We start from the raw sequence: 120,309 nt of genomic DNA, 5'->3' as shown, positions 1-120,309 counted from the left end.
TCCCAACCCCACACTGCATATAACACCGATGTCTCACGACAAATGTAACTGATCTGTAGAAAACGCCAACCTGAAGAAAGAGACAATGCGTGTGCTTTTGTAAACAATGAAAATCTTTAATAAAAAAAAATTAAAATACAAAGAGTATTATTCTTTTTCTTTTTTAATTTAAACAACACGACAAATGTAACTGATCTGTAGAAAACGCCAACCTGAAGAAAGAGACAATGCATGTGCTTTCATAAATGATGAAAATCTTTAACAAAAATTTTTAAAAATACAAAGAGTACAGTAGTACTTCAGGTTACATACGCTTCAGGTTACAGACTCCGCTAACCCAGAAATAGTGCTTCAGGTTAAGAACTTTGCTTCAGGATGAGAACAGAAATCGTGCTCCGGCAGCGGCAGAAGGAGGCCCCATTAGCTAAAGTGGTGCTTCAGGTTAAGAACAGTTTCAGGTTAAGAATGGACCTCTGGAACGAATAAAGTACTTAACCTGAGGTATAACTGTATTATTCTTTTTCTTTTTTAATTTAAACAAACAAATATCCTCACAGCTAATCATTTCATGGTTGCCAGCAATGGCATATTTCAGCCATCAAATGCCTAGGTGATTAGGTTATGGTTTTTGAAAAAAATCCTCCTGAATGTTAATAATGAGGGAAGCGTAGAATTCTAGAGTTGGAAGGGATCCCCAAGGGGCATCTAGTCCAGCCCCCAGGTACAGCTCACCAGGAACCATGGGCGTAGCCAGGGTTTTTGTTAGGAGGGGCACAACCGAAATGATGGGTCAGTTAGTTAAGTATTTCTGTTGTTTTACTTGTTCTGGGAGGGGCAGCTGCTTCCCTTGCCTACGCTCATGAACAGGAACGTAGGAAACTGCCGTATACTGAATTGGTCCATCTAGCTCACTTGACTTGCAGTTGGCTCTGCAAGATTTCCAGCAGGGTTCCCTCTCAGCCCTGCCTGGAGATGCCAGGGATTCAACCTGGGGTTTTCCGCATGTTTCTTGGCATCCATCTTGTCTCGAGAGGCAATGGAGTACACCTCCAGGGGCAAAGCCAAATAGCATGTTCACAGCACTGAAGTGACCTCCCAGGGCACAAGCCTGGGATGCCCAGACAAGACCCCCCTCGGCCTTGCTGATGCGGCCTGAAGGAAAGCACAGCAACACGTTTGGCACCAGCTTGGCTGCCGGGGTTGCCAGGAGGCATACAAGGCGCCATCCAACCGTTTTGGGGACTCCACTCCAGATTTGCATACGCCTTAGCTGTTTCTTCTCCGAAAGATGTCCCACAAGGCAACAGACATAGGAGCTAACTCCTAAGGGCTGAGTTTCCTTTGGGCCCCCCAATAAAATATTGGAGGGCCCCTTTGATGAGCCTGGATAGCTCAGTTGGTTAGACCATGGTGCTGATAACACCAAGGTTGCAGGTTCGATCCCTGTATGGACCAGCTGCATATTCCTGCATTGCAGGGGGTTGGACTAGATGATCCTCAGGGTCCCTTCCAGCTCTACAGTGCTATGATTCTATGATTCTATTCCTAAGCTGATGGGCATCCTCATTCAAATGGTGTGCATGGACTGTGTCTTGTGATTCATTATGCATGGTGGGGCTTGCCTGGGCCTCCCCTGATGGGATGCTGGTTGCTATGATCCTATACATGACTGTGGCCTGATGGGAAGTCTTGCTCTTAAGCTTCGCTCCTGCACATAATGCTGCACAAACCGTTCCAATACTAAGACATTCACTCACCACCTTAGAATGTTCAGTTCACATTGAGTTCAGGAAAACATTGTACTTTGACCCGTTCTTAATGCATAGTTGATCACATCTACGGAACGTGATTATTATGCTCTTTTAAGTTTCCTATTTCAATCATTAGTATTGTTTTAAGTCTTACTATATTAATCATTGGTTATAATTTAATTAGGAGGTCTTCATGCCTGTCTAGTTCTGTGCTCCCTTTCCCAGTCTTTAATCTATTGGTGATTAATGCAACCTTTGCTTTGTACTTGTGTTAACCAATCAGCAATAAGCACATATGTGGCAATGCTGTAATATTCAATAAAAGAGGCTCCTTGAGATTTGCTCAAGAGATGCCTCCCAGATGACACTCGCTACCTGTCTGTCGTTATTTCAACCCAACACTCCCCAATATTTTATTCAAGTTGGCACCCCTGGCAGCAGAGGTTTAGGATCAGTTTTCCTTCTCGTACATGGGCTACCTTCCCAGGTAGTTCATCGGACCCTCAGTTCCCTCTACAGTATGTGCAGAAACCGCCTTCTTGGCCATTGGTTCCACTATTGGTCTCGTCCGCTCCATCTGCCAGAGACTGTGTTTGCCTATCTCACCAGGTTTGAGATCCATCTGCTTCCCTCAACTACCCTTAGTTGGCCAGTCACGCCCATTTCCCATGGTGTGGCTGCTGCTGCATGCTGACAGCTTCTAGGAGCCACAGGTGAGGGCTGAGTGCAGGGTTGGGACCTCTTGCTGCACCGATCGGAAGGTCGGTGGTTCGAATCCCTGCGACGGGGTGAGCTCCCGTTGCTCGGTCCCAGCTCCTGCCCACCTAGCAGTTTGAAAGCACGTCAAAGGGCAAGTAGATAAATAGGTACCACTCCGGCGAGAAGGTAAACGGCATTTCCATGCGCTGCTCTGCTTCACCAGAAGCGGCTTAGTCATGCTGGCCACATGACCTGGAAGCTATACGCCGGCTCCCTCGGCCAATAAAGTGAGATGAGCGCCGCAACCCCAGAGTTGGACACGACTGGACCTAATGGTCAGGGGTCCCTTTACCTTTATGCAAAAGGAGAGTTTTTCACTAGAGTCCCGCTAGTCCCACTTTATTATACCTTGGTCAGACCACACCTGGAGTTCTGTGTCCAGTTTTAAAAGGTTACAGTGGTACCTCGGGTTAAGTACTTAATTCGTTCCAGAGGTCCGTACTTAACCTGAAACTGTTCTTAACCTGAAGCACCACTTTAGCTAATGGGGCCTCCTGCTGCTGCCGCGCTGCTGGAGCACGATTTCTGTTCTCATCCTGAAGCAAAGTTCTTAACCTGAAGCACTACTTCTGGGTTAGTGGAGTCTGTAACCTGAAGCGTATGTAACCCGAGGTACCACTGTATTGTCAAGCTGGAAGGTGTGCAGAGGAGGGAGACCAAGACGACCGAGGGTCTAGAAACCAAGCCTTAAGAAGGAATGGCTGAAGGAGCTGGGGATGTTTAGCCTGGAAAAGAGGAGATTGAGAGGAGATATGATATTTTAATGGCAGTCACATGGAAGATGGAGCAAGGTTGTTTTCTCCAGCTCTGGAGGGTATGACATATAAACCAAAGGCGTCAAGTTACAAGAAAGGAGATTCTGACTCCCTGACAGTAGGAGTTGTTAGACAGTGGAAAGGTCTCTTTCTGGAGGTGTTAGGCTCTCCTACCCTGGATGGTTGGATGGCCGTCTGTCATGTATATTTGAGGGATAGCTCAGCTGGTTGACCGTGAGACTCTTAATCTTAGGTTCGTGGGTTCAAGCCCCATAAAATCGTAGAGTTGGAAGGAATCTGTGAAATCTTCAAGATGCTACGATTCCTGCATCGCGGGGCGGGGGGGCTGGATGACCCTCGGGGTCCCTTCCCAACTCTACCCGCGCCTTGATCTCCCCGCGCTCCGCCAACCCCCGGCTGCCCACCGCTGTCTCGCCACCTCGTCGCCCCACAACATCTTCTTGCTGGACTACATTTCCCGGCATGACTGTTGAGCGTGGGAAGCGGCTCCCGTGTGGTTTTCCCCTTCGGAAGAAGAAGTTTTCGTGGGACCGACGAGCCCGCCCGCTCCCTTTCTGTCCCGTCCCCCCCACTCCGCCCCTCTCTTTTCGCCGCGCCGGAGGAGCGCAAAGGCTCCGGGAGTTGTTAGCAGGGGCTGCCGTCGCAAGACAAAGGAACTGGCATGCGGCTGCCGTCCCGGAGCCTCTCCCCGCTCATGCATCGCCCAGACAAAGGCCGCCTCTCCCTTGCAGCTTTCGGACGAGGGCAGGAAGCGGAGGAGACACCCGATCGCACCGCGCTGCCTTCCGTCCTGCAAAAGTGCCGTCTCTAAGCGCGAGAGAGACGCTCGCCTCCCTCCTCCGCTTCGCCCTTTGCTCCTTCGACGGGAAGCTCTGTAAATGTTCCGCCTGGGGCTGACTTGCTACTGGCCTTTGGGGACGGTGATCCTGGCCCTTTGCGAGTCGGCTGCGGGGAGCCAGCTGAGCCCCGAGAAGAGTGGGGTATGGGGACCCGGCCTGAGAGCAGAGGTGGTCCTCCCAGCCCGGTATTTTTACATCCAGGCTGTGGACACGGAAGGGAAAAGGTAATTCGGTGTAACGCTTTTTTTTTTTTTTTTAAGCGGGTGGGAATGGGGCCGGGGCGGAGTTAAGGTGGATGCGAAGCGATAGCCTGGCTTGGCGGATCTGGAAACGGATTTGCATGCCCGTCGCAGGAATCCGGAAGAGGCTCTGCGTTTTGGAAAGAAAAGCAACTTTTGCGCGTGTTTATGTATGTGCGTGATCCGCTCTGCCCTCGGTATACAGCTCTGTGGGGAGGGAGAGAGAGAGGCGATTTAGCAAACTTTGATTGGTTGCCCCAGGGCACTCTTCAGTAAGGAGCTGCGAGTAAATCTCTGCTTTTGGAAACGTCCTTAGAAAACTCACACTTATCCGCTTTATGTGTATGCTTCAAAACAGTGTTAGAAACTGAGATATGAAAGCTAGGAACTCAAGGGCTCCTTAAACCGAGGTTATGGACGCAACAACGGAATGTCTTTTTTTTAATAACAAGAATACAAAGCTGAAAATGAAGGAACAGCAGCTAAAGCCTTGTGTTCATTTTTCACATGGTCTAGTCTTTCCCCTGCCCACCCTCCTAATATCTCTTCTCCAGTCTTCAGAGAGTAACTGGAAGCGGGGAAGCAGGAAAAGGTCCTCCTTTCCTTCCACTCTGCAGTTTAATATGAAATCTTAGGCACAGTACTGCACCCAGAGCTCAGAAACTGCTCGTGCTATTGAAATTCCTGGTCACAAAATGCGCCTAGAACAATGGGAGTTTTGGACGCTGCTTAAAAGTGCAGTGTGTGATGTTTGGCCCAGAAAGGTGTGCTCATTTGGGAGCAAACACGTAGTGTGGTGGGAGTCAGGGGGGGGCATAGCCCCAGGTGCAGAGTTTTCAAGGGCGCCCCCAAGCAGAGATGCCTTTCCCACCCTGCCTGCCGTCAGGGGTCTCTGGGCCCCAGAGCCTGGCCTGGCCTTGCCTCCGTGTCCCCAGCGGCTGGGTTCTGTTCCCCCTCCACGCCCTGGGCACCAGCAAACTCTGCAATGCTGCTGGGAAGAAAGGGGCAAATTGTGAATGCCCCAGATCAGTGGTTCTCAAAGGGTGTGGCAAGAGAGGATGGCAAGTGTGGCAGGGAGCTACAAGGATGATCAAAGAAACATTTAAACGTTTCAGTGTAGTATAGTATCAAAATATTATTAATTTTTTTGCAGAATGTGGATAAGATATCTTTTCAAAACGAGAGCCTCAAATGAGACTGAGGAGACTCCTAGTTGTGTTCTCCAATGCATTTCTTATCAATAAAAAACCCGACGTAGCACAAGCAAATTTTAAATCAGAAAGTGGGGCACACAGAAAACATTTAGAGAACCACTGCCCTGTAGCTTGCTGTCCCTCAGGCTTAATACACATGCATCTAGACGTGTGATTTGGATGGGCATAATTTTGCATGTGTGTGCACTGGTTTGCATACTATAGCAAGCCAAGAGTGTTATCTGTACTCAGGCTTGTGGTTAAGCTCTTGCCTCCTTAATCACGAGCTGCAGCCAGGAAAAATCTCTGACAATAGATGGTTACGGAGGAGTGAGCTTAATATCAAGTCCCCTTTCAATGGTGCAATCTTGTCCCTGGGAGCCTGCACAGCTGCCCTGAGCCATAGTTAGGCCACATCTGCAGGCATGTAATGCGAAGCTAATGCATTTAATGCAAATTTCTGCGTAGAATTTCAGGAATACAGAATTTCTTCCAGTGTCTTTTTTATTTTCTTAAAAAAAAACCTTATTTTTGTGACTTTTAAAAATGCCTTTGGATCCTACATATAGGTCTGTGTTGGATTTCATATTGTCTTGGGCAACTGAGGTCCTTCTTTGGGGAAAATATTTGCAACTCCTGCCCTTTTTGGCTATGGTCCTAAACACAGTCAGACAGATTAAATTGACTTCAGCTGCTTAATGGTTTGCAGCGCTGGACCTGCTATAATTTAAATAAGGTTGTAATTTAACCAATGTAGCATTAAAAAAACCAAAAGCCTTGCAAAGTCTACTGCACTTCAAGTTCATTCCAACCTTGTTCTTGAATTTGAATCCCTGATGTTTTTCCACTATATAGAAATGATTGGAAATAGAAAGAAAATGAGGCATGAATTTACATGAGTTTGGGTGGGAAAATGTGTTATAATAGAAGCAAACAAACTGAGCAGTGCATCAGTGGTTGAGTTTAACTCCACTGGTCTTTTTGAAGCTTACAGACCTTCAAAAGTGTGTGTTTTTTTCACACGGCGCAAAATGAACTTGTGGAACTCACTGCCACAAGATGTGGGGGGTGGGCAGTTGGTTAGATGGCTTAGTTAAGAATTAGTCAAAAGTCTGATCAGTGGCTACTAGTTACAATGGCTACAAGCAGCCTCCAAGTTTCAGAGGCAGTATGCTGGGGAACAACCGGAGGACAGGGCTACTGTGGACTTAACTGAGGCATTCTTGTTTGCTCCCGTGAGAAAAAGGATTCTAGATTTGACCTTTGGGCTGATCCACGAAGACACAACTTACTTTTTTCCCTTCTTTATAAACGGGAAAAAATTCAGCCTGAAAAAATTCAGCCTGAAACTGAAACCAAGGAACCTAAAGGTAAAGGACCCCTGGACGATTAAGTCCAGTCAAAGGCGACTATGGGTTTGTGGCGCTCATCTCGCTTTCGGGTCAAGGGAGCCGGCATTTGTCCACAGACTAAACTGCTTCTGGCGCAACAGGACACCGTGACGAACGCCAGAGTGCACGGAAACACCATTTACCTTCCCGCCGCAGCAGTACCTATTTATCTGCTTGCGCTGGCATGCTTTCAAATTGCTAGGTTGGCAGGAGTTGGGACAGAGCAACTGGAGCTCACCCTGTCACACAGATTTGAACCGCTGACCTTCTGATCGGCAAGCCCAAGAGGCTCGGCGGTTTAGACCACAGGGCCACCTGCGTCCCTTCTGCCAAGGAACCTACAAAGCACTTAAACACATATTTCAGTTTCAGTATAATACATTACATTATAGTACCTTCATCAGCTATGCTAGTGTGGGGAGGAACCATGCAGGTATTTTAGATAGGGAGAGGTGTTAAAACACTACCTTTTCTTGCGTTCACATCTTGGGGGGGGGGGGGAAGGTTACTCAAAACATTTACCTCAGTAGGCATGTTTGCAATTTAGCTTATCCAGCTCTGGGTATTGGTAGAAAAGTTCTGGAAAAGCTTGGTGTTCAGCAGAAGTTTAATTCCTGAGAGACAGCTCATCCGCTATTACTGATGCATGCAATATGTACCTAATGTGGGGTGACAGTGAGGCTCAGCAGGCCTGGTCAGCACTTTAGATTAACTGAATAGACACTTATAACAGACCCCAGAATACGTTGCAGTATGCAGGGGGTTTCTTGGCAGATGAGCTGCTGTGGAAAGACTTCCCTAGAAATAAAAAATGCAGTGGTACCTCGGGTTACATACGCTTCAAGTTACATACGCTTCAGGTTACAGACTCCGCTAACCCAGAAATAGTACCTTGGGTTAAGAACTTTGCTTCAGGATGAGAACAGAAATTGTGCTCCAGCGGCGCGGCAGCAGCAGGAGGCCCCATTAGCTAAAGTGGTGCTTCACGTTAAGAACAGTTTCAGGTTAAGAACGGACCTCCGGAAGGAATTAAGTACTTAACCCGAGGTACCACTGTAAATAAATTGAAAAGCAGAGTATCAGATAATATGAAGTATTTCAGCTGTCGGTGAGACCCATTCCCTTGTTGGTTTAACTTTACAATCCCCAAAGTTTATCCTTAAACTTTTCGACTCGGGTCTAGAATTCTAACCCGAAGAGGGGAAAAATGTTTGATTTCATCGTCGCCATTGTCTTTGTTTCCCTGCATAGGTTTACCGTCTCTCCGGGTGAAAATGCATTTCAAGTAAAGATCACGGCTCCCGAGGAGCAATTTACGCGGGTAGGAGTGCAAATATTAGACAGGAAAGATGGCTCCTTCATCGTCAGGTACAGGATGTATGCAAGCTACAAAAACCTGAGAATCGAGGTTCAGGCCCAAGGCGTGCACGTTGCCAAATCTCCATATAGCCTGAAAGGTACAAAAATGGCATCTCATGTAGTAGCTTCTCACTGTAGCTTCTGACTGTTGGGAGACTCTTATGCGTTGTAATTGGGACTGAAGTTTGCCTTCCCAAAGTGAAACCAACTTATTGGATGTACCCACCCCTCCCAGTGGACCATTAATCCCCCTTTCTGTCTTCCACAATATGGGCAATGATCTCAATGCAAGGAAGGAGAAAAGATCTACCTGAATTGTGTGACGAATAATAATAATAATAATAATAATAATAATAATAATAATAATAATTTATTATTTATACCCCGCCCATCTGGCTGAGTTTCCCAGCCACTCTGGGCGGCTCCCAATCGAGTGTTAAAAACAATACAGCATTAAATATTAAAAACTTCCCTAAACAGGGCTGCCTTCAGGTGTCTTTTAAAGATAGGATAGCTGCTTATTTCCTTCACATCTGAAGGGAGGGCGTTCCACAGGGCGGGCGCCACTACTGAGAAGGCCCTCTGTCTGGTTCCCTGTAACCTCACTTCTCGCAATGAGGGAACCGCCAGAAGGCCCTCGGCGCTGGATCTCAGTGTCCGGGCTGAACGATGGGGGTGGAGACGCTCCTTCAGGTATACAGGACGGAGGCCGTTTAGGGCTTTAAAGGTCAGCACTAACACTTTGAATTGTGCTCGGAAATGTACTGGGAGCCAATGTAGATCTCTCAGGACCGGTGTTATATGGTCTTGGCGGACCCTCCCAGTCACCAGTCTAGCTGCCGCATTCTGGGTTAATTGCAGTTTCCGGGTCACCTTCAAAGGTAGCCCGACGTAGAGCGCACTGCAGTAGTCCAAGTGGGAGATAACTAGAGTCAGATGCATGGACTCATCTCTGAGCATTTACTGCAGGGATATGGCACCTGTAAGAGCCATAGTTCCCTTAGCCCTGTTTTACAGAATGAGCGCAGGCCCAGGTGCGACTCTGGGAGGCGATATCAGCTAGACTGTCCCACAGCTGCAAGAAGAATGCCTGTCCATTGTTCTGGGAATTGGTGGAGAAAATATAGACGTATCATTCTGAGGGTTAAGAATAAAGACACTGTCAAATTTTAATCCAGAAAAAAAACCCTGTGCCCTCCATCATCAAAAGTCTTGAAAATGTGTGTTTTGAACAGTGCTCTAGAAAACCAGGTGTCTTACTAGATATAACAAGAGGTGCTTCAAATTAATTGTAACTCATTATCGAATATGTATGATATGTGAATGCAAACACGCGCCTTAAAACAAATTTATTGCATGCAGGACCCGTCTATCATGAGAACTGCGATTGCCCCCAGGAAGATGGAAATGTGTGGCTGGAAGAAATGAGCTGCCCTCCATCCATTTTGCAGATTCAAAGAGATCTGGTGCATTTCCCCACCGTCGACCCTGACAAAATTGCCAAAGAAATCCCACAGCGGTTCGGGCAGAGGCAGAGCTTGTGCCATTACACCATAAAAGACAACAAGGTACACACTCCACCCACGGAAGTGGCTGTTTTTGCAAATAAACATTACGATAAAATCCCTGGAGATCAATGGAGGGTAGTCATTGTTTCTCTGGAGCCTGCTGTTCAGCTGACAGAAATCGGCTGATGTCCTTATGCAAGTGCCTGACATATGCATGTACCGTCAGAGTAAACGCTACTGAGGTAGATGGAACAAGGGTCTGCCTTGTTATAAGGCAAGCTTCCTAAATTTCTACACTTAGAGCATACATCAGTGAAACCATCCTCTGGGTACAGGGCAGCATGTTAATTCAATAAATAAATAAAATAAATAAATCTGTTCTTCTGGCCATACTACTAATAGGTAAAGGTAAAGGGACCCCTGACCATTAGGTCCAGTCGTGACCGACTCTGGGGTTGCGGCGCTCATCTCGCTTTATTGGCCAAGGGAGCCGGCGTACAGCTTCCAGGCCATGTGGCCAGCATGACTAAGCTGCTTCTGGCGAACCAGAGCAGCGCACGGAAACACCGTTTACCTTCCCGCCGGAGCGGTACCTATTTATCTGCTTGCACTTTGATGTGCTTTCGAACTGCTAGGTTGGCAGGAGCAGGGACCGAGCAACGGGAGCTCACCCCGTCGCAGGGATTCGAACCGCTGACCTTCTGATCGGCAAGTCCTAGGCTCTGTGGTTTAACCCACAGCGCCACCCGCATCCGTTTTACTAATAGGTAACCCGAGGCTAAAGAGAACACAAGAACTCAGGAAGAGCCAAGGTAAAACCGAAAGAATTATTTTGCTAAATCAGACCAAGTTCCACCTAGTCTGGCATGAGAAAACCAGTTGCAAGTGTGTAGTAGTTTATGTGGAGTCAATTCCCATCCTTGCTTATATTGCCTGCAGCATCTGATATTCAGAGAGAAAATGCCTCTTAATGTGGTTACTAGCTGTTGGTGGACCATGAATTTATATAATGTTTTTTAAAAACTCTTAACAGAGCAGGTATTGCAACATCTTGTGGCAGTAAACGTTGATTATGCATTGTGCAGAAAATACCCACCTTTTGCCATGAACAAGAGATTTCTCTCTGAAGGAGGGCGATGGTAATATTGCAAAGTAGATGGCATTGGCAGGCAGGCATCTTCGGGCTGGATTTATTCCCTGAAGACTGGGTCCCTTTCCGATGAAACGGCTGGCACTCTGGTTAGGAAGGCTTGCTCTTTCCATGACTTCCATCTAAAGCTGTGTTGCAAATCCTTACAGGGTGCTCCTAATTAGGACTTGCTAAAACTGTTACTGTTGGCCTGGCCAATTTGTTGGACATTAGCAATAGCAGCTGTAAGAGCAAGGTTGTTCACTGTCATATATTCTGTGCTGTTGGTTCTGCAGTCCTAAAGTTACATTTAAAAAATGGGGGTGATCTGAAGAGTTTAAGCTTTTCCTTTCCTTTCCTTTCCTTTCCTTTCCTTTCCTTTCCTTTCCTTTCCTTTCCTTGCCTTGCCTTGCCTTGCCTTGCCTTGCCTTGCCTTGCCTTGCCTTGCCTTGCCTTGCCTTGCCTTGCCTTGCCTTGCCTTGCCTTGCCTTGCCTTGCCTTGCCTTTCCTATTCTTTTCTATTCTTTTGAGAGGGGAACCTAATTCAAATATACTCAGTCTGGTTTGTTTGTTTTTAGGTTTACATAAAGACCCACGGTGAACATGTAGGCTTCAGGATATTCATGGATGCCATCCTTCTTTCTTTGACTCGGAAAGTGAGTAGACGTCTTAAAAAACATGGCCATTACAGATTTTAATTCTGTTTTGTTTTTAAGTCTGTGTGAATGAATATGGCACCTGAAGTGCTGTAGAACACAGTAAACGGTAAAAATGAGTTAACAATAAAAAATGGCAACCTCGAAATAAAAATTAAAATAAAAGGTAAAGGACCGCTGGACAGTTAAGTCCAGTCAAAGGCGACTATGGGGTTGTGGCGCTCATCTCCACTTTCAGGCTGAGGGAACTGGCGTTTGTCCACAGACAGCTTTCTGGGTCACATGGCCAGCATGAATAAACCACTTCTGGCGCAACAGAACACCGTGACGGAAACCAGAGCACATGGAAACGCCGTTTACCTTCCCGCCGCAGCGGTACCTATTTATCTACTCACTCTGGTATGCTTTTGAACTGCTAGGTTGGCAAGAGCTGGGACAGAGCAACGAGGATTTGAGTCGCCGACCTTCTGATCGGCAAGCCCAAGAGGCTCAGTGGTTTAGATCACAGTGCCACCAGCATCCCTGAAAACAAATAACAGCCTCCATAAGACATAAGGTGGAAAATGGTGCCGTGAGCAAAAGAAACAGAGTCCCCCACCACTAGCCAGCTGGAATGGTTATTTAGAAAAGCATAATTTTAACTAAATGCTGAAAGGCCAACGAAGATGTGACTGTCTGAATTTGAGCTGGCAGACAACTGGGGACAAGATTGGAGCCTGCAGTCCCCTGTAGCTTGTGTCCCGTGTGGCAAACTAGCCATTCCCAAGTGCTGCTGTCAACTAGGAGCAACATTATTGTCAAGCAGCCTTCCTGATTCCCATCAGTCTGCAGCAGCCCAGGAAAGTTTTCTTAATATACAGTTTCAAATGCTGGTCTTCCTGTCTGGTGCTAGACAGGGTCCTTTCTAAGAGTCCTAGAAGGAGAGCCTTAAATTGGATCAGAACTGGGTGCTTTAACCTTTTTCTTCCTATGTCACCGTTGTTTTTGCTGAAAACCATGCTGTCCTAAATCCTGCTCTGGAAAATCTATTGTCGAAGAGTCCCTGGAGTCGTCTCATCACTGGAATTGCAGCCTATTTGAAAGTAGTAGATGCCTGAAGGGTGTGCCGCAAGAATTGCAAAAACCAAAACCAGATGACTTAGGCAAGTTAGTTCTGTTCGTGCTATTAGGCAGAGCAAATATTTCAGGGTCCCTAATGAGTTTTCCTTACTCCAGAACAAAAAAAGAGAGAAGTTTCTATTGCTGCAGGGACAGCTTCTCTGACGCGGCGCTGCACTGATGAGAAAATTTACAGTCAGCTCAACCGGCATACAGTCGATGCCGAACTAGATGTGACATGAGAACTCTGTGGTTGGAGACAGTATTGTGTAATGGTTAGGGTTTTGGACTACAGTGGTACCTCGGGTTAAGAACTTAATTCGTTCTGGAGGTCCCTTCTTAACCTGAAACTTCGTAACCTGAGGTACCACTTTAGCTAATGAGGCCTTCCGCTGCCGCCGCACCTCCGCCACGCGATTTCTGTTCTCATCCTGAAGCAAAGTTCTTAACCTACTATTTCTGGGTTAGCAGAGTCTGTAACCTGAAGCATCTGTAACCTGAGGGACCACTGTACAGCTGCAGAGGCCAGTGTTCAAATTCCCATTCGCTGTGTATCCCGTTTCCACTTCACCTCGAATTCCTTGGGAGAAAGGCAGGAAACAATGGAATGAATGGATGAAATGAACTCCCTTTCTCCTCCTCCTCCTCCTCCTTATTGAATTTATATCCTGCCCTATACTTGGAGGCCTCACGGTGGTTCACAGAACAAAATCAAAATATAAAACCACAAAATATATAATCAAACCAAAAACAACAACCCAATAACCCCCCCCCAAAAAAACACATTTTAAAAGGGCATAGGATGTCATTCAAATCCTATAAACAAAAGTTAGCTGCACTGAACCTAATCTGGGTCAGAACTGAGTGGGGGGATTGACTCCCCCCCCCCCCGTGAAAATCCCCCACTACCACCTGTGTTAGAAACTGAGTTATGAAAGCTAGGAGCTAAACAGCACCTTAAACCTAGGTTATGGGTGCAACAGCAGAATGTTTAGGCGCGCTTTTTTATACAAAGCTGAAAATGAATGAACGGCAGCTAATATTATGTTCATTTTTCACATGGTTTAGTCCTTCCCCTGCCCACCCCCCTAATATCTCTTCTCCAGTCTTCAGAGAGTAACTGGAAGTAGGGAAGGCAGAAAAAGCTCATTTTCTTCCACTCTGCAGTTTTAATCTGAAATCTTAAGTGCAGTACAGTGCCCAGAGCTCAGAAACTGCTCACACGATTGAAATTCCCGGTCGCAAAAATGTGCCTAAAACAACGGGAGTTTCGAACACTTGACTACCACCACCTGCAAATTGCTATTTACACCCGCTGGTAATATTTACAGTTGTTGATGAAAAGGGGAGGGTGTAATTTTGAACATGTTAACCTGCCCTCTCCCTGCACTGTGCTTCTGATCAAAACGAGACTTAGTTTTCTCTTCCTTCCCCCACACAACTAGTTTTTTTAAAAAAAAATTAAAATGGCAAAAATTAAAGAGCAATCTGCTTAACCTTTCCATTAAGAAAAAAGGAACGAAACCTTGGTCCACTCTGTTCTGTATCCCATGCTTAAATGTACATTATTTTGTGCTTCGTAGATCAGCTATTTTCTCGTTTTCTGCCTTGAGGGAACTGTAACCCGGAACTGCCTCATGGCTGCCACAGGACTCCTGAGTATTCAAGAGAATTGTAAGGGTGCCCACTCAATTCGCACTGGGTGCCGGTTAGGGCCTTTGGCCCTCACCATGTGAATTGAAACCATGACTGTAAACAACAACTCAACACCCAGATCTGTCTGCACATTGCAAGGGGAGATTGATAGCAGAGGGCAAGCTCTCTGAGCTATCTGCCATTACTGATATTCTAACTGAAGTCCCCCTTCAAAACTTGCAAGGAAACACGGGATTCCCTAGAACCCAGTATGGATTGCACCTTCATTCAAAAGATGTCGCCATGAACATTAAGGAAAAATGTGCTTCAAGAAGTCTGTTGAAAAATATGTGAATAAATGTAGCCTGAACTTAGTTCAAGAAATAGAATGGCTTGCAATTCCTATTGGGATTATAAACCAGCAGGTGGCATTGCGCTCCTAAAGATTTCGGTGTACATGTTTCCTTTTACCCTAAGAAGGCAGAAGACAAATACAACATGTTGGCTTATCCCTGCCTTCCAAAAGCCTGTCCAGAGTTGCTTCTCAGAGAAACTCACTTATCTTCGGTGTAGTAGGTAAAGAAAATGAGCTATGAACAAACCACCCCATTTTAGGCTCCCTTTTTAAATGTGAGGAGATGACAACAATACAGTGGTACCTCAGGTTACATACGCTTCAGGTTACATACGCTTCAGGTTACAGACTCTGCTAACCCAGAAAAAGTGCTTCAGGTTAAGAACTTTGCTTCAGGATGAGAACAGAAATCATGTTCCGGTGGCAGCGGGAGGCCCCATTAGCTAAAGTGGTGCTTCAGGTTAAGAACAGTTTCAGGTTAAGTACGGACCTCCGGAACGAATTAAGTACTTAACCCGAGGTACCACTGTACTGGTCTACCTTGCAGGGTTACGATAAGTGTAATTCATCACTTAAGCAAATGCCATATAAATACAAAGCATAATTCATAGTTTTGTGTTGTGGGGGTTTTAGAGGACAAAACAACCTTAAATTGTACCCAGAAGACTATAGAAAGTCAGTGAAGACCCTGGAGTATTGATGTAATATATACTTTTAGGACTTGCCATTCCAGTTACTCTCCAGTAACTACTCTCCATAAAGGCCTAGGGCCTATTTCAATAATCAAGTTTACAAGTCTGGAGGAATGTTTGCTTTGTGTGTGTTACATGTGAACTGTAGTGATAACAAAATTATAAATAAGAAACACATGTCAATTTTGGGGTGGTCAAAGAGTGGCCAGTCGTAGATAGTGAATGTTTTGCTTTACTGTCTCTCAGGTGAAAATGCCAGATGTCGAGTTTTTTGTCAACTTGGGAGACTGGCCTCTGGAGAAAAAGAAATCCTCTCAGGACATCCACCCCATATTTTCCTGGTGCGGATCCAACGATTCAAAAGACATTGTGATGCCAACCTATGACCTGACAGACTCCGTTTTAGAAACAATGGGCCGGTAAGAGCTCCTACCAAGGTTTTGGAAGTTGTCCCCACATCTTACAATGTTTCTTGTTGACGGCGTTCATTGGTGCTGCAGTTAGCAGTGGGTACAAGCCATTACCTTTATGCATGGAAAATGGGAAGCCAGATGCAAGGGGGATACAGCATAGCTGTCAACCGTCCCTTATTTGGCGGGAAACTCCCTTATCCCAGCGCAGTGTCCCGCTGCTGTCCCGGATTGATGATGTCCCTTAAATTTCCCGGGTTTCATGCTCGCCCGGCTCGGGAGGGAAGCAGCTGCTCGGGGTCCTCCGCCGTGAGAGAGAGCGCGCGCATGAGCTGCCGCTTCTCCGTCTCTCCCTTTTCCCCCTAAGGGGCACGTCGTGAGGAGACGGGTGGGCTGCGCTGCCAGGGGAAGCCAGAGGCGGCTGAGGAGGCGGCCTGAGGGAGGAGGAAGAGGAGGGGATGGGGAGGGACGCAGAAGGGCGGCGCTTCAGCAGCCACTGCAGAGCCACAACCGCCTCATGCCAGGCTCGCGGGCGAGAGTCTCTCTTCCTCCTTCTCGGGCGGGGAAGGGGCGATGGAACTCCTTGCGCCAGGACGACGGCAGCCCCGACGTGCATAACCTAAGCAAAATCCCTTATTTTGGCTGCTGATCCCTTATTTTCAAGGCTGCTGGTCCCTTATTTTCAAATCTGTAAGTTGACAGCTATGGGATACAGACAAGAGGGGGAAAGGAGATAGGCAACCCAGTCAGATGGGCGGGGTATTATTCTTATTTATTATTATTATTGAATAAGGTGTCCCTATTTTCATCAGAGAAATCTTGCAGGGCATGATTGCAAAGTCAGGAAAGTGAGAGTGCCTGGTTATGTGTGCCTTTGCCTCCACCCATCCCAGTCAGGAATAGAAACACAAAGTTTCCTCACAGCTCTCTCTCAGCATACTGGTTTTCATACTGGTTTTCATGCAATCTTCTCACTTCTGGTGAAATGGCAAAAGGTACAAACCCCACATCCCTTACAAGAAGAGAAGACTTGGCTCTCTAGAGTCTCTTGCTGGGCCATGTCGCCTGCCTTTCAGCCAGAATCGGTGGTGGTTCCTCAGGGACATATTAATACGGAGGTGCCACCCGCTCCTGCCTGGAAGCTCCAACAACTGTGGCCAAATATCCTGTTTCCTCTCAACAGAGTCAGCCTGGACATGATGTCTGTTCAAGCAAACACTGGGCCACCTTGGGAAGAGAAGAACGCCACAGCGATATGGCGGGGCCGAGACAGCCGCAAAGAAAGGCTCGAACTTGTGAAAATGAGTAGAAAGTACCCAGAAATCATCGATGCGGCGTTTACAAACTTCTTCTTTTTCAAGCATGATGAAAGTCTCTATGGCCCCATTGTGAAGCATATTTCCTTTTTCGACTTCTTCAAGGTACGATACAAAGGTGATTGTGCTTAGATAAGCCTTTAGAGAGGTTTTCCCCCTTTTTTAAATTATATTGAGATGTCGGCAGCTGCCCAGCTCCCAGAGATTAAAAAGCGTATCTTACAAGTTTTTGTAGCGCTATCACCCAGTTCTATGGAGGCTGTATCTAGATTATAATTTTTCAGAAACCTTAAAGTGTTACTATAGCCATTGTTGCTTGGGATAAACATGGTCACTTTGTCCAAATTGCTGCAGTTCTGGATGCCTCTTAAGACAATCTGTGCAGGTGGTTTCCCCACCCCCACCCCACGTTATTTCCCTTCATGTTTTGGTGAGGCAAAATGAGACCTTAAATTCTAATTTAAGCCAGTAAATGGAAGATGGTTTTTCTATGACCAGAGGTACGATCCAAACCCGCCCCAAGCCTTTTACTACTGAATTTTTCAAAGGCTTGGGCCGGTTTTAACGTTATTAAAATTATCCCTCTAATGTGGAGATCATATAACAAGCAACTTCTACTTGTTGGTCCTCTGAGATGAGAGGTAACATTGGTCCTGAGCTTACAGTTTTAGTTTGCCCAATTAAACGTCGTATTTCTATGCCAGTTCTGCCAGTTCCTAGTGGTTGCCGGTGCCGATGTACAGATATTTCACGCTATTCACTTGGCTCATATTATAAGCTTGGTAACGTTATAACATGAAGTATTGCGACGTGAAAGTAGTTTTCATGGTCTCAATGTGGGGCTTAAATGTCTCAAGCAGACTTCAGTGACGCTGTGCAATGCACATTACTACTCTAGGCATGTTTCTCTGCCTGCACAGACCATAATCATCAGTAGACACACACACAGAGTGCTTTTTTTCTGGGGGTACACAGGGGTACATACATCCCATAACATTTTGTGAATCTTTGTACTTTTGTCCATTTACTCTATTTATTTTTTTGAACTATAAAATGGTGATTTTCTTGAGTCAAAATGAGAGTACCCCTAAACATTTTTTAAAAGAAAAAAAGCACTGTATATATATTTTCAAAATAAAGACCTCAGATTGCTTTACACCTTTTGGAAAGCTTAACTGGATGAGACTGCCTTAGTAACACTTAAGCTTTGATTAATTTTGTGAATGGTTAGTAAAATATACAGCAATGTGTGATATGTAAAATGAACCATGGAAAGAGATGAAGGGAAGACATTGGATATTTTAAAGTTTGTAAAATGTTTTATTTGACATTGTGAAACAGAAAATTTAATAATAACAAAAATTATTATAGAACTTCAAAGGTACAGGAGAATACGAAAACGACACCAGCTAAACCTGGTTAAAAGCTCACACATGTTGTTTATGGGTTAAAAGCATAGCATTGTTGTGAAAGCAACAAACTCTTGAGAAATCCAGTATTGGCTGGAGCTCACTATTAAGGGTACATCTGGCGGCAAACCCAGGTTTGCTGCTAAGTAAATGTGGAAAAATATCCTAAAGGTTCTCTGAAATCCTGCATTCAGATCTTCTTGCGGGTATTCAACCTTCAGATGTCAATGCCGTAGTGGAGAGAACCCCACAACAAATCTACAGGCCGCCTGCTTATGAATTTTGTGCTGTGTGTTTTGCAGTATAAATACCAAATTAATATCGATGGCACAGTGGCCGCGTACCGACTGCCTTATCTGCTAGCAGGAAGTAGCGTAGTGCTAAAGCAGGACTCCATCTACTACGAACATTTTTACAACGAGCTACAACCGTGGAAACATTATCTTCCTTTCAAAAGCGACCTAAGCGATCTCCTGGAGAAGCTGCAGTGGGCCAAAGACCACGACGAAGAGGTGAAAATACAATGGGCCCACACAGATGTTGCAAAATTATGTTCCCACAGCTCTTAGGAGTTTCTTGTGCCACACAGAATGGGGGGGGGGGGCGGGGATTCCTGCATCTAAGCATGCAGTGGAAAGCTGGGTGAGAAGTTTGGGCTTGCAGTAAACTGCCAGAAGGTATTGTTGCTTAGTCATTTAGTCGTGTCTGACTCTTTGTGACCCCATGGACCAGAGCACGCCAGGCTCTCCTGTCTTCCACTGCCTCCCACAGTTTAGTCAAACTCATGCTGGTAGCTTTGAGAACACTATCCAACCATCTCATCCTCTGTCATCCCCTTCTCCTTGTGCCCTCCATCTTTCCCAACATCAGGGTCTATTCCAGGGAGTCTTCTCTTCTCATGAGGTGGCCAAAGTATTGGAGCCTCAGCTTCACGATTTGTCCTTCCAGTAAGCACTCAGGGCTGATTTCCTTAAGAATGGATAGGTTTGATCTTCTTGCAGTCCATGGGACTCTCAAGAGTCTCCTCCAGCACCAGAATTCAAAAGCATCAATTCTTCGGCGATCAGCCTTCTTTATGGCCCAGCTCTCACTTCTATACATCACTACTGGGAAAACCATAGCTTTAACTATACGGACCTTTGTTGGCAAGGAGATGTCTCTGCTTTTTAAGATGTCATCTAGGTTTGTCATTGCTTTCTTCCCAGGAAGCAGGCAGCAAGAAGGTAGATTGCAGTAAATCTACAAGAAGGTAGATTTGCTGGTAAAAACGGGGGGGGGGGGGTTTGAGGAAAAAGCTGGTGCATGACTAGGAACACAGTTGCTTTTCCTTCTCCCTCTCCAATTCCCCCCTTTTTGGAATCAGTCCTGTTAAACTCAAATGTTCTGGCACCACATTGGGACTTTTGGTTGGTCCTAATAAAAGGTATAGATTCACAGCCCCTGTCTGGATTCATTGCACAAAATCCCTGATAGATTTATGCCCTTAAGAATCACTTCTCCTAGCTAATAGAATGTTAGTCTGTTTGAGACTTTGGTGGGTGGGGCAGTTTGCCTATAATGGACTCATTCAATCTGATAAAGTCTGACGCATGTGAAAACTGGAATTTAATTGATTTGGGTTGGGTGGGACTGAGCAATAAGAAGGGAAATGGGCATTCTAAGAAAATTAATGTTTTAACATGAAGATACCTTGCCTCTCCCCCATCTGTTATCCCTGACAGGCAAAGAATATTGCAAAAGCGGGACAAGAATTTGCAAGAAACAACCTCATGGGAGACCATATATTTTGCTATTACTTCAAACTTTTTCAGGTCAGTTCTCTCTTCGATTACGGAAATGGAAATGTAAGAATGCCTTAAATATAAAGAACTAAAGTGACTTACCAGTTCTGTGGAGGGACAAACACATGGCTGTTCCTATATTTATTGCCATACATGAGGTAAAGGTAAAGGACCCCTGAATGGTTAAGCCCAGTCAAATTTGACTATGGGGTGCAACGCTCATCTCCACTTTCAGGCCGAGGGAGCCAGCGTTTGTCCACAGACAGCTTTCCAGGTCATGTAGCCAGCATGACTAAACCATTTCTAAAATGGAAGCCAGAGTGCATGGAAATGCCATTTACCTTCCCACCGCAGTGGTACCTATTTATCTACTTGCACTGGTGTGCTTTTGAACTGCTAGGTTGGCAGCATGAGTTAAATCTTAAGGTTTGTTTAAACAAACGCTTTATTAATTTCTTTATCAGATACATTAATATAATACAGTTACATTTCCAAGAACAATAAACATACAGTTGTACATTGGAAGTTGAACGGAATTCGGTCCGGAAGTCGGTTCGACTTCCCAAACCAAAGTGCAGCTTCTGATTGGCTGCAGAAAGCATCTGAAGCCTTGTCGGACGTTTGGCTTCCAAAAATAGGTCGCAAACTGGAACAGTCACTTCTGGGTTTGTGGCATTCGGGAGCCAAAACGTTTGAGAACCAAGCTGTTCGAAAACCAAGGTATGCCTGTATTACATATATATCCAAAAACGAAACTCGCTGATCAGGTAGCAAGCAGCTGGGTGAATTCACCACCACCCCAGTCCCAAAGTACAGTGGATGCTCGGGTTGCGAATGTGATCCGTGCGGGAAGCATGTTCGCAACCCACAGCGTTCACAACCCACAGCGCCACCTCTGCGCACGTGTGGGTTGCGATTTGGCACTTCTGCGCATGTGCAAAGTGCAGTTTAGTGCTTCTGCACATGCACAAGCACTGAAACCCGGAAGTACCCTGTTCCAGTACTTCCAGGTTCGGCGTGGTGCACAACCTGAAAACACACAACCCAAAACGTCTGTAACCTGAGGTATGACTGTATAGAAGCACCTTCACAATCCCTAATTCCGCCTTTGTTACATATAATCACACTGGTGCTATTGTGGTATATCAAACCTGTTATGTGTACATTAGTTGTGGGTTCAAGCTCCACGTCGGGCAAGATTCCTGCCCAAAAGAAGACCCTCGTAGTCCCTTCTAACACAATAGTTCTCTGATTTAACATTCCTTCAAGCCGTCCATTCAAACTGATGGGCATCCTTTTAAAACATTACCCGTGGTGTTTAATAACCAAGATCTGCAAGTAAGCACCGTGTGAAAGGTATGCCCTGAAAATTAAGCTGGCATTTTGTTAAAGAAGCATCCCGACTTCCACAAATCCCATTCTAATGTGGAGGGATCTGTTCCTCAAAGCAGCAATCAGCAAAGATCAAAGAGCCCAGCTTTAGAAAGCCCCTCCCGAAACACAGCTGAAAATGTCTGTGCATTAACACGGAGGTACTGATATTTCAGCAAGTCACCAGGTGCAGCCCGTGTCAGCTTACAGTTTCTGTGATACCGAATCTCAGGTTCTTCCCCGCGAGGTTTGCTGGAGCTATGGGCGATTGATTGGTTACAGCTTTTCCAACACTGAGTGCGCAAGTACCCCCCTTTTTAAATTTTTCAATTAGGAATATGCCAAACTACAAGTGACTGAACCAAAAGTGAGAGATGGCATGGAGAAAGTGGAACAGCCAGATGACGACCTTTTTCCCTGTAGTTGCCACCGGAAAAAGGTACAGTATGTACAAGTTAACATTTTAGGAACTGTTTGTTCAGGATCCTGACCTGCCATTTATTTAACTGGGAACATCTTATGCCTCACATATTCGGATTCTAAGTTGGGGGGAACAGATTTTGTTACGGGTGCCAACAGAATCCCTTGCTGCTTTTCCATATACAGTGGACGCTCGGGTTGTGAACGTGATCTGTGCAGGATACACATTCGCAACCCGCAGCATCCGCAACCTGCAGCGTCACGTCTGCACACACGCATTGTGATTCGGCGCTTCTGCACATGCACAAAGCATGATTTAGCTCTTCTGTGCATGCGCGACTGCCGAAACCCAGAAGTAACCTGTTCCGGTACTTCTGGATTTCAGCGGTCCGTAACCCAAAAAAACACAACCTGAAGCGTCTGTAACCCGAGGTATGACTGTATTGAGGGAGGCAGAGATTTTCACAACCAATGCCAGTGGTTTAACAGAAAACCACTGAGGATGTTTTGGAGTGGGTTAAATCCTGCTAAGTCATGGAGGTAGCTGGAGAGCAGGAGTTGCAAGTTCACAGAAACCAGCTGTGAGTATTTCACCGAGTTTTTTGTTCCGAAGGAAATTATGTGTTTAGCCAAGGAAGTTTGGATTTTTCTGGATGCAAAAATCATGCAGCAGATCTGCGCGATTTATCTTACGATGTGCAGTTCTCCAGTTTGCTTTTTCCTGTTTCACAGAACATACTCAAGTTTTGGCAGTCGTGGCAAGGAGAAATTCAGATCGCAAAAGCCTTGCCCCAAACACGTAGAAATCTTAAGTCGGCCACCTCTCTTGGTTCTTGAGATTTCAGCAGGAATTACCCACACGCTTTCTAGCATATGTTCGCAAGCATAAGAACTAAGAACTTGCTTTCGAAAAAGATAAAAAGTAAAAAAAATGATATTTTAAGGAAGCTGAATGAACAATGCACCCAGGACATTGTGCTTTTTCTATATGCTATAAGGCATGCACAATGCAGTTCTCGCTCACACACAAAAAACACAGGGCCTCTATCGCAGAGAAAACGTCTTCCTTGCAAAAGGCCATCTTACTGTTCTGTCAATTAAGTTGCATTGCCAATGTGAGCCTGAAAGAGTTGCAATTTTTTAAAAAATGAAACAGTATTGCAAGTTACCGTGGGTCAAATGAAGAAATGTCAATGTTTCAAAATGGGAGTTGTATTCCAAACATTCCATCCCATTCTAACATGACCAGAAAACAGAAGTCAAGATGCAGCATAGAGTGCTTATGGGTTTCTTGTGAATCTGATTGTTGTTATTATTTAAATTTACAAATATAAAGCTGAGCAGGTAGCAGGCAGGCAGTTGTAATTCTGAAATACCACCAGTCTTGCGCACCAACACAAACCCTAGGGTTCATTTCAGAGACCCCTGAAATCTAGAACATTACTCTTACTTGCTCTTTCCAATGAAATTATAATGTGCAAATAAATCCTCTCCACACCCATTTAGGCAAGTGGGTATGATACAGCCCAGGAACTTATAATTAAGTACAGACCATCATAGTTCATTAACCAGGGACTTAATTTTTCACTATTATGGACATCTCTGCTAAAATAATCTAGAGAGAGAAGGAACTTTTTCTGGAACATAAGAGTCTGCTCAAAATACTATAACGTAAAGCAAAGTTGTTGAGGACTTATTTCAACCGTGAAATATTTTCATCTTACTTACAGGTCAAAGAGGAACTTTAACAAGAAAACTGGTGTTTACAGTATTTGGATTTCAGTGTCTTCAGATGAGAACAAAAAAAGACGAGTCCAAATGCCTTCTGTTGTGCATGCAGTATTACTACACCTTTGCTTTTATAATTTTTTATTATTTTTAAAAATAAATACTATTTCCATAAAGTTGAGAGCGTTTTTTGTTTTAAAAAATAGCTTTGATTTTGGTACTATATTATATACCCCTTCTACAGAGGGCTTTTGCTGCAGCCTGTGGATTACTGCCGCTCGCTTAAGCAGATTACACGCAACACACCAAAATAATATGCGTGAGAAGGAAAGGAAAATGTGGACTAGAAATCTATATAGCTGAAGCTAACAAGAAAAAAAATACAATTGGGAACCTTTCAAGTAATTGTTAAAACAACTGACTAGGGTGTGTTCAAGCTTCATTAGTAGGGTTTATACTAAGCTTGTTTAATTCAGTAGTCTTTTAAAAAACATTTGCTTGTAACAGCTGTCCAAAGAGACCCCCTGTCATATGGATTTCAGACAAGGAGTTGAGCTTCTCATTGCCAAACTACACTGAAGCCCTAACTAGGAAGGCTGGTTGAATAAAAATAATTCTAAGCCATTTAAGGGACCTGTGGCAAAAGCATGTGTTTCACAGACTTGTTTTGAAACTAATAGTGTATCATTCATGTTTACCCTGTACGAAGCTGCCCCTCCAGGGATAGCGTATTGGCTCTCAGGATCCCAAGGTAAAGGTAAAGGGACCCCTGACCATTAGGTCCAGTCGTGACTGACTCTGGGGTTGCGGTGCTCATCTCGCTTTATTGGCCGAGGGAGCCGGCATACAGCTTCCAGGTCATGTGGCCAGCAGGACTAAGCTGCTTCTGGCGAAACAGAGCAGTGCACGGAAATGCCATTTACCTTCCTGCCGAAGCAGTACCTATTTATCTACTTGCACTTTGACGTGCTTTCAAACTGCTAGGTGGGCAGGAGCAGGGACCGAGCAATGGGAGCTCACCTCATCATGGGGATTCGAACTGCCGACCTTCTGATTGGCAAGTCCTAGGCTCTGTGGTTTAACCCACAGCGCCACCCGCGTCAGGATGCCAACTTATCTACAAAATCATTTTAAAGATGCAGAGTAGCATGTTTGGGTGCTTCCGATATGCAGAAAGTTAGCACATCGGGGGAAAGTCTTTGCCCTTGTCTACCAGGTTTCCACAGGCATGTTGTAGTCACAAAGAACTGCACAAACTTCTTTCTCAAAATATGGCTCACTGGGTCTAATCCCTCACTTGTCCCCCATAATAACCAGCCAGCCACCCTCCCTTGTGTTCTTCTGGAATTTTCTTGCAGAGCCTATACGATGGTGCCGACTCTACGATGCAAAGTTTACTGTTTACTACTGTTTGCAGGTGGAGCTGTGGTCTAAACCACAGAGCCTAGGGCTTGCTGATCAGAAGGTCAGTGGTTTGAATCTCCGCGACGGGGTGAGCTCCCGTTGCTCAGTCCCTGCTCCTGCCAACCTAGCAGTTCGAAAGCACATCAAAGTGCAAGTAGACAAATAGGTACTGCTCCGGTGGGAAGGTAAACGGCGTTTCTGTGTGCTGCTCTGGTTCGCCAGAAGCGGCTTAGTCATGCTGGCCACATGACCCGGAAGCTGTATGCCAACTCCCTCGGCCAATAAAGCGAGATGAGCGCCGCAACCCCAAAGTTGTCTGCGACTGGACCTAATGGTCAGGGGTCCCTTTACCTTTACTGTTTGCATTCCCTTTTAGTCTGCATAGTCCAGATAATGTGACACCAAACAATACCAATCTCAATGTTTCCCCCCTGTAAATTCAGGTTTACCCAATGCAGATAGAATCTGGTACATTGGAGAAAATCGGTCTCCAAACTGCTCCACTTGGCATGGTACGGCTAGGCTACCCATTTCATGTAATCCAGTAAAGAACTGTCTGGTAACATATTTGCCTTGGAAAAAATACCATGTATAAAAGTAGATGTGTCAGATACAATGCTTTTTTTTAGAAAGTAAAACACAGTAAGATTTATTTATTTCCATTATCTCTGAACATTAACTACATATACACAAAACCAAATAGAACATATTTTACACTATAATGAAGTTACAAAAACACGCAGTTGTTTTTGCCAGTGCTTTAGCACAGAGCTGATTACTTATACTCCTATAAGGTGGTGTTATTAATCCATCCTATAAGGTGGTGTTATTAATCCATCCTGTACTGAGTACAGAGGCTATTTGGAATTGGCCGATTGCTTCTGTTGCTCTTCAATGATTTCTTTGATCCAAGACAAAACCTGCCTGTTTATTTCCATTGAGATGTCGTCTGCATTTCGTCCTCTCACTGCCATGCTGTGGTTTGCCTTTTCAACCCAATGGATTTTCTTGGGCGCTTGCATTTTGACTGCAACGCCATCCAGCAGTTGCTATTGAAACAAATGGAGGGACAAAATAGATCAGAAAGACGTATCTAACTCTTAAAGAGTTCATTTCCCACAGAAGCCAGCATTACTTGGGTGAGGCAGTCAATAACTGTCAACATTGCACAGGAATATCTTTTGTCCATGTTGACTTCGCATGGTTCTCTAAGCAGAGCACCACGTGATATGCAAGGGAAAAAATGGTGGTGTTTAATAGTGCTAGCAAGATTATTAAAGAGTGCTGCCCTTAACTTCATGCGCACACACTTTAGTGGGTAAGATAGATGATTTTTTTTCCAGAAAATCTGCCTTGCTGTGGGAAAATATACAAAACTTATTGCTAACAGAAGCAGCTATGACCTGCAGTAGAAAAGATGTAAAATCATATGCTATGTAAACAAAAGTTCTAAAATGAAGTATGGTTTGCTTTTGATACAAACTGGGCAATTCCAAAGGGGGAAATGTGCTTTTTTATGGGTTTGACTTATTTATTTGTAAGTACTGACTAAGAAATAAATAACTAAGTGTGGAGAAAGGGAGAGGAGGTGAAGCTTCTGTTAAAGCAGGGGTCAGCAAACTTTTTCAGAGGGGGCCAGTCCACTGTCCCTCAGACCTTGTGGGGGGCCGGACTAGATTTTGAAGAAAAAAAGTGAACAAATTCCTATGCCCCACAAATAACCCAGAGATGTATTTTAAATAAAAGGACACATTCTACTCATGTAAAAACACACTGATCCCTGGACTGTCCATGGGCCGGATTTAGAAGGCGATTGGGCCGCATCCAGCCCCCGGGCCTTAGTTTGCCTACCCATGTGTTAAAGAAATCAAAGCTTCTCACCCGCCATTAATTTGAACGTGGCAACCCAGCAAGACAAACCTCCAGAAGCTCCTTTCATTACCATGTTAGAAAACATGGGCTTATCTCATCGGTATTGCACATTTTAAGCAAGAGTGTTATTTGCTCCCCTTTCCAGCGCGTCCAGGTACTCACTTTATCACACATCTCATCTGTATCTCCAGACACAAATAGCACAGGGGACTTAATGGACAATAAATCTTCATCCCGAAGTTTAGAGTGAAGCTTTGGTCGATGCAGCGGGTAAGACAAGCATATCAGACCTTGAATGAAGCTGTCCTTATCTTGGTCGGCTTGTCGTATTACAGAAGCGGCAGCGCGCGAGCCCATTGAACGGCCTACATCCCATTAAGAATCAAGGGGGGGGGGAATACATTATTTTTTGTGATTCGAGCTACGCATTCTGTATAACAACCATTTTCTCGGACCTCTAATCCTCCGTATTTCTCTGCTGAAAGCACTCAAAACTGGGGAACCTGCTACAGTTGGTGCACATTATCTAGGGATTAATTTACATGGAGGCAACATGAACTTTTGCAGCTACCTCAGTGCTGCTGGAGGAAATAGACTTAAATCACAGCCAAGAAGCTGTCAAGGTCCGTAACAGTTTTAGGAAAAGTTCTGTTGGATCAGGTCAATTCCAGCTCTGACCAATTGGATGCCTTTAAGCGGGGGGAGAGAGGACAGACCATTCTGTCTGGCAAGCTGAAATACTTGTGCAGGTGAAAAGTGCGACACTGAATTCCTTATCAAATAGGTAGTTAGTGAATCGATGCATGGAGTTCCATAATTAAAGGTTTGGATCATAAAAGTAGAGTTGGAAGGGATCCTGAGGATCATCTAGTCCAACCCCCTGCAAAGCAGGAATCTCAACTAGATTACACATGACGGATGGCCTTCCAACCTCTGCTTCAAAACCTCCAAGGAAGGAGAGGCCCACCTCACACAGTTCTTCCTGATGTTTAGTCAGAATCTCCTTTCTTGTAACTTGAATCCATTGGTTTGGGTCCTAGTCTCATTTGGAGGCAAAATGAACTGTTTGTGTTGGCCTTTGACTCTTAAGGTGAGGACAAAGGTCTGTGTTGTTCGGAAATGCTAAGCAGAAATACAGTAGTACCTCGGGTTAAGAACTTAATTCGTTCTGAAGGTCCGTTCTTAACCTGAAACCGTTCTTAACCTGAGGTACCACTTTAGCTAATGGGGCCTCCCGCTGCCGCCGCACAATTTCTGTTCTCATCCTGAGGTAAAGTTCTTAACCCGAGGTACTATTTCTGGGTTAGCGGAGTCTGTAACCTGAAGTGTCTGTAACCTGAAGCATCTGTAACCCGAGGTACCACTGTAGCTTAAATCCGTATCTTTAAAATATACATATGCAGTCAACAACAACAAAAACCTGGTATGTGAAATGCCTGCCTCATTCAAAAATGTTGTTGGCACCCTGTTTTGCAAGAGGGAAATAAGAAGCCGTGTTACATATATATGCCATCAAATTTTCTTACCTCCAAGAAAAATGCCAGAAAGTGTGTAGTTGCCTGATGATCTTAAATATTCCTTTTAAAAAACGGTTAGAGATTAATATTTTTTGGATAATCAATAGAAACATCTAGAAAGTAACTTGCTAAAAGATGCACCCAGAACAGGAATTGCTTTCAATACACTCAGTTTCTTACATAGTGAAAAATAAAGAAACCACATGAAAAAGACCCACGTCTACATACATATAAATTTTATATTATGAAGTCTACATGTTGATTGGAGTAAGCTACATGAGGACAATCTAGTTTAGACTGCAATCCAATACACATTTATTCAGAAACCCAAATGAGCTAAATGGGGCTTAATCCTGGATAAAGAAGTAAAGGATTACAACATTTTAGGGTACAAGAATTAGCACAATGTTTCATTCCCCTTGAACTAAAAAGCAAACTTGGTCTTTCATACCACAACAGCTTTATATGCTTTAGTTCTATAAATGATATTGAGGCTTTTGCAGGTAAATCGCAGACACAGAAATCCATGAGAGGCCAGGTAGTTTGCCAAAGATACAAGGTGAGAGAAATTCATATCACCAGATGCTCCATGCGTGAGAATCACAGCATATGGCAGCTTCTTCTCGGGGATGGAGAAAACGGCATCTAGATATTTGCTTCCAAATGGTATTTTCACACTGGTCTAGAAAGAAAAACACTGAAATCAGCGAATATGTCTTCAGCACACATGCATAAAACATGGTGTATCAGACTAGCTGCCATGTTGGTCCTGCCCTTTGACACAGGACACTCCAAAAGGAAATGGAAATTGTTCTTGTGATGAAGGGCATTTCCAGATTCTCACAATTTTCAAGTCACATCCAGTCACATACTGGCAAATTCGGGTTGCACAATTATAGCTGATTGCTCAATAACCCCGCTTCCTAAAAATTTCAGACTTTTTGCTGTAAGGAAAGTGGTGGGGAACCACACTGGAAAGTGTAGAATGACACTTGCTGTGAGGCACTGCCATCTATCTAAACAAATCAAAATGAATGCTCATTACATAGCCAATGTCACCTAATCTCCCTGTAAAACAAATCAGGATAAATCGTCAATAAACAAGTCATCTGGAGGCATCCTAAGAGACATAAGAAGATACAGTTTTCTCTGTTCTTATCAACGACCTAATTCAACATCTCCAAAGCCAAGTCACACTAATCATTCGGTTGCTTTAATTTTCCAGTGTGTGAAAAATAAAATGCTGGTTTGTTTGGAAGTGTTCAAACAACGTTTAAACTATCCATATAATTAACAATGTAGAGCTGGACGCGTAAACACCAAGTAAAACGTTTTTACATAAGTTTTTTTTTTCCTTTTTGGTAAAAGGTATAGATTTACATGGGCAAACATGAAGAGAGGGGGTTTGTGTGTGTGTGTGCTAGTGGCTTCTGTGAATTTATTAAGCTTGTTTAGGATTAGAATAGGATCTTTAAAATAAAAACTGTATACAGAGCAAAGATAAATTTGTGGCGACATACCTCTGAACAGTCACCCATTTTCCTGTTGTGATCTCACAAGTTCATGTCTCAGAACGCTTGACTGCAAGTCACTGTAATAAAATTAAACAAACATGAAAGGCTGCCACCCAGCAGCTCAACATGTACAACCATAGGAGTATGGTCTATTGCTTGTTATGGGCAGGTAAAAACCCCCTTACTGGACATCCCACAGCCTCTGGTATTCAAAGATATGCAGTGGTACCTCAGGTTAAATACGCTTCAGGTTGGTGTTATATGGTCCTGTGGACACTCCCAGTCACCAGTCTGGCAGCTGTGTTATGGATTAATTGTAGTTTGAGTCACCTCAACACTGGTAGAATGTACAGTGGTACCTCAGGCTACATACGCTTCAGGTTACAGACTCTGCTAACTCAGAAATAGTGCTTCAGGTTAAGAACTTTGCTTCAGGATAAGAACAGAAATCGGGCTCCGGTAGCACGGCGGCAGCAGGAGGCCCCATTAGCTAAAGTGGTGCTTCAGGTTAAGAACAGTTTCAGGTTAAGAACGGACCCCCAGAATGAATTAAGTACTTAACCCGAGGTACCACTGTACTGCCAGACATATTTGACTCCTACAGAACTTCCTTCCAGTTTTGTACACAGCTGCACAAACTACTCAAGGTCCATGGAGGTTAAACTACAGTGGTACCTCAGGTTAAGAACTTAATTCGTTCTGGAGGTCCGTTCTTAACCTAAAACTGTTCTTAACCTGAAGCACCACTTTAGCTAATGGGGGCTCCCGCTGTTGCTGAGCCAATGGAGCACAATTTCTGTTCTCATCCTGAAGCAAAGTTCTTAATCCGAGGTACTATTTCTGGGTTAGCGGAGTCTGTAACCTGAAGTGTCTGTAACCTGAAGCATATGTAACCCGAGGTACCACTGTAATGCCTTCCTCCTGCTGCATGTTAATAGAAACACCCACCTACCCCGGGGCTTTCTCTCTGTGGAACAAAAAAAATCTGTCCAGACGTTTATCAAGATTTATCAGTTTCTAGGCCCAAAAAATTCAAAACAGGCAACCAAAATTACTAGTGCAACCAGACGTGGGCAACTAAGCACACCTGCTCACCCTCTCAGTAGAAAAATATCTCAGTAAGTAGCAAAGAGAAAGCAAACTGACTTGTGATCGTTGGATGACGGGTGGTAGATAGATTTAAAAAATAATAAAATACATAATAACTAAGGGGCATGAAGAACGAACTGGGGGGTGGGTTAGTTTTAAAGGGCAACAAACTTGACACTTACTTAGCTTGTTGCTATAGCTATCCCACAACAGAATCATAGAACTGGAAGGGACCACAAGGGTCACGAAACCCCCTGCGATGCAGAAATCTTTTGCCCAAACTGGGGCTTGAACACACAAATCTGAGGTTAAGAGTATCATGCTTTAGTGACCAAGCCATCCCTTGGTCCACAAGAAGGGTGAAGAAACTTCGCACTATTTGGGTTTTCTGCTTCAAGCATCAGGGACTGTGAAAGACAAGGGGAGCAGCCTTCTGGCTGTACATATTTGTAGCCCCTATACACACACAGTTCTTTGCCTGCCTTTCTGTGCTCCCCGTTTCGAGATGTCCCCTTTGTATTAATGTATAGAATCATAGGATTTGGGGCTTGGAAGGGACCCCGAGGGTCGTCCAGTCGAACCCCCTGCAATGCAGAAATCTCTCTGCTGAGGATAAGGCGTTTTGTCCAAACTGGCAAAAACTGCAAGCTGCAATAAAATGGTAAGTTTTGAAGGTGCAGCAAGACATTTCTTTTTCGGGGGCGGGCTGCAAAGGACCCCACCTACGAGCTTACGCACTCACAAAACCAGAAACGCTGCTGGCAGATTCGTAAGAGGGGCTACGACGCAGCAATAAAACTGCCGGAACAAGCACAAAAGCTAAGCAGGACCCGGCGTGGTTTCACACGGGATGGGCGGGACTGCGTGTTTTGCATTGCACGGGGTTGGACTAGATCGCCCTCGGGGTCCCTTTAGGATTCTAAGAGAGATTTCTCTTTCAAAAAAACAAAACCCCGATTATTTCTTTCCCCTCCTTCTAAGGAAACTCCCACCCGGCGCTCCTGAGGCTGCAGCATCCCTTATGGCTCGTTTACTCGGGAGTAAGTCCCGCTGGATCCGGCAGGAGGAGAAACTTGCTCCCGAAGTCATGCGCGCCCGGGAACACGGCTCCTTCTTTCCCCTTCCCGCAAGAGTGGCAGCAATTGCGCGCTACGCAATTGCATGCTGGGAGATGTAGTACGCGCGCCGAAGTGAAAGCCCAGCCTGCGGCTCCTAATGCGGAGGGAGGAAGTCGAAGAAAAAGAGGGACGCGCCTACAATAACGCCTTGCCCCCCACACCCACCCATCCCGACGTACACCCGGTGTCTTTAAGGCGCGCATGCACGCAGTCAAATGGAATCATTTTTTTGTTGTTGTTTAGTTGTTTAGTCGTGTCCGACTCTTCGTGACCCCATGGACCAGAGCACGCCAGGCACTCCTGTCTTCCACTGCCTCCCGCAGTTTGATCAGACGCATGTTTGTAGCTTCGAGGACACTGTCCAACCATCTCGTCCTCTGTCGTCCCCTTCTCCTTGTGCCCTCCATCTTTCCCAACATCAGGGTCTTTTCCAGGGAGTCTTCTCTTCTCATGAGGCGGCCAAAGTCTTGGAGCCTCAGCTTCAGGATCTGTCCTTCCAGTGAACACTCAGCCTGATTTCCTTAAGAATGGATAGGTTTGATCTTCTTGCAGTCCATGGGACTCAAGAGTCTCCTCCAGCACCTTAATTCAAAAGCATCAATTCTTCAGCGATCAGCCTTCTTTATGGTCCAGCTCTCACTTCCATACATCACTACCTGGAAAACCATGGCTTTAACTATACGGACCTTTGTTGGCAAGGTGATGTCTCTGCTTTTTAAGATGCTGTCTAGGTTTGTCATTGCTTTTCTCCCAAGAAACAGGTGTCTTTTAATTTCATGACTGCTCTCACCATCTGCAGTGATCATGGAGCCCAAGAAAGTAAAATCTCTCACTACCTCCATTTCTTCCCCTTCCTATTTGCCAGGAGGTGATGGGACCAGTGGCCATGATCTTGGTTTTTTTTTTATGTTGAGCTTCAGACCATATTTTGCGCTCTCTTCTTTCACCCTCATTAAAAGGTTCTTTAATTCCTCCTCACTTTCTGCCATCAAGGTTGTGTCATCTGCATATCTGAGGTTGTTGATATTTCTTCCGGCAATCTTAATTCCGGCTTGGGATTCATCCAGCCCAGCCTTTCGCATGATGAATTCTGTATATAAGTTAAATAAGCAGGGAGACAATATACAGCCTTGCCGTACTCCTTTCCCAATTTTGAACCAATCAGTTGTTCCATATCCAGTTCTAACTGTAGCTTCTTGTCCCACGTAGAGATTTCTCAGGAGACAGATGAGGTGATCAGGCACTCCCATTTCTTTAAGAACTTGCCATAGTTTGCTGTGGTCAACACAGACAAAGGCTTTTGCATAGTCAATGAAGCAGAACTAGATGTCTTTCTGGAACTCTCTAGCTTTCTCCATAATCCAGCGCATGTTTGCAATTTGGTCTCTGGTTCATCTGCCCCTTCGAAATCCAGCTTGCACTTCTGGGAGTTCTTGGTCCACATACTGCTTAAGCCTATCTTGTAGAATTTTAAGTATAACCTTGCTAGTGTGTGAAATGAGTGCAATCGTGCGGTACTTGGAGCATTCTTTGGCACTGCCCTTCTTTGGGATTGGGATGTAGACTGATCTTCTCCAATCCTCTGGCCACTGCTGAGTTTTCCAAACTTGCTGGCATATTGAGTGTAGCACCTTAACAGCATCTTTTAAAATTTTAAATAGTTCAGGTGAAATATCATCACTTCCACTGGCCTTGTTGTTAGCAATGCCTTCTAATCATAACAAGAGCCAAAACAAAGACACAAAGAATTAATATCAATAAGAGCAACAAACCCCCCAATAAAAGCCCCTATGTTCTTGTTGTTGTTCCTGCCCATCTGGCTGGGTTTCCCCAGCCACTTACACCATATACAGTGGTACCTCATTTTAAGAACAGCCCTGTTTACGAACTATTCAGTTTACGAACTCCGAAAAACCGGAAGTAGTGTCCTGGTTTGTGAACTTTACCTCAGTTTATGAATGGAAACCGAACATTGGAAGAGCACTGGCAGCGGGAGGCCTCATTAGGGAAAGCGCGCCTTGGTTTAAGAACGGTTTCGGTTTAAGAACGGACTTTTGGAACGGAATGAGTTCATAAACCGAGGTACCACTGTATAAAAACATAGTCAAACATCAAACTACAGTTCCCAGGATTCTTGGGCAGAGAAGGGCTTTGAACAAACCGTTGTGTGTGCTGTCTTTGTAACTAGCTCCGCTTTCTGTTTTCAGAGCAGAAAACTGTTGGGAGAGGGACTTTATGGAAAAAAGTGGAATAAAGTGCACTGTTTGCAAGAAGACATCTGTGAATGCACTCTGTTGGGATTGCAAACCACCGGAGCCTTTTAATAAATGAAAGCTTTGAAAGCAACCACCAAGGGCTGAGAAATCGGGTCCAGATTGTGAGAGTGTAAATTCAGATTATCCCTCTTCTCCCCTCCCTTCCCACCAGGAATAATATTTAAGGCTGCATGCACGCTGGACATTTAGAACACATTGCCCCTCCATAGAGTAGACCCGGAACTGTAGTTCCATTTAGCGTTAGATCAGAGCAAATGGGAATTGGGGAAACCCCAAATTGCTGGGGGTTTGGGAGGGCAGGAAAGCAGGACAAGACAAAAGTGTGGATAATCCCTAAATTTCCTTCCTGTTCTCCACCCTGTGCTTATAAGGGAGCATATTACTCCCAAAGGGACGCGGGTGGTGCTGTGGGTTAAACCACAGAGCCTAGGACTTGCCAATCAGAAGGTTGCGGTTCGAATCCGGCGGTTCAAATCCCCGCGACGGGGTGAGCTCCCGTTGCTCGGTCCCTGCTCCTGCCCACCTAGCAGTTTGAAAGCATGTCAAAGTGCAAGTAGATAAATAGGTACCGCTCCGGCGGGAAGGTAAACGGTGTTTCCGTGCGCTGCTCTGGTTCGCCAGAAGCGGCTTAGTCATGCTGGCCACATGACCCAGAAGCTGTACACTGGCTCCCTCGGCCAATAAAGCGAGATGAGCGCCGCAACCCCAGAGTCGGTCACGACTTGACCTAATGGTCAGGGGTCCCTTTACCTTTATTACTCTCAAAGTGAAGGGTGGATTTTATTGTCATATAAGAACTGCTTTCTGATGGTGTGCCAAAAAATATCTAGGTTTTTTAAAAAAACTAATTCCACACCAGCAACCTTTATAATTTTATGGGTTTAGGAGATAAACAATTATTTGCAGTGATAGCAAAGATTTCTGTGTTTGCTATTTATAGATCTAAGACCTGCAAACAGCACATGCAGTGGAGTCAGTGCAGGTACTATTGAATGCACAGTTTCTAAGCAGACACTTCAGGAAGTTTCCTTTGTCAACATTTAAAAGTCAATAGGCCTGCTAACCCGGCTGCTATTTTGGGCTGTGTTCACCAGTTGGAAATCTGCTTGCATCATGGTTTAATGCCTGCTGGGAAATAAATGTGCCAAAGATCTTCGTGTCAACTGACTTCATACTAGTGGAATTTGTTAAGACCAAAAGTCAAAATCCACAAGCCCTGTGATAAGCTCATCCAAGAGATCGACTTGGCTGCTATGTGTATCTTCTAGACATTCCTTTCTAAATTAGCCAGGGCAGAGAAGTATCAAAGAGAGACCGCTTGCCAAGTTAAAAATAATTATTAGGAAAACATAACACAGGGTAAAAGGCCTGAACCTAGTCAGGAACTGCTTTCTTCAGATTCAACAAAGAAGTTGTTTTGGAATCAAAAGGGCAAAGGAATGCTTCCATCTAGTTAAGATGGAGCTAATAAAATTACTGCTGTTATAAGGCAATCTTTCATTGCTTTGATGAAGTTCTGAGTAGGGATGGAAGGACTTCTCAATTATCTCAGTTTCTCCTCTTCTTGTCAACCTTGAATTCAGCTTTCCATGTTTCTACTGCAATTTGCTATTTTTAAAATGAAAATTATGGAGCATTTTAGCACAGATTTATCCCAATGAACACACTTTTGTATGCAGTTTGGATTAACATACACATTTTTACAAGCAATTTACCCTAATATAATGCATTTGTGTACATTATTTTCACTAACCTTATTCATTTTTATACACATCTCCCCCTAACATAGACATTTAAAAAGATTTGCTTGGAGGATTGCTTTGCAAAAATTGAATAAGTTCAAATAGGGAAGGATGGCTGTATTGTTTCAGAAAATGCACATTTGATATATTTTCCTTTAAATGCAAAGTGTATTGAATTCTTAACCCTATCCAAAGCTCTGAGCAGTAGTTCAAAAGTTATTAAGGTTCTCTTGCACCCCTAAAGTCTACGGGAGCCCACTCACAACTAACCCCACAGTGACAAACACACCCACCCACACCCTGCTCCACACCGAACCTCCACACAAACCCTGCCCAAAACTGATACCACACCCCAAAGTGAAACACCCATACAAACAGCCCTTTCAAAGCACTGCATCTTCTACTGATCCAAACGCGCACACACTGACCCACACGGAAACCCCATGCACACGCCACTAAACCCCCCCACCAACCCATCTTGCCCTGCAACCCCTCCCCACACTGCAGCAACACACCTTGATCCATACTGAAACCCTCATGTGCACACTGAAAGACACACACATACACACACCTTGGTCTAATGGATGGAACTAGGAACCTTGAAACAGCGGGAGCAGTCTTGCTGCAAGAAGATCCTGTTTGTTTCTTTTTCACATTTTAGGACATGTGAGCATCTATGCTGAAGGGGAGCGCCCTTGCATTTTTCAAAGCCTGCATTGGGTACCCAAACTGATAGATTCCAGATGTTGTGGCCTACAGTTCCCATCAGTTTCTGCCATCAGAAACTATGGCACATGTAGCCTGAAATTTTCATTCACTGTACAATCCAGTGCAAGCTTTGTATACAAACATCCTATATTGCGTTTCCTCCCTCCGAGGGGGAAAGCAAGGAACAGTGATCTTGCATCTTCTTTAGCTTTAGTTATTATTGAGCATCTGCCCATCAGCAATTTGACAGTTTTAGTTTTAGTTTTAGACCTCTTGTAGAAGGATGGAATAGGAACGTTAGCAAATCTCTTTCTCCTCCTTGTATTGCATCACCTTTCAGCGCAGCCCCTAGAAACCTTAAGCAGAATGCACACCATCTATTTTGATCACAGATGTGTGTAGACTGCCTCCAGTTATATTTAGTTCAGATCATTATAAAATTCCCAAAGAGGTTCCAGGATGTAGTCATAGAATAATACGCATTCTCGTCTTAAGGAATACAAATAGAGGGGGAAACAGAGATGAAGGCAGTAGAATCATCGGGCCGCTTCTTCTTCTTCTTCTTCTGGTTCTTTCTAAAGAGTAAAGTGAAATAAAGATTAAAGTTAGTCTTGTTGAGAAAAAAGAATCACACCCGAAGACATGCACACTAAAGGTGAGATCTGAAGGAGTTGTGTCCGATTCTTCATTCCCTCCCCCCCCCCCCGCTCTCTGGGAAAGATATTATAGTATGATTTTATAATCATCAGAACACATCAAGGGAAAGAGCCCTCATTTACCAAGCGCATCGTGCATCTCTTAAGCAAGGAGTGTGGGGGCGGGGTAGATATTTACCATCTGAAATAAATCAATAAATAGCAAGGTGTATTTGACTGGTTTCTAATGTGGTATGGCAAGTATCATGATAGCCTGCTTAAAAAAACATGTGCCTCTTTAGGAAATAATAACATTATTCATTGAGATCTACATTAACTTTCTGCTAGCTATTGCACAGCTCCTGGTAAAGTTTTCTGTTATCTTTTGGAAACACACTGCTGCCAATTTAAAAAGAAAAAAAAAGAAAAATATTTGGCCATTGATGCACTCACTCATTTTTTAAAAAATAATAATTTTTATTATAGATTTTCTTTGATTACAAAAGTACATGCATTGTCTCTTTTTTCCGGGTCATAGAGTCTTTCCTACAGATCAGTTACATTCGACGTGAGACTTAAGTGTTGTATACAATATATGATGCCATCACTCCTGAGTTCCCCTCTCTGGTAAAGGTAAAGGGACCCCTGACCATTAGGTCCAGTCGTGGCTGACTCTGGGGTTGTGGCGCTCATCTCGCTTTATTGGCCGAGGGAGCCAGCATACAGCTTCCGGGTCATGTGGCCAACATGACTAAGCCGCTTCTGGCAAACCAGAGCAGCGCACGGAAATGCCGTTTACCTTCCTGCCAGAGCGGTACCGATTTATCTACTTGCACTTTGACGTGCTTTCGAACTGCTAGGTTGGCAGGAGCAGGCACCGAGCAACGGGAGCTCACCCCATTGCGGGGATTCGAACTGCCGACCTTCTGATCAGCGAGTCCTAGGCTCTGTGGTTTAACCCACAGCGCCACCCGCGTCCCTCCCCTCTCTGGTATAAGAAGAAGGAGAAGGAGAAGGAGAAGGAGAAGGAGAAGGAGAAGGAGAAGGAGAAGGAGAAGGAGAAGGAGAAGGAGAAGGAGAAGAAGTTATTATTTATACCCCGCCCATCTGGCTGGGTTTCCCCAGCCACTCTGGGTGGCTTCCAACAAAACACTAAAATACAATAACCTATTAAACCTATTAAAAGCGGGAACGTGGTATTCTGAGAGGTCTGGACGATAAAATGATCCAGATGCCAACTAAATTCAAGACACAATGTACCTTCCAAAGCCAACCAAACACAAGTTGGGGTGCATCATTGGGCCTACTGGCTATGAGAGAAACAAAAAGGTCTCTTGCATCCTCAAGCAGAAGTCCTGCAGAGCTTCTCAGAGTGGCCAAAGGGCTGTTGGCATCTGCACCTGTGAGTAGAGCTATACTACTTTCTGGATCCCATCATGAATTGTTTAAGAAATACTTCGGGGGTCTAGTTGTTTGCCTCTGTACTGATATCCATTCTGTTGTTGTTCCAGAATCTGTCAAGGCACTGTCCGAATCAACATTAGGGGATAATTTTCAGTTGCTGCAGCCTAATAACATAACAGGGTCCTTGAAGAAATGCATTCAACAAGTTGTCCTCACCTAGGAATTTCTGTCTGGATTATTCCCAACAAAAAGGACTCTGGTCTTTAAACCTTTTTTTCAACTCATTATACATCATTTCCTAACATTCTTTTACCTTTTTACATGTCCACCACATATGGAAAAAGGTCCCCTCCCTTTCTTTACATTTCCAACATGTATTGGATTGTACTTTATACATCTTAGCCAACCTACTCAGAGTTAGATACCATCTGTGAATCATTTTCAAATAGTTCTCTTTCAGCGCGTAACATGAAGTAAATTTCAAATCACTTTCTCAAAGTTTCTCCCAGAGGTTTAGGTCTATATTGTGTCCTATATCCATTGCCCAGTGTGTCATTGAAGCTTTATCTGGCTCGTCTTTTGTTTCCCATTCTAACGAAAGCTTATACATTCTAGACAAAAGTTTATCCTCATTTTGTAATAGTTCATTTTCAAATTGTGAGCTTTGGTCAACCCCCCCCCCCAAAAAAAAATTTGGTCTAATTTGAACATGTCATGTTCAAACATATTGTAACCAGTCCATAACTTGGCTTCTGAAGTTTCCCATGGGTCTCTTACGCTTGCTTGATCTACCAATGGCATTTGATACCATTGACTATGGCACCCTCCTGGACCTTCTCTGTTGGGGTTCCTCAGCGGTTCTGCTCTTACCCACAGGGTCGATTCCAGAGAGAAGCACTTGGTAGTTATGTGCTGGCCCCTGGCACTTACACTGTGGGGTGTCACAGGGTACTATTTCCCCCCTGTACTACTTAACATTTCACGAAGCCACCGATAGTAGTCCTAAGAGATTAGAGCACGAGGTCTACAGTATGCTGTTGAAACTCGGCTCTATTTCTCATCCGAATCAGGACTGGACGTGCAAGTCATGAGACGGTAACTGGATGCAGTGGTGGGCTGGATGAGGGCCAGCGATCTGAAACTGAGCCTGGTAAGACAGTGTCCCTGTGGGTGGGTGGTTTCTGAGTCCAGGAAACTGGCCATTTGCCTATTCCGGGCAGGGTCAGACTCCCTTTGAAGTAGCAGGTTTGTAATCTGGGGACCTTAATTGATTCATCTTTCTCACTTCAGTGGCTATGAGTGCCTTTGATGACCTTCGGTTGATATGCTCGCTATACCCATTCCTGGATAATCTGGCCCCAGTGATCCATACATTGGTAACCACTATGTGGGGCTGCCCTTGAGTGTGATCCAGAAACTGCAGCTTGTGCAGCATGCTGCTGCAAGGCTGTTGTTCTGTAGCTAACTGCTGTCAACACATTACACCTCTGTTGAAGCAGTTGCAATGACTTTCTATATGTTACCGGGACAGGTTCAAGGTGTCGTTACTTGTTTCAAAGCTCTGCATAAATTAGGACCAGGATACTTGAGAGACGGCTCCTTACACCCCTGCCTGGCCATTACATTCCAAGTTTGAGGACTTCCTGCTATTGGCCTTATGTCCACCATTAGTGACAAAGTGACATAGGATTCATTGCCATTTGAGCTAAATTTCTGAATGAATTTTAAAACTATTGCCCACTCCTCATCTTACAGCATTGTACTGCTATTTTAACTGTGTTGCTTTTGGTGTATATTTGGGGGTTTTCTGTATACCCCTTTGATATATCACAATGTGAGTGGTTTATAAATCTTTTAAAGCAACTTTCAATCTGAGATTGTTTGATGCTGAAGCAACATATATATGGAGGGCAACTTGTGAACTCCACATGGAGCTGTCCAGGGTGCTCTCTGAAATATCAATTCTTTATTCTCCTTGCTCTGCTGGAACCCAAACTGTTGTCTCGACCCCACTGTTTGGACTGGAACTCTCATACTGCTGAGGATGCTGCCTGGAACAAAATAACCCACTGGTCTATTTCATATCTAAAGTATCCTGCATCTAGATCTACATCTAGAGATGTAGCAGTGATGCCTTATTCTGCTGTCCCAAATGATTTCCTCCATTTCATACATACATACATACATACATACTTGCATGCATGCTGTTTTGTTCTTATTTAGGCCAGGGAGATCTTTGTGGGAGGCCAGTGTGGTGTAGTGGTTAGAGCGGTGGACTCGTAATCTGGGGAACCGGGTTCGCGTCTCCGCTCCTCCACATGCAGCTGCTGGGTGACCTTGGGCTAGTCACACTTCTCTGAAGTCTCTCAGCCCCACTCACCTCGCAGAGTGTTTGTTGTGGGGGAGGAAGGGAAAGGAGATTATTGGCCGCTTTGAGACTCCTTAAAGGGAGTGAAAGGCAGGATATCAAGTCCAAACTCTTCTTCTTGTTGTTCTGTGTTCCAGAATCCAGAAATTAAACAAGCAGAATTTGGCAACTCTCAGCAAGATGTTCTTTCAACAGATCAACATTCATGATCACATGAGGGTAAAATAAAGCATTACCTGCCTAAAGGTGAAGGTGGTTCTGGCCAAATAAAGAGGAAAAGAGCAGGTACTTGCGAAACACAAGCATGGGAAGGAGAAGAAGACATGATACAATTTCTCAGTGAGCATGTTATAAGGAGGCACGCCAAGGAAAATGAGCAATGCAAACTTGATCTTATTCAGGTGCCTTTACACTGCAGAAGTGAGCCAGAATTGCATTTTTGTTTCATTAGGCCGGATGATAGATGTACCTTTATGCTGTGTGTTGCGAGAGAGATTCTTCTTTGGCTATAAATTTGTCAGCCCCCTATTTAAGGGCACTTCATTCCTGCAACGGTATTAGGTGACACGATGCAGTCCCTGGTGTGTCTGCTGCAGCAGCTGCTACAATTCGCTGATACCTTGAAGTGGGGAGACGCAGGACTGGTTGGCAGTGTGTGACATTTTATGGCTGTTCCCTCTTGTCCTCTCATTGAGCTAATCAGAGTAAATGCCAGTAAACAAACCTCTCTGAGCCTCTGCCTCTGTGAGGCAAGCAGCGAAGTCTCGGGCACTTCCACACACTTGCAAAACAGAATGCCTATCCCATAAGCATTTTCCCTTGTTGCCTCACTCCATGTCCAGTGGAAATTTGTTCCTCTCTGCATGCTAAGCTGGCCTGATGCAGAGATGCTACCATTATTGTTCTTACTTGAATTCCATACCTCATGATCCCAAAATACAAAACCTTTAACATTTAACTGTTGGACCTAGAAGCATGACGTCCCCCATAGCTATGCAGTTACTCATAGTAGGTGCAAGAGATTATTGCTATTTATAATAGGAAATAGAGAGTTTCCAGGATAAGAATTCAAGAGTGTGTTATGCGTAGAGGTAGTGCTTCCTTGGTTAGCCTTTGTTCAAATTAACTGTGTCTTCAGGCTATCAGCAGAAGGCATGGGATGGTATTCAAGTAAGTTTTACGCAGAGAAGTTTTACTCATAGTTCCCATGGATTTGCCTTTTCAGTGTAATGAATTCAGAAGCCTGAATTCTTCCCTTAAAGCACTGTCAGTTTCACCTTGGACTTAATAAGATACACCCCACCTCGGACCTATACACACACACAAAGACATATTTGCAATGCGATTCTACACATCTCTACCCAAAAGTAAGTCCCATTCAGCTCAATGAGTCTTCCTTCCAGAGATAGAGCATAAAATTGCAGGCACATGAGCCTCTATGGCATTAGTTTTTGTTCTATCCACTCTTCATATTGTTGAATATATGTTTGTAATATCTTGTCTGTGTCTCACACTGTCATTTACATTATTTGCACCCAACACAGGTATCATGCACACTCCCTGTTGGCACAAGACTTCTTCACACCTGCAACCTAACAACTGATTCCTGGTAGCTCTGTCTCTTCCCCTCTCTGTATTGAAAATTTCTCCCAGCCACTGTTGGCCTTTGGCTGACGGAAGCTCAGCTGAACACCAAATTCCTGCTGCAAGAGCACATGTTACCCTGAATGTAATCACTGTGTTTCGTTGCAGGAAATACAAATCTGCTAGGGAAAATCCTAGTTCTAACTAACTAAAGAAGACATGTAACAAGCTATGCTTGGAATGGAGGGAGATTCCAGACCCTCCAAGTGTCCCTATTTTCCAGGGACAGTCCCAGATTTACAGATGCCATCCCGGTTTTAGATTTGATCCCAGAATATCCTGCTTTTCCTTAGGATGTCCCTATTTTCATCAGAGAAATGTTGGAGGGTATGTGACTCCCAAGCCAAGGAGATAAGTAATTATACAACTTTAGAAGACATCTGAAGGAAGCCCTGTATAGGGAAGCTTTTCCCCTATTTTCCCTGTTTTTATATATGCTGGAAGCTGCCCAGAGTGGCTTAGACAACCCAATCAGAAGGGCGGGGTATAAATAATAAAATTGTTGTTGTTGTTGTTGTTGTTGTGGAATAGGATGTCCCTATTTTAATTGGAGAAATGTTGGAAGGTATGAGGTTCAAAATAGATGTCTCCTCTCACGAGGGAGGTGTGGAGAAGAAGGAAGTGGGAAATTAAGTCAGCAACCCTAAAGGTATCAGTCTAGCGCCTGATGGAAGGTCAAAGGTTAAGCCAGGCAGGCCAGGCAAAAAAACAAGGAGGTTCTTGATCTACTTGATGCAGACACATCAGCCTTCAGTGCAAGCTGTGTTGCATCCCAACACTTCCAAGAACAACAGCCCCATATTGGTAGCTATTTGTGGCAGAATGAGGCAGTTACCAAAGCCATCATATGCCTGGGGGGCAAAATGTCTTGGCGTAGCCCAGACCTTATATCTACTTAACTTACACAGTACTGTATCTGAATAAGTGGAAGTCCCCCCCCCCATTTGTCTTAGCTTCTTTCTTAAAACAAACCATACATTTAAAGCACATTTATACAACCCTGGGAACTGTAATTTGCCCCTCACAGAGCTACAGTCTCAAGCACCTTCAACAAACCACAATACCCAGGATTCTTTGGGGGCAAGTTATGTGCTTTAAATGTATGGTTACAATTTCATTGCTCTCCTTTAGTCTCTCCAACTTTGTTTACACCATTTCAGGTTTAGCTCATTTGCCTGTGCCTCCCTTGTTTCTATAACTCTGACTCGTTCTGAACGCTGCCTCCTAAGTTTCGTTGCCGAGCGTGGTTGCTATGTGAGGCAAACTGTGTCGGGTGGCTAAGGCCTCCATCTTAAATTAGGGCCTGCGTGTCACAAAATCTCTCCCCTATTTACAAGGGTTTGTTTTGTGCCAAGTCGACAACCTGCTTGCTACGAGATGCTGCGTGCACAGCAGATTTCTGGAATCCACATGACAAGCTGGAGCACACGACGTGTTTGGCACGCCATTTCTAGTCATTATAAATCAGAAGTTCATGACAAGCACAAGTTCATAAGAAAGTTGAAGCAGGTCTTTCTCCAGAGTGGTACGCAACTCCACAGGGCACCCGATCAAACCACATTTTATTTATGGGGGATAAAACATGTCCATTTTTAACCTCTGACTTATCTTGAATAGCCGTGGTCTTTCCCAGATCACCTGGTTGATCTTATGTGCAAAGCACTGGGGCATTCTTGGGATTTCGGAGAGTAGCTCACATGTCTTTCGTTGACCTCTGAAGTAATTCGGCTCGAAGCCTCAAGAACTACACTTTGCTTTGCCGAGCCATCTCCATCTTAACTCTCACCCACAAAACAGAGGAAGTCCACCCTGTCAACCTTCATAGCTGCAATTCTGACCAAGAAACGTATTAGCAAAGCTGACCTCAGCTTGGTTTCAATGTCAGCGAGAAAGATATTTGGCTAACTTTCTCATCCCCCAGGCTTTCTTTGGCTTTAAGCAATAAGGTTTTGGCTGGTATTTTATGTATGATGAACAGGAACGGTATTGGGGAGGTCCCTGGTGCCTTCTGGGAAAAGTTGTTCTTTGCAAAGGGATGATTTCATCATTACTGTGTTCTCTCGTTTGCTGCACAAGGTTTTTTCTTTTAATGAAGCTCAAAGGGAGTATCTTTCACAGTGATTTTTTTATTTTTATCTTGGTGGATGGCTCAAAATATTTCTATAATATTTCTAAAAACTTAGCATTTTCATTGATTAACACTTAGTACAGTGGTACCTCGAGTTACATATGCTTCAGGTTACATACGCTTCAGGTTACAGACTCCGCTAACCCAGATATAGTACTTCAGGTTAAGAACTTTGCTTCAGGATGAGAACAGAAATCGTGCTCCGGCGGTGTGGCAGCAGCAGGAGGCCCCATTAGCTAAAGTGGTGCTTCACGTTAAGAACAGTTTCAGGTTAAGAACGGACCTCCGGAACGAATTAAGTACTTAACCCGAGGTACCACTGTACCATATTTTCAAATATCACACAATATTTTTTGCATCTTTTTTATTTGATTGCAAACTACTGTGTTGAACAGGCATATCTTTCTATTTCTTTTAAACTTATTCTTCCTCCAGACACTTCAGGACAGTGTAGTTGGGCATGTTTGCATTAATATGTGCTATCCTCAAGAATATGTGAAAGGTTAGAGGTTATGGTTGACCTATGCTCACCTACTAAAATTCCTGGTTGAGTAGGAGATTTTGAACCTAGATCTCCTTGATCCAAGCCTAACACTGTATTTAAATTCACTTAGCACATTTCTATCCTCCTGCAATGCTCTCAACAATGACCATATCTTCTTGCACAGCACTGGCTTTTATAGGCTTAGTGCTGGTGCATGGATAATTTTCAGAACAGCTCCATACATTATAATTGCCACAGGAATACTCCGATTGGGCTGGGTTTCCCAGACCCATGTGCAAGGAAGTTTAATGACACAGGGACACGTGGGCTTTACATCTATACTTTACTGTTGGGCCACAACAAACATGAAATTGAGAGCCAGTGGTTTTTGGACTACAACTCCCATCAGCCTTGGGCAGCATGGCCAAAGTTCAAGGATGATAGGAGCTGTAGTACAGAATCTGGAGAGAAACAGATTTCCTACCCCAATGTCATGTTTTGACCTCTCTCAGTTTAAAATGGAAAGCAACTTTGCATTACCAAATGTCAAGTGTTGCCTATGGTTGCTGATTGTCCCCTTTCCTTCCAAGAGATTGATGCCTATGCTATACACATCCTGGAATGAGGAAATCTCTTTAACATACCCTCCAACAATTCTCAAATAGAAATAGAAATGTCTTATTCCATTATATTATTATTATTAATAATAATAATAATAATAATACCCCACCCATTTGACTGGGTTTCCCCAGCCACTCCGGGCAGCTTCCAACATACGTAAAAGCATAATAAAACATTAAACGTTTTTTTGAAAACTTCCCAATACAAGGCTGCCTTCAGATATCTTCTAGAGGTTGTAAAGCTGCCTATCTCTTTGGCTCAGGGGGTCGCACAACTCCCTACCTTCCAACATTTCCCCAATGAAAACAGGGACATCCTATTGAAAAGTAGGACATCCCAGGAGCAGATCAGAAACCGGGACAGCTTCTGTAAATCTGGGCCTGTCCCTGGAAAACAGGGACATTTGGAGGGTCTGCTTTAATTCTGGCAGGACATAGCAAAGTTTCCAAAGACTAGATCAGTTTACTGGCACAGCAGGGGAGAAGCACAGAATGCCACCAAGAAACAGAGCGGTTTATCGTTCCTCAAGGCTACTGCTGAGAAGCTTGGCAGGCTTAACCTGGTTTTAATATTGCAGGAGCCACTACCTGTCTCCCTGACCCCCACCCCCTGCTAAGCAGTCCTTTCTCTCCCTTGAATAAGCCTTTTCTTTTTATAAACATCTATCATGTTGCCTCCTACCTACCTTTTAACTAAACTACACGGTCCCAAACACTGCAACCTTTCTTTGTAGGGCATTCGCTTTATCCATGTGATCATTTCAGTTGCCCAATTCTGAAAACTTTTGCAACTCTACAATATGCTTTTTGAGGTGAGGCAAGCGGAACTCGGATGGAGAGCGATTCAAAACAGGTGACTCCTCTCATGAGGAGAAAACAGAAAATGCAGTCAGAAACCCTAATCATAGGGATTTTTTTCCAGGGGGAACTCACAGGAACTCATTGCCATTCTAAGAGAATAAGGGAGGTGTTCATGGTAAGTTCTGGCACCTTTTCCCCCTAGAAAAATAGCACTGCCTAAGCGTACCAACGCTTAGGGAAGCGGGTGGCGCTGTGGGTTAAACCACATGGCCTAGGATGTGCTAATTAGAAGGTCGACGGTTTGAATCCCCGCAACAGGGTGAGCTCCCGTTGCTCGGTCCCTGCTCCTGCCAACCTAGCAGTTCAAAAGCACGTCAAAGTGCAAGTAGATAAATAGGTACCGCTCCAGTGGGAAGGTAAACGGCGTTTCCGTGTGCTGCTCTGGTTCGCCAGAAGCAGCTTAGTCATGCTGGCCACATGACCCGGAAGCTGTATGCCGGCTCCCTCGGCCAATAAAACGAGATGAGCGCCGCAATCCCAGAGTCGGCCACGACTGGACCTAATGGTCAGGGGTCCCTTTACCCTTTACCTTAAGCGTAGCAAATGGGGAAGGGGAAATGATCTGTTTCTTCTTTGTCCACATCTCTTTACATTGTCACTCATTTCCACACAAGACCAAGCCACCCATTAGAATGGAGATCTGTGATTAGATCTCACAGAGCATTTATGTTCAGTAAAAAAACAGTTGCAGAGCTGCTCCAAATTGGATTAGAACATCAGAACTTGAGAAGGATGGTTTATTGGTTGTTGTTGGGGTTTTTTTTTGCCTGTGCCATTTTCCCAACTGTTGTTCAATCTACTAAGGGAAAATATAGGTTTCCCAGCCCCCAGTGTAACAAGCATAAGGGTGGAGTCTTTTAGGATCAAGATCAGGAGAATGGCCTGTGTTAGTTTCTGTGTTTCCCACAGTGCTGTGAATCAAACTAATCCAGGCCCTCCAAAAACTGCTTTTAAGTAAAAAATAAATCAATCCAGTGATGAATCTTGCACCATGTAACATGCACTGTATTTTGACCAGCATTTGTTGTTGTTTAGTCATTTAGTTGTGTCCGACTCTTCGTGACCCCATGGACCAGAGCACGCCAGGCACTTCTGTCTTCCACTGCCTCCCGCAGTTTGGTCAGACTCATGTTTGTAGCTTCGAGAACACTATCCAACCATCTCATCCTCTGTTGTCCCCTTCTCCTTGTGCCCTCCATCTTTCCCAACATCAGGGTCTTTTCCAGGGAGTCTTCTCTTCTCATGAGGTGGCCAAAGTATTGGAGCCTCAGCTTCAGGATCTGTCCTTCCAGTGAGCACGATCTGTCCTTCCAGTGAGAATGGAGAGGTTTGATCTTCTTGCAGTCCATGGAACTCTCAAAAGTCTCCTCCAGCACCATGACCAACATATTGACCAACATATATACTGTTTAAAAGACGGCCGTAGACCCCCCAAAAATGGTAAATGCTTTCCTGTGCTGTAAATATGTTACTACTGAAAAGAACTGCACTTCCCCACTTCCTTACTGAAATACTCAGGGCTACCAGAAGATACTACAGGGAAATATTATACTCAACCACCAGATCACTTGCTCCTTAGACTGCAGTATTTATTTTAACAACTACTGAGAGGCTGTGATAGATGCCATGATACATGCAAGTTCTGGCACCGTCACTCCTGATTTCTTATTGTGGATCATAGCAGCATCGCAACCAGACCTCTCCTCCTGGTTTCAGTTTCCATCAGAAGCAGCAAGCCAAAGAGTTTTCCTGTTTCTGACAATGTGGAGAATCAGTCATGTGCATTGATCAGTCCTTTGTGGCTTGGTTCCCTGGCCTGATGGTGAGGACCTCAAAATCCTTGCTAAAGCTAAGATTCGTCAGGCACAGCTCAACAAGACCTTTCCCAAAACCCTTAGTAGAAATGGCAAAATGTTTCTTTAAAAAAAAAAACCCCACCCCAACAAAGTCTATGCAAGAAAGGTGTACACTACCTGCTAACTTCATTGTGTTACTCATCAAATGTAACTTGTTCAAAATCATTTCTTTCATACCCTCCAACATTTCTCCCACGAAAAAAGGGACATCCCGTTCCATAACAATAATTTATACCCCACACATCTGACTGGGTTGCCCCAGCCACTCTGGGCAGCTTCCAACTTATATAAAAACACAATAAAACATTAATAAAACTTCCCTATACAGGATTGACTTCAGACAGCTCAGGGGGCTGATAACTCCCTACCTTCCAACATTTATCCAATGAAAATAGAGACATCCTAAGGAAAAACGGGGCATTCTGGAATCAAATCAGAAACCAGGACGGCTTCTCTAAATCAGGGACGGCCCTGGAAAATAGGGACATTTGGAGGGTCTCTTCTTTCTACCCCAAATTCAACAGGGACTATCCTCAAACTTTTACACTGCCCAGTTTCAAATCAATTCGTTGAACCATTTTCTATAAGTTGTAGGCTGAAATGTCTTTGTTAATTGAATCCTATCACAGTGTGTTGCAGTTATGGGAAGTACTGTATTGCATTTTGCTGAACTTTTCCTCTTATGCAAAAACCACAAAGAATCTTGTGGGGACCTTAAATACTAATAAATTTATTCTAAGCTTTCATCAACTAGCATTCGCTCTATCAGATGTTTGAAGTGTTATCCCAAGACACACACACATATATACTTGTGCGGTCAACTACGGCTTCTGCCTCTAGCCCTCTGCAAATATGATCATTTTCAGGTTTTAAATTCAATTAAAGCCAATTGATTGCTGTCAGATTGAAGACCAACAAAAGGAATTGTTTGAGCCATTCTGGATGCTGACTGCTTTAACGCCTTGCATTGGGTTGCTATCCTTGAGAGTATAACTCCATTGGAACCAGGGCAAGGTTTACATATTGCACTGTAAATGGGATCCACCTTGCTAATCTTCCCCGGTTTTAAGTAGATGGTCAATGCAGTGATTGACGACTGGGGAGAGGGGAGGAGTAGTAAGCCTTATGATGTTGGGGGTGCAGAACAGGAAGACAACACTCCAGATTTCTGCGGCTGCTGCCATAGAGTGGGGGAGAGAGATCAGCCAGGTTCTTTTGCAGAATCTGTTTAGTCCAAGAAGGAGCAGGGGTGGGTGTTTCATTTTCCAGACAGCTGCTTGTCATCTCTGCTAACCCCAAGAAGTGCATGAAGGCCTTGCCAGGGAAAAGGAGAGGATATCCACGAGTAGGCCTGGCTTCTTCCCTGGTAGTGATATTTTGCTTGCAGATTTGCAGTGTGTTAGACCCGCTGCAACTCAAACACATGCTTTTGAGAAATGCTAATAAGCATGGGAGGTTGCATAGCTGTCAAGTGTCCCTTATTTGAAGGGACAGTCCCTTATTCCAGCGCCATGTCCCGCTGCTGTCCCTTATTGATGGATGTCCCTTAAATGTCCCTTAAATGATGCCCCTTAAATTTCAAAGGAAGCAGCTCCTCTCCCTCCCTCCCTCCCTCCCTCCCTGCCGGCCAACGAGGAGGGAGGCTCCAGCTGTGTTGCTTGGCTGTGTTGCTCACCCAATAAGAAGTCTAAGAACGACTGGGGGGGTGGAGCTTGCATGCCTTGTGTGTGGCTAGTTAATGCAAGCTGAGGGGTTTTTTTGAATGCTGGACGCCATTTTGTTGCACGTGCTGCTGCAAACTTTGCAGTGCAAAGCCAGGCCGGGGAGCCATCTTAAGTTGAGGCTGCATAGGCCTTGTGGTGCATGTGATTCAGATTCTATTCAGTTGAACCTCTGGTTACAAAGTTGGTTGGACAGTGTTCTCGAAGCTACCAGCATGAGTTTGACCAGACTGCAGGAGGACAGGAAGACTGGAGTGCCTGGAACAGGTGAGGCTGCAGGTCCCTTATTTTGGCTGCTGGTCCCTTATTTTCAAGGCTGCTGGTCCCTTATTTTCAAATCTGTAAGTTGACAGCTATAAAGTTGACTGAGCTAATAGCAGACATATGGTTGACCCTGAACTGATGGTCTTCTACACAAGATAGTTCCTGCCTGTGTGCATTTGCAGAACAGAACATTTGGCGTTTCTTCTATTGTCTTTCCTAGTCACTGCCCCATAATTCCTTGTAGTGTTGTGTCCAGCATCACGCAGGTGGCGTCAGATGGACCCTCTAGGCATGCCAGGACTGAGGTGCGGAAGGGGAAGATCTCAATAACTAATTCGGGCAATTCACTCTTGCTCCTTGAACTTTCAGACCTGAGTTTTGCTGGGTGGCCTTGGGTAAACCATTCTCTCTCAAACTAACCAGCCTCACAAGGTTTGCCATCATGAGCCCATTGCAGGAAGGGTGAGAAATGAGGAAAATAAATAAACTGCTCTTCCCATGAGTGCAACAGATGGGGAAAGCATGGCTCCAAGAGAAAAAAATGTTTACACTAAACTTTTCTACTGGGGGGCAGGGGGCGGCGGATTCCAAAACCACCACTGCATCAGAAGGTCTGAAGAGCACCATTGATAACTATCCTCACTGAATGCATTTCAAACGTACCTTTTTACTTGCTCACTAAAACTTTCCGTTTTGCTGCTTTGTAGAGTGGCTCAACAGGAACAAGCCACAAATGTTGCTGAATGCCGCACCAGGTTGCAGGCAGGTGTGGGGACTCCTTGGTCCTGAACTGTGAATGACCAGCTATGCAGCCTGGGAGTCATTTTGGACTCACAGCTGTCCATGGAGGCACAGGTCAATTCTGTATCCAGGGTGGCTGTCTACCAGCTCCACCTGGTTTGCCGGCTGAGACCCAACCCGCAGACTGTCTCACCAGAGTGGTGCATGCTCTAATTATCTCCTGTTTAGACTACTGCACTGCGCTCTACACGGGGCAACGTTTGAAGGTGACCCCGAAACTACAACTAATCTAGAATGCGGTGACTGGGAGTGGCTGCTGGAACCATGTAGCACTGGGGACTCAGCTATACAGCTGCAAATGAAACATTATAAGTGTGTTTTAAGTGCAATATACAATGTGACACTAGATGGCAATGGTGAGCCTTATGGAAAATTCAACGTATTTTTAAAAAATGCTTTAAAAAAGCCATTTTCAGAATGTTTTTCCATATGTGTGTAGATTCCACCTGGATCTGCATTGGCTCCCAGTAAATTTCTGAGCACAATTCAAAGTGTTGGTTTTTACCTTTAAAGGGTGGGCCCCACTACCAAGAAGACCCTCTGTCTGGTTCCCTGTAACCTGACTTCAGTGCTGGCAGTGAGGGAACCACCAGAAGGCCCTTGGAGCTAGATCTCAGCGTCCCAGCTAAACAACAGAGGTGGAGACATTCCTTCAAGTATACAGAGCCGAGGCCATTTAGGGGTTTAAAGAGCTGCACCAACACTTTGAATTGTCCTTGGAAATGTACCGGGAGCCAATGTAGATCTTTTAGGAATGGTGTTATATGGTCCTGTGGACACTCCCAGTCACCAGTCTGGCAGCTGTGTTATGGATTAATTGTAGTTTGAGTCACCTCAACACTGGTAGAATGTACAGTGGTACCTCAGGTTACATACGCTTCAGGTTACAGACTCCGCTAACCCAGAAATAGTTCTTCAGGTTAAGAACTTTGCTTCAGGATGAGAACAGAAATCGTGCTCCGGCAGCACGGCAGCAGCAGGAGGCCCCATTAGCTAAAGTGGTGCTTCAGGTTAAGAACAATTTCAGGTTAAGAACAGACCTCCGGAACGAATTAAGTACTTAACCCAAGGTACCACTGTATTAGGCTCCTGGTTTGAGCACAAGAACGGGTGCCCGTAAAACAAAACTTGGCAACCAGCACAAAAGTGACATTTGGTTGAACTTGTATTCCAAAGCAATCTCCAGCTGATAAGTGGGAACAAATGAAGATTCATACCATAATTATTTTCCATTTTGGTCAGGTAGAAGAGAATAGGAAATTATAAACCTTACTGGGCAAGGCAGACTTCAGTCCGCTGTCTCTCATTTGATGCCACAAAGTTTTCCTTGCAATTTCTGAGTTGGCCTCTACGCTGAAATGAAAAACCAATCCTCACTTTGTAAATATGCTATCACACTGTTTATTTGAAATGGTGCAGTGCTGCAGAGGACTCCCAAGACTGTAATTTGAGTTGCTGATCATAAACTGTCTAAGCCGTTCTTCTTTCCTGGTATTCACTTGCACTGAACCTGAAGATTAGTTTACAGTCTGTTATGTGGTCAAGGATATTTAGGACAAATAGGAAGAATCGTTGATAAACTCTGGCAACCAACTTCTTTCTAAGAAAACGATGCATCTTATAAGTGGACTAGGAAAAGTATATTTATACTTGTTTAGATGTACAGCCACCATCTGTCTGTGATTTTAATATTTTTACCTGCCTGTTAACCCTTTAGCTTTAGTAAGAATAGTAACATATCCTGTTAGGATTGTGAAATCTGCCAATTCAACTTGAAATGGAGGTTGCTATCATATACAGTATATATATGGGAATGGTATCAACATCACCTCAGGCATCATGCTAGAAGTGCAACTACACAATCCTGTTCTGCCGTTCGTCCAGACATTACCGGGGTTGGGGGCGAATTTCCAAAAGGCAGCGCTTTGTCCTGGATCTTAAACAAGTGAATCAATCTTAGACAAGTTCAATACCTTTTCGGTTTTCCTTATAAAAGTTCAACAATTTTGGAGGGTTTCCTAAAAAAAAAAAAAAAAGCTCAGGATGTACTGGTCTTTTACTTTTTCAAAAAGGGCAGCCCTATGGAATTGAGAGAGATGTTGTGAACGAGCTTGCATTCCTGAGTTTGGGTTTATTATATATGTCAGTCTTAAACTGTACAGGCTAATCAAATTGGTGAGCATTTAAATGAACAACTGCAAAGTCCAATTTAACCATGGATTTATGGCTAAATTTATTTAATTTAATTTATTTAGGGCAACTCAGTCTGCTGGGTGGGGTAGTAAAATAATATAAATAAATATAAATATAAATAATAAGTCTCTATTTTCATCGGAGAAATGTTGGAGGTTAGCATTTCCCACCATATTAACTACTGATTGCTTTTGTTCACTCCACTATGTTTATAAAATGTCAGAGGTTTATATGTGCAAGAACGTAACTGTTAGCTCCGTGCTATGATTTGTAACTCTGGAGGAAGGCAAACTTCAGCAGCCTTGTTATATACAATGAGACAAACCTGATACGTTGCCATAGTGGCTGCAGTGGCATCCACAGGACTTTCATACGGTAACCCTCCTGCTTTATGGGAATGTGAGGAAGCAGATCTAACCTGAGAGATCTTTACGGCTCCCTCGAGAAGGGCTTTGCACTCTGGCCTTGCAGAATTTTGCTGCATTTGCAACGTGCCACAAAGCAGTATCTTATTTTTAAAAAGCGGTTCCCTGGCAAAACGCAGCTCAGGGGTGCTATGCGCCGATGTACCAAAACGATAGAATACTGTTCCACCGGAGTTAGGGAGCTGACAAACACGAGGGCGAGGCAACCTAACACCTTATTAGCATCATAAATTTTACGCTGCATTCCAAGAACGACCCGTCTCGTGTTTCTGGTTCATACTCTGGAAACGATCGCAGCCCTGGGAAACTTGTGGCTCGATATTATACATGTAACGTTCCAAGTGCAAGGGGGGGGATTGCAATTTGGGACTGGTCTTTAAATTTGTTGCCTTTGAGCCAACAAGTTACCAGTAAGTGACTGGAGAGGTTTTGACCTAGAATATACAGCCTACGCTAAGGTCAGATTTTTATTGCAGTGGATATAATACGATGATATGATACATACATACCCTTTCTGGTTTAGAAATAGGTTTAGAAACCTGCTGGAATGCAAGTTGGGCAGAAAAGAAACAGGAAGAATTGCTGCACCTGTTCACATATGTTTACCATACGGTTTAAATTAAGCTTTCTGCAGTGTGATGTGGGAGGTACTTGCAGGCTGTAGTTCAGGGGCAGAGAACATGCTTTGCATGCAAAAGGACCCAGTTTTAGTCTGAAGCATCTTCAGGTAGGGCAAGGAAACCCTGGAAAACCATTGCCTTCCAGTTTAGACAATACTGAACTGGACAGACCAGTTCTTTTTCTTTTCTTTTCTGCTACTACAATTGATTTACAGAAGGGATTTTAACAGCATAAGAGCATTTCCCAAAGTTCAATATCCATTTGTCTTTTTTCCACCTGAAATAAATAGAACTACAGTGGTACCTCGGGTTAAGTACTTAATTCGTTCCGAAGGTCCGTTCTTAACCTGAAACTGTTCTTAACCTGAAGCACCACTTTAGCTAATGGGGCCTCCCGCTGCCGCCGCACCGCCGGAGCACGATTTCTGTTCTCATCCTGAAGCAAAGTTCTTAACCTGAAGCACTATTTCTGGGTTAGCGGAGTCTGTAACCTGAAGCATATGTAACCCGAGGTACTACTGTAGTAAAATCTCATGCTCTAAGCTTGTTCCATAGTTGTTCCAGCACTTCCGGAGTGTCACTATTTGAACAAACCCACTTCCCTCCCATATTGCGGTAAGAAGAGTGGTAGGCTGCATATATACCATACATCTGAAGCACATGACTTCCCCCAAGGAATCCTGGGAACTGTAATTTGTTGTGGGCGCTGGGGATTATACGTCTGTCTGGGCTAAACTTCAGTTCTCAGGATTCTTTGAGTTTGTTTTGAATGTGTTAGCTAAATGAACTGGAAAGAGGGGGATAGAATTTATTGGTGCGAACTTCCTGTCCAGCAAATCAGAACAAGTGCTCCATAATTCCTCAGCACCATCTAATTCCGCCCCCCCCTAAAGAAATCAAGATGAATACTCAGTAAAGAGGATGTCTGGAAGTCATTCATTGCTGTTCTTCAGCTGATGTTTCCCCTGTTCACAAAGACTGTAAGATCAGGCCAAGTACTCTCAAGGTTTGTGTCTCTTTTAGCCTTCTGTATCTGCATGGTTATTATTTCTAGTTAAGCAGTGTCTCAGATCTGCTCTTTCCACAGTGCTATTGGTACCTGCTCCTCTGTCTCTGCCACCACCAGATGAGCAGCTGCCAATAAAAAAAGGCATTATCTTTGCCCTGCAATCTTGATTTTCTCCACCCAATATTGATAATAGTTTTGATTCCTTTTTTTTACCTTCTTCCATTACGTCACCACAATATGTACTTGCTGCACTGCAATCCCACTCCATGTGGAAATGTGTTTCATTCCCTCCATACACACCCCAGCAAACTTACTGTTTGATAGACTTAACCAGGCATAGGCAAACTCGGCCCTCCAGATATTTTGGGACTACAACTCCCATCATCCCTAGCTAACAGGACCAGTGGTCAGGGATGATGGGAACTGTAGTCCCAAAACATCTGGAGGGCCAAGTTTGCCTATGCCTGGACTTAACTTACTTTACATAGAATAAACAAATGCATTTCTGAAATAATTCTGTCTTGTTTTTGCTAAAACTTCCCTAAGAGATCTCTATTAATATGTCTTGGACCACTGAAAGCAATGCATTTGAATCCTCCTTGCATACCACATTAAGCCTTTCTGTTGTTTTTGTAGACTCCTGTACATTGTATTTTTATTATACCAGACCTTTCATTTAACTGGAGAAGTAATGATCTATATTGCTGGTTTGCCCAACAATCTCTTGGCAGATAAGTAGAGGCTTGGAGAGAGACCTGGCATGCGGTTCAGGTAAGTTAAACATGCACACATGAAACTTAAAAACCCAAAACCCTGCCTAGGAGCATCCCTCCAGTTGTTCACAGTGCACAAACAGCAAAATTTGCATCTGCACTGCATGCATTACAAAAAATACTGAAAATATTTGGCATCCTGCTTCAAAAACTTTTCACCTTGAAAGATACTTGGTGGGCTCTTCACTTTCTCTTTATGGATTACTCTGCTAATGCTGTAATGAAATTACTTCTGCTTTCCCCCACTTTATCTGCCTAAACAGCTGTTAGGATAACCAGCTCACTTTCCATAAGCCTTAAATACCATATTACTCTTCTTTGCCAGATTGGAAATAATGAGATCAAAGGAACAACATATCTGAAATGCATGTTGGTTTTCATTGTTAGCTCTGCTGGTAATATTTCACCCGTGGGGCCAGTGACATCGCATGAGAATTGGAGAGGGGGAGAGTTCTCTGCTAAAGCCAGCCATTCTTTCTACCTGCCGCTTCAGCGCTATTAATAGACAATTTAAACAACAGCTCTCAAGGTCTGCCAGACATAAACGTTTCAGATGCTTTTTCTGTGCATTTTCAACAAAACGGGTGACTTTGTAAAATACGTTTTTACTCAGCATCCAAATCAAGAGTAAGACTGCCAACTTTTGGCCTGTACTGTGTTAAAAGAAAATGTTATGAAAATGGTATATAGATGGTATATAACACCAGTGAACTTAGCAAGAATGTATATTGGAATGTTGGAAATGTAAAGAAAAGGAAGGGACTTTTTATCATATGTGGTGGGAATGTAAGAAGGTGAAAGGCTTCTGGGAAATGATATATAACAAATTGAAAAAAATGTTGAAATATACATTTGTTAAGAAACCAGAGGCATTTTTGTTAGGAATGGAAGGAAATGAAATAAACAGAAAAGATTATAAGCTTTTTTATACGCAGTAACAGCGGCAAGAATACTGCTAGCCCAAAAATGGAAACAAGAAGAATTACCGTCGATGGAAGAATGGAGAATGAAGTTAATGGAATACGCAGAACTTGATAAACTAACAGGAAGGATCCGAGGCCTACGAGACCACAGATTCACTGAAGACTGGAGTAAATTTGTAGACTATTTGAAAAGTATTTGCGATGAACAATTAACGTTTGTAGGTTTGCAAGAGGCTCTGTGAAAATAATATTAGAAATATTGTAAAAAAGGGAATAAGAGGGAAGAGGTTTTTAATAAAAGGCAATACTAGATTAAGAAATGCGAAAGAAGGACTAAAACGGAGGATTTGCAGAAGAGCTGAGGGAACTCCAAAAAATGTATTTGTGAAAAATTGTGTTATGTGTTTTTATATTTTTGTATTGTAAAATGAATAAAAAATAATTCAAAAAAAATACTGCCAACTTTTTTTCCTTTTGGGGCTCCCAAGCCTTGCATACTTGTAAAACAAGGAACAATTCAGCAGGCAGTGCTTTTCTCGATGTGGGAATCCCTCCTCCCCCTCCATGCCCCAAAAGCATGCTGCAGGCATCACAGGGCTCTCCCCCCCCATGTGCCAGGAAAAGTGAAAGCTAGCGAATTATGGTATGTCACGCATCAATTAAAGGCGTAGGAGCCCTTCCAGAACAAAAGTTGGCAACCCTGAACATTTTGCAGAACCATTTTTATCTAAACATCGGTCACCCCAATTTCCCACATGTTCGGAATAAAGTTGCTGTGACATGTAAATGTTTCCAAAAGTCAAAAATAGGAAGGATCTATTTTAGAATCCAACCTATTTATTTGCTAATGCATAGTTAATCTTGAAAGAAACAAAGACAGAGGATTGGGAAGTGCTAGTCGGAAAACACGGATCCTCCTCTTCTCCAGGCAGCTCTGCAAAGTTTAATTTGCATTTCCCCCCAGATGTCGGCTTCTGATAAGAACCTAATTTAGCATCATAGCATGTAACAAGATGCACGGGAAGTTTTCTGAAAAGCCCTCATCCATCTCTGTGAACCAGTGAAGACAAGAGTGAGTCAAAGGACCCAATATATCACAGAGTTAAAGAGCTGTCCAACGGTGATCTCCATGCTTTCAATTAGCACTGTCTCAATAGGAACTCCTAAGATGGCGCACCTTTCTAAACACACTGACACATATCACCTGCCGTCTGTTCAGCAGCTGAACTCTCATAAATCCTTGCATTACAGTTAGACTCATACAGCTTATTTGGCAGAAATAAGGACCTGTGTTTTGAAGAGCACATTTCCCAAAGGGGTATCAACACCATTAACCCAAAGTCTGCACTGGCTTTGTATTTTCCTGTCGGAGAGATGTCCGCAAACAGCCAATTATGTGGGATTCGGCCATCCACTTGGATTCCTAGCCACATGCCTAAATAAGGAATTGCACTTGAGGGGCAAGAGATGGCTATTCACATCTCTCAGTTCATAACCCTGGCATTGGTTCAGGAAAAATGTAGGCTTTGGTCATAGGAGTTTGAGCAATGCTCTGGTAGTGTGACTTGTTTATTGATTTATCCCCAGCATAAATTTGACATTGTGGTATCCGGGTGACTACAGATCTAAAAACTACTGCGTGTAATGTTATAGGAGTTGGATAAATATATGCAGTGCAATTTCCATCTACAGAAATGGCCTCCCGCTGAAACATTCATAAGTAACCCCACCCGCGGTTTTAAATGCCATTCCTACAAATTAGCCACATTTTCTCACAATGCCCGTTCAAATGCGAGCTTCTTAGCACAACCAATAGGTCAGGATCTCATCAACCCACAACATTATAATTTAGGGAATGTAACATTTAACCCATTCTCCATCCACCATGATTTCATGCCACAGTACTTTCTCATTTTATTTTACGATACTTTTCAAACTTTCCACATTTGGGGAACTCTTCTCCATGTTATATTGTCTGTTATCAAACCCTTGCGTGCAGCTGAGAATTCTGGGCTTCTCTTCCGTGGCACACAGTGAATTGAGAGTCTCATGCTTCATTGCCGTCCTATGGGAATTGACAATATTCTCTAGAACATACTAAACATTCCAAGTGGATGGCTCAGTTGGTTAGAGTGCTGTGCCAGTAACAACAAGGTTGCAGGTTTGATCCCCGTATGGGAGAGCTGCATATTCCTGCATTGATGGGGGGTGGGGGTGGACTAGAGGATCCTGAGAGACAGTGTGGTGTAGTGGTTAAGAACGGTAGATTCGTAATCTTGTGAACCGGGTTCGCGTCTCCGCTCCTCCACACGCAGCTGCTGGGTGACCTTGGGCCAGTCACACTTCTTTGAAGTCTCTCAGCCCCACTCACCTCACAGAGTGTTTGTTGTGGGGGAGGAAGGGAAAGGAGAATGTTGGCCACTTTGAGACTCCTTCGGGTAGTGATAAAGCGGGATATCAAATCCAAACTCTTCTTCTTCTTCCAACTCTACAATTCCATGATTCTGTGATTCTCCTGTGGCTGCCTATTGTAGAGCTCGCCCAATATATTTTAAAGTTGAATCTTACTTCCAGTGACAATGGGACAGTATCCTCTACCACCCCTGCAACCAGCAGATTTGTTTAAGAGGTGCAGGATACACCAGAAGACTGATCTTGCTGTTCTCTCAACACCTCTCACCATCTATGGCTGATACGGCTTTCTCACTTTGCTTACTGATAGGGCTGGCCTTGCAAGGCAATTATCAGCAGTGGCAGGGAAGCTGCCTTCCAGGGAAGCTTGTCTGCAATGACTAACCTCACTGAGAATTCCCTAACCAGCTTCTTGGGAACCCCAAGGGGAAGGGCTTCTCCCAGCCAAGCTTGCAAACCACTTTTCCAGTAGATGTTGTATTAGATCAGCTAACGGAAGTGCTACTCATTCATTTTATTGTTTTGTTGCTTTAATGAGAGTCTGGCCTTGTAGAAATTGGCACCCTTAAGAGTAGATGCCAAACAGCTTAGTGATTAAGAACTGATGAAGGTAGCGATTTAAAGGAACCCTTTCACCGGGGATATTTGTAATTCACACAAATTCAGAGAAGCAGCTCCAACTGGGGGCTTCCAGAACTAAGTCCCAGCTCTTTCCTGGTCCCTTTCTGCGATTCTGCTATTCCTTGACATGCACACCCAGCTTTGTCAACCCCCTCCCCTCAGCAGGGAGGATGAGTCATTTTTGGTACCCAAATTTTCTCACTTTCCGGAGATCATGCAACATTACAGTTAAAGTGGCTACCTTCAGAATAATTAACAATGAAACCATATCAAGCATTCTTCTTTAATATTATTGTTGTTGTTGTTTAGTCATTTAGTCATGTCCAACTCTTCGTGACCCCATGGACCAGAGCACACCAGGCACTTCTGTCTTCCACTGCCTCCCACAGTTTGGTCAAACTCATGTTGGTAGCTTCGAGAACACTGTCCAACCATCTCATCCTCTGTCATCCCCTTCTCTTTGTGCCCTCTATCTTTCCCAGCATCAGGGTCTTTTCCAGGGAGTCTTCTCTTCTCATGAGGTATTGGAGCCTCAGCTTCAGGATCTGTCCTTCCAGTGAGCACTCAGGGCTGATTTCCTTCAGAATAGAGAGGTTTGATCTTCTTGCAGTCCATGGGACTCTCAAGAGTCTCCTCCAGCACCAGAATTCAAAAGCATCAATTTAATATTAGGAACGTCAAAACCGCCCGCTGCCTCTCCTTATATTCCTAAGTCCCACCGAGTTCCCAGGTGAGTATTGGGTTGCAGCCTCAATCTCCATAAAGATTACTCGTGTTTTCCAGAACATGTAACTGTTGCCCGTTTCATTCCTAGCATATTATCCTCATGCTGTGTTACTCCCATCATGCACAAATAGCTTGATGACATGAGGTTTGCCAAAATTCTGAGCTAAATCCCCAGAGCATCTCTGCTGGGCCCTCTCTTTCATCACCTCTGGAAAAATACGTTTCACAGAAAGCAAATGTTTTTACAGGCAGCAATGAAATGAAATGAAGCATATTGTTTAGGTTTAGATGCTCTCGGAGGAAAATACGGCATCGTATCCAGTGCTTTCCCTAGTTGGTGGGTGGGGTTCGCTGTAGCTTCAGTGACTCCCTTGATTAGATACAGGTGTGAATGAATGAGAATAATAATAATAATAATTACTATTTATTATTTATACCCCGCCCATCTGGCTGGGCTCCCTCAGCCACTCTGGGCAGCCTCCAACAAAATATTAAAATACAGTAATGCATCAAACATTAAAAGCTTCCCTAAACAGGGCTGCCTTCAGATGTCTTCTAAAAGTCTGGTAGTTGTTTATTTCTTTGACATCTGGTGGGAAGGCGTTCCACAGGGCGGGTGCCACTACCGAGAAGGCCCTCTGCCTGGTTCCCTGTAACTTGGCTTCTCGCAGTGAGGGAACTGCCAGAAGGCCCTCGCCACTGGACCTCAGTGTCTGGATAGAACGATGGGGGTGGAGACGCTCCTTCTATTTGCATTTAAAAACAAACTTAATTTGTACTTTCCCAAACAACATGCAGAGCAAATGCAGCCATCCTTCAGAATTTGCACTTATTAGAATTTCATATCCTCCAACATTTCTCCAATGGAAAATAGGGACATCTTAATAAGAATAAGAATAACATAATGATAGTAATACCCCACCCATCTGACTGGGTTTCCCTAGCCACTCTGGGTGGCTTCCAATATATATAAAAACCTTAAACATTAAAAAGCTTCCCTATAAAGGGCTGCCTTCAGAAATCATCTAAAGGTTGTTTAGTTACTCAGCTCTTTGGCTCAGCGGTCGCATAACTCCATACCCTCCAACACTTCTCTGATGAAAATAGGGAAGTCCTAAGGAAAAGTGGGACGTTCTCGGATCAGATCAGAAAACCAGGATGGCTTCTGTAAATCTGGAACTGTCCCTGGAAAATAGGAACACTTGGAAGGCCTGGAATCCAGCAATGCAGTTCCCCAACCAGGAAGCGTAGTATAAAAATGCATATACTAAAAGGTTCAAATAAGTGCATATATTAGTGAAAAGAACATACAAAAATGCGCCAGGTTTCAGGGAATTGCGTTGCAATTACAAAAGTCACATACAAAATGTGTACAGGAGCAGAAATTCTCACAAAAATACTGATGAAGTTGCACAGCTTTTCTAAAAATTGCAAATGGAAGTGAAAATGTGGAGAAGATAACTCAGATTATAAAAAGAGAGAGAAAACCTGAAAGCAAAATTGGCATATTTGCCCATCCCTAGGTAAGGGATGGATGGATTACCCAAGGCTAGTAGTGGGACAGGAGCATTGCTTCCTTTCTAAGTTGCAGAGGAAGCAAGCCCTGCACCCCTGAGATCAGGCATATCCAAACTTGGCCCCCCAGCTGTTTTGGGACTACAACTCCCATCATCCCTAGCTAACAGGACCGGTGGTCAGGGATGATGGGAACTGTAGTCCCAAAACAGCTGGAGGGCCAAGTTTGGCCATGCCTGCCTTAGATGAATTTCTGGAGCTACTCATTTACCTTTTTGTGGTACATCTAGTCTCTTGGCACATTGAGATCTGGTTTATATGTGTTGATCTTTGGAAGGCTCATGGCAATGGACTTAGACTACTAGACAACGCAGAATTTTGTATGGTTACATTATTCCAGCTGTGAGTTTGGTGCAGAGTCCAAAAACTAACACCGCCCTTACAGAGTTGCTCACGGATACACGTTGACTGCATGGAATGTAAAAGGGATCTGCGAGCTGTTGCCTAGCTGCAGGTACAAACACAATCTATTCTTCAGAGCAGAAGGAAGAGGCCTCTTCAGAATTTCACTTTTTGGATGAATTCAAGAGCAATCTCTACTCAACAGGTTTGGACATGAGAGACAGGTTGGGCAGAGAGGAGCTGGGAGACCTGCCCTGCTAAATCTTCCTGCTTGCCCCTTCCCCAACCAATGCTTAAATTTATTACAGAAATTACTTCTTAAATGTACAGGAGATATTATTTGGAATCTGCCTGCCATGAAAAATCATGAAACTAGCACCAGAAGGGGGGATTAAGAGGAAGGAAGATTGACAAGTCAAGACTCAGATGGTAGGCAGACTTTTCCTACCCGACCAATGAGATAGCAAAAACAACCAAACACACTCTATGACTATGATATCAATTCAAGAGCAATCACTGTGGCAGGGAAGTGGGATTCAGTAGTCTCTGCTTGCTGAGCCGAGGAAGGAGTCACTTAGCTGAAGCTGAAGCAGCAGTAGCAGCAAAAGTGTTGCCTGTTAAGCAGATGATGTTCTTACTTTTTCACACAAAGCCTTTTCAGATGTTAAATTGTGGGCAATTCCAGACATCCTGTTTATTGAGCATTCATCCCGATTTGTTTGCAGGGAGATCAGGCAATGTGGACTGTTTAACGAGCATCCGTGCCAATCTGTTTGTGGGAAGTTTGTATGACATTGCGCAAAGAAATGTTATTCCACACATTCCAGTGCATTTTCTCATCACTTTTCTTACCACGAAAAGCCCAGTCTTCTAGGAAAGCAGGTTTGTTGCACAGGACCTCTCAGTTAACCACAATTACGGTACAACACCAGAGTTGCTGTTGCATGGCTGAAGTTGAATCCCACCTCAAAATGGCAACACCCATATCTAGCATTTGCTGAGTGTTTGCTCTGATTGTTCGCAGTGTTCACATGGCCACGAGTATTCATTGTAAAATATTTATATGTCTTCACATCAACAATTTGTTCATGTCACATTTTTTAGTGCAGTTCTCCATCACTGTCCAAAATGCAGATAGATTATTTGGGCTACCATAGAAGGAACAAAAATGTTGGTGGAGCAATAGTCCACTTGCTCACTTGGACAGGTCAGTTGCCGGGGGACAGTGCTAAAACTAAAGGCGTTTAGCGATGAATTTTGCCCAGGGCGAAGCCTCCAGAGGGCACCATTGATGGTCTCAGCCCACCAGCCAATTCGCAATGAGCCTGGGCTCTCTGGCCACCTCCCCATAGGTCCAAAGCAGTTTTCCTTTTGCCTTTGTTTGCTAGTCCATGTCTGTGGGGGTGCCCAGGACAGCTGCTTTGGGCTGTGGCGCCATCTCCTCTGTGTGCCTTTGCACTCCTTGGTGGTGGGCAGCTGCCTCTGGAAGAATTTGACTATATCCATCACGGGCAGACAGACCCGTGGAGTTACCCTGAAATCTGTGCGTTCAAAAGATGTGGTAAATGAATTACACAGATCCCGTTAGGAATGGTACTCTCTGTACTAGAAAACAGGGCACACTCTCTGTGTACAAATATTTCTTGTTCCAGTGGCATCAGGGGATAACCCTGAAGGCCCCTAATGCTGGAGCTGTGCGTGAGGTCCAGGTCCACTCTGTGCCTAGGTAGGAGGCTGTTCAGAACAATCTGCAGCATGCCTTGAATTCTGCAAAAGAATGGCACACTGCGAACGTAGTACATAATGAGTACATTACATACCGTACTCCCATTGTTAGGTGCTATGTTCTTTCTTTAAAGCACTGGCAACAAATACCCCAAATATTAAAATCTGAACAAGCAATTCAACAACAACAACAACAAAAAGGCTGATTACAACAAGAAACAAATGGTTAAACCAGAAAATGAATCATCTTAATGCAGATAACACTTTAAAAAATATTCCCAATTTGGTAAATAATTTGGTGAAGAATCGGTCTCTTTGGCCCAGAATAGAGATTGCTAGAAATTCATGGCACGCTAGCTCAGTTTAAAGATACAGTCAACAAGACACACGCAATTTTACTGTCCTGAAATCTCTGACTTGGCTGGGGAAAGAAATGCACAACAACTGGTGCCAGGACATGAGGAGAAAGGGAGTAGGTTAAAAGCACGTGGTTTCTCCCCAACAAAATTCCAAATTGTATCAAAAACTTAATTCTGCAGTTAACATATTCTAGCTGGGAAGTGATGAGTGGAAACGTGAGAATGAGTGATCCCATGCCAATCCCTGCACAGGCCACTGGGGGGTTAGAGTAGATAACATTTGAGCTTCCTCCCGACTCTAAAAATCTATGATACATAGATCCCTGTTTAATTTGACCTTGCATTATTAGAATGAACGGATGTCAAATCTACTTAAAGCTGCTTCCTTGTCCTTGGATATTTTTATGTTAGAGAGAAACTGTTTTCTCTCCATACATTGAAAATTATGAATTGGAGCTGGTGAATCTATCAGTGGCCGATAGCATGCTGGAATATACAGCTCTGCGATAGATATTAAGGTGTAGTTTCTCCGCCGAGATGTTTATTGGGAGACGTGCCACTGATTTTAATATACCCATAACATGCACATAGCAAGTCATATCAGTTAAGTTCATATCATAATCGTCACTTACTACTTCAGCATAGAGAACACAATGAAGATGGCTCAGTTTACTTCCACTAGCCTGTATGCAGAGAATGCAACCCATGACAGGGACTCTCTTCATTCAAAGGTTTTTATCCCTAAATGGTCTAGGGCCCGCCCCCTTCCCCAGTACCCACCCCCCACTTGGCACACCTTCGCTATAAAAGGCACCGAGCTGGTTGAAAAATCTCTCAGCTTAGGAATTGGATCCTCGGAGTCCGGATTAATTACAACTTTCCAGGTAAAATGGTAACCTTAGCCTTTTCGTGGGGGTGGTCAGTGAATGAGCTGAGACTTAAAGGGATGGGCATTTTGAACTTCATGTTTATTTTTAATATGTGCGATGTATCTTCGACAAGGGGCACAACAGGTGGTGGTTAGGTCAAGCAAGATATGTAGCGGGAGACCAGGAACATATCGCTCGATAGCGGCAAGCTTAAATTCAGAGGGAGATTTTAGAAGCCGAAAGACTAACGAACAGACCAGAAGATTTATGGTGAATGGAGGACTCTGCGGCAGGCCCAGGGCTAGGAAAGCACAGCTTCCAAAGCAAACAGAGCTCGCATGAACACATGAGGCATGCAAAGGAGAAAGTGAGAGGTAAAAAGTAGGAGGTGAAGTCAGGACCGGGTTATGTGATGAGCCTGTGAGTTATGGGCACAGTTCATGGAACAGGAGCCGGTCTGTGTAAAGCTCATTGAAATTTCCCATTCATCTCAACGGGGCTTCTGCAGAATATCCTCCCTGTGAACTTTGCTCAGCATCACTTTTCTGTCAGACATGCTACTAACCCAGGAACCTGAGAGGATGGTTTCTCGAGTGGCACATTTATCCTTTAGGGAGGTGGGTTTTTTCCCTTAACGAAGTGTTTTTCACTTACTACCTTAACCGACCTAGTGACTTGACTTCACGAGGTTCTCTCTTGAGCAGAATGCCACAAACACTCACAGATCACAAACTGCACTTTACAAATGCCAATACATCTCCCACATAAAATTAAAAAACCTGTTCAAGTCTGGATAGAGATTAAACAAATATGGAACATAAGACGGCATGGAAACAACTTTGAATGATTATTCCAGAGGGGTAGCCTTGTTACAGTCTTTTCTAGCAAAACATACAATCTCTCAATCTGTGTGTGTGTGTGTGTGTGTGTGTGTGTGTGAGAGAGAGAGAGAGAGAGAGAGAGAGAGAGAGAGAGAGAGAGAGAGTTCTGTGGCACCTTAAAAAGAAAGGCAGTAATCTAGCCTCACTTACTTGGGAGTAAGCTCCATTGGCTTCAATAGGACTGACTTTTCTGTAGACCTTGTTAGGATTCCAACGTAATCTGTTTCCATTGTCACATAAGCTTTTGAGGACACCTAGTGGTCGCTATAAAAAACTAAGGTTCAGGGGACTGGGTGTCATAAATAAGAGCAGAGAGAAAGGCCATGTTCTGTCAGCTTTACAGGTGAAGGTGAACTACATGCTAATCTTCTTTCAGCTGTTAAGTGGCTGGTTTGAGCAGACAGCCTGTGAGAGGTGACGCCCAAACCTGGCATTCCAGATATTTGCCTGAATTATGTGCCTTGGAAACTCCAGAGCTAGTTTTGGGAAGAGAAGTGGTGGCAAGGACCATTATTAGGGAGCAGGTGAAATATTTTGGACAGCACCTGTTGCCTATACGGCTTCCACTGTAAGAGGCAGTCCCAAACTTCTTTGAGCTCTTTGGTGGTGGAGCAAAATACGAATGTCAGAAACAAAAACTAACTACCATATTTTTCGCTCTATAAGACGCACCAGACCACAAGACGTACCTAGTTTTTGGAGGAGGAAAACAAGAAAAAAAATATTCTGAATCTCAGAAGCCAGAACAGCAAGAGGAATCGCTGTGCAGTGAAAGCAGCAATCCCTCTTGCTGTTCTGGCTTCTGGGATAGCTGCGCAGTCTGCATTCACTCCACAACACACACACACATTTCCCCTTACTTTTTAGGAGGGAAAAAGTGAGTCTTATAGATGGTAAGTGTCTGAAGATTTTCACTGACGGAAAGGTCTTAACTCTGGTTTCTGGTTTTAATGTAGCATGTGCCATGTTTTTGGTACTCAACTTCTTCTTTTCCTCAGAGGGTAAAATGAAAAAAGTTGGGAACTATCCTCCCCCATCAGAAACCTCATGGTTTGCTTGTTTGGTGGTTCTTTCTGCAGCATTCCTGCTATGATTTCTACACAGCACCAGTTTTTCCTTAAAGCAGACCAAGGAATAATGGAGGACGAGGAACACCTGGAGGAAGGAGACAATGGCTGCTCCCTTGCATCTGACTCAGGTTTTCCTTTAAAGACAGTATCGCTTTCGCCCACTCAACCCTACGCAAGTTTTTTTTTCCTAAATCAGTTGCTCTTATTAGCTCCCAAGTATTAAATAAGCAATGCTGTTGTCATTTATGAGTCTTTGGGAACACTTGTCCTTTATGTTTTCAACAAGTACGTGGTAACGCACAATGCAATTCACGACACCAGCCTCCGCACATTTATTCAGTGGTTATTCTGCGTAGGATTGCTGATTAAGTATTTTATGCTGCTAGAAAGTAAGGAACAGCTGAATCAAATTTATTTAAGATCATTTAAATGGTTTCCAGGGAAATCAGGGGGGCTTGAGGGCAGCCTGCCTTGAACCCTTCCAGGCATGCCGACACTCAAATTTTGGGCTGAATTTGCCAAGTGATGCCAGGATGACTGTGTTTATCTCAGACAGTGGTCTACTAGGAGGAGTTCTTTCTTTGAAGGACTGTCCACACCAAGTTTTAAAATAAATAAAAGGCAAGAAGGAAGAGCAGGGCTTTGTCAACTGTTAGCTCCTGTGTTGCAGAATGAATAGGCAGATGGGTCTACAGCCAGAACCTTTCCAGTTGTGATGAGATGTATTTAAATTACTTGTCGTTGTTGTTAATTTTTTGTACCCTGCCCATCTGACTGGGTTGCCGCAGCTACTCTGGGCAGCTTCCAACATGATATACAATAGCGCAACAACATCATAACGGAACCGAGCACAATTCAAAGTGTTAGTGCCTACCTTTAAAGCCCTAAACTGCCTTGGTCCAGTATACCTGAAGGAGCGTCTCCACCCCCATTGTTCAGCCCGAACACTGAGGTCCAGCGCTGAGGGCCTTCTGGCGGTTCCCTCGCTGCGAGAAGCCAAGTTACAGGGAACCAGGCAGAGTGCCTTCTTGGCAGTGGCACCCGCTCTGTGGAACACCCTCCCACCAGATGACAAAGAGAAAAGCAACTACCAGACTTTTAGAAGACATCTGAAGGCAGCCCTGTTTAGGAAGGCTTTTAATGTTTAACAGACCACTATATTTTAATACTTTTGTTGGAAGCCACCCCCATTATTATTATTATTATTATTATTATTATTATTATTAAAAAAAATGTCCCAATATAGGGCTGCCTTCAGATGTTTATGGAAGGTTGCATTTACAGCAAATCTTTCTGATTTTGCACCTATATATATAGCTTAGCATATGCAAATCCATGCCCTCTTTTGGGAAGGCTGCATGACATTATATTTGGCAATGCAGAAGTGGCTACCGTTAAGATGCCAGCTTTGAGATGAGTCTACATAAACATATTTTTGTGTCAGCATATTGCAGTGAACTGTATAGGCATGCCAAGATTTGCAGCTCTTTGTGAGACTTTTTACAAAGATTGGCTTTCTAAGCACCCGCAACAAAGCACAGCCCACTTTGTTTAAATTCCTGAACCGTCTTACGTTCACAGATGACTATTGCTGACCTCTCTCCCCACAGGGCTGCCCCGCGTGTTCAAAATATTACAGAAATGGGTTCCTAAGGCCTCTCCCTATTTTGACAAAGAACACTACTGCTACGCTGGCCACCAGATCACCATTCAAGAGTCCATCGAAAACTTCGGAGCCGTAGTATGGCCTGGCGTAAGTTTCACACAGGGCCTCACGAGTAAGCTTCTGTAAGATAATGAAGCGTCTCGCTTTCCTTGATACCTTGTTTTAGGATCTTAAGAGCTGGAAAGGGTCATCAGAAGGCTATGTCAGCCAAGCCACTGCTTTTCCTTTGCTAGTGTTGCTTATGGCCTAAGGTCTCAGCACATTTACGGGGGTCAGCTCTGTGCCCATAAAGAGCAGAGAGTTCATTGCGCACCTGATACTGGATATGTAGTTAACCCACTGAGCAAAATAAGACTGCATTCTGAACCTCCCTACAGTCCAGGATAGATTAAATAGATTCATTGAATCTATGGCTTTACATGTCCGCAGCTGTGATACCGCTTAATGGTTAATCAATGCTACATTAGTATTGAATAAGGCTGGGCGATATCTGCTTTCCAAAATCATAATATACCGGCAGCTAAACCCTGCCAACCTAGCAGTTTGAAAGCACGTCAAAGTGCTAGTAGATAAATAGGTACCGCTCCGGTGGGAAGGTAAACGGCGTTTCTGTGCGCTGCTCTGGTTCGCCAGAAGTGGCTTAGTTACGCTGGCTACATGACCCGGAAAAACTGTCTGCGGACAAACGTCGGCTCCCTCGGCCAGTAAAGCGAGATGAGCGCCGCAACCCCAGAGTCGTTCGCAACTGGATTTAACAGTCAGGGGTCCTTTACCTTTTTTAAAAAAAACTTTTGATATGGAGGTGTATTACCTTGCCAGAAAGGAGGAGAAGAAGTCTGTTGTGGGCCATGGAGACAATTAGCCTCACTGTGCACAGCTTCTGCCCTTCTGTGGGGCCTGGGAGTGCAGCGTGTATTAGCCTTGTCGCCACATAGCAGGGAACCGCAGAGCCTCCCTGGAACTGCCAGCCACGGCTTGCCCCGATGATCTCTCGCCATGCAGCTCCCGGGAGTGCCACTTCCTTCCCCCCACTATTTATATCTCCCCGACAGGTAAATGTGTAACCCCATCAAGAGCAGGCGATCTCTCATCCATCTGGTCTAGGGAACCACCAACAGTGCCTCTGTCTTATCTGGATTGAGTTTCAGTTTGTTGGCTTTCATCCAGTCTATTACCGAGGCAAGACAGCAGTCCAGCACTTCTACTGCCTCACCTGCAGATGTCCCTCATCCATGATCTGATTATGGATGAGGAGGCTGATCTGGCATGTATCACTGAAACTTGGGTGGGTGATCGGAAATTCCAAAACCGCTCTTGTGACTTTAAATTCAAATAGCCCGGGCGATGTATCGATACATTGCCTGAAACCTTAGTACTGAGCACAGTATGGAGGAAAAAGCACTGGGGAGGCTGAAGGGATTAATCCATCCCAACCCAGGCTTCCCCCTTTCATCATTTGCTTTTGGACTGAGCTTGCATTGAACTTACTACACGGAGGGTATTGTCGGTGATTTCGCATGCTGAAATCATGGGATCTACATGCACACACACTATTGCAGCTAGATTAGGTTCTAAACATTAGCACCTTCCAAATTCTGAAGACAAATTTAATTTTTTTAGGCTCTTGCTCTGTGTCAATACTTGGAATCAAATCAGCAGGAAATCAGTCTCAGAGACAAGAAGTTACTTGAACTGGGAGCTGGGACAGGCCTGGTGTCCATTGTGGCAAGTATACTAGGTTGGTAATTTGCTAAAGAGCATTTGTGTGTGTGTGTGTTTTGCTTCTTGCTGCACATTTTACACACAGTTCCTACCTATTCACATTACCCAGTACTCTCTTGAGTCCCAAACATTTGAATAGCATTTTGACAATGCTGTCTACCCACAACCTCCTTATAGACACAGGATGCCATACGAAGCCTAAAATGGGCTAACAGCTTAACTTGTGCGTAACTGTAATTACAAAAAGCATTCTGAGATCTATTTGTTTTGTGCCTTAACTTCATTTATCTGGCAAGGAATATAACCAAGTGCAGTAGGAGACAGTCCAAAACAGGCTTTGATATCCCAAAAGAGAATTGCTCCATTTATTAACCTGTAGGTGTTGCCCAAACAACTTTGCTAGTCTGAAATAGAACCTTTCAAAAATGTTCTTCAGACACAAAACTTCCAGCTCGCCTCATCTATAGTAAATTCTCCTTGAAAATGTGCCAGTCCAGTAAATGGATTACAGTGCTAGTCTTGGGATTTCTATGATTTGTTCTAGCCAGAGGGTGTCCTGCTGTTTTATCCAGAGACTGCAATGGCTGCTTGTTCCTGCAGAGGACAGGAAGACTAGCGAGTCAGTAATGATTACATCACTGAACAGCAAAAATGTAAACAGAGAACTGTCTTGCCTTTCTTCAGGTTATCAAGGAAGACTAATTATTTTTATTCTCTTTCAGGTGCTTTTGTGACAGCTACTGACTTGCCCGAGGTCCTTGAAAATATGGAGTTCAATATTTCAAGAAACACACGCAACCTGAACGTTCACAAGCCCGAAGTAAGAAAGCTGGTTTGGGGAGAGAATCTCCACGCAGACTTTCCCATATCAACCCATCACTATGATTTTATTGTGGCTACTGATCTGGTGTACCATCACACAGCTCTTGAAGCTCTGTTAGTCACCATAGGCTACTTTTGTCAGCCTGGGACAGTCTTGTTATGGGCAAACAAATTCAGATTCAGCACAGATTATGATTTTTTGGACAGAGTTGGCAACATTCTCAATATCACGCAGCTAGCAGAATTTCCAGAGTCAAATGTCAAGTTGTTCAAAGGCACCGTAAGGGAAAATTAAGATCCGAAAGAGTGCCAGAATCTAGAACAGATGCAGCATAAAAGTTTACAAAGCAGTAGTTTTTAAAAGATGTTAATTAGCCTCTTCTTCACAACAGCCTGGTGCATTCAAGTTGGCTTTGGGGTTCTATTTCCCAACAATGGGTAATCCCAAAAAGCAGGACCGTATGCAACGGGGGTCAAATAAGTGGATTTTAGTAAATGCTCTCCTGCTCCTTATGCAGCTGTTGCCCCAGATGATTAACAGAACATGTTCAACCACCACCAAACTGCATCCTTTTGGAGCTACCCACGATTTTATGCCCTGGGCTTTTCCATAAAACTGATTTCATTGGACTTGAAAGCTTAACCCCACATCCTGTTACTAGAAACAGAAAGGAGAGAGGACCATTTTACTCCCTAAGTCCCATGTGACTACAGAAAGCAACTCCAGTAACATGAATAAGATGTGGTGTAATGAAGCCACATCATTTCAGATTAAAACGTAGGGTTGTGCTTCTACCAATTCCAGGTAATGAGGCTACCATGCTATAGCTTTATAAAGTCCTTTTAAAAGTCCTCTGGTTCTATAATCAGTGCCAAATTGTTGTCTCAATAACAGGCATATATAATATACGCTGTGACCAATATTTGCTACAATGCTGAAATGTAACTTTTTACTTGGCCTCCATGAAGTCATATAGACTAGATTATGTATCCTCCCTCCATCAGCTCTGAAAATAGCATTGATTTCCTAATGCCTCCCTTTAGGTACTCTTGAAAAAATTAGGACAGATCTCAGCTTTGTTTGATTGTTTTTATTATTAACAAAATTAAAAGTATGAGAGTGCGCACGTTTTTGATCTTGAAATTTGCACATTTATTTAGCAGTTTTACATTTCCCTCCCCCAAAACATTATTAACATATCTGTATGTATAAGTTTTACAATACCTGATTTAAGTGTTAACTGACTGTTTATACATGTATCAGTTTATCCGATACTCTGCAACACATGGATATTTGAGAGCATCTCCGAGTTGAAGATATTCAAGAGCACCTTTTGCACCAGCAATTCAAAATACATTTGCAGTGAGTGTGAAAGTTTTTAATTTTTAAAAAAATTCAAAATGTAAACTCTTGCAAGTGATACTGGTAATTAAGTTCCATTACTGTTAAGTCTAATAAATAAGGTTTTAGCTACTCCGAAGGAGCTTTTTTGTTTTTTTTTAAGGCCTTCATACAATTGAAAACATCAATGTTAAAACCCTGCTCATTGTAAAAAGAACCGCTTGTACAGGCTTGTGGTTAAAATTACAAACAGTTAAGAACCACATACACATGCAAGAAACCTTCCCATCTTCATTTCCTAATAATCCTTGGAGCCGGCTATTTCGGAACACCCATTGCCAGCAATGCGATGTATGCAAAACATTTTGTTTGTATGTTTTTATTTCTAGGGCAACTAAGAGTTACACCTAGAAATTAAATATCTAAGCCTAAACAGGCTCCGTGATGTCAGGAGCCGAACCCTCACACAACCCCCTTGTCCTCTGATTAATAACACACGATATAAGCATTCAATAATGGATGAAAACATGCATTCCAGTAATATAATGTATCTTTATATCCAAACAACGTAAGAACATCTCAGATTTACAACGGCAGCAAATTTCAAAACACACAATAATCGGGTGGATACATCACGGGAAGCCAGTTTTCAGTGAAAGATGCACAGTGTGTCCATCCAAGTAACTTCATTAGCTAAAGAAGAAAAAAAATTAAAGTATCCACTATTAAACAAAGTCCACTAAAAAACGTTGACATAAAAAAAAAAATTGCATTCTATTAAGTAGCCGAAGGAAAAAATAAAAACATACGCACACACCTGATTCTCTACCTTTTTTGGGGGGAGCTGTAACCTTTTCATAAACTTCCAAAAATACCAACAAAACTTGCATGCAGCCTTGAGTTAGCCAAGGTAATATTGAAGATTACTTACCAGTATGCAATTCTTCAAGTTTTCTTTGGTAGGTTTCTCTTCCGCAAGCTTTGTTGCAAATTTGAGACCTCGGCCGTACATTTTATTTACCAGGGCGTGCTTATAGGCAAATGGTAAAACCTACACGGGGCGCAAAATAAAAGGTGAGATTTGTAAGCCAGGAAAACATCTCGGTCTCCAGAGTTTACCAGCCCCGGTTCTATTTCAGACTTGACACCAGCAGTGCAAGGGGTGTGGGGAAGCACAAGACCTTTTTGCATCTAGTTGGCTGAAGTTGCCCTAACAAACATTCCTTAATGCTGCTAAAGCAAAAGTTGGGAGGCTGTTGGATCCCTCCAAAATTAAATATTTGTAAGAAGAGAAGTTATTTTATATTGTACCATCAGGCACTTTGCAGAGTATGCAAGAGGACAGGTCCCTGATCCTGAAGAGCTTACCATTTCAAATTCAACACCAGGGAAACAAGGCAACACTATTTCAGCTACACGTGCTTAACTTAAGCTTATAAAGGTAAAGGTAAAGGGACCCCTGACCATTAGGTCCAGTTGTGACCGACTCTGGGGTTGCGGCGCTCATCTCGCTTTAGTGACCAAGGGAGCTGGAGTACAGTTTCCGGGTCATGTGGCCAGCATGACTAAGCCGCTTCTGGCAAACCAGAGCAGCGCATGGAAATGCCATTTACCTTCCCGCCAGAGCGGTACCTATTTATCTACTTGCACTTGGATGTGCCTTCGAACTGCTAGGTTGGCAGGAGCAGGGACCGAGCAACGGGAGCTCACACCGTCACGGGGATTCGAACCGTTGACCTTCTGGTCGGCAAGTCCTAGGCTCTGTGGTTTAACCCACAGCGCCACCCATGTCCCAACTTAAGCTTAGTTACAGGAAAGCAGTCATTTCCAACACTTTGCTCTCCCACTGCTTTGGGCTACAACTCCTAGCAGCTGCATGATTCACTGGGTTGGTGAAGGCTGCAACAGGCCCAAAGAACTAGGGGACCATGCCTTACAATAAATGCACAGAGGTGGAAGAGCCAAGAGGGGAATCATCATTGCTTGGATGGCGAGGCTTGAAAGTGGAAGGCTGCACAAAACCATTTCTGGCCTGATGTAGCAAGACGATGCTTACACTTATGAGAACATTCACGATTTTAAAAGCTGGACTATTTTTCTGCAGATTTGATTGTATGCTTTTGGTATCTACAGTATGAAAAATTGTAAGACTTTTGTCAAAAAAAACAAAACAAACCCCACGATGTTGGCTGTGGTGAGTGGCTGCAATCCTACAAATCTGGATTAAAAACCAATAATAACCAATAACCAATAAATAAAACCAATAATAAAAACCAATAACCAATAAAGATTTCCGTTATTGTGTTGGCATTCTCTGCTGTGTATGAATACACAGTTTAGGTGGCCAAAATAATAATAAAAAACCCAATGTTTTATCAAAGGCTAAAGTTGAGACTACATAGAAAACCAGTCTGTATCAGCAGCATATGAAGGATTTCCTCCTTCAGTTATAGGAATCTAATAATAATAATCTAGTAATCTAATAATCTAATCTAATAATCTTCCCAACTTCCATATACCTTGGTGTCGAACAGGTCAGTCCATTTGGTTATTTCCCAGAAAGTTTCTGCCAGAGCATCCAGGCCACCCTCCTGCTGGTCATCTTTAGATTCTGCATCGCCTGACACAGCCCCTTCTTGGGCCTGAAACTGCAGGATTTGGTCGGACAACGCACTTCCTTTCCGACAGAGAGCATCCACTAACGTAGATTTCTGCTTGTCCATCTCACTAAATGGGAAGAACACAAGAGGATGACAGCACTTGCAGCAAAGTGTGCCCTTATTTTTTCTAAAGAGAGTCCTGAGGTGCACAAACTGAATAATAAATCATTTATAATGGGTGTATATGCAGGGTCCCATCCCCATTACTCCCAAATATTTTAACAACTGGTTATTTTATATACATGTCAAAACTCAACTATTATATTTAGACAACAAGAACACAAACTGCTAAGTTGCAAGGAAGACATATAAATAAATAAATAAATAAATGTAATAGTTGATTTTATTTTGATTATGCATTTTGTGATTTTATATTTTGATTTAATTTCCTGAGACCTGCAGGTATAGGGCAGTATATAAATTCAATTTATTATTATTATTATTATTATTATTATTATTATTATTATTATTATTATATTTTGTGTGACCCACCCATCTGACTGGGTTGCCCCAGCCATTTCCAACATATATGAAAACAAAATAAAACATTAAAAAAACTTCCCTATACAGGGCTGCCTTCACATGCCTTCTAAAGGCTGTATAGTTAAATAATAATAATAATAATAATAATAATAATAATAATTCAAGATTCAGGTAGGTAGCTGTGTTGGTCTGATGCAGTCGAAATAATAATTCAGTTATTTAAAATACACAGTGTTCCCATTTGGGCATACATAATGAGCACAGAATTAATCTGCTACAGTACAATCACAACTTATGCGAATTTAGCTTAATAATAATCATTTTATTATTTGTACCTTGCCCATCTGACTGGGTTGTCCCAGCAACTCCAGGCGGCTTCCAGCATATACGGAAACCATAATAAAACTTCAAACATTAAAAAAACTTCGCTATACAGGGCTGCCTTCGGATGACGTCTAAAGGTTGTATTGTTACTTATTCCGTTGACATCTAGCATGTGTGATTTCAGCTTTACGAAGTTGAAATTGTGCAAATGAAATGCACGGAAGGTGGAGAGCTTAAAAGCTCCTTTTGCAAAGGGTTTTCCCGAAGTAGTAAGAACTTTTAAGCTTTCCAACTGGCTTACTGGGCTCTGGGACACTTTCGTGAGATCTCATGGAAACTCAGATGGCCACGCAAGGTCCCTTGACAGCATCCCAGAGCCTGGTAATCTCTCTGCCTTGCTTGCGGGGAGGGTCAAGGCCTGCCTGGTACACAGCTCATGTAAAAATGCTTGCAGTTTGCTTTCAAGTACACATGCTTTTGCAAAAATGAGCCAAGTTCTGAAAATGGAAAAAATTAGAAAGATATGGGAACAGCTGGAAATTTGGCAGTTGACAGCAGCTGGAAATTTGGCAGTTGACAGGGATGACTTGTACATATAAAATAATAAGGGAGTAAATGAATAAATGGAACCCGACAATCTCATTCATATATGGAACAACAGATTTAAGGTCAGATCGCTTACTGCTCTAAGGGAACTGAATTTCTACCCATTTATATAATTCATTTAAATGTTTGGTGTTGAAATCTTTAAAGGTGATTCATATAGTTATTTAAGATATTGATACTTAAGACATGTTTTAAAAAGATGGTGAAATATAACTGATGTCAAAGTTTTTCAAATAATATCATATAGGACTATCACAAGGTTTAAATAAAAGGATGCGTTGCATTATGCAATATTCTTACTAGGAAAACAAATGTTGTGATCTAAAACATCTGGAGGGGTGGGGGAGACTGAGTTATAATGTACTCCCAATGCAAGATTTCTGGTCTTAACCCAGTCCAGTAATTATTCTGAATATTTCAGCGTTCTGTATTGAATAATAGTTCACAAGATGCTGCTTATAAAACCTGTGGATTTCAATTCTGAACTTAAGACTCTTGCCTGATTGCTCATGCTCATGGTCTCTAACCACTTACAACACCCATAATAAAAATCCCAGCCACTACCATCTATTTCATCCTAAAATTTAGGGCAGAAGAAGCTTCAATTCAAAGCTGCTTCTAATTGTCACTGGCCACAATCCAACACAAAAAGTTCAACACATTAAGGCTCACTGCAACAAATGGACATTATGTTGGTTGGTGGCCAGTGTTGTCCTATCAGGATCATGGAATTGATCTTTAAAACAATTTCATCTTTAGAGTAACTTAATCTTGGAAGCTACGAAGTGGGGACAGCCTTAGGCCAAGTTGCAGAAATAAGATGCAAGGAAAAAGTATTTACTGGTTAGGTACTTTTTTATAGTAGCAGCATCAGGTCTGGGATCTGTCTTCATAGCGAGATAAATGGCGAGGGCTGTTTGATCAATATGTGAGATAACCGTATTAGCTGCCTCAATAATGTCATTCAACCTTTTCATTCTTTCCTGGTGGAAACAAACAAAGCACATTGCATTATTACTCATGTATGAAGAGACATTAATGCAACAATAGGCTAACGTGTACAGTCATTCAATAGCTCTGTCATGGATCCAATAACGTAAGATCAGGAATTATGATGCACAATATTGGGGGGAAACATATTCAACACATAGCCCTAAAAGAAGCAACTTGAATATGTTTCTATCATTTACCAGTTTAAGTTCTTGCTACAATACCGGATAATAAAATATTGTTGGTGGTTACTAGTTTTCAGCAGCATTGGAGGAAAAGGCCAAAGAGGTTTATGCAAAACTGTATTAAGAATCTTGTGGCACTTTAAAGACTAACAGGCTTACTATGGCATAGGCTTTTGTGGACAACATCAAATGAAGGAAAGGCAATCCTAAATTGGAAAACTTATTATTTTATTTATTACATTTATATACCACCTTTAAAGGGACGCAGGTGGCGCTGTGGGTTAAATCACAGAGCCTAGGACTTGCCGATCAGAAGGCCGGCGGTTCGAATCCCCACGACGGGGTGAGCTTCCATTGCTCGGTCCCTGCTCCCGCCAACCTAGCAGTTCAAAAGCATGTCAAAGTGCAAGTAGATAAATAGGTACCGCTCCGGTGGGAAGGTAAACAGCGTTTCCGTGCGCTGCTCTGGTTCGCCAGAAGCGGCTTAGTCATGCTGGCCACATGACCCGGAAGCTGTACGCCGACTCCCTCGGCCAATAAAGCGAGATGAGCGCTGCAACCCGAGTCAGTCACTACTGGTCCTAATGGTCAGGGGTCCCTTTACCCTTTACCTTATACCACCTTTACCTTCCAAGGATCTCAAGGTGATGTACAGGATTCTCCCCCTCCTCATTTAGTCCTCAAAACAACCCTGTGAGGTAGGTTATGCCAAGAGATGGTGACTGCTTCAAGGTCACCCAGTGAGCTTCATAGCTGAGTTGGGATTCAAACCCTGCACTCCCAGGTCCTAGCCCAACACTCCAACCTTTACGCCCTATGTTATGTACATATATATGGTGGTGAATTTAGGGAGAACGAAGTCTGAGGGGAGGAAAATGCAAGAGGATTACCAAGCAGATGATTACCAAGAAGCAAACAGGGCACTGTTAGCGATTATAAACATCCAGGTATTGAGAAGCTAATTTAACACATGTAGCATGATAAAATTGTATGATTGTGGCTTGACCTACATGTGGCAGAACTGAAACGCCCAATCTATTTTGCTTTAGTTGCTTCACACTGGAATTTTCTTTTGGAGTATCTTTATTCAAGGGTGACCACCTTAAAACCAGTCACAGAATATTCTGGAAGACTAAAACGTTCTGCTGCTTGTTTCTCAGTACTGCCAATTTCTGATCTCCAACTCCTGCTCTGATGCGTCAACCTCACCAAAGCACTGATCTATATAAGTACCAATCCCCTGAACAAAATTTAAGTTATAATAATAATAAAAAATTATTTATACCCCACCCTCTCCGGCCAGGGCCGGGCTCAAGGCAGCTAACACCAAATATAAATTACAATAAAACATAATAGAAAAAATCAAAAACAGTTAATTAAAATATGGTTTAAAATACAGCTTAAAATGCAGCCTCATTTTAGTGTAGCCCATAAATCAAGACCATAAAGGGAGGAAACATCAGATATTCACCTGGGCCAGCTATCCATGCTGGTCCTACATGGGCCAGCAAAAAAACCAAGGGAAAATTTATATGCCAGATCCCATATAAGGGGTCAGAGTGAGTCTAAGACAAAGGCCAGGCGGAACAGCTCCATCTTGCAGGCCCTGCGGAAAGATGTCAAATCCCACAGGGCCCTGGTCTCTTGTGACAGAGCGTTCCACCAAGTCGGGGCCAGTGCTGAAAAGGCCCTGGCCCTATTTGAGACCAATCTAACCTCCTTGAGGCTCATGACCTCCAAAGTGTTGTTATTTATGGACCTTAAGGTCCTCCGCGGGGCATACCAGGAGAGGCGGTCCTGTAGGTATGAGGGTTCGCTATTCCCAGCTGCCCAGAGCACTGAATTCAAAGCTTAAGATACGTGAAGTACAAATAAGTGGCCAAGAGCAGACTTAAAACTGCCAAGTGCAATTTTGGTGTTTCTTTTAAATGCTTCTCACCTTTTCAGAATCCAGCTGATGAAGTCTTGCAACATACAAGGGCAGATGATTAGGGAAGGCCTCTTTCAATTCATTATACATGTCACTGGTCTCGAGCCTAAAGAGAAAAAAGTATGAATGAAGCTGCTGACTGAGCAGTCCCCGGGTAGCAGACCATGGGAAAGGGACATAAACTTCATTAATAAATCCGTTCTTTGAAGGATGCAATTTGACACTAGGAGACTAACAGAAACTTACTTAGTCATCCATTGTATCTTCAGGTCTCTTAAAGCTTCAGCAAATTCATCCTTTGCGTCTTTTTCCTTTTCAGGCTCTTTCTCCTTCTCCTTGTTGCCATTCTTATTTTTTATTGGCGATGGGATCAGATGATAGTGAACTGGAATTATATCCTGCAGAAGTGGGGGGAAAGCATAGTACTCAAAGCGCAGCCGTATTCTCTCGCATTTATTTCCAAGTATTTTTTCTTAGGGCGACACAAACAAGAGCAAAGCAAGATACAAGCATGATCATCACATCAGCAAGAATACAGTACACTCTGTAAACACACAAGTGAATTGTAATCTCAGTTAAAGAGAAAGGTCACCAATGTTTGCCTGCACACTGTTACAGATACACAAGTCAAAAGCAGGGAGTTCCACAGTTCTAGGACCATAAGTAATTGGCCCCATTTCTCAACCTAACAGAACATGATGGCAGGCACCTGAGAAACACCCCCGAAGCAGACCTTAGCATATGGGCAAAGATGGTCCATCAGTTAAGCTGCTCACAAGGCCCTTAGGGCTTTAAAGATTAAAGACAAGCACTCTGAGCTGGGCACAGACGCTCACTGGTAAGCCAGTGTGACTGGCACAAAACTGGAGTTATGTTTGTGACTTTCTGGCCCCCCACTAGCATCCAGGCAGACGCTGCAACTGGCCATCTGTCTTCAGAGGCAGCCCCAATGTCTGAATGCACCTGTATGCTGCTCACTTGTTCTAAGAGAAGTACAACCCTATCCAGGGACTGTTTCACACATCTATTGACACTATACTTCTGAAAGACCAATGCAGTAGTAAAAGGGAGCTGTTGCTTATGTTTGAAGCCGCACAAGAAGATAAGCTTATGCAATGATCAAGGAGTAGCTCAAATGATTTAGTATATTCACCTAAGCCTTTAAAATTGTGATCCAAAGTCATTTCAGCCAGCAGACTTACACATTCATTCCATCACAGAGACCCCAGCAGACGGACTTAAAATGTGCTGTGCCTTATTTGATTCCAAAATCTCACACTCCCTTTCTAACTCCCCCCCCCCAATAAAGAATAATGCATCGGATGCAGCTGTCCAACAGAGCAAACAAATTATGTCTGATGCAGTAACACGGTAGAATTTTGTTCAGATGAAAAACCTGACCAGAAAAGTCCAGCTATGAGAAAAAATAAAATCTTATAATCTTCCCATCCTGTTATGCACTGTCATCATTCTCATGATCACATAGTTCAAGTAGGTATTTAATTTTTAAGCAGGTTTTTTTTGTGTGTTTTTACACAAAAACCCCAACATGGTGAAACCTCACATTTAACAATACCTGTGGGCAGTATTTAACTAAGTAGTTGCACTAGTGCAGGGAGTAGCAATAGCGCAACAGGATTTTCCTACCCTGCATATGCCCTGCACCATCTCCAAATTTACACTAGAGGCTTGGGGGGAAACCCTAGAACAGGTTAAGAGTCCACATGGGGGGAAGACTGTTCCATTCACAACAATAAATTCTTATGCTGACACAGCAAACTGCTTGATGCTACACTGAATACAACCTTTTATCTTGATACATGTTAGGCTTCTGAAAAAAGGTAACTATTCACACCACCATTTTCCGCTGAAGGAAAAACACACAAAGTATGACTACAGAATACCATCCTTGGTTTGTTGAACTCTCATACAGCAGCTTGCTTTCACTAAATCAGAGTCCCTGCCAAATCCATCTCTTTTTAGAACATCTCAGTTGGGGTCTACTGATTCCCCAGAGAGTAGGTCTCATCCCTGAGCTCTCCCCAACCAACACACAGCCTCCAGTGTGAATCAGTGAAATGTGTGAAGTAGACCCATGTAAAAGGGAAACTGCTCTCCCTTTCCTAAAAGACAAGGATCAGAGCCAGACCACTGCTTTTCTACCCAGTTCTCTACAACTGTTCCAGGAGGCCCATGCAGCTGCTTAAAATTTAGCCAGTCATCTCAAAGATTCTGCTTTCAATTGTGTTTTATTGTACTCCCCCCCCCCCTGCCCGTATGTTTCATGAGATGGCTGTATATAAACACTTTCATGAACAAGGAAAAAGAAAGGGAACAGCAACTAGGAGGAAACTTGTCAGCTGAGATTAGTGGTGCTCAAAGAGAAAGTCACGGAGCTATGTTGCATGCATGGCTTCAGAGGAAATTATGTGAATGCATAGTTATGTACACGTGATTCTTCTTTCAAAATATTAATTCCAGCAGCATTATATAACACGAATGCCCCCAAAATGCAAGAATCCATGAGAAGTCTCCCCAAGGTACAACAGACCCAGGCAAATGGCAAACACTTTTAGGAATTATGCTATCAAGCTACAGATGCAGAACAATGTCTTCTAAAGGCTATAAAATCAGCAGCACCAGCACCACCATCACAATACAAATTCAGAAACCACAGTATGATCAAATTAAATTAGTATGTAGAGTTGAAAGATGTTAGCGTTTTCTGGTAAGTGTCTCCTCACTGAAGAGAGAGGTTTCCTGCCCCTGGTTTATGGGATCAATGCAAAAAATTCACCGAGGTCTCCTGAACAATAAATGAACTGACCGCACAGAGCTTGAAAAACAGCAATAATCTCCTGGCATTAGAAAGTAGCACGGGACAGTGCTAATCCACAACAAGTGAGAAGAAATGCTGAAAACACCATTAGTAATGACCCTGTAATCTTCACCTGCTGTCTCCATCTGCTGGTAGACTGCTCTTGCATAGTTTGCTACATCCCCCCTCACTACAAGAACACAAAACAGAGCAGGCTACTAATATTGTTCGTTCCCAGAGAAGACTGAAGGCACCTTCTGGAAATATTTTCAGACTCCACAGCAACCTCAAACCTCTGCATAGGAAGAACAGGGTTCGCTCAGTTTCATTTGCCAAGCATATACAGAGATTCTGAGACCACGAATGCGCAGGGCCCCCCTTCTCTTACAATCTCACACTGTTATAATAAACTAGATCAGATGCAATCAGATTTAAATTCTATTCCACAAAATGTTGCTAGCCGAACAGGAAGTGTCTGTTCAGCAAGGGGGACCAGGAGTAACGTTCCCTCTGCCTAGATCACGATGGCTCTATCGTAATATTTGCACTGGTCGTTGCAATCATTTAACTCAGACAATGATAATGTAAAGGGGAGAGCTGTGTTAAGAAAATGCACTGGGCCATCACAGCTCCATGATCAGAGTAAATTCTCTGCGCAGAGAAGGTCGCACCTCCAGTCTCTGACAACCCCATGTAGCAGGTGATGGGAAAGAACTCCTTCCAAGACCCACTAAGCAGGTCATCTCTAAAAGCTGGCAATACTGGGCCAGATTGGGGTGGCAAATCATATATGAATGGTGAGCCAAATCTGAATTTCTCATACCCTTTGCAGGCCAAATTAGACAGGTGGGCTAATCAGGTGATGGGTGCTTTAAAGTGCTTGCAATCATGGGGACATCATGCGGAGCTTGCAAAGAGTTGACCACCAGCATTTTGCAACTCCCTTCAAGGACTGGCTGACTGCAGAGTCTCCTCCAATAAGAGAAAATCAGCACAGCTGATTCCATAGAGCTTAAAGAGCGGAGAGCTCCACAGAGCATTGAAGTCAATAACACGCTTTGGGCTTAACTTTCTGCAGCAACTGACTATACTCCCTCAACCACAAGCCTCTCTTGCCAATTCACAACTAGGAAAGCACTTTAAGGCACTGGCAGCTGCACCTCCACCTGTCCTGGGCCTGATGTCATATGTGGGCAGCTTGGTGTGGTTTGGGAAAAATGCCCTTGCAGGCCCAAATGGAACCCATGGCGGGCCTTATAGTCCTGACCTGAAAATGGTGGCTTTCAAATGACTACGCTGTATGAACATTGTATGTATAGTTCATCTCGTCTTTGTTTTGTGGCTGGTGGATAGTCTCGCAGGGTTGGAGTAGCTAGGTAGGAGAAAATTCCCTTCGAAACAAATGGATTCTGCAGGGCAAAGTCCAATTTTTACGTGTACGCCCATACCACTGCTATATTATAATGCGTTACTATTCCAAAAAAGAGGTGATGCTCAAGAAGCATGGTTCGTTTTGTATTAAAGGCAACTGCGAATACAGAGAAGTCAACTCAGTATAATACTTTAAGTCATATGCAAAAAGACTTAAGCACATCTTTCAAAAACTGACAATCAGTACCTTTTTAAACTTTCCTTGTCGCTTTGCTGCAGACTGCCCCTGGGAGTTAGAATAACACACTGTAAGAACACATGCACAAAACTCTGTGGAATGGAGCCACCTCCTCCCATCATGTTTTTGTTCTCTACTCAGGGACCTAAAAGTCAGTGCCTTGTTCCCTTTAAATATTGCTTATAAGATAATAGTTGAGCATATTAGAATAAAACTAATGTATCCGTATGTATCCTGTTGCACTTTAGGTTGTTGTTGTTGTTAAAAAAGCAAGCAAATGTTAAAGAGAGCTAATTAAATTGAGCTTTTGACACGGTCACCATAAAGTGAATGTGGCAATCTCAATTATTTAGCAACAAGTTAACGGAAGCTGCTCCCCGTCCCAAGTTAAAAAAAAACATCTAAATAACTGAACACCTCAATTTCTGTCTCCCACTGAATATGCCGCTGGTTGTAGCAGGAATGCAACATGATGGATGCAGTGGCGTAGCGTGGGTTGTCACCACCCGGGGCAAGGCAAGTAATTTGCACCCCCTAACCCGTGGATTTGCGCCCCCTAACCCGTGGATTTGCGCCCCCTAACCCTGACCCCCAGATGTTGCGCCCGGTGCGGCCGGCCCCCCCTGCACCCCCCACGCTACGCCACTGGATGGATGCTATTGTTTTTAACACTCCGCAACAGGACTGTGTGGAGAAATTCTGACCAAATGTTCAAGCCAGCTTGAGACTTTGGTTCTCTTGAAATCATTAAGCACACACTGACATGCTCATACATTATACCCTGCCTTCCTTGGTAAACAGCTTTTCCCGCACACAAAACTGCCACCGTTAACGAAATTATTTCTTTAGCATCAAAACACACAAAAAATAAGATCAGGGAGATATAGGGCAAAGCACTTAGACTGGTTTAAGCAAGCCTATGGCCACCGTGTTAAATTTCTTTAAATATCTATATAACCTAGCCTAAGGTGCTCTCTTGAGACCAACTTGTCTTCTCAGTGACGGCTCTTTGGCAAGCGGCTTGTGACAACTGGACTTGAAAGCATCTTCAAAAATATGTCAGGTTCTGACCCATTTTTCTCCTGGCTGTACTTCACCAAAACGTGCTACAACGGCAATCCTTTAGCATTGGTAGATAAAATATTTACAGCCCAGAAGAAAATGAGCTGGGGTAGAATCGACTGTTAATACTCTACTGAAGCGTTCCCCATCATCCCTGACCACTGGTCCTGCTAGCTAAGGATGATGGGAGTTGTAGTCCAAAAACAGCTGGAGGCACTGATCTACTGTAAGCACTATTTATTGCCAATATCACCTTCCACCTCTACTGATGCAAGCAGGCAGAAAAGCGAGCCAGGATGGCAGAAAAATATTCTATATGGGTAGAATCAGCTCAAAAAAACCTAAATGTAGGGAAAATACCACCACTATTTTTGGCCACTGCTGCTAATGGCTCCACTCTTCTCTGCCAAGTTGTGGCCAGAAGGTACAATTGGCAAGTGGTTCTCTAATTCTCCCTCCCCAATCCCACTCCAACATGGCATAGCGGTGCATAACAAAACTACAAGTCCGATATGAAACTGACGAATAACCCTTTCCCATAATTGGCCAGCTCTGACCAAGAAGCTTATTTGGAAGGCGATTTAATTTTAAAAATGAAGTATAAGGCTGCTGAGAGAGTTCCTGGATCACAATTATATTGATGCTGACCTCTGGAAATGTCTTAAATTTTGTCGCACCTTCTCACAATCCTATTACATTTAGCTCACTTACCTAACCTTTTAGAATGAAGGAATTTATGTCTATTGGAAAGTGACCTCTAGCCTGCTCAACACAGAGTAGATTTTTAAAAAAGTAATCCTTAAAAATGTGAAGTGAGCAAATAAGAAAATGACTTAACTTTTGCAACCAGACTCGGGCACAATCCAGCAAACACTATTGTTACTGCAATCACTGAAATGAACACATATTCGCTCAGTGGCAATGCTTACTGATTTGTATCCTTAATGAAAATCTGTTTGAGGGAGAAGATTATTTCCCTAGTTCTCTGCATAAATACAAAGGATGCCAGATCACTTTTTACAGCTTTGTATTATATAAGGCAGGTGAAACCTCACACAAATAGAGCATCAAACGAGGGAGCATTGGAAACTAACAACCTCCAATGTCTAGAGGAAGTGAGATAGGACTTAGTGCTCTATTGTGCAAAAAAGTACATTATCAAAGGGGAAAATAGCTGGATAAAAAGCACTATGTTAAGTATGTCTTGACAGTGTCTCTCATAATATAAAGTGTTGGATAATATGAAGTACTGGAAGTTATTGCAAACGTACACACTCAAAATGAATCTGAAAGTATTAAAAACTGTTTGGTTTTTAAACAGAAGAATCCTAGTATTTGGCATTGGAGCTGCGTGGAAAATTATCAGCCATTTAAAATGGCAGTAAACGGCAGTTTTCTTTTTGAAAAATGCAAGTTTATGAACTTGGGCGTTTTTATGAAAAAACAAAAACAACTCACCGCTTTCTTTCCAAGATCAGTCTTTGAAAGGGTTAATGATCCTGCAAGGTAACAGCCGGGACTTGCTCCTTTAGGTACTCTAACAAAAAGGGAAATGTAGCACACAATGAACGGAACATAGTATAAAATGCCCAACGCATAAAATGGTCACAGAAGAGATTTGGTGTAACAAGGGGCTGGGAAATATGGCAAAGTGCACCCCCAAGCTGTGAAGGACTGGGGCAAGACACACACTGAGTCAAAAGCTGTGAAGCCAAGCCTAATGTGCTCTCTTTGCTTTGCTGTGCTAGGTTGGGAGGGTAGCAAAAGAGATCTAAACATCCGCATCTATTCTCAGTGGAGATTGGAGAAAGAGGAGCTGAGGGTATTCCCCTAGCCCAGTCTCTGGTCAAGCCTTTCACTGAAGGAATTGCTTCCTAGGGACAGGGTGAGACAGAGGTTCCTGGACCACTGGAGGCCAATACATAGGGAACACCAACCACCTGCTTTCGTTACCTGAGTCTGAAGACTCAGAACAGTTCTCAACCTTTATAAAGCGTTGAACACAGCAAGAGGATGCAAGCTACTTACTTGTCATCTGGCAAAGTGGAAACAAAGAAGGGCTGGCTATGTTTCGGTGGCAGAGACATACTGTTTGCCTTCTTCTTCCCCAAGAGAGCCTGGGCATGGCTTTCGTAAATATCTAAATTCAGGGCACTAGACAGTCTATGAGAGATAATAAACGGAAGGTCTTTGAGACGATCCAGTTCGCTGTTCTGCTCGTGGCGGATCTGTAGCCGAACGGTGTAATCGCCTTTCTCCAATTTCATGGAATACTAAGGAAGAGAGAAATAAAGCTTTTCTTTAGGCACAAAGAACAATCAATACTTTGCAAAGTGAACAATAAACCCTGCATTTAAAAAAACAACAGTAGAGCTTAACACTTCAGTTCAATCTGTCATTTGTCCCTTTGATCAATTTCCCTTCTTTGATAAATACAACTAAACATTAATATGTATTGAATTTAATTTATATACCGCCCTCCATCAGAGCGGTCCACAGCAAAAACATACAAGCAAAGATAAAGACACAAAATACATTACAACAACAAAACAAAACAAAACAAAACAAAACAAAACATACCTGGTGAGGATAAGCATCTCCTGACCCCATCTGTTTTTTATTCTGATCAAAGATGATCCACAACTGGCTGTCATATTCTGACTCGTACAAGAGCTCACAGAGCAAAGGACAACTGGGAGTGACTTCTCCACTCTTAGGCTGAAAAAAGTCAGAGTGTGTTAAGGATATTCAGTAATAAAAACCACATCTTTATACACACAGCTTAGGACATAGCTTATATTTAACGTACAGTTAAATGCACTGGAGCCCTACCTACATATGAGAACAGTATTTCTTTTGGAATTCTGGTTTAACAATGCAAACTTACTTGATGAAAGTTGTACGTCAAAACCATCTCATACAATTGCCGATTATTTGGCAAAACATCCCGTGATCCTAATGGCTTTATTTTAGCACTCAGAGGCCTGTAATTCAGCAATACAATGATAAGCATTAGGAGCTAGGTTCAGGGTGCATTTTTAAAAAGACATTTCACAAATTTCATATGCCACTTTTTTGAAAGAATTCTCACGCAAAGTGGTGTACAAAATTTAAACAACAAAATTAAAGTTCCAACAAACTAAAAATATCATCATATAAAAACCTGGGTGATATCCAACCTCGCCCTTTAAGGAGGGCAGAGCAATGGAGCTCAGTATAGTCTGTTCTGCTGGTGGCTCTCAGGACTGCGACTCTCATTAGCCCAAGTCATGCTAAATATTCGTGATTCTAGCTTTAGGTTTTCCATTATATCACTAATGGAAAAAATCCCATTGTTTTAGGCACATGAACTTCCAATTTAACTACTTTGCTGCTGTGTATCCTGAGGCAGAATCATTACCTACGCCTGCAGAAAGCTTTTACCATTGCCACTTTTAAGACAGAAACAAAGTGCAGATAGGAATCAACATCGTACCCTCCTGTAAAAATCCCTGTACAGTCGTACCTTGGAAATCAAATGGAATCCGTTCTGGAAGTCTATTTGACTTCCAAAATGTTCAGAATCCACAGTGCAGCTTCTGATTGGCTGCAGGAAGCTCCTGCAGCCAATCGGAAGCGGCGGAAGCCCCAGCGGACATTCGGGTTCCAAAAATAGTTTGCAAACCGGAACACTCACTTCCAGGTCTGCGGAATTCAGGAGCCAAAACGTCCGAGTACCAAGGCGTTTGGGATCCGAGGTATGACTGTACTTTCCTATTCAGCCTCTGGAAGAGTTGCTTCATTTGAGCCTTGTTTGGCCTTCATTTCATGTGGGCCAAAACATATTGTGGATCAACACAGCTCCCTGGTTTTTTATTTAAACTACTGTACCTTAGTGTCTGAACCCAGCTTTTCAGATTTATGGAAGGTGCAATGTCTTCATATCTCAATGTCGTCTGAACATCAAAGCGCACGATGCCTTCTGAAGCATGCTAAAAAATTAAGGGGTGCTTGTTAGAACTTATTTTCTGCTGGACGTTATTATGAATTAGGTGGTGTGAATGCAAACGTCTACATGAAGAAGCATTTGATGAACTGGAACGTAGGAAGCTAACTCAGACCACTGATCTCTCTAGCTCAGTATATTCTACAGTGACCCTTCAACATTTCAGACTGGAGACATTCCGAGCCCTGCATCAGATTGCCTGGGATTGAACAAAGCAGTTGCTCTATCACTGACCTACAACTCTTCCCAAAAATAAAGGGTTAGTAAGCTTGAAAATTCTACAAGGAGACAGGCATGCAAGCACACCACATTTATTAAAAATACATTCAGTTATTCTGAAGTCAGGAAGCCAGAAGCCAGTGAGACAGCAGGAAAGTTGGGGTATTAGGAGAGCAAGGAAGGGGAGAAAAGGGAGCAGCACCCAAAAAAACCCCAAACGAAGCAGGAGAGGCAGAAAAGCCTCGGAATATCAACCTTTCAAATAATTTATGATACAATAAAATGCTGAACACATTTCAGATAAAAGAATGAGCATATAAATAATTAAGTCAACCACAATGAGTCAACCAGGCTTGGATGAGTCAGAAAGGCAACCTATACATATTTTAAAATAACACTCCATGATTTTTTTTTAAAAAAAACCTCGACTACAGAATTTCATACCAAGAAGTCATAGCTCTCCAAGCATTTTCTTCCACCCTTTAAATGAACCATAAAGCAAAATAAAGACAACACGGAATGATACTCACAACGTTTAATTGAGAAGCAGTGCAAACTATGCCATGGAAGGAAAGGGAGTAATCAATGCTGACATCACTGAGGCTTGCCCACCAACGGGCAATGCAAAATTCAATTGTTCTTCCACCCTTCGTGGGGGAAAAAAGAAGATTTAGATGTATATCTGACTTTCATTCTTTACGAAGCCCCCCCCCACTAGAATTCCAGTGCAGCCCAGAATACTTAAAAAAAAAAAAACCACAATACCTTGGCTGCAAAACTACCTTAAAGGATCCATTCTCATCCAACTCTAATTACTACGCACATGCTTTAGTCATGCAACAACAGGCAGCCATAGGCAGCTGGCTTCAGATTTAGCCCACACATATTCTATTAGGAAAACTATAAATGGCTAGCCACTTTTCTACATAAAATAAACCCATAATGTTAATCTAGGGCCGAAAGGCGAACATTTTCTGGGCCGAGAGCAGCACTGACCTATCTTCAACCATTTGGGGGCCGCATATGAAAATGGGCATGGCCAAAATTGCAGTTTACAACTTTCCAATCAGTTATTTTATATCTGTTATTTAACCATTCACTATTCATTAAGTTCCATTCTCTTATTTTCTAATGACAAAATGGAGGGGTCAGGAGGTCACAAACCCCTTTTGACATTGGAGCAGGGGTCCCACAGGAGTAGCTAGAATTTTTTTTTAATTAAAAAAAAACACACCACGACAATATTCAGCAAGTCATCATTGCCTATTACTGCACTCTATACAGCAGCACTTAACTCTGTTCTGAATTCAAGGCCACTTACTAGGACAGGAAAAGCTTCAGTAACTGATCCCTTTTCTGGTATTGAAGAGAACTTGTAGAACTCATGGCTTCGGTACGCCTTTTGCTTTACTAGTTGAACCGCATGGAGAACAAACTTGGCAGTTACATCCGGTGATGAGGAACATACTGTTACTTCTAGGTAAGAGAAAAGGCACATCTTTAGTCCTAGTGCTCTATGGGCCTCTGACTCACTCCTCTGAAGCTAGCAGGCCGAGTGTGTGCTTAATTCCTTGATAAAGGATACACTGATTATCTTTTAAAGTACTATATAACACAAATTCCGTACAGGCGCAGAATTAAGCAGCGACAACTTAAAATCTGGACTCTTAAAGTGACATGCAAATACAGTGTCACTCAGTTCTTAAACCGTACAATAACTTTTTGGCAGCATACATTCAGGTTAAGTTCCCTAAGAATTCAGGGGGGACAATTTGCTACCTAATTTGCCTTACCAGCCCATGTTGCTCCAGAAGGGACTTCAACAAAGTGTCTTTGGATTTGACCAGGTTTAAAATGCACGTCAGTGAACTTGAGATCATAGTGTGAAGCTTCATCTGTTCTGTGAAGAGAGGATAAGTTTAGAAAGTGCAAAAATCCTTATGGGGAGGGTTACAAGGTATTTTAAAGATGTCTAGAATCAACAATTCACACAGCTCACAAATGGAGGAAAAGCATCTCTCTCTCGCTCTCTTTTAGAAAAATGAGGCTCTGATCCGAGCAATTGGTTTAAGATACCTTCTAATGCTTACATATATACCCTTGACTAATAATCAAGATCCACACTGACAGGAAACTGGACCCTCAACGATAACTAATTCAGGCTACTTTAAAGTGGAAAATCATACTTACCTCAAGTCATGGTTTACATAGAATAAATATTTCCTGAGCATTAGATGTGTATAACACAAACAGGAGACATGACTGCTGCTGCTACTATTGAATATCAGATACTGCAGACATACACTAAGGAAAGGCTACTTTGAAAATTGGATACTTGGCTAGAGGGTTTGATTTAGCAGAGTCATTATGTACTGTCACTACTACCAATTTATAGAGTTCCTTACTGTGTTGTAAATGATTCCCATTGCATAGATGGGACGGTAAGCGACTTCTCAAAATTCTAACAATGAGTCCACGTCAGAGCCTGGAAATTTGTTGTCCCGCTTTCTAGCCTGTGATCTATGCTAGTGCTCACTCTTGCCGTTTTAAATGCAGCATTATACAAGGGAAGGTTTGCATTCTGCCTACTGGTAGTGGTGAAAGATACAAAGGTAGAGATAGAAGCCAGATCTTCCCACGAAGATTAGTTGCAAGTTTGTTTTCCATAAAGAATTGCAAGATGTAAAAAAAAAAAAAAAGTCACTTACCTTGCTGGTATAACAACAGTCACTGGAATTCTAAAGAGGGGGCCTGCATTAGGCATAGATATTTCATAACCACACACCTAAAAAAGTTGAAAGTGCAATAAAATCAGGTATTGCATTTAAAAACAAGTCTCAGTCCTTTGAAGATACCGATAAGCTGCCATGTATTAATTTTTTACAATTATACTTCCTGGAACTCTGTAACTGTACCGCAGGCATAGCCAACAGTGTGCCCTCCACATTCTGTAGGACTACAACTCCATTCAGCCCCAGCTAGAAGAGTCAATGGGAGCTGCACAAACTTCTAGAAGACATTGTGTTGGCCACCTTTGCCCTAACACATTAAATATAGTTCAGTAATGAACACACGCCAATCTGTTTCCCTTTCACCTTGTGAACAAATTCACATAATTTTTGACAGCCTAGGGCAGGGGTCAGCAACCTTTTCCAGCCGTGGACTGGTCCACTGTTCCTCAGACCATGTAGTGGGCTGGACTATATTTTTTGGGGGGGAAAAGAAGGAATTCCTATGCCCCACAAATAACCCAGAGATGCATTTTAAATAAAAGCACACATTCTACTCATGTAAAAACATGCTGATTCCCGGACCGTCCGCGGGTCAGATTGAGAAGGTGATTGGGCCGCATCCAGCCCATGGGCCTTAGGTTGCCTACCTGTGATGGCTTGTTTATGCTCTTCACAATAAGCACCTCTGCTCACTCAGAGATATTTACAGTTCTTTATTTTACATATGTACAAGCAGCATATTACAATCATGCGTCCGAATCGTCCAGTTCAGATTCAGGGAGTGGCCTTCTCCGGCTTCTCCTCCAACAGAAAAGGCGGGGAAGTTTCATAGGACATCTCTCCTCCCTCCATTTTAACCCTCTCCTCTCCTGTGCAGATGGCACAGGCACACCGTCTGTTCCTGAACTTCCTGTGCGGTGCTGGGGCTCTGCTTCAGCATCGCAGAGCCTTTCCGCTTCCTGGCTCTCTCCCTCTTCCCCATCCATCACTCCCTCCTCTGTCTCCCTCTGACTGTTCCCGCTCCTCAAAGGCAGTCCCGTGACATCACCCCTGGCATAGGGCTTGTTAGTTCAAACTTATTCACAATGCTTCTTGAACACTGTTCCTAAATTTTTCCCCTCTGCCCCAAATCTTATCTGCAGAGGACTGAAGGAATCACCTCTCTGAAACCCTCTGCAAACAGCGCCTTGGAGCAATTCAAGCTGAACTTTGATACTGTCCTCTTGCCAGTGCTACAGGGGGTGGTTTGTGGAGGACGCCTGCTCCATTAGATGATTGTCAAGAGCCCAACCCAAACTGGTGGAAAGTTTACATCCCAAGACTAAAAAGGCCACTGAAGAGTAATTATATGGGTTTTATAAGAAACATGTTATAGTTACAAGCACTAACTGAAATATGAACGGCCCATGGAAAAGGATAAATGAAAATAATAAAAGATAAAATGTTAAACAATTTTAAGTAAAGGAATTTACTTAAATTGCTGCAATAAGGGGGGAGAAGGGAAACACAGCCAAAAAAACCCCCAAACCCACCAACCAACAGAGCAGGAAGTTAACTTTACATTTGTATTAAATTGTATTCATTGGATGTAAATTCATTAATTTTTTTGAAAACTAATAAAAAATAATTAGCCAAAAAAGAGACAATACCTCTGTATAGTGAACTCCTTCTCGCAGGCCACGAGGATCCACACGAATGTTAATATGTCTACATTGGTTCATGAGCTCCAGATGAGTAGGGCACTGAACCCAGGATGCATTTGAAGTTAAAGCTAAATGAAGCTGGAGAGATATCCTGTCAGCGTTGTCTGGAAGAAGAATGTGCAAAGTTAAGGATTTTACTCCATCCATCTGCAGCTGTTTTAATTAGGAAGAAATTATAAACACAAGGGATTTTTAAATTAAAAAGTTTTCTTGTGATTTTACGGCAAACTTAAACATAAGCCCATACTTTCCCCTTTGTCCAGCCGTGAAAATATTTAATATCGCTGCAACTTTCCTACCTGTGTTTTCAGGGAAGAAGGGCTCTATGCCGACACCATGGTCAGAAGGCACAGCTACCTGGGCAGGATCTCTGAGGTAGATTCCACGGTTGTTGCCAACAGTAACGGTGAAGCCTATGTTGTCAGCAAATGTTGAGTTCTGGATGAGGTAGTCATAGGCTTTATCAACCTATTGGGGGGGGAATCAAAAGGGAATTTACTGAAAATGTGGAAGCCCAAGAAAATCATCATTTTTTTATTTATGACTTTCATGCCCATGTTGGCTTAAAAGTGGTAATTCAGCACCCTCCGTAGCGTTTCCACAGGGAAAGGCTCTTTCCAGCTTGGAAGGAAAGCATGAAACCTCTTCAAAAGGTTCCACAGCCTTTCTAAACAAGAAAAAGCGTCCAACAGGTCAAAGGCAAGGGGAAATGTTTTCAGTAAGTCAACTTCCCTGGGAGAGGCCCTTGCCAAGAGAGACCCAGCAGCGAGAACACCTGGACACCCTATCAGAAAAGGGATGAAGATATTCCCTTTTAGGAGGACCTTCTCAGCTAAGCTGGCACTGCAAAAGATGTTTATACTTTATCGTGTGATCACTTTCTCCTATCTCTTTCAAATCTGGTTGGATTTCAAATTATCATATTTTAAATAGTGTTTTTGTGGGTATTCAGCAGCGTGCTCGTTCAAAAGCAGGACATAAGGATAAGCAGTAACACCATAGGCCAAACTGTGTGAGAAACACAGCAGACAGACAAACTTCCACAACAGGGGGTCTTTGCTAAGCCTGTGTTCAATGGGATTTACTCCCACTAAATGTGCATAGGATTGCAATCAAATAACTGGTAGCAAAACAACAATGAAAAGAGGAACAAATAAAACAGGTTATGAGGAAATAAAAGGAGCCATATAACACGGTAAGCTATCCACTTAAACAATACCTCAAGAACTGTCTCTCCCCATATGAACCTACCCGGCCCCTGAGATCATTTTCTGAGGCCCTCCTTCGTGTGCCTCCTCCTCGAGAGGTTCAGAGGGTGGCAACACGAGAATGGGCCTTCTCTGCAGTGGCTCCCTGTCTGTGGAACGCTTTCCCCAGGTAAGTTCACATGGCACCTTCATTATACACCTTTAGGCGCCAGGCAAAAACGTTCCTTTTTAACCAGGCCTTTGGTTAATCCAATTTACATCCTATGCCGTTTTAAAATATGTTTTTTTGGGGGGGTGGGGTATTGGGTTGTTGTTTTTATTTTATTATGTATTTTGTGGTTTTATATCTTCATTTTATTCCGTGAACCGCTCTGAGACCTGGGGGTATAAATTCAATAAATAAAATAAAAAATAAAAAATGTATATCAGGCATTGCCTCTTGCCTCAAGCATTGGTTTTAAGCATTTGTTTTAGCACTTAGTTTGCAGCTTCAGTATTGTCTGGTAAGCCATTAGGTTTGAATGAGAGCCAACTGAAAACAAGGAAGCAACAGAGGAAATAGTTCAATAAAAACTAGGAGTTGTTTGGTACAGGAAAATTTTTATGCTAAACCTCAAATACTGGAGTGGAACACCAGGGCTACATTTGTTGATCAACAAATAGATTTGTTCTTCAGCTGACCTAAAAGACTGATGAGACAGTATTGATGACTACAACAGGATATGTTTATTTGCGCTCCAGCTTGTAATTACCTGAATAACACCATGTCCTTGGGCAAACACTTGTATGTTTTCCACCTTCACCGCAGTATTTTCCAGCGCTCTCCTGACTGAATGAACAGTGTAGCGCACATCATTAGCTTTAAGTCCTGTAACAGAGAAAAGAGGTGGGTAATTCATTGACAGCAATAAGAGAAATGCTCCTCACAAGTGAATCTTCATTATCAAATGAATTTCTTGCACATTATGAAACACTCTTTTGCTTTAACCCAAATGAAACTTGCTTTAAACAGTTATGTTCCACATTACCTGATAGTACCAAAGCAATGCCACCACATGCGTTCGGTGAAGACATTGATGTGCCATTCATGAGCTGTGTCCCTCGTAATGTCCAGTTAGGGACAGAGGCAATAGCACCTCCAGGCGCACTGATGCTTACTCCCAGTGCTCCATCAGTACTGAAATTAATAGAAAATAGAGTAAAAGTAGAGTTAAAATACTAACAACCCACCTGTTACTTCATAAGCTGTTCAATTATTCCTCTTTTAGAGTCATACACAGACGAAACCATGCAAAATCCCCTTCCGACTCCCGTAAGAGAATCCTAAATACATGAATGCTAATCCATCAATATGCCGCATTAATATAGATGACGGCCTACCAAGCAGTGACTTACCGTGGTGTGCATACAATCACTTGAAACTGACCATCTATATTGTCCAGCAATGGGGGGGAAATGGTCACCTATCTCCTCTCTCTTGATTTTTTTATCCAGTTTTTTAATCCACTTACAGAAGGATATGTACACCTGGCAACACACACTTCATCTGAGCATATGGAGCTACTTTTGGTTTACATACATAGTCCAAACGTCCACTGACTGGCAAGAGGCTCTCTAGCATACAAGGCTGAGATCTTTCCTAGCCGCTGTTTACTGAGAACCTTTAACTAGAGATTGAAGCCAGAACCTCATGCATTGGACCTGCTACTCAGCTACAGAGGCTCACTACATGACAGGATGAAACAACTACTTTGCCAAGTTGTAAGCTTTTAATGTTTGATGTTTTGTTTTGTCCCTTTGTATTTTGTTGGAAGCTGCCCAGAGTGGCTGGGGCAACCCAGTCTGATGGGTGGCATACAAGAAATATTTTATTATTATTATTTATTATACTAAGTTAAGGTAAAGGGACCCCTGACCATTAGGTCCAGTCGTGACCGACTCTGGGGTTGCGGCGCTCATCTCACTTTATTGGCCAAGGGAGCCGGCATACAGCTTCCGGGTCATGTGGCCAGCATGACTAAGCCGCTTCTGGCGAACCAGAGCCGCGCACGGAAACGCCGTTTACCTTCCCACCGGAGGGGTACCTATTGTTCTACTTGCACTTTGACGTGCTTTCGAACTGCTAGGTTGGCAGGAGCAGGGACTGAGCAATGGGAGCTCACCCTGTTGCGGTGATTCGAACCGCCGACCTTCTGATTGGCAAGCCCTAGGCTCTGTGGTTTAACCCACAGCGCCACCCGCTTGATAAATGGTTGCCTGCATCTACCCACTACCTGAAACCCTTTATCTCCTCATCCCACTTCTCTCTCTTCTGGAATAATGTCTTTTCTCAAACCCTTCTCTGAATAAAATCAATTAGGATTTGATTCCTTGATCAATAAAATCAATTAGGATTTGATTCTTTCTACTTACTAGGCTCTTGGCAAAGTATTGGAAATTTGAAAAAAAGAAAAAGGCCTCACCTTGCAACTGATAGATAAATTACACAAGGTTTCTTGGGCTGTGTTGCTTATTCTGCTCATGACCACCTTGCAGCATTTGATATTTCAAAGCTCAGCATCTATTTTTCACTACGATAAGCAGGATGCTCCAAAACTATCTCACGAGTCATTCCTATTACATCAACATAGGTCCCAGAGATCAGCGAGGTTTTTTAAAACCACATTTCCCCTTTACTTTCAGGCAGATTTTGTCAAATAATGTGATGCCTCATATGAGCTCATGAATCTATATATCACTTACCTAGGCCCTCGAGATGACCAAGTGTACTGATTTGCAGGAAGTTTCTCTCGCAAGGAATACTCAGCAACCATCATATCAGGTGATACGTAAGCACCAACACCTGGAATGTTATTTGGCAGATGAAGTGGTTGAGAATACAAGGTGTTGTCACCAAACCTATTCCCAGCCTCAGTAAAATATTGGTTTCTTTCCATTTTCAGAATTGTTATGTAATTAGAAATATAGTAATAAAAATACTTGCCAATCACACTAGATGTAGTTCCACCTGGGCAACCAACTGTTGACAGGCAAGGGCCATTGTTCCCAGCGCTTGAAACATAGATTACATTGTGTTTCCATACAGCTTCATTTATAATTTCACATATTCTCCTAGAAGAGTTGCAAGAAAGAAAGAAAAAGGTTGAGCAGGTGCCCTTTCTGCTTGTCTTCTGCCCCTGCCTGTGAAAAATGCTCATAGGCAGAGCTGGACAATTTTCATTGAACAGATTCCTGTTTATTTATTTAAAAACATTCCTATACCGCTTTATGATAAATGGAACCGCTAAGCGATTTACTCTCCAACTTCTCACACCGCCAAAAGAAACTAACAGACAAATAAAGAACCTATCCTCATGATGCTGACACAAAAACTCTGCACATACATGAAGCAAAAGAATGGAAAAATCATTTTTCTTTCCCCCGTCTCTCCCTGATTCATTCCACCCCAAGTCCATGACAGCAGCGTCTCACACTGAATGAATGTAAATGACCTATAGAAAGATCTCTATCAACTGAGAACAGAGATGTTGTATGTACCCTTGTTATCTATGAAATTCCTTCAATAAAAGCTTTTAAACTGTCAACGAAAGATCTCTGCACGCTGCAGCCTAAAGCCGTTTACTATTTGCAACATACTGCCCACTTCTTGGCAGCGGATGCCACTTACGCAGCTCTGTGGCATCACTGTATGGATGCAGAAAGGCCAGGGCTACCAAGAGAAAGAGGGCCGTTTCAAGAAAAGCGGTAACAGATGAGCACCCTGCCTTCTTAATCTGAAGCATTTGGGAATGTAGTCAAACAGACTACTCCTCAGGTTGTCCGGAAAAAACACACAAAGGTGCCTCCCATCCCAAAATGCCTTGATTAGAGTGTGGGAGTTGATCCAAAACTAAAGCTATGGATCACTTGGCAAGAAAATGTTATAATGTCAAATTCTGCATTAGTGTGCGCTTTTCACTGGGTGTCACTTCTGCGCAAAAAAGCAAAAGCAAAAAAATATTTTTAAAACCCTCCAAGTCATAGGGCAACTGTATCCTCCTTCAACAGCCCCATGGGCAGACTCTTCAGACCTACTTTTGTTTCTCTACTACAGGGGTCAGCAAACTTAGCGCGCCTCTGGCCGGTGTCTCCAGCGCCGATCGCGCGGTGGGCAAGAGGGCAGGGGAGCGCATGCCCATACACGTGCGAACACACTATTTCTGGTGCACTTCCAGGTCGGAGGAGCACCGGAAATAGCTTGTGCAAAAGTGCACGGGCCTTCTCCGACCCGGATGTGCACCCGAAATAACGCTTGCGCATGCACAAATAACGTTTCCACATGCGCACGAGCTATTTCGGGTGCTCCCCTGACCCGGAAGTGGGCAGCCATGCAGTGCAGCGCCGGTAACAGCAGGCGGCGGGGGTCTCCGCAGGCCGGATAAACGAGTCCCTCGGGCTTTATCCGGCCGATGGGCCTTAGTTTGGGGACCCCTGCTCTACTAGAACCCCCAAGATCTACCAACGAGAGCTTGAAATACATGCACTTCGAATTAAAGAACTGGGTGTCTCTGAGCACTTGTTGAGCCTAGCAATTTCTACTTTAGGTGGAAAAATTGTCTGGTGGTTGTTATTCTTAAAAAAGAAAAGAGGAGCCAGAAGCATTTACTGCACATCAGCCAGAGGTCAATCAACCAGTAATTCCCGATCTACGTTCCGCCCATCCCTGCTGCAAGCAACAACCCTTCCACATACTGCCCTGCATGACCGCAATAACCTAATGCCCTCAGTTTCCCCACCCCAGGTATCTGTAGGTGGCCAACATACCTGACTGGAAAATCTAGTACACTGTCTTCACCTGATAACTTCCTGGAGTGCCTCCCTTAAAAATTATGAGCTAGCACACTGTTTCTCAAACTTGAGTCTCCAGCTGTTGTTGGACTACAACCGCCATCATCTGTGACCACTGGTCCTGCTAGCTAGGGATGATGGGAGTTGTAGTCCCATGAGAAGAGTGTAAAGGTAAAGGGACCCCTGACCATTAGGTCCAGTCATGGCCGACTCTGGGGTTGCGGCACTCATCTCGCTTTATTGGCCGAGGGAGCCGGCGTATAGCCGGCGTACAGGGTCATGTGGCCAGCATGACTAAGCCACTTCTGGCAAACCAGAGCAGCGCATGGAAACGCCATTTACCATCCCGCCAGAGCGGTACCTATTTATCTACTTGCATTTTGACATGCTTTCGAACTGCTAGGTTGGCAGGAGCAGGGACCGAGCAACAGGAGCTCACTCTGTCGCGGGGATTCAAACCGCCAATCTTCTGATCAGCAAGTCCTAGGCTCTGTGGTTTAACCCACAGCGCCACCCGCGTCCCTAAGGTGAAGAGTGAGCCAGCACTCTCAGCAAGTTGGAGTTAACTCTTTATTAGCAAAAAGAGGATCTGCACCGGAATGTTAGGTCTAATGAGCACAGCAACTCATCTCTGGCAAGTCTTGCCCCCATGAAGCAGTTGCCAGGCCTGAAAGTCCCCACCTACCCACAGCTGCCTAAGTCCCCTCCCCTCCAGGGCTTTTCCCAAGCCATGTGAGACTGTGCCTGTGCAAAGCTAACTTTTCCTCTGCACTTTTCATGCCTCTCCTGGTTCTCGGAGACCAGTGGCAAAGGGAGCTTGTTGAAGGAGGGAGAGACATTTCTGCTTCTTCACTAGCCAGACTCATCTCTGCCTCTTGGCCTCCCTCTTCAGCTTCTGCCTGATTCTGGACTTCTCTCTGCCACAGACTCCCCCCACTCACCAAACTCTTACTTCTCCAGCTTCCGACACCTCCTCCCAGTCTTTTCCCGGTCCCCCCTTTAACCACTCATCATTGTCCCACTGCTACTCCCCAGGCCCTCAGCCTTATTCCCTTGGGGCTTCCCCAGCTGGTTCTTCCCACCATTCCTCTGCATCCAACCAGTCTGTCACATGGGAACCCAAGTTGGAGAAACACTAAGCTAGCAACTTAAATTTATTTATTTATTATTTATTGAATTTATATTCCTCCTAAGGAGTCCAAGGCAGCAAACACCTCTATGATAAAAAAATACAAATTAAAAGAAAAACGTATATATTAACTGTTAAAAGGTAAAGGTAAAGGGACCCCTGACCATTAGGTCTAGTCGTGGCCGACTCTGGGGTTGCGGCGCTCATCTCGCTTTATTGGCAGAGGGAGCTGGTGTACAGCTTCCGGGTCATGTGGCCAGCATGACTAAGCCGCTTCTGGCGAACCAGAGCAGCGCACGGAAACGCCGTTTACCTTCCCGCCGGAGCGGTACCTATTTATCTACTTGCACTTTCGAACTGCAAGGTTGGCAGGAGCAGGGACCGAGCAACGGGAGCTCACCCCGTTGCGGGGATTCGAACCGCCGACCTTCTGATTGGCAAGTCCTAGGCTCTGTGGTTTAACCCACAGTGCCACCCGCATCCCTATATTAACTGTAAAACAAACGGGGAAAATAGATAAGTGTCCAGATCACATGTCTGAATAGGCCCACTGAAACAGAACAGCTCTCAGCAAGTATTTAAAAGAGGACACTGTGTTCCAAAGCAGAAATGCTGCCACATTAAATGAATGATTTCTGGGTCCTGCTGGCTACCCCCACCATGCCCCCATTACTTTGTTTCCTTCATGTTACACACACTGCTTTGCAGTGACTGCCTCTTCAAAGAGCCTCCACCTCTTCCCAGCTCCTAGGCCAGGGGTCAGCAAACTTTTTCAGTAGGGGGCCGGTCCACTGTCCCTCAGACCTTGTGGGGGGCTGGACTATACTTTGGGGGGGGGGAATGACTGCCCCACAAATAACCCAGAGATGCATTTTAAATAAAAGCACACATTCTACTCATGTAAAAACATGCTGATACCCGGACTGTTCTCAGGCTGGATTTAGAAGGCGATTGGGCCGGATCCGGCCCCCAGGCCTTAGTTTGCCTACCCATGTCCTAGTCTTTGAAAGCGGAATCAGCCAGTGATCTGGGGTACAACAAGACTCCCTTGAACCACATGCAAATCAAGAGACACTCCAGTAGATGAAAGCTGAAAACTAGGATACTGGAGCTGGCTACCCACAACGGAACAAAGTAAGGGTCATAAAAATGTAGTCTACTCACCCAGCATTTGGCCAGTGAGTTGCCTCTCCGTAGCTGTAGTTGACAAGGTCACACTTATATTTGATTATTTCTATCATCTGTTGAAGTTAAGAGAATTGCAACGCTTAAACCACAATGCATACTGCGGCACTGTCCGCTTGCACGATATTGCTAACTGGCATTTTTACTAGGATCACATACAACTTTTAAGAAACAGCTCCCTGTTTAGGGAAGTTTTTAATATTTAATGCTGAATTGTTTTAACACTCGATTGGGAGCTGCCCAAAGTGGCTGGGGAAACTCAGCCAGATGGGCAGGGTATAAATATTATTATTATTGTTATCATCATCATCATCATCTTATCATCATCATCATCTTATTATCATCATCATCATCATCAGCTGGTATTACCCCCTTGGGGACCAAAGCAAGGGTCTTTTTGGTGACGGGTCTGCCTTCTTACAAAGGTGTGTCTGACTCAGCATCTTTAAAGTTTTTGGTAGGTGGTTATGATACAGCTCTTTCAGCAGATGGCAGGAAGAGGAGACCTGATTAGATGAACAACTCCTCCTCGGTCAATGTGCAGGGTCATATTTTTCCACTAAGCTACTCCAGCAGCCTTTCGACCGAAGAATGGGGCAAAAATGCTTAATATAAATAGTGTGTGCGTGTGATCCTCAGGCAGCTTGTCTGAGGAGGATTTAATTGAAGCAGCTGGCTATCTCTTGTTTAAATTAAAATGTGTGTGACCTTTCACTCTTTGCCACTAGTGACCGCTCAGAATTATTTTTAGCCGATTGCTATGTACACTCATGCTAATCGCTTGGCAGTGGTACTCTGAAAGCAAGTGTGCACTTCTTCATTTCCAAAGAACTAGTGTTCCCTTGAAGTAAAGGGGAATTTCATGGACAACTAGAACAAAATTTAATGAACAAAATTCTACCTGCACTCCCCTCCAAAAACACATTGACACATGACATGTACTAGCGTTGTCTGAGATAGCTGAGGTTTGAGTCCCACACTGGGCAAGATTCCTGAATGGCAGGGAATTAGCCTAGATGATCCTTGTCAATCCTATGATTCTATAGTCTTCCATGTAACAACTCTGCCAAAACTTACAGCTCTGATAAGGCCAGTGCCAGTTTCCATGGTGCTTAATCTCGTATCACCAATCTTAATTGCGAGAATTTGTGCACCAGGGGCCACCCCGTTACGATCTGGTTCATCTGGAAAATACCCAGCAGCTATGCTAGCAACATGTGTCCCATGTGCTCCTGAAAGAATAAAGACAATGCACATCAAAAGAGCGGAACCACTTTTTTCATACAAGTTTGGGTATACAGCTTTCCTTACCACCACTTACAAAGCAATCCTGACAAAGCCCTTTCAACGTGATCTTTGATATAACACTTAGCGTAACAATTGCACTGGGAAAGGCATTCCCGATAGCTGTTCTGCAAACGGGCTCCAAAGGTGGCAATGCTCATCTTTCATAGACTGCTTTGGTTCATGTGTGCAGCTGTATAAATGCTCATGATTCATTCATTCATTCATTTTGAATTTATATACTGCCAGAGGTCTCAGGGCAGTTCACAGAAAATCATGAATGTGTAGTTCCATGTGTTAAGGGATGGTGGTGAAGGTTATCCATGCAATGTGGCAAACTGCAACCACATCGGTGGAGCTCTTCACTCAGGTATTGCGTTGGAGTGATTAAAATAGGCTCAGGCTTTTTGTAGATCTGCCTGTGAGCACGTCTTACCACTTATGGAATGACCTTTGAAACTGAGTGTTAACACAATGGCTCCTCCCTTTTATCTTATCCAATTTATCTGAAACATTAGCCTTCCAAACAGAGCAAACTATACATTTAGAAAAGGAAGAAAATGAAGGACACTGAAGAATTGTTTCTGGATGATTAAGCTTACCTCCACTGGTGACAATCGAGAGCAAGTTCCCTTCATCATAGATATTGACAGAGTAATTCAACATCTCCGACGTGCCAAACGATCCAAATTCTTGACCTTCCTTGTAGTTGCGTAAAACTGTGCAGTTAGAAAAGTCACCAGTTTCACTTGAATCTATACAAGCTCTAGAGAAAAGAACATATACACACCTTGCAAGTTAACAGTTTTCTTTTCATGTATTGAACTATCCAAAAAGGGTAATTAATATCCTGCCATTCCAATACATGCAGTGGTTCCCAAATTTATGAACCTGATTCCACAAATGAAAGAGTTCATCAGTTTAGGGCTTCCCGATCAACCACGCTGCCTACACCAAAACACTCTTAGGTTTTTTGTGCCTCACCGGTTGTACAGCAGCTCTAGGCAGGACTGAAGAGCAAGTTCCCAAACTGCTTTATTTGTGAAAATAAACATTGGTAATGTGCAGGCCCCTAGTAAACATCCAACATACACCCTGTCACTTGGTAGCAGCCATTCCAGCTGTGTACCTCAGTGGAAGAGATGAGGGTGCGTCACTTCATCCCCTCTGCTAAAAATCAGCAACATCAGGCACCTCCTATCTGGAACTATTTTCACTCCAGCTGATTAATCTTAAAAACTGGCACCTGAGTAAGTGGTAGCAGTCCTGGGCAGGGTGGCATTTGGCCCAGTTAGTGGTCAGGCTTCAAAGAAGGGGTGCCTAACCTGTGGCCCTCCTGATGTCATTAAGACTATACCATCCCCAACCACTGACTGAGCTGATGGTAACTGTAGTCCAATAACACCTCGAGGGCTACAGGTTCTTCACCCCTGCTTCAAAGCTACTCTCATTTGTTTGCCCTAAATCTTCTAACATTCAGTTTCACTGGATGGCTTTTGAGTTCTGGTGTCATGAGAAAGGAAGAAAACACTTCTCTCTGTCCAAATGCCGTAACCTTTCCTTATCGGAGAGTGTCTCCATCCCATTAATCATTTTGGTTTCCCTCGGCTTCAAAATATCAGATAAGGTGAGCATAGTTAGGGACAATACGTATTTTAAGGGCATAAAAAAAAATTACCTCCAAGTTTCACCATCATGCCACACCAAGCAGTCATATACAGGGCCAGGATCACTGTATTTTTTCTCAAAAGAATTCAGCAACTCCACTTGACTCTGAAGCTCTTCCTTCATCAGTTTGCTTTCCTGAAAGATGAAAATTTGTCATAAATTATGCTAACGAAATGATGCCCAGATTCAGCTGTGCCATGTGCTTCAGTGGGAGCTGCGGGCATAAATTACAAATGAAGATGCAGTCTATTCATACTGAATGAGATCTTTGCTCCAGTGTGGTCCCCCTCCCCTTTTTCTGCAACCAGTTATATCTGAACAGATTTGCTTACGTATGCCATGCGCAACGGAGCATCACAGCCCAAGACAGAATGCAAAACCTCATCTGCACAACGCAGTGCAGGTGAAGCCTGCAGAGAAAGGTGGAAGTTAGGTAAAGGGTAAAGGGACCCCTGACCATTACGTCCAGTCGTGACCGACTCTGGAGTTGCGGCGCTCATCTCGCTTTATTGGCCGAGGGAGCCGGCAGCTTCGGGGTCATGTGGCCAGCATGACTAAGCCGCTTCTGGCGAACCAGAGCAGCGCACGGAAACGCCGTTTACCTTCCCGCCGGAGCAGTGCCTATTTATCTACTTGCACTTTGACGTGCTTTTGAACTGCTAGGTTGGCAGGAGCAGGGACCGAGCAACGGGAGCTCACCCCGTCACGGGGATTCGAACCGCTGACCTTCTGATCGGTAAGTCCTAGGCTCTGTGGTTTAACCCACAGCGCCACCCGCATCCCTGCGTGTATATTATTACCAAATGGATCACAGGGTCTTATGCAAGGGTGGATGGACACAAACAGAATGGACTTCTACCCATGAAACAAGATACTCATTTCTTCCTCCCTCTTCAAACTCCAAAATCTGTTCTAGAAGCTTGAGGGGAACCCTCCCTTTGTGTGATGTTCTGTTGTGTGAGTGGAAATCTGCTTGAGCAACAATGGATTTCACACAGAGCAATGTTTCTTAGGAGAGTTCGTTCTAAAACAGTAACCTGCGATGGAGAGCTGTGAGCAGCTTCAAAGTCATCTTGTTTCCTGCAGGCTTCCGCAAGCACCAATCTGTGAACAGGATCCCAAAGCTTTTCCTTGCGTTCTTTCTGCAAGAGATGATATACTGAATTTTAACAATGACATCTTTTTACACTCAAATGAAAGAAAGGGTTTGTGCCAAAATGGCTGGTTTGCATGCCATGTTCAATCGCATAGGGCAAGTACAAAACACACTTTGCGGGTTGAAACATTGGCCAACCAGGAAGGAATAGGGGAAATCACAGCACAGAAGGGTAGGAGGCAGCATGAGAGTCTAACAGAGCAATCCTAACTCTGAGTAGGAAATATCAGGGAATGACACAGCAGTACAACTGGTGCTACATGCCCACCACTCATGCCTACTGGAGAAAAAGGAGGAGAGGCAAAACCACTCTTCCCTAGTTTGGGCTAGCAGAGGAAAGTGATGGCAGTAAGGTCAACTAAAGATCCATTAAAACCCAGGCCAGCTCAGCTACTTCCCCAGAATGATCTGTTTTGGGACTTTCTGCAGGCTACCTTCAGTGGGAATCTATCAACAGGCAGAAGTCAAGAGAGTTGTTTTGGGAGAGTTAGAGGGAGACCATTGCCCTATGAAACCATCACCCAGCAAATTGGGGCTTTGGATTGTAACCTAAGGCTTATCCACTGTTTTCAGGGTTTTAAATTTGTTTTAATGCTATTTTTAAATTTTACATAACTTTAATAAATTTGTTTTATTCCATCCTACTTCATTTTATTTGAATATTTGCTAAAAGAGTAACAATTCCCCCCCCCTTTTAAAATGGGAATGTTGTGATCTGCCAGAGAAATTCAGCATTTTATGTTTATGTTTCAGGCCAAACATAATTTCTATCATGTGCTACTTTCGTACTATGAAACTTTTGTTCTACAATGTTTGGGTGTGTAGATACAAACAAATCTAATGCACTGTTGCTACTTTTGCCGCATAATTTGGAGTAAAAAGAGAGCCTGTGTACAAATTAAAGACTTTAAAAATGAAGATGCAAAGAATTACCTGTATTCTTTCCTTGAGAGCTTTAGGGTAGAAGTCATAACCATTTTTTAAGCCAATGTGATATGTTCCTGAAGGATTTACCCAGTCTGTTGGGATCTGAAAAAGGTAGAATTTAGGAATCTACATATTTTGTCCATTCTATCCACCTCAGTGATCATGCACAAAATATATACAATAAGAATGGTGAACTGCTGAAACCTGTTCACAGCCAAATCCTATGCATATGCCTATATACTGTACATCCCACTAAGTCTAATGCGTTCAATTGGTCTTACCTCTGGGATGCATGCAAAGGACTTAAGAAATAAGATTAGTATTGTGCAACAAAATTCAAAGAATATTAATTAACGCCCAGCCTATTCTCAGTTCTTTCACAATCAAATTTATATTCTCTGTTATACAGCTACAGGAATGCTTGTCTCTTTTATAGGTACATTGCTTTGGTCGCCCTGTATGACCGCTGCCAGATTACTACAACATGTTATACATGGGGCTGCCTCAGATGATAGTTTGGAAACTTCAGCTGGTGCGGAATTAGGAGATCAGGTTGCTCACCAGTGAAAGACGGTTTGAGCCAATCAGTTTCTGGGTCCAGTTCAAAGTGCTGGTTTTGCTCTATAAAGCCTGAAATGGCTCAATACCTCAAGGATGACCTCTCTCAATATGAACCTACCTGGACTCTGTGATCATCATCTGAGGCCCTTCTTTGGGTGCCTCCTCCAGATGAGGTTGGGGCGAGAGCAACATGAGAATGGGCCTTTTCTGCAGTGGCTCCCTATTTGTGGAATGCTCTCCCCAGTGAGGCCTGCCTGGCATCTTCGTTATGTAGCTTTAGGCACCAGGCAAAAACATGCCTTTTCTTGCAGGCCATTGGCTAATTAAACAACCTATGGCCTTTTAAACTTGGGGGGGTAGTTTTTGTTTGTTACCATGGTATTTCCCCCGTTTTTATATTGTAAACCATTCGGTGATCCTCAGATGAGGGGTGGTATAGAATTTTAATAAATAATAAAAATAATGATGTTATAAAAATGCATTACGTATATGACTGAAGCTGTAGATTTTGGGGTGCATCAAACTAAGTTATACTCAAACCCACTGAAATTAATGGACCTAAGTTAGTCATGTCCTCTACCTTCAATGGGTCTACTCTGGGTAGAACTGATACGGGTTGTTAATTCATAAGGTGATATCTAATTGTGTCACCCAGCCGACAGAAAGGGTTCCATCACAAAATGGGGAGAGAAGCAATTTTCAGCTATTTCCCCTTCCCCTCTGTAGTCTTCCCAATCTGCTGCAGGATGAGCAGCCTTCCCCAGCAGACTGGGAGGCAAGGGAAATCACTTAAAATTAACCCCACCCTATTCTCCTGTTGGAAGCCTTGTCATCAGCTGAGTGACACCACTGGCTTCAACCCATTGACCTTTCAAGTAAACATGCATAGCATCAGGTTGCAAAACTTGACAATGCCGCCAGAGAAATCTAAAGCGCATGACTACAGAGCACCCTTGAGTGTTACTGGCAAACGTGAGGATATTCTCTTCATCTTAAGAGTTTACTACTCTGGTGTCAGTCCAACAAGGCCTTTGAAGACTCTAGGCCTCAACATAACAGCAAATTACCCAATAGGCTAACCTTTTACTATGGAAGACAGTAAAGATGGGATGCAATGAATAAATAAATAAATATGAGAAAGAGAACAATCCACAAAGCCTTAGCTTTTCTTGATGAACTGCAGTTTCTTGTGTCAAAGGGGGAAGCTGCTCTTTTAAAAAGTAGCTTGTTTCTCTGGCAGTGGGAACAGTTCAGTGAAAACAGCAAGCAATATCTCAATGTACAAGGGTTCACTCCTGCCAGTCCATTCTCTGGACTGCAACCACAGGACTGCACTGAATAAACAAGTAAATCACCAGGGCCAAGCTATCAGGGCTTGTAAAATCTTGAAGTGGGGATTTAGAACAGCTACAATGTCTTAAGAATCTGGCTCCCATGTAGACTCTGAAATCTTTTCACAAGCCTCAGTATAAATATCAAGTATCAACTTGCGTGTGCCGCATTCTGAGTGAGCCAATCTCTACGTATGCTGTTAATTTTCGGGAATTATTATAAACAGAAAAGTTCCATGGGCAGTTTACAACAGAATACAAAAACATATGCAGCATACAAAAACAACAGAATTTAAAAGGCAAACAGTCCGGCTTGAGTCTAGATTCAATTAAGAAACGATTTGAAAAGAAAAGCTTTCAGCTGCTAGTTGAAAGCCAGTAAGGAGACAAACAAGCACCCTAGGCAGGCTTGTTTCCCAACTGGTGGACTTTCACCGTGATGACCTATGACCACCTACTAAGAGGGGCAGCTGTAAAGCAAATTCTCTGGATGATTTCAGTGTACACTATAGAAGGCATTCCTTCAGACAGACAAGAACTAGGCCTTGTATTCCCCCAATGCAATTTTTATAAATACGGTACTTAAGTACAATTAAATGTTAGGAGCGCAACTAGGACTTTCAAAGTGTTTTGAGATTACTGATCGTCCTGCTGTATATACAGCTGGAGAGAACTTTGCCTGTGGTTCAAATCTGTAACCTCCTGTCATATTTAAACAGAGTATCTTGGAATTTTCAACTGAAGGATGACCCAGAAGAGGCCACCAACTTTAATTCAAAATAACCTTTACCTTCAGAGTTCTTCCTGAAAGACCAATGATTTCTCCATCTTTTGGTTCTACAACAGTTGAAGTGTTTACATCACCACTGCCTGTTGTATCTATTATGTCAATTATCTTAGGTTTCCCATCAGTTGTAATCTGAAAATAATAATAATAAAAAATTAGGAGATACAAATAATTGCACTATAAATGCTCCATAGACACAGGAACTCTTGAAAAAAATTTATGTCCTACGCAGTGCAGGACATCTTCTGCTTGGTGTGGAACAAACTGTTTCCTAAAGCAAAGTTATCTGCATTAATTTTTTAAAAATATATTATATTGTGAGCTGTGGCAGGATAGAATAACGATGTTCAAACAGTACAAATTTGATTTAAAAGAGCACAAACACAGTATGATAAACACATATTCAATAATGTGTTTTTCCAGATAACTGCAGCAAAATAAGAGTAATAGCTTCAACTTAATTAGCGTGAAGATTAAAAACAGGCAAAGGGAACAATCCCAAGCTCCCAAGAGGGCAACTGAGGGGATGCTGATCACTGTGTCTACCCTGCTGTTTCCCCAACGTATCCCCACAAAACCAAACAAAAAATACGCCATCCCTGGAGATGGTGCAGCTATTTTCCCTCCCACTGCTGTCAACAAGAGGGAAAGTTTTCAATGGCTCAATGAGGGGCTGAGAGAAGGAAAATCTCCCCTGCACAACCAACCTTATGTCAGCTAGGGCTTTGGAAGAGGTTGTTTCTCTGCCACAGAAACTGCTCTGCGGGCTAACAGAAAGCCTGCTCCTTTTTATATAAAAAGGAGGCCATTCGAATGAAGGTAACATGAATGGATGATTGTCACAGATGGAACTCTTAAGATGTCCTTCGGTGATGACCTCAGGAAGGAGACAAGTTCATATAATAGATTAAAATAGTATAAATGTATGGCCAAAACATATTCAAAGATGACGCCCATAAAGTATTTATCCCTGGAATACCAATTAGGAACACTAAGATTGTCCAATCGCACATCAATCTCAAAAGTGTTTCTTTTTTTAAAAAAGAGAGAGAGAGAGAGGGAGAGAGAGAGAGAGATGGTTAGAGATAAGGATAAGGAGTGTGGGATGCAATAGGAAGTGATACAACACAGGGAGAAGCAGACAAACAGGATACTGTCACAAACAACAGCTGTATGGAAGGACATGTGGGTGGATGTGACAAGACAGGGGCAGATCTTAACAGGAAATGATAAGATCACAAGGCAAAATACATTGCAGGAGCAAACATATAATTGCCCTATTTCAGAAGGACAGGAAATAATTCAGCCTTTGTGCCAAACCTCTCGGAGTCTGCAACTGATCAGCCCAATGTGAAGACCCTCCAGCACCTATACTGAAATAAGTACACATGAAGCAAGGGTGAGACTGGCTATGCTTACATTCACAATGGAGAGTCAGGAGCAGCGCCAACAATTCACGCAACAGCCAGCAGCTATCTCTCTCTCTCCCCCGTAATATATAGAAGAAGGCAAACATCAAGAACCCAGCTATCAAAATTCTAGCAATGTTCTAGCCTGGATGAAAGATGGTCCACATCTCTCCATATGATACTACCTGGACCCTGTGATCATTTCCCCAGGGAGTTTTGACTGGCACCTTCATTATACGCCTTTAAACGCCAGGCAAAAATGTTTCTTTTCAATCAGGCCTTTTGGATGATTAACATCCTACACCCTTTTAAATGTTCCAGTTACAGATAGGTAGCCGTGTTGGTCTGCCATAGTCAAAACAAATTTTTTTTTTCCTTCCAGTAGCACCTTAAAGACCAACTAAATTAGTTCTTGGTATGAGCTTTCGTGTGCATGCACACTTCTTCAGATACACTGAAACAGAAGTTGCCAGATCCTTCTATATAGTGAGAAGGTGGGGAGGGGTATTACTCAGAAGGGTGGTGGGAATGGGTGATTGGCAGATAGCCCTCCCCACCTTCTCACTATATAGAAGGATCTGGCAACTTCTGTTTCAGTGTATCTGAAGAAGTGTGCATGCACACGAAAGCTCATACCAAGAACTAACTTAGTTGGTCTTTAAGGTGCTACTGGAAGGAAAAAAAATTTTTCCTTTTAAATGTGTTTGTGGGAAAGGGTGGGCAGAGTGGGGGCCATTGGTGTGTGTGTGAACGTGTGTTAGTTCATTTTTATTATGTGTTTTGTGCTTTTATCTTGCATTTTAATCTTGTAAACTGCTCTGAGATCAATGAAGGGCAGTATACAAATTAAATAAATAAATAGACAAATAAATAAATAACGGAAAGCAGCTGGAATCCCATAAGTTTTAGTTCTGAGGATGGCAACTGTTGTGCTTTTACTTCATGTTTCAATCCGCTAGGAAACTTTTTCAACAAAGTTTCTACTGAGTGTTTCTAGACTAAGGAATGCAAACATGCAAGACTACCTTTCTCAATTAACTCAGATGCTTGATCTTATTCATGAACTGTGAGCAATTATAACACCCCAAACACAGCAACTATACTTTGAATAACTAGTTAGCTGATGAAGAACAAGTTCTCCCAGAGGCAAAATTTAACAATACAATTACATTAAGCTTAATTCCCTCCCAACCTCCCTAGTCATTCACGTCATGCTTCATAGCATCTCCAGAAGATTACCAGAGCCTGTTTTCATCTCTCCAGTCTTGTGAGAAAAGCCAACCCAGTCAATTTAATCAGAAGCCATTTTAGTTCCATTAACTTTATGACAGGTCCAACTCTTGTCAAAAATGTGCATCCTTACAAACAGTGTCAAAATGTTTTACCATTTAAGGAGGATAGAATTACTACTTACTAGAGAAAGGGATATTATCTCTAGTGAAGTGAAGTACCTACACTTACTTATAGAACAAAAGCCTTAGGGAGAATGTTGACTGTTATGCATTCAATATATGCTGGACAAGAAACATGCCTATCAGTGCTATTTGCTTCAAAAGAAAATATACCTGGATCTTGGGGGGGAAAGACCAACCAAAGAAGTTGATGTAAATTCATATGCTTGCTAGAAGGCTTACTTTTAAGCAGACAGGCTACATTTCTACTTGCAGTACTACTGTAAGAGACAATAGCCATAATTATGCACACAGTTAGCCACACTTAAATCAATAAGATTTAATTGTGCTTAAAATGGGGCAGCAGTGTGCCACTAGCTTTAATTTGATTTGAGAAGGGTAATAAACATTTAGCATGTGATGCACCCACACTTCAAACAAAATTAATGGCCTCCTTCCTCCTCCTGTCCATTAAAAATCAAGGTACTCCCTTGTGATTCAAATCTGATTATCAAAAAACTTGCTAGGTAAATATAATCAAAGTCAATAAACCTAAGCCAAATGCCTAGTATGGCATAACTGGTTTGCTTTTTTCCACCGCGAACAATTTATCACAGCAACCTACCATTAACCTACCAGCAACCTATCATTAACACATATGGACAAATAATAAGTGTTACTTTTATTATTCCAACATGTACCGGTAATTGCTTTAAACCATAAATCAGAAACCTGTGGCTCTCCAGTTCTTGCTGGACTCAATTCCCATCAGTCCTAGTCAGTGTGACCAACCATCAGTAATGATGTGAGTTTGAAGGACCACATACCGTAAGTTGCTTAAACCATCTCTAGTTTAAACACTGCACATGAGGCAAGTGCTTCTGAAATGTAACTCCTCTGCCCTTTCGTAAATCTGTTCTACCTTGAATTTAACTATACTTAGGTGGCTTTCCTTGACCAATCGCAGTCAGAACTTGAAGAGGGCTATTCCTTCATTACATTTTGTACAACTCTATCTTAATAAAATCTCTCCTTTCTATAATGAACTACCACAATTCTGTATGAATAAGTTGCAGTGTGTTCTGAAGATTAGTAGTATTATTTAACCAAAAACAACAAAACCTGTAAGTAAGCAGAGACATGTGACAGCATCAATCGATGCATAATTTGGAACAAAGGCCCAGAGACAAAAGCATCGGAAAGAAGAACAAACATATTTCAGCTTGGACATTTTCAATGCACCACAAGTTTCACTGTCATCTTCTGTACAGTGCAAAAACAAGGATGCTCTCCTACAATACAAGACCACACACACAGGCTCTCTTGTCAAGCCTGGTCCATAACTGCCTTGCCATCGTTTTTTTAACACACTTGTCCGCTTCAAATAATGCTTTCTATGCACAAGAACCGCTCTCCCTTTATCTTTGCCCTTTAAAAGGATTCCCTGCAAACATTTGCAAGCTACTCGCAACACAACAAGTCTGCCAAGCTTTAAAAATAATTGCCACGAGCCCAGGAGCAGCTGCAAGCCGTAGTGGTTATACGTGCACTTCGCGGAGACAGCGTGCCTCTGAATACAGCAAGATAAGACTCTATTTTCCCACCACCAACCTGCTTCCCATAACCATCTGGCTGGCCAGGGTGGGAAAAAGGACTCTCTCATACCCTTTAAGGCTTTCTCCAGATGAATACACCTACCATTCTGTCACTTAAGTCTCATTAATTTTATAATGAAATGATTTTATTATTTTACTGTTGTTAGCCGCTCTGAGCCCGGCTTCTGCTGGAGAGGGCGGGATATAAATAAAATTTCATTATTATTATTATTATGGGTGATTTAAAAAGACTAATACTTATTTCCCAATATTTTCTGTTTTCGCTCCACTGCTATCCAAATCCCCACAACAGGAGTGGCTCAATCTCCTCTTCCCAAATCTCTCCCCCACCCCCCATCCCACAAGGAAGAGATGGGGGTCCCTTCTCTCACCGCTAGGCAACACTACCCACCCCGCCCGTGCTGCCTTACCTGCATGCCTGGCGCTCCGGGGTCCACGCCCGTGTCTAGGACGGCCAGGAGCACTCCCCGCCCGTCATACTCCGGGTACCGGGACAGGAAGGAGGCAGCGCCGGTCTCTTTCTTGGGAAGAAGCCCTTGGAAAGGGTACTGCTCCTCACCGGCCGCCGCCGCCATGTTGGATGAGCAGAGAGAGAGAGAAAGCGAGAGACAGCGAAGGCGAGAGGAGAGTGACCGGGCACGCACGCGACGCCGGCGCCGGACCGGGTGACGTCACTGACTCGACGCGAGCCGGGCGTGAGGCTTCTCTTCGCGTCAGGCGCATGCGCAATGCCTCCCACTCCGGCCAATGAAAGCGCGCCTATCAGGTGCTACATGCGCCCTGCAGAGGCTTATGTAGATTTTCGAGCCGGGGCGGGGCGGCAGCTGCGAGCCGGCGTGCAGCCACTCAAGTTGCAGCGCGAGGAGAACTCGCGGAGCCGATTGGTCCTCGTGCCGCGCCAATAAGGGAGGGAGAACCCGGCGCTTGATAAAAGCGGCGAGCAGCGCCCGCCCTTCCCGCCTCTTGCCCTTTTATTGGCTCTGGCGTTTTATGTTGAAATTGGGTTTTAAACGCAGGAAACATGCAGCCCTGAAGCCACACCCTTCCCTGAATAGCAGGAAAACGTTGCGCCGAACTTGTAGCGCTGCGTCCAGTGAGAAGATGCAATAAAGGGATTATTACAGCTACCTCTTTGAAGGCGTCGGCATTTCTTTTTCTTTCTTTATTTTTTCCAGCTAACGCTTTTGACCTTTTTAGACCTTTTTTACCCCCCCCCCCGAAAGAGCTACCCGTCCAAACTTTTCGTTTGCCACTACCTGGTTATCTGCAGATGCTCCAAAGCATCTCAAAATGAGCCACACTGGTGTGGCAGGAGGATTCAAGGACAATCAAAGAAACATTTAAACATTTCAGTATATAGTAGTAGTAAGTATGGCATAGCATAGCATAGCATAGCAATTATTATATATAGAATACACACACGGGGAAGCCCAGCCAGATGGCCGGGGTTTAATTAATAAATTAATAAAGTAATAAATATATTACTTCTTAATATATTGATATATACATACATACAAACCTATGCACATACCGTGGTACCTGGGGTTAAGTACTTAATTCGTTGTGGAGGTCTGTTCTTAACCTGAAACTGTTCTTAACCTGAAGCACCACTTTAGCTAATGGGGCCTCCCGCTGCCGCCGCACAGCTGGAGCACAAAGTTCTTAACCTGAGGTACTGTTTCTGGGTTAGTGGAGTCTGTAACCTGAAGCGTCTGTAACCCGAGGTACCACTGTACAGTGCTATTCCTCTAGAGAAAGAGGTTCCAGAACTCACCATGAACACCCCCCTTGTTCTCGTATACAGTGGTACCTCGGGTTACATACACTTCAGGTTACATACGCTTCAGGTTACAGACTCCGCTAATCCAGAAATAGTGCTTCAGGTTAAGAACTTTGCTTCAGGATGAGAACAGAAATCGTGCTCTGGCGGCAGCAGGAGGCCCCATTAGCTAAAGTGGTGCTTCAGGTTAAGAACAGTTTCAGGTTAAGAACGGACCTCCAGAACGAATTAAGTACTTAACCCCAGGTACCACTGTAATGGCAATGGTGCCCACCTGAGTGATACTAGAACTGAGTTCTGGCAAGTTCAGGCTGAAAAAATGCTGTGCGTTTAGGGTTTCTGACGGCATCTTCTATTTTCTTCTTCATGCCTCTCCCAGCAAGTTGTGGCTGAAATAAGGCGTTCTCTCTATCCAGAAACAGTATCTATGCCTCTCTTCAAGAGTGTTGGCTATTCTACAGTTCTCCACGACAAAGGATCGGAAAAGAGAAAGGCTTCTTTGCATTGATGAAATGAGAGTATGTTTGTCTCAAATTAGACCAAATATGGATGAGATACCTGGCAAATGCAAGCTCACGCCTTTTGTTGAGTTTACAAACAAGAAAAGAACACGCTTCATACTAAGCTTTCTATTCTGGAGTTCTTGAGGAAACAACCACAATTACAGTAGTAGTATAACTGAGAATGTTACAACATATCATTGTGCTAATGACTGCCAGCGTAAATACCCGTTGGCACAATCTATTTGCATTTATTAAACAGCATGCAAACTTAAACACTTTTTAATGCAACATGCTTAGGCGGAAAGCAAACTCAAGCTGGTTTGCTAATTAAAGCATTTTGGAAGCCATATTAATTTTAAAGTAGATTGGACAAAATTAAACACAAGGGCTTTTATCTAAAGCAGTCTTGCATGAGCAGAAAGCACTTTTACGCGTACAAGGTGAGTTCCCTATTTTCACAATTCCCTGTATTTGCTACATAGCCTGCACTGCATCCTGTGTTGTTATGGAAGCATCCAAAACCCTCAGAAGTAGCTTTTTGGGGTGCAGTGAACATTAGTGTACAGTGAGCCTGTGTTACTTGAGCGAAATGCTTTCTGCTTGTGCATCAAAACCTTTGGATCCATATGAACTAGTAGTTTTACAGGTCTTCGTAAGAATGGCTAAGCCTGTTCCATGCTTGGTGCATTTTTAAAATTTGAATGCATGCATTTGTTTACATATTTACCTTGCCTACTAACAGAAATCCTGTCTGCTTACAATATATCTGAAGCAGCATAGAATAATCAGGATAAGAGTTCCTCACTCAGGCTGCTGATCAACATGACTTGTGATTTGAGAGGCACAGAGGAGCAAAGATGTTTACAAAGTTCCCTGTAGTTCAGGGGTGGGGAACCTCTGGCCCACAGACCACATTTGGCTCTGCATTTTCCCCAAACCACGCCCATCCCTTATCAGGTGCAGGGCAGATAGAGATAGCATTATTTGTGCAGAACTAGTGCACAGAAAGTAGTTTTTCCTGCCCTAAGCTTGGTCCTTGGTGTTAAGTTGTGGGTGAACGTATCAGACGACACAGCGATTCTTCAAACAGCTCTTGTTGATTCACAGGCCAGAACAGAACTGATCTGAAGGGCTTAGCCAGCCTGCTTATATAGAGCTCCACTAGAACGCAACAGTAACCACTTTCTGTAACTATCCAATCACTGAACGTCACTTTCAATCCCTTATTTGCATATGTGGACCTGAGTGAAAACTATCTACAGTATCCCCCTGCTGGCCCAGGGTGAGAACTTCAGTACGTAACACTTGGGAAGCACCAAGCTCAGGGTTTCTAAAGCGCTTTGTGCTGTACTTCCAAACACTCAACATGGAATAATAGAATTGTAGCATTGGAAAGGACCCCGAGGATCATCTAGTCCAACCTCCTGCAATGCAGAAATATGCAGCTGTCCTATATGGGGATTGAACTTGCCACTTAAAACTAAAGCATCCATGACAGATGGCTATCCCACCTCTGCTTTGAAACCTCCAAGGAAGGAGAGTCCACCACCTCTTGTGGGAGTTCGTTCCACAGTCAAACAGCTCTTGCTGTCAGAAAGTTATTCCTGATGTTTGGCGGGGGGAGGGTTGTACACATGGGCGCAGGCAGGATTTATTGGGGGGCGGGGAGGACCTTCCTGTCATCATTGTCTGTCTGGCTCTGTCCAGCAGATTCAGAATGAAATGTCCTGATAACTGTTCCTTTAAATTACAGTCATACCTTGGTTCGTGAACACCTTGCGACTCGAACGTTTTGGCTCCCGAATGCTGCAAACCCAGAAGTGAGTGTTCCAGTTTGCGAATGTTCTTTGGAAGCCAAACATTCAGCATGGCTTCTGCGGCTTCCGATTGAGTGCAGAAAGCTCCAGCAGCCAATTGGAAGACGCGCCTTGGTTTTTGAATGTTTTTGGAAGTTGAACGGACTTCCGGAACGGATTCCATTCCGTTCGAAAACCAAGGTATGGCCATACTTTCATTTGACCCCAAGTGCTCAGAAATCTCTTTTGAAAAATTTCTACTTGTAGTGAAGTATTTTTATTTATGATTTAGGGCAGGCATAGGCAAACTCGGCCCTCCAGATGTTTTGAGACTACAATTCCCATCATCCCTGACCACTGGTCCTGTTAGCTAGGGATGATGGGAGTTGTAGTCCCAAAACATCTGGAGGGCCGAATTTGCCTATTCCTGATTTAGGGGGAGCAGCTGACCCCTTGTTCCCTGGCTACACCCATAATTCTACACCATCTAGGAGGTCCCCCTCCCATGATTGATGCAAGAAACAGTGGA

The 120,309-nt window shown here is 43.5% G+C and overlaps 4 protein-coding genes and 1 long non-coding RNA gene across 22 annotated transcripts; 3 read left to right on the top strand and 2 right to left on the bottom strand.

Moving 5' to 3' along the window:
* The first annotated feature begins 3,742 nt into the window (after positions 1-3,742).
* On the top strand, positions 3,743-23,991 carry POGLUT2 (protein O-glucosyltransferase 2). Its single transcript, XM_083610776.1, has 10 exons — positions 3,743-4,349; positions 8,200-8,405; positions 9,670-9,875; positions 11,523-11,600; positions 15,627-15,799; positions 16,974-17,211; positions 18,818-19,027; positions 20,237-20,326; positions 22,002-22,106; positions 23,818-23,991. Exons 1-10 carry the CDS (start codon positions 4,165-4,167, stop codon positions 23,833-23,835), a joined length of 1,509 nt encoding a protein of 502 aa, XP_083466902.1. The 5' UTR covers positions 3,743-4,164; the 3' UTR covers positions 23,836-23,991.
* Positions 23,992-25,526: 1,535 nt separating this feature from the next.
* Positions 25,527-66,238, bottom strand: TEX30 (testis expressed 30). Of its 10 annotated transcripts, none has more exons than XM_083611094.1 (7): positions 66,173-66,217; positions 37,389-37,620; positions 30,129-30,199; positions 29,060-29,290; positions 28,618-28,669; positions 27,254-27,456; positions 26,037-26,268 (listed from the first exon to the last, which is right to left on the bottom strand). In XM_083611094.1, the coding sequence occupies exons 3-7, from the start codon at positions 30,144-30,146 to the stop codon at positions 26,077-26,079; spliced, it is 696 nt and encodes a 231-aa protein (XP_083467220.1). In that variant the 5' UTR covers positions 30,147-30,199; positions 37,389-37,620; positions 66,173-66,217; the 3' UTR covers positions 26,037-26,076. The 10 variants fall into 10 exon arrangements, with proteins under 10 accessions (XP_083467213.1, XP_083467220.1, XP_083467215.1 ...); XM_083611089.1 differs by lacking the exon at positions 66,173-66,217 and adding an exon at positions 41,288-41,334 and having other exon boundaries at positions 37,389-37,626; XM_083611087.1 differs by lacking the exons at positions 37,389-37,620; positions 66,173-66,217 and adding an exon at positions 32,246-32,414 and having other exon boundaries at positions 25,527-26,268.
* On the top strand, positions 54,829-58,021 carry LOC310761275. Of its 2 annotated transcripts, XR_014547299.1 has the most exons (3): positions 54,829-54,862; positions 56,725-56,859; positions 57,797-58,021. It is a non-coding gene; the product is annotated as an uncharacterized lncRNA (long non-coding RNA). The 2 variants fall into 2 exon arrangements; XR_014547300.1 differs by lacking the exon at positions 54,829-54,862 and having other exon boundaries at positions 56,099-56,859.
* Positions 66,239-66,337: 99 nt separating the features above from the next.
* Positions 66,338-74,052, top strand: METTL21C (methyltransferase 21C, AARS1 lysine). Of its 5 annotated transcripts, XM_083611042.1 has the most exons (7): positions 66,338-66,428; positions 68,374-68,492; positions 69,975-70,117; positions 71,651-71,768; positions 72,297-72,371; positions 72,475-72,572; positions 73,839-74,052. In XM_083611042.1, the coding sequence occupies exons 2-7, from the start codon at positions 68,384-68,386 to the stop codon at positions 73,887-73,889; spliced, it is 594 nt and encodes a 197-aa protein (XP_083467168.1). In that variant the 5' UTR covers positions 66,338-66,428; positions 68,374-68,383; the 3' UTR covers positions 73,890-74,052. The 5 variants fall into 5 exon arrangements, with proteins under 5 accessions (XP_083467168.1, XP_083467169.1, XP_083467165.1 ...); XM_083611043.1 differs by lacking the exon at positions 72,297-72,371; XM_083611039.1 differs by having other exon boundaries at positions 72,475-74,052.
* On the bottom strand, positions 73,651-116,469 carry TPP2 (tripeptidyl peptidase 2). Of its 4 annotated transcripts, XM_083610418.1 has the most exons (30): positions 116,112-116,469; positions 111,289-111,417; positions 108,613-108,708; positions 107,561-107,665; positions 106,534-106,658; positions 105,458-105,621; positions 104,649-104,803; positions 103,551-103,627; positions 99,414-99,541; positions 99,173-99,272; positions 97,459-97,607; positions 97,183-97,298; positions 95,522-95,690; positions 95,169-95,326; positions 93,496-93,572; positions 92,581-92,687; positions 92,109-92,263; positions 91,318-91,434; positions 90,454-90,554; positions 89,471-89,567; positions 89,164-89,301; positions 88,612-88,856; positions 88,042-88,120; positions 85,531-85,569; positions 81,341-81,492; positions 81,104-81,200; positions 78,842-78,972; positions 76,436-76,643; positions 74,848-74,967; positions 73,651-74,609 (listed from the first exon to the last, which is right to left on the bottom strand). In XM_083610418.1, the coding sequence occupies exons 1-30, from the start codon at positions 116,274-116,276 to the stop codon at positions 74,520-74,522; spliced, it is 3,789 nt and encodes a 1,262-aa protein (XP_083466544.1). In that variant the 5' UTR covers positions 116,277-116,469; the 3' UTR covers positions 73,651-74,519. The 4 variants fall into 4 exon arrangements, 3 of the variants coding, with proteins under 3 accessions (XP_083466544.1, XP_083466545.1, XP_083466546.1); XR_014547211.1 differs by lacking the exon at positions 85,531-85,569 and having other exon boundaries at positions 78,831-78,972; XM_083610419.1 differs by lacking the exon at positions 85,531-85,569.
* Positions 116,470-120,309: the final 3,840 nt, after the last annotated feature.

Source organism: Podarcis filfolensis, assembly GCF_964270895.1.
Source record: "Podarcis filfolensis genome assembly, chromosome: 4".
Taxonomy (NCBI): domain Eukaryota; kingdom Metazoa; phylum Chordata; class Lepidosauria; order Squamata; family Lacertidae; genus Podarcis; species Podarcis filfolensis.
The sequence above is the reverse complement of the archived record's forward strand: the minus strand, read 5'-3'. Positions and strand labels throughout refer to the sequence as shown.

Bases quoted from the DNA above. Each gene is read 5' to 3' on its own strand.
- TPP2 (XM_083610418.1), bottom strand. From the start codon at position 116,276: ATGGCGGCGGCGGCCGGTGAGGAGCAGTACCCTTTCCAAGGGCTTCTT. The intron at 95,691-97,182 runs GTAATTACAAGC...CCCCCCCAATAG, and splicing joins AAGGACATGGTGTTATTCAG to GTTGATAAAGCCTATGACTA. The intron at 88,121-88,611 runs GTAAGTAGCTTG...CCTTTTTGTTAG, and splicing joins TCCACTTTGCCAGATGACAA to AGTACCTAAAGGAGCAAGTC.
- METTL21C (XM_083611039.1), top strand. From the start codon at position 68,384: ATGATTTCTACACAGCACCAGTTTTTCCTTAAAGCAGACCAAGGAATA. The intron at 70,118-71,650 runs GTAAGTTTCACA...TAATTTTTTTAG, and splicing joins GAGCCGTAGTATGGCCTGGC to GCTCTTGCTCTGTGTCAATA. The intron at 72,372-72,474 runs GTCAGTAATGAT...ATTCTCTTTCAG, and splicing joins GAGGACAGGAAGACTAGCGA to GTGCTTTTGTGACAGCTACT.
- POGLUT2 (XM_083610776.1), top strand. From the start codon at position 4,165: ATGTTCCGCCTGGGGCTGACTTGCTACTGGCCTTTGGGGACGGTGATC. The intron at 9,876-11,522 runs GTACACACTCCA...GTTTGTTTTTAG, and splicing joins ACACCATAAAAGACAACAAG to GTTTACATAAAGACCCACGG. The intron at 17,212-18,817 runs GTACGATACAAA...TGTGTTTTGCAG, and splicing joins CCTTTTTCGACTTCTTCAAG to TATAAATACCAAATTAATAT.
- TEX30 (XM_083611092.1), bottom strand. The intron at 27,457-28,617 runs GTAAGAAAATTT...AATGGGATGTAG, and splicing joins TTCTGGCATTTTTCTTGGAG to GCCGTTCAATGGGCTCGCGC. The intron at 26,269-27,253 runs GTGAGTACCTGG...TTGTTTCAATAG, and splicing joins CAGATGAGATGTGTGATAAA to CAACTGCTGGATGGCGTTGC.